The sequence below is a fragment of the Platalea leucorodia genome, assembly GCF_965183815.1.
Source record: "Platalea leucorodia genome assembly, chromosome: 1".
Lineage (NCBI taxonomy): Eukaryota > Metazoa > Chordata > Aves > Pelecaniformes > Threskiornithidae > Platalea > Platalea leucorodia.
Window position 1 is genome coordinate 128,412,988 of NC_138823.1, and position 144,179 is coordinate 128,557,166.

Genomic DNA, 144,179 nt, shown 5'->3' on the forward strand with positions numbered 1-144,179 from the left:
TACAGAGTAAAAAGGTGAGTTATATTCCCATCAGTGTGCGACCTGCTGACATGGTTTTAAACAGCACGACTCTTACTTAAAATGAGTGTTAAAACATGCTAATTAGCCTGGATTGTAGCATAGCTCATTTGCCTAGCGTTAATGATCAGAATTGCAGGAAGAAAAACTATGAAAAATGTAAACTAAGTGCAAGCCAATATGGGAATACCTCCATGGTTTGTGAACAGACTGCCCCATTTATTGCAAAGGCATTAACTGTGACATCCATTGCAGTGTTTGAAAGGGTAACAAGATTATCTTTAGCTATATCACAGTTAAGAAAGTGTGCAAGAACAAGCTGATTATCAGAATCACCACAATTTATTTTTTTTTCCAGCCTGAAAATAGTTGAAAGCAATAGGAACAGGTATCTGGTGCCAAAAAAATAGGAATAATATCACTCCAGCATGGGCTTCATCAGCCAGCTCTCAGATTTGAGCCCAAACATTACTGACAATTCTAAAAGAAAAAGTTCATAACATGTTTTTAAAAAATTCAAATGCTTCTGCAATTACTGTTTGCATCCAGATCACAAAGAAGACGTATCAGAATGTGAAGGGAAAGGTCTGGCAGTCCTGCTGAGCAAGATGAAAACACAACAAGAGCTAGAAGACTCACAAAAATAAACAACCCCTCTCAACCCTGTTTTTTTGGTGGGTGATTTTCTTCTGCATTTCCCCAAACAAGAAATTAGGAAGAGTGTTCATATATTGAGGAAATTAGCCCTACAGGATTTGAGACATTCTTCTCAATACTGATTATTAGAATTTGTTCCTACTTGCTGAGGGTGTCCTCTCCAACTCACTGAAATCAAAGGCACATTAAGGCAAACTTCGCCCACTCTGTTTTCTGGGGCAGCTGTGGAGAGCTGTAAGGGCCTGTGGTGGCACGAGACAAGCCAGTCCCCGGCGGTGCCTACACCTGCTGTGTGGCTGTGCAGGGGCAAGCGAGGGTCCCAGGAGGTTGCACAGACATCTCCACCATCCTGGTACAGGAGATCCACATCCCGACTGCCCGTGTTGCCAAGCTCTGAACTAGCTGGGGTGGACAGACAGCGGCTTGTCACCGTTGTCCACAGAGAAGAGAGATAGAGGGAGATGCCTGAGCGGATCCCAGGGCGAGATCTGAGAGAGGAGCAGGGACTGGGGCTCTGGAGGCAGACAGAGGCACAGGTGTCCGCAGCCGGAGTGCCGGAGGGAGGGTCACCTCGCCAGCGTGAGCCCAGATGGCACTGCACATGGCTCTCCCCTTGCCAGAGCCGTGTCCACTGAGGCAGCACCTAAGGTCACGGCAAGGCTTGGCAGAGGCCTTACAAAGCTCCCTCTCCCCCTGCAGTCACTTGGATTTGGAAGACTGGTGGGTTTGCAAACGACAAGCTGCTCTCCCCCAAACTGGGGAGGGCTACCTGGTGACCTTCCAGAAGACAGTGCCCACCAGCCTTTGCCCTGGGATGGGTGACCTGCCTGCTCCAGGCAAAAAAAGAAAAAGCAAAACGAAACACAGTGATGCTCCTCCACCTCTCCCAAAATTACAGGCGCAGGGTCGGTCATTCCTTGCCTGGGAGGCCACCGCAGCATCATTTGGCTTGTGATACACACCCAGAGCAGCCGAGAAACATCAGACCTCTGCTCAAGGCAGCAGCTCTCACCAGCCAGGTGCTGTGCACCAGGCACGGAGTTAACATCGGTGCTTGTCAGGGTGCCTTGACCGCTAGATATGATGGCTGGTCAGCCTGTTTTGATGCTCCCAACAGAACTAGCGCTTTCTACCTCATGCTTGAACATTATGTTCCTCCTCCCTGCCTTCCCCAGCTGTGTGTTGCCTGCAACACATGTGCCTTAGATTATATTGGTGGGCAAGGCCCCTGGTGCTGGGCCACGTTTGGGACCAGGTGTTAGAAGGGCTTTGCCAGGGATGCCACAGTGACTGTGGGAGTGGGGGCAAGTCCAACTGCACATCACACAGTATGGCCCAGTGATGAGATTGGGACATTCCAGGGATACCGTAAGGGTACCTCTATCACGAGGATATGACAGGAGTCAGAGGAGATGATCCTGTCTGGGTCACCCATAGTTAAGGAAGCCTTGAGAGTGATATAAAGTGGCAGGATAGTGAAACTCTTGCCCAGGACCGCAAACTCCAGAAGTCTGGTGACTTATACATAGTTTCTGTGGGTTTTTTTCACAAGTTCCTTGAGCATGAAGACATGACCCAAACATAATAAATACAGTTACAGCTACACATTACTCAGCCTGAAGCAAGAGAGAGGGTGGACTGCACTATGCATCTCAGTAAAGTATTAATATAATAGGAGGTGTACCAGCTCAGCTAATAAAACATTCCTCGTTCTCACCCTTGAATTTAATTTGTTGTTGAGGCACACACCACAGGTTGAGCATTTCAGCTCCTTTAAGGAGTTATGACCAGCACTGTACCAGGGCTACCATATTCCAGAAGGCTGAACATTGCTGTTAATCACAGCTTCCCGGCAGATCCAGAGAGGGAATACCATGACATTGTTTAGTAAACAGTGCATCTGCATTGAATAAAGACAAAAGCTCAATTTGAAATATTTGAAAGTAACTTTTAAATGAAAAGAAAAGGTGTGAATTCTTATTACACATTTCCACAAAAGCCTCTTCTGCTGCTATTACCATGTACCTTCCTGGGATAAATGTGTGGTTTACAGCATCTACATTACAATGTATAACTTTTAGCACTCACACTTTATGCTGTAACACATGCACAGACACTTTCTTTTTTCTCCTCGATCTTCTTTTGGATATGATTTCTTAAGGCTTGTCTACACGGGGGAAGTTAAGCAGCATAGCAATTCTGGGATAACTACTCTGTGATAGCTCCCTGTGGACACTTCATTGCAATAAAAAAAAGACTTTATTCGGGAATAATTACTCTGCATTGTGAGTGGAATAATTATTCTAGAATAAAAATCAGCCTAATTCCAAGATAAAGTGTATATGCCCATGCCAGATTTTTTGTCTGTTTGGATTTTGGATTTTTTACCCCATAATATGAATACTGTACAAGAATAGCTGGAACTTTTTTTTTTTTTTTCCCCCCTAGAATAGCTATGTTAGGCCATTTTTCCTTATAGATAATGTTATGGTATCGAGTTAAATAAAATGTCTGTCACCTGGATTCTTGTTAGTTTGAAGTGCAGTTTTTCTCAGTCCAAAATATTTGTGTTGGCAGCCAGTAGCAGGCTGATGGGCCTTTCCTTGACATGGTTTTTCTGTTCCCTGGTAACAGGGGACTTGTCCTCCTCAGCATATTCTTCAGATAGGAAATCTGTAGCTGGAAGCTGAAGTGTTACAGATTTTATTTTGTGGGATCATGCTGGGAAGTATCTTCTTTTTTGTACATCTCTAGCAAAAGAGAGCAATTGTCTCTGCCCCATAAATCCCGAAGAGTCAAATCGTGACTGGCAAACCCTTATCTAATAGTGTTTTGTCTCTCTCCCTAAATGCAACTGGCTATTTATTTTAAGCAGTTAGGTAATAGATAAGGATCAGAGAAGGCCATGATGGTTTGCCTGTTAAGCAAAGCTGAAATAGCTCTCCACCTGGCCAAGACGCAGGCCAACCACAGGCATCTCTCCTGGTCTTTTATCACTGATCTTCCTCCAAGTTCACTCAAGCATCCCTTACCTCCTGTATTTATGACCTCTCCTGCCTTTGTATTTTAACTGGCTCTTCTCTCAGGCTGTGGGTGGAGTGAAATGTGTAAAACCACCTGCCCATGATGCTGTGTTTCCATTCAGCTTCAGGAAAAAAGGTTTATTCAGTAATTAAAAACTCTTTTTTCCTTTAGATGTGTCTAAGCTTTTCTAGCAGAAACATAAGTCACGCAAACAAATCCATTCCTCATTCATCTTGCTGGCCTGCCTTTCCCTTTTAAAGACATGTAATTCTGTTTGAAGGTGATCTTCAGGGTCCTTAGTCCTTTCATAATATGGCTTTTCATTTTCCTCCTTACCCTTTAGCATTTTCAAGGAGATCTGCCAGCAAAGGCTGTTTCAGATACAGAATGTGTTCATGATACTAATAGTGTTTAATGCATAGTCCAGTGGAGATATTTAAAGCATCACATGAACCATAAGGAGTTAAATTCAACTGGCTTCAATATGAATCAGCTTTATGTGCAGATAAATTGCCAGGCAAAGAGCAAACTGCAAATGCTGCTCCTGATTCTGTGTACACCAGCGTTTTTGGTAATTTTTAAACATTCTATATTATCTTTTAAACAACAGATGGTGTTAATAAAATTATAAACCACACCCCATAAAATGCCAAACAGCAATAGCATTTACCATGGAAATAATACAAGGTATAATATTTCCGCATTTATGAAAAGCTGAGCGTGAAAAACATTCACTTTGCAAAGATAAGACCCAAAATACTCCTTTTCATTTCTTGTTAATGCAGCTTCAGCATTTTAATTAGTATCAATTACTGCAAATAGAGTTTTGGATGTGTTTTAACTTGTTCAAAAGTTTCAAAAAAGAAAGTTTTTATTTGTTTTGTGTTAGTCTTTCTCACTGCAAGTTCAGATGTGCAATGCAAAAAAAAAAAAAAAAAAAGACCTGCTTTAAGAAATGGAGTTTGCTTTGAATCAGTTAAAATGAAAGAGATGGCTGACATGTTAAGTTTTCTGTGAGCTCTAAGTATTAAATTACTTAATAAAGAAAAGTTAAATTTGGCAACGCTGGGTAAGTAATCAGAAAATAATGAAAACACTCTTAAATAGGTGACAAGTCAAAGCTCTATCAAGGGCCAATTCTTATTCCAGTAAAACTCACATTAACTTTGATCAAAGTGAGAGCTTTTGGTACTTCCACAGATGGAAAAGAATACAGACTAGTTAACGGAGAGATCTTTATTCTCCTGACATTTTTCAAAAGTTTATAAACTAGATGGAAACAGACTGGCTTTCCCTTCAGCCTAAACTTGCAGTCTGAGTATCACTCCATGAGAACACTACAGTGGCTTCTCAGCTACAGTATGGAGACATATGGGCAAAACAAGTGTCTTCTATACATGCAGGAGAATGCCACCAAGCCTGTCATCACTTGGGTCACTCAGCACTTCCTCTGCCTATTTTGAGCCCAGCCTGCTGCCTTATCGCATTATGGTGGAGGGAGAATCTGTTTCTTCTCTTCTCCATCTATCTTTTTGATATTCACAAGGCAGTCCTCTTCCCCCCGAGAAACCCAACCACCATGGCAGATCAGCTACTTGTCTTAAAGAAATTAAAGCAAAGTGTGTTTGTTAGAGAGCTGGGCAAGAAGTCTGGTATTGAGGATCTGAGCGTAGCTAGACTACAGCATGATGAAGTGTGAACCCAGTCAAGCTCTGCACTTAATTATGGAAAGTAGTGATTATGCAGGATGAAAGTCCCGTCTCAGCCAACTGCTGCCAGGTCTACCTGTCTTAAGGTGTTCCAGCAAGGTGTGTGGCTAAATCTTCATAGCTCCACCCTCCTTTCGCAGTCTCCTGTGGCATGTGTGCGTCTTCATTTTATAGTCTTCAGGGCTAGTCCTCTGAGTGCAGTTTATATGAGTCAAGAGACTCACGCTGGCATTACCAAGATCAGAATCTAGCCATTTGTATGTCTGAGCACATATTCTCCTTGAAACAAGTTTGTGGTAGTATATTCAGGAATGTTTCGCACTCGGGTTCAGATCTGGTTCCAGCTGGAGTTCCCTTGTAATGTTCCAAATCTCATTAAGTTAATGAGAGTTTTTTTCCAGCAATTTCAACGGGATTCCCTGTTTCTTTGCCCACATCCTCAGCTCAGCCTTGCACACGGGAAGCCAGGGCGAGTGTTGGGAACAAGAGGTAACGCTCCCTCCCTGCCATTCCCTTCTCAGCAGGACGCTGAAGAGGGGTGTCAGGGCAGATGCGCCGGAGGCGACCGGCAACACTTTCACCTGCCTCCCTCATGCCTTTCCTTTCCCTGTTCCCCAGTTTTCTCTCTGTACTGGTATGGTCAGAGATTTGGATTTCGGAATTGGAGCTAGGAAAGTTGCACAAGTAAAGGAAAATTAAACAGGAATTGTGTGTGTTATCAAGCTTAGAGAGTACACACTGACATTACAGTGATGGGCAACGATGTGACCCTCACCTACAGGTCAAGTTCACTCATTTAACACGTGCTCTTTTCCTTTCCAAGTATATTATCAAATTGACCTGTCACATCTGGCTGCCTTGCTGACCATCCAGCAAAAAAGAGATTGCAGACAGAAGAGATTGCCCTCAGATGAACTGAGGGATGGCTGGAAACCTTGCATAGCTGGTGACAAAGCTGACTTATTTTCATGGAAAGAAGACTGCAGCAATCAGGACAGTCAAACCAGTACCTTTAATGAGAACTAGATTCACCCACACAGACAAGTTGTGTGGACTCAGAGATACGTATCTTCTCATATCCAAATCATATACTTCCTATTAGCACTACAATTATTATACAGACTCACTAAGAGAAGACAATCTTCCTAAATATTTATTTGGTGTTGATAGAATTGCTTACAAAACCTCTCTCTCATTCTGAGAATCTCTTACAAGACTCCCTTGTTCCCAAGTTCATTATAGCTACTTATATTATTACTGTAAATCTTTCTAATGCCTCAAATATTTGGCTCTGAAGAACATTTTTATAATGAGGGTGGGGCAATGCAAAACTTTTCCTCTCCTAATTCATTGCTAAATTGTATTTGCAAGTTCAAATGCCAGAGTGATGAAATCACAATATTATTCATTGGATTTTGTTTGATTATTTGGTAGTGTTGTAGGGAACGTATCTATAAAACAACATGAAAAGCAAAGCAACAGAGCTTTAGGGGTTTTCCGGAACTTCTCTTCCGCACACATCAATTTTACTGTATGACTTTCCTGAAAGATTTATGCTTTGTGTTTTGAGGGCCAGGTTTTAAATGGCTTCACAGAATAAAAATATTAAAATTTAAATGCAACTTTAAAAATGTGTGTTGGACCTTTGGGCCTTCTGAAGAGGTCAAGTTCAAGACACTTATAAAAAGACCATTCCCAGAGAGACTGCATGGGAAAGCCTATTAACATTACTGCTTTCCCTTTATTTCCCCTTTGATCATAAAATAAGGTTATGGGTGGCAAAAGCTGTAATGATGGGAAGATCCCAAATAGGATAGTATGATTTAATCTACTGAATGTAAAAAAACCAAACCACCAACAACAATATGGTGGGTTACCATGCAAGACTATGACTACAAAGTGCCTTGCTAAGGAGAAACAAAAACAACAAAAAAAAACCAAACGAAAAAAGCCCTGTACAAGCCCACAATTGGAATTAAATTTAAAAAAAAAAAAAGGAAGAAGAAAGACCATTTTCATTCTACTTCTTCTTTAATTAAATCTCATTTTGTTCATATGACAAAAATGATTAACAACTAGTATTTAAAAAGTTCCTAAATCCTGAGTAAAAATAAAAAAGTTCTGCATCTAGCATAAGAAATAACAAAGGACAATTATCTGCTTATGCTAGGGACATGCCTCAAAATCTCCATATTCCATACAGATAATATGGAAGCCCTCCTTTTCCTACTTTCGCAGGCCTAATATTGGCAGTGACTGATTTAGGGGAAGAGTGGGAGAATATACAAGTCTGCATGAGCACTTCTGGGCTCATTTTCATCCAAACAAACTGGCTTTTGACTTGTTATATATATTTTATTCTAAAAGCTGGGGGCTTTTTCTCAATTTTACTGTATGAGGTAAAATTTGGAAAATATACTACATGAATTGTCTTCCATTCCTGCTAAGGCCATTTTTCACTATGTGGTTATCAAAAGGTCCCTAGTGCAAAATAGACTCAAGCTCATTGATTTTAAATAGTCCCATATAAAGAAACGCAAAATTTGGCTCTGAACACCTCTAGCAGAAAACTCTCTTATTGTCATGAATATCTTAAGTGTAATCATTTTTCTTTTAATTAACATTCTAAAGAGAAGCGGAAGTTGGAAATCCAGATAAATCTGTTATGAGTCAATTAAGAAGCCAGGATTAGCATATGCAATCAAGATGGGTGCAGCAAGATTTCATGGAAGAGTTCATGAGGAAGCAACCAGGATGTATCATTTGTATGGGCAACCTCCTTGGTTTGTGTTCTTCTCAACCTCAGTATTGTTGCCTTGACTCACTGCATGAATATTGCCAAGCAGTAGCAAACCACGGTTTCATTTTCCTGCTTGCACCGATGCAACTTACCTCGACGTGCGGTTTTAAAAAAGACAAATCGTATGAACTATGACAAACAGTAGTGGTCCTTTTCTTCTTTCTGCAGATATAAAATCTTTTTATAAAATCTCTTTCTAAACCCCAGTTGTATAAATATCATCAGTAGATACTGCAGACTATCCTACTCTACCTTGATCAGATGGATCATACTGAATACCCCTCAGGGACTAGAAATGGGATACTTCACACATAGGTCACCTGAGCAAGTGAAGCCTTTATCAAGGGGTGACTGATTAGTGGAAGATATAAAAGGAGTAGATTAACTCACACCATTTACTATCAAGATGAGTATTTATATTCTAAAGCCAATGTCAAATTTACAAGAGAATGTAAGGGGTTTTTTGTGTAGTAAAACAAAAAAATACATGAGCTTTATGATACAAACCTTTAACATTTTTGAGCTGATTATTACAGAGTCAGGTCATCATGGAGTATCTTACAAGTCCACTATCCATGGTGTATCTTTTCTACAAATAAACTGAAGGTGTGAGTATCCTGGGATGAAAAGCTATTGCTTTCCAAACTTCACATTTCACAGAAAGAAGAATTCAAGGCTTTTAAAATATGATACTACATGGAAATAAAAATAATTTAATACATATCTGTGATCTCAATTGTCCTGAAAAAAGCTGGCCATGGCGCTGCAGAACAATACAAATTTAGCACAGCTGCTGAAGGACAGTCACTACTGAACTAATTTCCAACATATGGCATGATTTTGCTTAGATCTACAGATTGAGGAAGTTTGATGAAAACTAAATAATCGTCCATAAATCTCAAGCCTCAGTTACCATGGTTCATGGGAAGCCAGACACCTAATGCCAGTTAAGACTCTTTGTTTTGTAATGAGTAGAACAAGAGTAGAGAACATGAAGAAATAAGAAAAAATTAATTTCAGCGACCAACAATAAAGATGTATTAGGAGAAGCTCATGTCTACTTTTGCTGAACTTTGTATTCAGTAGTTACGATAAGCTTTGCACAACACCACTTTTCCTCATATTGACCAAGATTTATATTGATAGTAGTTTAGCACAAGATGTGATCCCTTCAAATTCAGCAAAGAAAATTGTACTACTTCACAAATGTACTTTCCTAATTCGAAGCTTCCTGAAACAAAATACAGTACTGTTTTTTTGAGTTTTTTAAATATGCTGCACAACTAGAACTATTTCAATGAATACAAAAGATGGCATGGTCCTGACATTGCAGTAAAGACTGGCCACTATAATCATGGCAATGATAAGGCCTTACTTTAAGACAGAAACTCCAAAGTATCAAAAGAAACACATCGACTGGACCTTTTTCTCTCTTACTGAATCTTGCTCCATTATATTTCTCTACATCATAGCCAATCTAAAAGGAAAAAAGGAGTAAGGAACCCTGCACATCAGAAATGCTCTACATGGACTACATTTTTAGAGGATGTAAATACATTAGAATATATCAATGTATATGAACAAATTAGGGTACAAGGGTGTGTTTCAGAGGCTTTTCAATGCGTGCACACTATTAAAATCTGTCTAAGATCTGTTTGGAGAAAGCAACAATTATATTTCTTATTAAAGAATACGCAATTACAGCCCTCTTTGCACTTCCTGCTTCCTTCAACAATGAAGACCTGTCTGCACTGAAGATTATAAAGTCCTGCACTGTTTCACTAGGTCACCAGACTAAACAGGCCAATCCACTTTCACAGCAATTTATTCCAGATTTCCTCTTTTGGGCCAACTTCTTTTATAATAAAACTGGGCCTAGCCAGAGATTTACAGCATTGTCACTGCAGGAGAGTTAGCTGCTGTAAAATTAAATAGAACGCCGTTTAAACTTAAACACCAAAAACTTTTGTGAGGTCCCTAATATATTATTCTCATGTCTATTATCTTTAAAACCTTCATCAGACACTGAAAAGTATGATCTTCAGAATTCCCAGTTTTCCACAAAGTTTACTGCAGCCATAGCTGGTGCGAACTCTTTATGTACTAAACCATTATTTTAGTTCCTTTTTGTTTATGGTATTTGTCTGTCATCAGAAAAACCAGAAAGTCTACAGTTCAGATTTCTCAGGATCATAAATGGTTTGATTAAACTACAGATGTTAATTAAGACCCAAATCTGTATCTTCATGCATAGCCAGAATAACCAGCTTGTTAGCTAGGGAAAGCCCATGATATTTAGAATATTCCATGTTGCAGGATGCAGATCACAAGTGGAAGGGTTCCAAGGCAGCTTTGTAACCTCCTCTTCAGTTGTATCAAGCAGGTTTGGGGAAGGAAACATGCATGGGACAGACTGTCTGAACTGTGCCCATACATCCTATACGTGGCAAAAGCAGTCAGTTACACCATGGCAGGGGAAATCTGTGTACTGGACTGCTGTTATGTTGTTACCTTTTTTGGAGGAATATATTGTCCCCAGATTTTGGAAGTTTGCAAGTAGGTAAAATAAAATGATTTTTAAAGCAGACATAAGCATCTTTGAATATCATTACACTTTTTCCTAAAACGGGTCAAAAATTTAGGATGTATTTCCATTTTAATTTAGTTAAATTCCATAAAAATATAATTCTAACCTTGTATCCCACAGGACTCAAACCAATATGACTGTCTAGCCATGCTAGCCATTACAGCTTCTAGTGGGAAACACAGTGAGAAGTTTCATTATAAATAATATGCAATCCAACAGTTTCCTGTGCTGTCCTTTGTGATACAAAATAAAAATGGACCAGAAACTCTACTGAGAGAACGGTTACCAGCAGATACCAACTATTGGTGTTAATATGAAACCAACTGTTATGAATAAACAGATACTGATTTATATGGTTTATGGCCTAATCCTATAAAGGATTCTGGCGCTCCAAAAACTTTGGTGCTCCAGCATCAAATTTTTTGGCCCATGGTCCCTTAATAGATATCTAGAATCATGTTTTAAAAGCGCGATTTTCCTGCGGTGTACATGGAGAGACACCTGGGCGGCCTGGAAAAGTCCGCACAGCATGCCTTCACCTCAGCATAAGCTGACTGGAATTAACCAGGGAAAAAATGAGGTTTGTCCCAAATCTAAAATCCTGCCTCCCTCTAAAGCCAGGGCTCTACCTGAGGGTTACCTCTAAAGACAGGGCTCTACCCAGGGCTGTCTGAGAGATGCCTCCATCCACTCAATATCTACACCCTGATTCTTTTTATGAAAATAGGTTCCTGTGATCTTTCCTTCAAAACTTATGTTTTATTAAAACATAGCTGGAGGAGAAGCTGGCTTCCCATCTCCCTCTATATAACAACTCTGTGATTAGAGCACTCACGCAGTCATGGGACTCATCTCTCCTGCCCTGAAAGGCCCCAATTCACAACTCCTGTCACCCCAGGGAGGACTCTGACCACCAGGCTGATGGTTATTTTAGAAAAGGCAGTCTCGACCCTTCTGCTGAAACAGTGCCCTTGAGCACAAACAAGTTCAAGATTCCTTAGATCATAATCTAATGTTTAGGTTATTCCCAGGGTTGAGGCACACACAGAATTTTCTTGGGATTATTTCTGTCTTTACTATGTTAAATTGTTGTGGAATACACACAACACCCCCCTCAAAAAAAAAAAAAAAAAATGTCCTGGTGGTAAGTACCATCATTACCACTGTGACCTTGCTGCATTTTGTCAAGAAGCCAGCTGTGTCAGGGAGCCTGGGGCATGCTCCAGGAGCGGCCAGGAGGTCAAGCCGACCAGGACACTTGGGTGGAGGAATGTCATGGTTCTGGGCTCCAGAGGACTTGGGCATGACCACTCCTGAAAGGCTGCTCGGGAGTCCCGGGTGGAAAAGGAACTAACTCCAAGGCATGAATCATGAGAGGCAAACGTAGTGCTTTGAGGTTTAGGCAACTGCTTAGCAAAGGTTTTCTGAATCACACCTGTTTGTTCACATGCTTAAATTCCACCCGAGTCCCACATTTCACACCACCCAGACCCTCTTATTGACCGAAACACAAGTAATGACAGAGACATCTTTGTGCTCACCAAAATATCTTTTTATTTACCAAAAAACCAGCACCAGTTGCTGAGGACAGTTAACATGGCAAGCACTGAGTTGTTACCTTCACAGCAAAATCCTTGTCATAGCTCAGCTGACAGATTGATTATTCCAAGTATGGTGCACCTATGGCTGGGAATCATATTGCAAGGCTTAGGGCTTTACACTAAAACTGCCCCGTCTGTAGATAAGCCCCGAAGGAAGAATTGTGCTAAATCCTATTTTCACTTCACAATATTCCTGAGGTGAAAATATAATTTTGCGGAAGTAAAATGTTTATTTTGACATTGTGACTGATGTCTTCCACTCCATGACAGGAACATTAGCGGAAGGCCTTACTAACTAGATGCAGTAAACTCCAGACCAAAGACACATTGCTTTAAAACTTCCTTATTCTGGGCATGTTCTGTTTAGGCCTTTACAAAACCTGTACCTTTCTAATAACAAGATGCACTTATGTCTCTGAACAGCTCAGTGGTGAGGTGTGTATATTGTCAGCTATAGCAGGAAAAGCCTTTCCACAGGACTTACCAGGAATACAAGAAAAAAAAAAAGGTGATTTTTCTCTTATTTCTTCTGTTTTCATAAGCCTATTTACTCCAATCTAGTGGCACACCTTGTAACTCCTAGTTAGGTATTCAGAATAGCAACATGACTATAAGTTAAATATAATTTGTGAAATATATGCTATATTTGATAAAAAATGCATGTAGTCAGAATCATATGATGATTTAATTTGCATAGATGTAAAACCTGAATTTATTATACACAACCTATATTTGTAAAAGTAGACAGTCACCTGGTTTCTCTTCACCAGTTTAATCTGGCAGTCCCTCACTAGAGGCAACAGAATTTTTAAAAGCAGCCAAGATGAACCAGACACCAAGGGGAAGGAGAAAAGAAGAACAGACAGTGTGCAGGAAAAGTGGTTCACACAAATATTAATACAACTCCTTCAATCCTTTCAAAATTGGTAATTTTAGACTGGGTGCAGTTTACTTTTTTAGGTAATCAAAAGATCTCCTTGAACAGAGATGTGGAGCAGAAAGTAGTTACCACCTTGGAGAGAGGCTGAGTGGACTGAGGTACTCTGTAGCATCAGGGCCTGGAAACATGAACCTTCAATGAATGGTTGGAAGAAACTTAAGCCAGTCTGGAGACACGCAGATGAATCTGTTATTATTGACATGATGCCCATTTCAGCTAACAAATTTTCAGGAGAGACATTCAGGTAGTGAGGTGGCATAGGCCTAAGCTCAGGAGATTGGTGTCTAACCAACAAAGAGCAGAATAATGAAAAGACTGCAGAAATACACTGAAAGCAGCAGCCACATTCAGAAAAACTCATCTGAGTGTCGTCCACTGAGCCACCAGCAAGACGGAACATCTGACAGGGTTATGGTATAGCTGATAATGGCCACTTGCATTTAAAACACGCACAGAAGTTCACTCCAGCATAGTTGTATTTGTTCACTGCCATTTTCATCTACGACTGATAATGCTAATACCGGTTGGAACATAGTTACTCAAACCAAGTCTTAAGACGTCATCAAGCTGCTGAGACAGCTATGTGTAGACCATGCTAGTAAGCAGGTTTTTTTGCTATGTTTCACAAGTGCTAACATATAAATAGACTACAAAACTTAGTCTGCTGGTTTTGTATGTTAAGAGGGAAAGACAACTCAAATGTTCTTTTCAGTTTCTGATGTGCTTAGCTTAAAGCAAACCATGAAGAAAGCAAGCAATCCTAAGAAGTGCTAGGTGGCAGGTAGTGTTTTTCACTGCTATAGCATTAGCCATATACTACAAGCTGGAAAGAAACCATACTTGATAAGGTACATATTACTTGGAAATGACGTAAGTATCTGAGCATTACTGAGAGTTCTGTTGATCATCTGTAATTTCAGGCAGAAGATGGCCTTGTCTATCAACCATGGGTCAACATAACTCTCAAGTATGCATGCGTTCATGCAGCGTTTCTTCTTAATGAACATTTCATTTCAAGCCCCAGCTAAAATCAGATACAGAAAAAAAACCCACGTGTATTTATTTGGTTCCTGGATCTAAGTGGATGCTTTTAACCCCACTCGACTCCTTGCTCTACTTCACTTCCCACCCCTATCTACTCATGTCTAAACATAAAGGTATTTACATGTCTGAAAGGAACTGGAAAGCATCTGTGATATTTCCCAGAGGATCTGATAGCTCTTCTCACACAAAAGCATATTTCCACATCATGATGTCACTGTAGCACTTCAATAAGGGGCACCTCAGGAAGGCCCTCTGACATAGTTTCAATTAGCAGATTCACCACTTTCACTACCTCACTTGAAAGAGAAAGATTTGAACAGAAATATTTCCAGTTAATACTGTCCTGCACTTGAACGGTTATGTCTGTACTCCTTATAGGATGGGTCATCAGTAAGATGGTCTTTGGATAAATGTACTTTCACACGTTGTTCAAAGTCCCTAAAACTCATGGGACTTTGAAATCGTGGATTTCTGGTGTTCCTTGGCAGGCTCTAAATCCACAAATTCATGAGTCGATTATTGTGATTCATATGCCACTTTCATTTTTGGCAGGTATGCTAATGGCATTGGAGAGTGATTATTTGAATGAGATCTGCACCCACTTCCCTCAAATCAGGACTTTAAAAAAGCTCAGAATGGAGCTGTCAGCATAAATACATAAAAATATGTGTGAACACTTGTTCTCTACAGGGTTTTGACTGTACAATTCCAGCCATCAGGGATGAGCAGGATGAGCAGGACTTTCTATAGTTCCTGCAGAAGGTTGGGCAAGCAAACATCTGGGGGTGGACACTGAGGAAGAGGAAATATCTACGTGTCAGTAATAGGAAAGTTATATTGTACACCTGCTTTTTAGGCATGCCATCTGCACTCAGTCATACCATAAGGTAGCTTTGATGACATGCCACAGCTAAAGGGCATTGACATGAATGACACAACTTGGTAAAACTCACTGCTTAATGACAGAAATCCTAACTCTCAAACACAGTATATGCTTGTCCCGTATGTTTTGCCATTTTTAGACCCATGCTAAGTATTTTGATACTGAAAGCACTGAAGGAGCATTATGGTGAAAACCAATGCACACTAGGTAAGCAATAGCACCTCATCTATACTAATGCCGGACTTCTCATTATATTTTGTTAGCCTCAAACTACACCGTAACATCCACTGCATATTGTTTACAGTAACCTAATAACAAGCAATTCTGTTCCCATTACTGCTCACAATCTCATATTAAATGTTTCTTGTTTCCAAAGTAAACTGCCCTATGTAGCTGAAAGATATCACCACACTTTCTAAAGAGCTGGATAAATCTTCCATTTAGAAAAGGAAATAGGATCTAAAAAAAAAAGTGTGTACTTTGAATAATATACAAAATTGATGAAAAATAAGGCTATATTACATGTCTTTTTCAAAGAAGCATTTTCCATAGTGCACTTGAGGATCTTTAAGAGGGAGCTTGGTCTAAATTCAGTTCCAGTCCTGGATCTACTCTTAAATCCATGTGTGGCCTCAGGCAAATGTGTTAATTTTCCTGTTTCAGTTTCCCTGCCTTTAAAGTGGGGATAACGCGACTAACCCAAATAGCTTAGCTGCAATTTATAAGAATGAGTAACTCGATTATTAGATTTCTAAGACATGAAACATGATTATTATTAGGATTCAGTCAGAAGAGTGTGATACAAATAAAGGAGATAGGTCTGACAATAGAAGGATGCCAGTTAGTCAGTCAGTCTGAGTAGCTGTGTGAGGAGGCAGCTCTAGGGAGCGCAGAGTTGGACTTGTAAAAGTGAGAATGCCCCCTTTATACTGACTTTCTATTTATTACCCCGTGGTACCTAAAGACCATAAAAAGCTAAGTCCTCTCTGAGAAATGAATAGGTCCAAAGCACTACAACAAATCAGCTGCAGGCAAATAAATTTTTATCTGTGTAAGAGAGCTAGATGTTATTTTCTAGTGGAAATGTCAGAATTGATTAAAGACTTAGCATTTCTGTTTAAAATGAGAGAGTAGTGGATGATACATTTTAAAGGGAGAAAAAGTCAGAAGCCTGATAACATGGAGATAATGGGGTAAATTAATTTCTGGTGTTGCTGCAGTAATTTGGTACTCAGCATATTGGGTCCAAATTTACACCACTGCACATAGTATAAATAGGAGTGGCTTTTAGCAACTATGATAAAAATACTCTCCCCACTGGCAAGGTCAATATTATTAATTGTTATTCCTATTATTAACCTTTGGGCTTGTGTATCCTCCACGGATTAATGATTATTCAATAACTGTGCTACAAGGTTGCACTTTCTAATAGCAATTAATAGAAGGGTATACCACTGGTTAACTAGGAAAAGCATTGACGTATCAACTTCATGGTCTTGGTCTTGTTTCTGAGACATGCAAAGGTGCCTGCTGGAATTGTACCTGTCAGTTCCCAGAGCTGAAAGAGGAAATCTGCCTCAAAGTCAAAACAAACAAAAAACGGAGATTGGGCTGACATCCAGGGTCCCCTCTCTTCTCAGCCTCCCAGGGAATAAGAAACAGCCTCAGCTTTCAGGGAAACCTGAGCTCATTGCCAGGTTCACTCTCCAGGAACTCCACTTCCAAATCCTGCATCAGCGAAGATGGGAAAGAAGGTCTTAAAAACAAAAGAAGAGAGAACAAGTCCCTCCCCAAGGAGAAGTTACACGAATAAAGGCAATTCTCAAACCGCGTTTTTGAGAAGCACATGGTGCCAGGTGAAACACAAGCCGGGAGAACCGGGGCTGATGCGCGGCGGGACCCGGCCCCGCTCCCGGCCCCCACGGGGCAGCGGGGCTGCCGGGCGGCGGCGGCGGGCGGGCAGCGACCCCGGGCGATGCCTGCCCTCACCGCGGGCACCCCCGTCCCGCAGGGGCCGCCAGCGCGGCCGCGGAGCCGCTGCCTCAGCTGCCTTAAATCGCTGGGGGCCGTGGGGCGCTGCCTGCCCGAAAGGGGCCGCCGCTGGGGCGCGGGGAGCGGCGGCGGGGGGCGGGCAGGGGGCGCGGGGGCAGGTGCGGAATAAAGGAGCGGGGGAAGGATGGAGGGAAGGGGGAAAGCGGGGGAGCGGGGAGGGGGCCCGGGGCGCGGTGCCCGGGGAATGCACGGCGGGGGCGGAGGGGGTTCTGGCCCCTCTCGCAGGGCGGCGGGGGGCGGCAGAGATGGGGGCACACATACGGACGCACACACCCCCCGGCACTTCCCCCAAGTCAGCCCCACCGCCACGCGGGGCCGGGAGCGGGCGGGGAGGAGGGGACGCCGCACACACACACGTACACACCCCCCCACACACACACACACGCAGCCGCCGCTCGGTGCCCCCCCGCCGCCGCAGCCCCCCGCTGCCGCCGCGCAGGCAGGAGGCAGCCGGCGCGGAGCGGGCGGCGGCGCAGGGCGCGGAGCCTCCCCCCCCCCGACCCCCGCGGCCGCAACCGGCCTCCCGCCGCCGCGCTGCCCCGACGGCACCGCCGCCCCCTCCCCGGGGGCAGCGCGCACCTCCCCGCCCGAAGGGGCCGTCGGAGGCAGCGGGCAGGGGGGGCGCGGGCACACACGGGCACACGCACACACACAGACGCACACACAGACAGAGGCAGGGCTGCCCCACGCCGGTACCTTGCTGCCCTGGTGTTTTCCGTCCGGGCTCCTCCTCGCTGAGGCAGCTCGGGAGCGGAGCCGAGCGGGCGGGTGTGTGTGCGCGCGCGTGTGTGTGTGCGTGCGTGCATGCGTGTGTGTGTGTGTGTGTGTGTGTTTGCGAGAGCGAGCGAGAGCGAGAGCGACTCTCCCCCCTCCCCCTCCCCCTCCTCCTCCTCGCTCTCCTTCCTTTAAACGCCCACTCCTGATGGGTGAAAAGACAACTTGAACTTCAGTGCAATTAACTTCGCCGGCGCCTCGGAAGCCGGAGGTGTCGCCGGCCTCGCCCGCCGCGCTCCCATGAGTGAGTCGGTCCCTGCTCCTTCGGCGTCGCTCCTCGGGGACGGGGGGGGACGGGGCCGCGCCGGGGGCACCCTCCCCGGTGATTTTACCGAGGCCGGCGGTGCCGACCCCGGAGGGCGGGCGGGGGGGAGACGCGGGGCGGGGGGGCTGCGCTTGGCGCTGCCGCTGCCGGAGCCTCCCGGCCGGCACGGGCTCACACCTGCCGCCGCGTCGCCGCCGGCCGCCGGCCCCGCTCCGCTCCCCTGCGCGCCGCCGCCTCACCCGCCACCGACACGGGGGGAGCGGGGGGCGGGGGGCAGAGGGGAAAGAAAAGAAAAAACTAAAAGTTTGGCAAACTTCTTCCCCGGCCCCGCGCGCCTCCCGGCAGCGGCGGACGCGGGGCGGCGGCACCCCCGACGGCGGGGGGCGCGGGGCGAAGCGGCGGGTCGGAGCCGGGGGGGGGGGGGGGGGGGTCGTGGGGTGGCGCTTCCGCGGGGCGCGGGGGTTGCGCGGGCGGCCGAGCGGCGGCGGCGGGGGACCGTCCCGCCGGGGGCGCCCCCGCGGCGGCGGTGTCACGTCCGTCCCCCCCGGCCGCCCGCCGCACGACCCGGCGCTGCCGCTGTCACGGGGAGCGGTGCCAGGAACTCGCCTCTGTGCTCCAGGATTTTATGTTTGGGTTTTTTTCCGCTCCGTCTCCAACCCCGCCACCCGAGGTTTTGCTCAAACCGTCGTCCTTTTGTCGCCGTCTCCGCTCGCTGCCCGGGGGAGCGCTCCTGACAGGCACCTGCCCGGGCCGGAGTTTCCCTCTGCCAGTCCCCAGGCTTCTCTGACTGCGAGAGAAACTTCGCTAAAATGCAAGTTTGATGAAATACTTTGCACCAGCTCCTAAGCTGAAATGAGTTTAAACTGACGAAGGCTCTCTGCTGGTTTTAGTCAGTCCAACTGAGCGCAGCGTTTCTGTGAAAATAATTCACAAATTCAGATGCAGAGACTCCAGGGCGTATGATCTGGTAGTGCCCTTTCATTCTGGTCCGTGCGACTTGGGTGGGAGTTAGCAGCAGTCCCTTATTTCTACTTTATATTATTTTGGTACAGTGCATTCGTATATTTGTCTGCTGTAGTCTGCTGGCAAACATTAGCATTCAAGCTTACATTTTTGACAAATGTGCAGACAGGAATAGCATGAATAGGCATCTTAAATATTAACAACCTAAGCATCTGTTGTGAAACAAATTTAATATATTTACTCTGTTTTTCTCACATTGTTAGAAAAGGTTACAATAAGTGTAAAATTTCAGCTGTAGTTAGCACAAGGAATGCTTGGATATTTCGCTATCTCTTCAAGCATTTAACACAATCACCAGATAGAAATGTGTCAAATCAGGCGCACTATTCAAAAACAACTTGAAACAGTAAGCGTAGAGTGTAAAGACATGAATGTAGGATGTTCTCTGCAATTTGTGTCTTCTAATTACTCTGCAGCACTATTTGTAGAATTTCAGAGTGCTCTTTTCAGTCCCGTATTCTTATATGCTCTTTAATACATTTATACATACACTCATTTTCTAATTCATTTTCTATTTGAGATTGTTATTGCTATTACCTTGCTTTTCAAGTCGAAGCAATGGTTTGCACAGAAATGTGTAATAACGTAGAGTAGGTAACAAAACGAGCAGGCAGAAAATGCAACGTGTTCATGTAGAAGCGTGCATCTAAACAGATAGCACACACACATAGTAAGGCAATGAAAGAGAAATTAAGATCACCGGCTAGTGTGCTATGTATGCCCACTCTTGAATACAAACAGCCAGTGGAAAAGAAACAACTGACTCCAAGGAATTCCTCCGTCCCTGGAATCAAACCGTTCTGAGTAGAACAAGAGCATAGAAGAGTGAAGTCTCCAAAAAGACTGTAGAGTTATTTCAGGAATCAGTGCATTCCTTCCCTTTTTCCCACAAGTTCAAATATGTAATAAATAAGTCCTTTGTATGCAAAAGAGTTTACTGGAACAAAAAATATTTAAATGGAATGCTTTTTGTGCGTACACTTTGAAAAACTGGCCGTTTCCTTTTTATATTCGCTGTTCTTAATACTTTAAATAGGAAAGTAACTCTCGCAGTTTCTCCTCTCCTGTTATTTCAGCGATACGCATCAATCCTAACCTGCTGCTGCGCACTCCCGAGAAAAGCACTGTAAAGCAGGCAGAGTCGATCTGTAACTCACTCATGGGACATAGTGCTTTGGCAGAATGAGGAGCAGAGAGGGTCTGCCACGGTAGCCTGAGCTTGTACGCAAGCAGGGCACCTTTTTGGTTTGCAGCGTAGGCCCAGCGGGTCAGCTGATGAGCACCTGCCCTCTGTTGCTGTGCTTCCCAAGGCAGGGCAGCCAGCCCTGCCTGCAGCCCTGCCTGCAGCCCTGCCTGCAGCCCTGCCTGCAGCCCTGCCAGCATCCCACGGGCACTGCCACGTTCAGTCCTGCCGGGAACGCGGGCACATCCACCCCTTCAACACAAAAAACTCTTTGGAGTAGGAAAGTCCTGAATAAGCAGTAACTCATCCCACATTGCAGCTTTGGGATGGAGAGGGGTTTAAATGTGTGCGGCTGCCGTTTAGAAGGTGATCAGCTGAAGTCTGGTGTTCTTGGAAAAAAAACCAAACCAAATCTTTTAGTTGTATCAACTACTCAGTTTTTGGAAGTATTGTCAGCTTTTTATTGTCACCTATTTTTTAATCTAAGCATTGTCAGATAAATTTGAAGTCCTTCTTAAGATTTCCAGCTGTATTTGAAAAAAAAAAAAAAATCAAGATTACTCTATTTTATTAATAAAATAGCTTGTGATATATAGAAAAAATATATTAAAAGTAGATTTCTGAATTAAAACTGGAGGAAATAAGACTTCTGAAATGTTTTAGTCATATTTCTAGGAACTACACTATTTTAACGTAGATACTACTGACACATTTTATTGCTTTCTTGTACATAACTGCCATTGCTCTCTCTAGATATATTTAATATATATCCAATGAAGCCACAAACTTTCCTTCTACAACAGTTTAAACACATCTGGAACATTTTACTTTCTTATAATTTATGTTAATAGATGTAGAGTATATATACAATCTTCTCAGAAATCATTGCTTTTTCCAAAGGGGAATTTTTTAACTTTCAGTCAGGGAATATATTTATAAGAACAAAATAACTCAAAGTATAGGCAATTCTATATATCATTTTATTTTCTGTTATATTAGGCTGATTATATAAAGCTTTCATTTAGAGCGATGGGATGATGAAATTACAGAGGAGTGATTGGCTTTTGTTTTTTCAAATGGTTCAAGTTGAGGGCTGCAAAAATGAATGGGTTTGGTAAAGTTCTTTGAGTACGCAATATTTTTCATAGAATTCTGACAAATTAATTTAATAGAAAAGCCACAAGTCTCTTAGCACGGGAGGCTATATTTTCAGGTAAAATGGAAGTTCTGCTTTTGCCATTATAGGCTTCAGTAATCTGCTCCTCTTGTGGAATGAATACTTTCTACTTAAAGCTATCATGCACCTACTGTTTATTTACGCTGCATTAAACTGACAGCACGGCAATCAGAGGAAAAATATGACTTACTTCCCTGAAGTAAACACCAGTTTATAGGTTAGTGCATGTATTTATATTCCTGTCGCCACCAAATAATGGCTGTCTCCCTTTTAATATCTACCTGTGGTGTTATCCAGGGCAGCTGGAATGAGACAAAAAGGGGGGGGGGGGGGGGGGAGAGCAAGAAAAGAAAGTTTTGTTATCATTCCACTCCAGGAGGAACTTAGAGTGATAGAAAAGTGATTCGGTATTCCTTTCTGTGGCATGCAGAAGACAGTTTTAAAGACATAGTATTCAGTTTTACTTGGTGTATTTGAATTGCATCTCAAACAGGGAAAACAGAATTCCTTAACAGTGTTTGTCTATCCAAGTCACTGAAATTGTATATTCAGGCAACGGCAGATTAAGGGCAGAAGCATTTTATTAATAACTGAAAGCACATATGTGTGTGTGATGAAAAATGTTCTGCAAATCTGTCACTATGCAATCAAGTGCATTTTTTAAACTTTAGTTGTCACAAAGTTGCTACTGATTCTAAAAAAAAAAAAAAAGTAAAACAGTTTGACGGTTAAAGAGTAACTTACAGTTCTTATTGCTTGTTATACTGAAATTTTGCAACTTTATAAAGTCCATGTCAGAAAACCCCATTGATGTTACTTTTAATCTTGGACTAATGCATCCAAGTAGCTGGCTTTTGAACCGAAGATAACCACAGAGAGAATAACCCACAGTTTGCAGAAAGCTTCCCTAAATTCTCTGTCGGAGGATTCCATTAAAAACCTCTACCTGAGAGGTCCATTTTTTCCTCAGATTCTGAAATTATTACATTTAACATTAAGTTAGCTTGTATGTCAGTTCCCTTGTGAGCGGTGTCATGAACTCTCAACAGCCCCAACCACAACTTGTAACTGTTACTTCAGAAAGGATATACTACAATGTTCCCTTCAAAAATGTAGGTGTTTTTGAACATTTGCCATCCTGTGACATCTAGGTTTACCACAGTTATCAGCAACGCTTCATTACTTAATTGATATCTGTGTTGTTGCTTTGCAAATGTCGACTTTCTAATGGTTTCTGCACTGCATTGCTCTCAGTAGGTATAAATCTTGAAAGAGATGAATTTTAAAGAGACTTGCCCGTACCGATCTTGTTCATGTGTTCTGATCTGGTCCTTGTGCCCTGTACCAGCTGTAATCTACCCTTAATCTGTGTAATCTGGTGCAGTGCAGTAGGAATAGCATAGTGATAGTAGACTACAGTAGTAGAACGTAGTAACATACCTCAGGCACTGTCTGAATTGTAAATATCTCCTTTTAAACTTGCTGGGCCTGACTTTCCTCCCGTGCACACTGGTGTATCACTGCAGAGGTTGGTAGACCTTCATTTTTACAGTTCTTGTAGGGGATCAGTGTTAGGTGTTCAGATGAGCTGAGGGACACGCTAACACTTAGTATTAATGCCAAGGTCACCTTTTAGCTATTTATTTAGAATACCAATACACAGCGATCTCTTTGGAGATCAATTTTCCTGTGAGACTGCGTGCATTTGTGTATGCCGGGATCAGGATAGGCTGTAAGAAGGCTTCCTTTCACCGGAGCGCAGGCTAGCTCCTCTCTCTGAGCTGTTGTAAAGCAGCTTTGGAAACACGTCTCCACAGCTGTAGGTTCACAGGAGTTAGCTCTCGCCACCTCGTGCTTTTCTGTTGTGAACTGCAGGTTAGATAGGCAGAAGAGTCTGCTCGCCTGCGGATGGACCTCAGTCACCCCAGCTGCACCTGGGTGCAGAACATCAGGATGGGCCACATCTATCAGCTGTGTTGGCCTTGCATAACTCCCAGCGACTATCTGCTCTATCTCTTTCCCTTGGCACATTATGACATGATATGACCTGAGGAGATGAGGGAGGTGCTTCAAACCTCGAGTGCATCTCATCTTCCCAGGATCCTGCTCAGACAGGATTTATTTGGCCAGCAGCAATCATTTGTGTGTCGTTCCACTTGCTGCTCACTAGAACAAGTGGTGATGCACTCGGATCATACATACCTGGAGGATTGTCTCGTAATCTTTTCTGGTGTCTGGAGTCCTGGTTCTGGTTTCAGCCCTGACAAAACTGTAAATAACTGTAAATAACTGACCATGCCACGTTTGCAATCGTTAATGCTGTAAGCCTGATTTTGAAAATGCTCAGCACTTGCAACTTCATATGAAAGATAAGGAAGCTGCAGCACACAGTCCCTCTATAAATGCGGCCTTAATATGCCCGTGGTTTATTTACCCAGCTATAAAATTAGTAATATACATGTTTCATAGAACACTGAAGGATGAATTAATTCTTTATATTTGTAAATCAGTCTTAGAGTGGAAAACATTGTACAGCACAAGTGCAAAGAATTGCTGCTCTGAACTCAAACCCACATGCAAAGGTACGACAAAGGTATTTCCTTTTCAGTAACTGCGCTTAGAATATAAGTCTGTTTGTAACAGCCAGGTAATTAAAAACATTTGCAATGAACAGGAGAAAAATGCTAAATATCATACACGCCCTGTATTCCCAATTCTAATACATTAAATAAAAGACAGAAAGAGAGGAAGGGAGAGAGAGTGTGAGAGAGCGTGCGTGCACGGAAACTCACAGAAGGACTAAAGGCAAAAAATGAAGTGGTGAGAAATTGCAGAGTGAGTCTTAAAATGTTTATAATCAAAAATTAAATTAATGTTTTTGTGGCGAGACGTATTAGAAAGATTTGAAATCATTAACGCTTTTCATCATAGGTGGGCTTCCTTGATAAATGTAAGAAGTCTCAAGAATAATTAAAGGCATCTTAAAACTTAAAAAAGTTTTAGCTTCTAAGGATTCATTGCAATATAATAATACTGTATGCTTTTTAGTGTTACTTCTGCACTAGACATTTAATTACAGTCTTTGTGAGACATGTTACCTGTATAGTAACCAGTGCATAAAAAGAATGATATATACTTTTACATACAAGCTCTTGCTTGCCAGCTTTCTTTTTAAGATTATAGATTAAGATCTCCAATCCAGAATGTTCATGTCTTCAATGAAAACAACTTAATTTTACACAATTTTCGGGAGGAATGGGGCATTTATTGTAACAGTATTTCTTCTGTAGTTACACTTCTTTTTGCAATAATCCTTGAACTGTTGGGGTTTTTTTCTGTGCAAGGCCCCAAATTCAGCGTTTCTTTGCATGTTCAAAGGATAGCTTTTAGAACACCAAACAAAAAAGCATATTTAAGTTGCATATTGAGAAGTAAGATTAAAAAAAAACCCTGAGAGTAGTTTGGTAGGTTTTTCACATGTACAGTTTAATGTTTAGAGGAAATTTGGAGCTTGCCTTTCCCATTCAGATATTGAATACTGAAACACATAGTGGATAATGTAAATTTATGGGATTCGTAACTTGGTCCGCACATTGCTGTGGAAAAGTGAGTACGTTTGCAAGGAAGATCAGGTACATAAAATGAGAGTTTTTCTTTTGATACATTTGCAGATTCCTGTAATTGTGCAGCTTGTGAAAAGTGCTCCTCCGCATACTGAACTTCCCACAGTTCCCGTGTTTTGCACTGCGGTGGTTGCAGGATGAGGCATGATGGGAACCGCATCCAACCATTTTAGAGCAGAGCTTTTCAATCGATCACATGTATGTCCTCTTTCAGGTTTTGTTTTTCACTTCTTAACTAGCAGTATTGTGCAGGAACAGTACAATATTGGTGTTGAGCCCCTAGTGTTGGTACGCTTTGTAAGAAAATCTCACAGTAAAATCAATCAATCAAAATCAATCTCTGTCCCATTGACTGTATTTTATTGACTTTCTTTTTCTTTCCTTTTTTCTTTGCTTGACTTGCTGAATACATAATCCTTTTGGCCATTCTTGAAGAATTTTGTTGTAATCTTTTTAAGATGAAGGATGTAATAATTTTATAATAACATTTTTATATTTGAAACTTGTGATTCCACTACGTTCTTTATTTGGATTGCACGTCCTATGAGAAACTGACTTCTGCATTGCCACTTAAAATGACAATTAGGATACTTAGAGGTGCAGTTATTATTTTCTAAGCATTTCAGAAGAATTTTCTAGATACCATGCAAGAAAACTGAACCAGTAGAATATTTTTATATGTGTGGCATGACGACAGATATGCCTTGAGAAGCATTATACCGTGTGATAAATTGCATTTTCAAGCAGTATTTCATATAGGTTCTGTCCCTTTAAAAATGCAGTCTCCTCTATTTGCCCTATTAATTGTTGATATGTTGCCATCCACGAGACAAAAATTAGAGCTGTAATTAAATAATCATGTGATGCTCCTTAGTGCCAGTGAGAGCAAACTCATTTTTCCAGGCCCTGATGGTCACTGATTATTGTATTACTACTGGCTTGCTTTATTTTTTTTTAATGGCTCTATATTGCTGGGTTACCTAACCACTGCCCTTCTTTTCAAAATTAAAGGAATTGAAGAACATTAAGTCACTTAATTGGCCAGTGGTCTACAGGGACACAAAGTAGTCATACCTTCTCTGCTTTTTGGTCACTCAATTGGTTCTACTGGGAGAACTACATCAGTGGTGTGGTTGCGTGCCATTTAATTTACACTGGTGTTTTGGCTGGGATGGATGCATATAGGGAATGCCAGGAGAATTACAAAAGGAGCAGGGTATTAAAATTCAGAAATGATTAAAATTGAAATAAAAGGATGCTGCTGCTTTGCCAGTACTCTGGCAGTCATAATGACACATAGAGATTAGTTTCCACCTTCATCTTTTCCTTCTTTCTCATTTCCTCTTGTTTATTGTTGACACATTTTCCTTATGTCTCTGCTTCTCAGCGCTTTTTTTCACTGTTACATATTCCTACTTTTTCTCTTTCCTTAAGCATGGAGAAGCTTACTTAACCTTATTATAACAATAACAGAATAGGTTATTAATATTTAATATGCACATGATTAAAATTTCTCTCTTAAACATAGGTCAGCTCTATTATTAACTGACATGTTATTTTTCATTAAAAAATTTTTATTCTGCCCTTACGGTTTCTCAAACACCCTTTACTTTGGTGGTGATTTAACACATAATGTTTAGAAAACTGTGTTAGGCTAGTGAAAAAAAAGAACTTACCAGTCATGGATAATCAATTATGCATGAATTCAGATATAACAGATGGAAACTGGTGAGTTAAAGTTTCTCTTTAGCTTCGTGATTTTTTTGTTTTGTTTTTGTGACACCTGTCTCTTATGTATAGATAAACATCTAACATAACATACTGCTTTTCATGCATCTTTGTGTTTTTTGCTTTTTGGGTTTGGGCTTTTTTTGTTTCTTTTTGGTTTTGTCGGTGTGGCATAAACTTATTTTCCCCTGTTTCTAATTTACTATTTTTAATTTGTTTGCTAGCATTTCTGTGCTGCCTTCCTTTTCAAGGGCTAAATTGTCCTGTGATGAAGCCAGCATTTAATCTTCTAATAAATTATACAACGTCATTTAACCTTAAAATTATGTCAGCACAATATTTTAAATTGTATGAGTTCACTTCTGCCTTCAGCTGCTCATGGCCTATAGTCTTGTGACATTAAAGCAACAGGGTAGACTGTGGCCGTGCATATGTATTCATATATGCGTATACACACATTCTTGTGATTGTGATACTTATATAGGCGTTCCCTCCAAAGGCATTAATTAAATTTCTTTCAATCATTTGACAATGAAGCAGATTGCTTTACTGCTTTTTATTAAAAAGTTCAGTATGGGCTGGGCATAATATTCCTTTTGGTCATAGAAAGATTTTCACAGACCTAAATCAAGCAAAAAAGACAATAACCCTTTGCGATATGCCCACAGCACCAACCAATGGGCATTAAGTAAAAGAAGAGCTAAATATGTTTTCTCTCTCTTTAGACACACACAAAAAAAAAAATCTGAAAGAGCTTTAAGCATGTGCTTGGATATGAGATGACAGGTTTTTTGTGTAGTTCATTCATGGCAGTGTATTAGGGGTTGGACATTACTTTTCTATGACTGCAATAATTTGGAGCATTTCTTCACCTGGCTCCACCCACCTTTGAAGCGGCACATTTTCAGATGTGGCGCAGAGAGATTTTCCATCTGTATACCTATAAAAGAAAAACGAGTTGAGAGAATGCACTGCACCTTTTTCATGAGCAGAATATTTCAAAATTTCTCATGAGCATCTTACCAACATTTCTGAAGAAAAAAAATCTAATACAGGAAGGAGTTTGTAGGATAACCTGCCAGAAACAAATTATATAGAAGAGATCCTAAGGAAATGAACACAGACGCTGCGAAAATAATTAGTTTCGAATGTTATTTCTTCTATCACAGCCGAAGCTCTGCTAGGAAACTTCATGTGCGTGCCTCAGTTTCTTCTTACTTAGCTATTCTTAGGTTAACATAAAATACAAACTTTTCCCCCAAATTTTTGTATTTAATTCAGGAACTAATTTTTACACACTTAGTCAGACATTTCCTTCTAGTGCTTGCATGAGTATAAATGAACTACCGTAACTATTAACCTCATTTTGCCCTAAAAATATTGTATTCTAGTGAGGTCCCAACTGCTGCTCTCCATTTCAGTTTGTTTCCATTGTAGCCACTTAGCAGGAAATCTAGAAATGTAGTTGTTTTAGCAAATAAATGCATTAAACGCTTGCCTATATTTTTGTTAATTTCTCCTTTTTTGCTGTTTTTCTAAATCAGGACAAGTATTTTGAACATTTACAGGGTGCTTGGAGTAACATTTTGAAGTGACTTGTTTTTGCCTTATGTTGTTTGCATTTAAGCTAAGTATACTCTGACACACGTATGAATGACCTTTATCTTAGTGACACTGCATATGCTAAACCTTTTTTATTTTTGCGCCTGAATATTAACAGGTACCTTGTTCCTTAAAACAATTGTGAATATTAGCAGCTAATTGTTCCTGAAAAGAACTGTGAAAATCTCATTCATTTAGTCTTTGTTATTGTGGAATCATCTGAGTTTGAGATTGGAACGAGCCCTAGAATAAAAAGCGAATTCGGCCAAAACCACCAACTTTCAATTTGTTTTACACCAAAACCACACATTTTGCATGTATTTTATGTACAATGAATATTGACTCCTGTCAAGTTTGGCCGTAATTAGATGCACACTTTTACTTAAAAGGTTTTGAACCTTAGAAAAAGTGTAGCAGAACCTGGGCAGAGTTCTGAGTTAACAATGAAACTGGAAACAGGACATTTCATGTGGTTTTGGGTTTCATAATGAAAGTTTGACATAGTTCAAGTCATCAATCAGTTCTAACCATTTCCTTAGACTTAAACTCTTCCATGTTTTCAATTTTTATCAGTAGATTTTATTCATACTATCAGGTCAAAGAAAAAGATGATCGCTTGTCCTGTTGATGAAGTATTCCTATGTAACAAGTCACTGCAGTTTGAGCTGAACAGCGCGAGCATCTCAGCTCTAGCTAATAATGCTTGAATAATCCGCCTGTAGTGCTAACCGCAATGGTTCAGACTGTTCTCTAATATAATGTGCAGCTTTGCCTGGGCTGTGTGAAACTCATCCTCACCCAGAATTGTTGGATTAAACTTCTATATTCCTAAAAGCATCCTTTTTTTGATTGGGAGAGAAATGCAGTGGTTGAAAGCAGTCAGGAAAGGGAAGAGAAGCAGAATCAGTCAACAACATTTCAAAACATTTTGGAGATAACTTGGTGTTACTTTGCTTTTAACAAGTAAAAATAACTGGAGCTCTACTGATTTGTATGTCTGGGTATCATGGTTTACATACTATTAAATTAATAGAGCTTCTATTTAGACACATCCCTAAAATAACTGTTTATCAACCGACTCTTCTTTCAGGTAACAATTATATGCCTGTCTCATGCCTAGGAGTTACCTAGTGCTGTGATGATTAGGGTTTTAACAGGAACCACTCTTTTTTCATCTCCCCATGTCCCGCATTTAATGTCTTCACATGATAGGCCTAAAAATTATACCTCTGGGGAGAAAACTGTGAAAGTAGTGACCTGCTGAACTTACACTTATGACACAGGTAACTTGGCTGATCCTAAGATGCCAGCTCTCCTCCTTTCTTGCAGCTGCCTAACTGCATTAAATATTATTATATAAAGTTTTATTACATTTTTTTTTGTTTGTTCTTTTTTGTGGAAGCAGTTGGCTGTAGCTGCCACATGGAAATTATGAGCATGACTCAACAAGGATCTAGTCTACTGTTACGGATGGAAGAGGATATGGTCCACAAAATGCTTTTAAGTTGAAGCTTTTTATTTGAAGTAGTTTTTAAATCCATAGTCATAAAAGTATTGGCTTATATTAAATAACATATAGATAGCATTTGTGGAAGTTGCAATGCTGATATACTTAGGAAGTGAACTCAGCTTGTCCACATAGCAGGTAGAGACTGTGCAACTACAGAGTAAGATTTATGATTAATCCATTAATATTCATGGCTGTGATCTTTTATGGGAAAGTGAACACCTGTCTATTACAATTTCAACCAGCTAGGATTTCTTATGGAAGCCAAAGGTGAAAGACTCGCTGTTCTCATTAGCGGTCATGTTCACCCTTCACCGCATCATGCTGAACAGTTTTGTCAGGTTTTGCTCCAAAATTTTCTTCCAGCATTTTGCCTCTCTGTGACTCGTTTGGCACCAAGGGGCAAACTGAAATGACTGTCAGGGCCATATCAGCAAGTGTGTGTATTTACTTCAGTTGTACAAGCATCTTAATCAAAATAGATGTATAGCTATGAAAGGGATTTACGCAAAATGGTGCGGTCGTTTGACTAAAAGTAACTTGTTTCATCCAAAACCACATTTTGCATATTCTTACTCAACTCTATTTTTAAAAGAAGATTCCATGATTGAAATACACTGCAGAAAATGTTTGCAGGAGTAAACGAGCCTCGTCACAGAGGCAATCAGTAGGGAGATGTCTGTTTGTATATGATTTTACATATCTGCAAGCTAGCTGAGACATCCAACTACAAAATACTGCACCATGGGACACTGTGTAGATACCTGATACTTTCCAGGGGATTCGGGGTCCGTAAACTAATGAATGCGCTACATGTAGCCATATATGTAGGTTTTTCACCTCTGACGAATATGGTAAGGATAATTTACTTCACTTAATAAGCAATTAAGTGCAGTTCAATACAGCTGACTATTGTAAGTTAAATATTCATTTTACGTAACTGTTTCAGGACATCGTGTGTGAGAGAACACAAACGAGCAGAAATTGCTCATGCAAAATGTGAGAGGGGACGACAGCTTGTGTGCGATGCCTTTCAGTGCTATGAATTTCATTTCATAGCACTTTTGCTTTTTGACAGGCATCCTATCCAGGCTGGCGCAGGTTGCAGTCAAAAAAATCTAGGTTGGTATGTAACTTTTGAGTTCAGCGTGGGGGATGCTGCAGAATGCTGTGATTCACATCGGTGCGCATCGGATTCTTGGGTCGTATGTAAATCGAGATTGCCGCAGTCAGGTTGGTTAAAGTGTTTGAGCGCTGTCAGGCAAGTAGTGTCGTTCAGGGCAAAACGGAGGGGAAGTCAGTCTGAGGAGACTGAAAAACAACTTCAGTCAGAGGTGCAAAACTTGTAGGGCCGCAGGACTGTGTCCGCACCGCAGCCGTGGCTGTGCTGTGGCTTGCACAGCTAGATGTGGGAAAGGACAGTAGGGCGCATCCTTCCGCTTAACCCACACTTCTGTCTAACCCATGCAGCAATTAGGCACAAGCCCACCAGCGAGCCATCCACCTTTTGGCCATAGATGTTTACCTTCAGAAAGCCATGGGTTAGTATTTTCATTGCCTTGCTGTCCAGCAGCTACCGTTAGCCGTAGACGTGGAGGCATCACCCCTTACAGTGGGGAAAGCGCATTCAAATCCCCACAGAAGTGAGTTTCCTCACAGTCCCGCCGCACAGCTCTGCATCAGCTCCAGCACGGGCTGGTGCTTACGAGTCACCCAAATGGCCGCAGAGTTGTCAGAAGTACGCATGTATAAAACCCAATCAGCCTGATCTCCCCAAAGAAATCTGATAAAAGACAATACACAGCCATGCTGGTTTTGCTCTGCTGCCAGGTCATTTCTGTTTGCGTTGCACAAGAGCCAAGCCTCAAGATTTGGGCCCACATTTCCTAATTTATTTTGAACAAGAAAAGATTGGAATAGAGACCTTAGGAGGCACCGAGGCAGCATGCCACACTGGAGAATTTGTTTTATTTTGCGGCTACTGAGACTGCTGCTCGAGAGTTAATTCGCCATGGGGTTGAAAAAAAACAGCCCAACTTTTTAAGTATTTGTCTTATTTCAACACAACCTAGTGCAAAATGCATTTATATATCATAAACACAGTGCAACAACTTTATTAAGGATTAATAAGCTTTATTAAGCATATATTTGTCTGCTGTATGTTGACTAGAAGCTATGAAAAATGTGATGTTACTATTGCCGCATGTTTAAATGATTGCCTGCGTATGTATCCATGACAATATCTATTCATCTTCTGTTCTTTATATATGTTTTTATTATAAATATCTTTATTCTAGTGGAACATTTTAATATCAAAGTTGACACAGTGAAGTGCAAATTGGAATAGGTCAAATGAAAATCAGATACCTGTATCTTGAATTTATTCCAAGTAGTTTGGTATTGATAAGAGAAATCTGATTGTTGTCTCTATGTCAAGACGTAGCAGCCTTCAGTAATTCGTGCTTTCTAGTCAAAGCAAGGGTTCCACGCTCAGCCTTCCAAGTCTGTAGTAAATACTTTACCAGGCATAAGTGATGTACGGAAATTAGATTAATCCATGTTGTAGAGAGTTTATAAGGTTTAGTACATATATGCAGTTTCAAGAAGAGAGTTATTTTCCATAATCATTTATCTCAAGCATAGGAAGCATATGCATGATTATATAATTAACAGAATATTTGTTTGTCAGTGTTTGGTTAGTGTGCATAATAATATCATTATTAGGCCTTCTGTGCTCCTGTATTATCAGATTGTTATCTCTCTGCTCCTTTAATTCACTGTCTCTGCTTTTTAGATTAATCTCTTTGTTTTAATCTGAACATTTTAAGGGTTTTTTGACCATGAAGGGAATGGTTTGTGAACACCAAAGCAAAAGTTATTTTAGAACAGATTTTAATCTTTTTGTTTTGGTTTGGTTTGGGTTTTTTGTTATTGTCGTATCTGGTAATCATTTTTATAAGGTGGTGTTTTAGTCCCAAATCTTGTTCCAAATCATATTTTTAAATATCTGCTCTATTCTAATCAGCTCTGCATCTCTCAAATTATCTTCACTGCCCTTTTCCTCCATCATACTGCAGGCAGCATGCTGCCAGCTGAAACTCTCTCATCCTTCATGAGTTTCTTCTTTAGTGGTCAGTCTTGCTCACTGCTGAAGTTTACTGTATCAGGCTTTCCTGAAAAGGATGAAAAATGATACAATGTTGGTATTTTCCACTGTGCCCGCAAAGTTCGAACTCAACTAGTTAACACTGTTTTTCCTCCAAGTATTCAAACGTATCGGGAAATAATTATTCTCTCTTTTTTTATCTTTTTTTTTTTTTAGAGGGACTGAATAATACTCAATCTATCTTGTTGGAAAAAGATTGGTTTCTAAATAAACAACCTGGTAGACAGTTATCCCTTGATCATATGTTACGGAAGATGTCATCTACATTTTCCCTTGTTTTTCTTTGTGAAACATGTTTGTTTTTTTCCCTTTTCAGCACTCTCGGTCACAATCTTAGTAACCTTTTTCAGGACATGCAACATATGTACAACTTTTCGTGTTTCCTATGTATGCCACCTCCACTTGCTCCGCTTTGAATAATAGTATTATGTAAGGGTGTATTCATTTTCAAGCATTGCATTTCTTTGCTTCTGAGATTATAATCTATTTTGTGCATTGCTGAATATGATAAATATTTCATGTATTTCACCCTATTACCATTTTCTTTTCCCTGCCTGCCCTGTATGCTGTTTGTCCTTATTTCGGTAAACCGTCAGCTTGGTTCTTTACCTAGTCTTGATGCATTCCCCTTGTTTTATAGTAAGTAATATACGAGTAGTGATAATTCTGCTCTTCATAGATTTATTGATTCACCTTTTCTTTGTTCAGAGGCTATGCTATTTTGTGTATTACAGAACTGGTATTAGTCTCCCCACTTGCCTACTTTTGCTGGTGCTTCAAGTTTGTATGTGCAGTTCAGCATGAGGTTTTTATCGTTTGGGGTTTTTTTTAAAGTTACTATCCTAAACATTTTGGCTATATATCTGCCCATGCAATAATTTATGTTTTCTTTGGCTGATGATGCAACATCATCAACTTTTAGAAACAGCATATTCAAATAGTATGCATTTTATCAATAAAGAAGTTTAATTTTTCTCTTATCTCGTAGCTTGTACAAACTTGTTGCTTTCAAGTTTGGCTAGTTGGGTTACTTTTTTTCCAAGTGCATTGTGGGAAAAAGTTATGTCTGTCTCGCAGTTATTTATTTTGTCAATACGTTACCACCTTTTAGCTTTCACCTTTTACCAGTGGCTTTTGGTCCCGGTCTGCAGACATGATACAGGGAGAGTTTTGTACCGTCCCGCATCGTGGTGGGGCTGCAGTATTTCGCCGCTGTGCGCACGGAGTGATTTATTACTGTTACCTAGGGTGTGTTGTGGATGATTTGGCTGGCCACGGCACCCCGCCGCCTCACCCTCGTCGTGCGGCTGATGCCCTCCACTGAACGGGGACACGCTCACCCAACCCTTGCCGCCTTCTAACGTGCCTGCTGCTTTTCTTTCACCTCAGTCGGTGCCAAGGGGACACGCGCACTTCTTTCTCCCCGGGCGCCCCGCCGCCTCCCCGGGGGCTGCCCCCGCGGCGCGCCCCCACCTGCGGGGGCGCGGGGCCGAGAGCCCCGGCCGCCCCCCTCTCCTCCCCGGGCGCGGAAAGCCCGCTCCGCCCCGCATCGCATCGCAGCGCGCCGCCGCCGCCGCCGTTGTGCACCTGCCCGCCGCGGCCCGGCCCGCGCAGCCTCCGCGCAGAGGGGCGGGGGCTGCGCTGGCGCGGCGCCGGCAGGATATTGTTCAGCCTTCACCCCCGCCCCTCCTCCTCCTCCTCTTCTCCCCCCTCCACGTTCCCCCCACCCCACGCTCCCGCCGGCTCGCCCCCTCCGCCGCAGGCCCCCATCTGCCATGTGCCTGCCTGCGCGGCCCGCGCTGCCTGCGCGGGGCGGCGCTGCCCGCGCGGGGCGGCGGGCATTGTGCGCGGCGCAGGCAGGGCCGCCTCACCCGCACCCGGCTGCCTGCAAATTCGTGCGCGCCCGGAAGCCGCACGCCCTCTTCCCCCGGCCCCCCCGCTCACCTACCGGCGGCGGCGGCCGCCCCCCCGGCCCGGCCCGGCCCGGCGCCCCCTCCCCTCCCCTCACTGCGGTCCCCCTTTGCCACCTCTCTTCTCCCGATCCCCCCCCCGCCTCCGCCGGCCTCCCCTCCCCCACGCCTCTCTCCTTCACCACCACCTCCTCCTCCTCCTCTGCCACTTTCTCTCGCTCTCTCTCCCAGGACGCGTCGGATGATCCGGGGCCGCCGGGGAAGGGCTCCGGGCAGCAGCAGGGAGGCTGCGTCCTCCTCCCGTCTCGGGCTGTAAAAAAAAAAAAAAAAAAAAAAAAAAAAAAAAAGCCGGTGGCCTCGGTGTTATTTTGTATTAAAATGAGGAGGAGGAAGAAGAAGCAGCGGCGGCAGCGGCAGCGAGCGGTAGCGGAGAGGAGGAGAGGAGGCTCTGAGCAGGGGACGGCGGCGGCAGCAGCAGGAGGAGGAGTAGTGATGAGTCAACTAATAATTTAATGGGGACAGAAACAGAGGGGGGGGAGAGAGAGAGAGGAGGGGGGGAGAGAGAGCAGAGCGAGGCAGCTCCGTCCGGGGACACACACACATACACACACACATACATATAGCCATGTAACATCCAGCAACAACCACCAAACCGGCCTAAATAACAACCATACTCAGCCAGCCAGGGGAAACGAGAATTAAAAAAAAAAAAAAAAAAAAAAAAGAGACCAAAAAACAAAGCCTGCCATTATTATTCTTTTTCAATTATTACTGTTTTTTTGCTGGCTTGGTTTTTGTTGTTGTTGGCTTTTTGCAGCCTTTCTATTTTATATTTTTTATCCCTTCTTGCGAGTAACTCTTCTCGGAGTTCCCAGATTTTCTTTTTTTTTTTTTTTTCTTTGCAGAAGCAGAACCAGGTTTTGTTTTTTTTTTTTTTTTTTTTAATAGAGAGGGTTGGGGTTTTTTTTCTCAATTATAATTTCTCCCGGTTTTGGACTCGGAGGGAGTGAAACCTCGTCACTTTTTGTAGTGGTGGTGGTGTGCCTTGTTGTGTGTGTTTCCTTCCTCCCCTCTGTTCTTTTTCTCCCTCCCCTCCTCTCTCGCTCCCTCTCTCCCCCCTCACTCGCACAACAGCCCCCGGTAAATGAGAGGAGACAGGTCCTCTCTGCCTTTTTTTTTTTTTTTTTTTCTTCTCCTCTCCTCCCCGGACCGCAAAGGCGAGATTAAAAGTGGCGTTTTAGTGCCTTTTCCTGCAATTTTCTCTACACTTTTTTTTTTTGTTTTTTTTTTTTTTTTTTTTTAATCTCCAGTAGCGATCTCTGGGGCTGAGGTTTCCGCAGAAAGTTTGGGGGCTGTTACGGTGTGTATTTTTGCGGAGGGGGAGGGGAGCGGGCTCCTTCTGTGTGTGCTGCTCCTCTGGGTGCCTATTGGAGAATAATAGTGTAAGTGACAACCTAGAAGTAGACTTTCTGCTCTTCACACTGGATAGAAAAGCTGCCTTTTTTTTTTCCTTTGCCTTTTTTTTTTTTTTAATAACCCCCTTTCTCACTTGCTCCTGTACGCATTGGTTTTATTTTTGAAAGGATAGCTAGACTTAAGTCACCCTCCACCTCAATTTAAACCTGCTACTTTATTTTTTTATTATTATTATTATGAATTCCTCGTTTTGAGCGTTACACTTGTCTGATCAATTTGATCTTCAGCTCCTTCTTCCGTTGCTAAACCTCGAAAACTGGCGCTCTCAAAAGATATTTAATCTGTATTTTTTGTCCATTGCCATTTTTGCTCATGGCTACTCTGTTTCTCGCTATCTATTTTTGCCCCTCCCCGCCTAGAGGAAAATAGCAACACGAAAAAAAGAGAAAATAAGAGAATATTAGGGGAAGTAGTCCTCAGCTCCGCTGCCCCCCCTTTCCCCCCCTCCAAAAAGGGGGGGGCCTAGAAAACATCAGTCTTGAACTTCTTCCTCTTCAAGAGCTCGGGCTGCAAAGGAAACCTCCTTTGTTTTTGTTATTTATATGCTGTCAAGTTTTGAAGTGGTGAGTTTCGGGTCGGTTTTGCTAATTTCACTCAGAAAACTGCAGTGTTTCTGTTTCTAGATAAGTACTTTGCTTCTTTGTCTCTTTAAAAGGTCACAGGGAAAGCTTGGCCTGGATTGTGAGAGCCATATGGAACGGATAAGTGCGGAGCCTCTCTCAAATGTGATTATGGGTTTTTATGGGGGAGGGAGGGAAGAGGAGGGGAAAGGCATGGGGAGGGGGCTGATTCAGGAGGAGAGAAAGAAATAATATAATACCGGCGGCGTTACATCGCGACAAAAGGAGATACCGCACCGACTCCCATTCAGAAATTGCGCGGTGTGCCCGTACGTGTACGCTGTCTCTGGGAAACTGTGCCTTGAAATTGTGCTCTTCTCTCAATGCCTGTGATGAAAACTTGTAGTTGTGAAAGATGCCTAAATGCGAAACCCGGGGAAACTCTTGGCCTGGAACCGGCGGAGATGATAGTTCTTCCCTGCAACCCTCTCCCTGGGCAGGCCACGCTGGTTGTTGCTCATCACTATTCCAAACTGAGGTTTCAGTGAACTTTAGCCTTGGGCATGGAGTTTAAATGAGTAAATTAGGTGTTTTATGTGCATGTAATTTTGCTTTGTAACATAAAGCTTTTTACAAGATGACTAAGCGGTGAAAGGATGCCGATGGGTGGGTATTCTCAGGCCAAGCGAAAATGACCCATTTGGTGTTTTGGTTGTAGTCAGTGTATTAACTAAACTGCGATCTATCACTTTTATTCACTGTACATGATGTAGTGCGATTCTGACTCATGATGACTAGATACTTTTTGTAGCAAAGAACCTCGGTGCCTTAGAGTACTTCTGAAGTTGCCAAAAGTGACAAGGATTTTCTTGTTTCAGCCTTTTTTTTTTTTTTTAACTCTCCCCCCCCTCCCCTTTTTTTTTCTTTTTTGTTAATCCTCTTATTCTTGAGAGAGACCAGTCTCGGAGAAGCAGTGCTATAGTATGTTAGCAGCGTCAGAAACATCGGAAGATGTTAATGGTTTGAGTCTGTAGTTCTTTGCTTAGGCTGCAGTTAACACGGTTAAAAAAAAAATCTTTTCGAAAAGTGGCTAAAATAGGCACGTTTACTGTTAATGAGACACACGACCTAAACCAGATGGGATCAAGATGAATGGTAAACCTTAGCCTGTCACCTTACAGCATAAGGAAAAATAACGATTTTCTGAACTTTAGCTATTCACTGGCATTCTTGAGGTTGCTTGTAAACGTTCAGATTAATATATTACGTCTTTCTTCACTGTATCGGGAAAAGCAGCATGGTGTTCAAACAAGAAAAAAACAGTTTACAGAATTGTCATTGTCATATATACCAACACCACAGAAGTATATAAAAAAAATCCCAAGATGTTTAGGTTTTAATAGCTTTGCTATGAAATGTGCAGAAAATGTATTGAATTACTAGGCAACTGAAAGAAAGTAGCAATTACCGGATTCACGCCAGTCTTTCTAAATATGATTTCCCCAGTATTAGTATTTGTACTTGCTAATGTAAATACTGCTTCATAAATTAATGTCTAGTCACCTGTCCTTAGTGATTATATTATATACATAACATAATTGTCAGTGTAGTCACACCTTTCTCAGTCAGAGAAAGGTAGGGTAAAATTCCTAACAATCACAACAGTATTGATGAATGAAATCATAACCAGAAAGATGTCTCTGTTCTCAGCAACTGATTGTTTTTTTTTTTTAAATATGCTTGGCAAAATAGATTCTGATGAGTGACAAAAATCCTCAAAACTTACTCCGTTGTGTTCTAGGCTTGGGAGATTTTTAGTGATTTATCTGGAATTGTTATTCATGGATGGAGGTTTCAAAAGTTTATAAAAAGGGAAATATAAGCATGCTAACATATAACTTTTCTTAATTGGCTATTGAAATTACTTCCGTTTTTTGGTTTCAAATAGCTGTTCCAGCATGTATCTTAGCATCACCCAGGGTTTGTTGTTTTTTTTTTTATATTTAAGGGCTTCAGAAGTACTGTAGAAATTGTGGGGTTTTTTTCCCAGCATTGTTTTGTGAGATGCTACCTTCTCAGTTATTTTTCTTAATTCAGTAAACTACTCCATTTAATACTGAAAGCTTAACATCTGAAAAATTTCATCTATCTATTTTGAACTTTGCAAAAGTTGATAAACTCTTTGTATAATATTGGTTAGGAAACTCAAAAGCAACCATCTTCCGCCACTGCTTTCTGAAGTTAAATGTTAAATTCTCTTCTAACTTATTTTTAAGGGGGGGAGGGATTGTAAATGGACAATATTCTACATCTCTAATAAATCTGTTGCTCCCTCAACTAAAGTTTTAACAATCTGTTGTTGTGCATCCATTTTTTTAATCAAGTAGATTGAGAAACGTTTCACTAGAATCTTTTTCTTTCTCTGTCTCTGTCTCTCTCTCTTAGCACAGTAAAAACACCCGGGATTAATAACAAATCTTTCTGTGAGATTTGTAACAATATCTGTGTTGGAGCACATACCTTGACAATCATCATCATTTATATGAGTCTTAGTGTCTCTCAGATTTAGTAGAATATCTCTGAAGATTTTTTTTAAAGGGGTACTCTAGTTGGCTTTTAAAAAATAATTCCACCAGATTATGATGCGATCTGTCTGTAAACTGGGGTATGAGGTCATTTTTTGAGAATAAGTTTGTTTCTTTTAAAAAAGGCATCTTCTTTCCAGTTAAAATAGTTATTTATTCTTCTTTATGAGCTTACAATACATACATCTTTCTCTCTGTACATGTGCAGGCTGTGTACGTATACATATGCGCACACGTGTACAACATATATATTTTTTTTTTGAATCATGGCAGGTGATCTTTAGAGGCGGGACTGAGTATGGATCATTTGAACGAGGCAACTCAGGGGAAAGAACATTCAGAAATGTCTAACAATGTAAGCGATCCGAAGGGTCCACCAGCCAAAATTGCGCGCTTGGAACAGAATGGGAGCCCATTAGGAAGAGGAAGACTTGGAAGTACAGGAACTAAAATGCAAGGAGTGCCTTTAAAACACTCTGGACACCTGATGAAAACTAATATTAGAAAAGGTAACACTTTTGATAATTCTGCATTAGAGAAATATGATTTATAATATTTGGGGGGGGGAGCATACTTTTGCAGACTCTACTTCATTTATATTTGAGGATTAAATCTCCATTCTAAAATACTATATATTCCCAACTCTGATATAAATCACATTTGGGAAATGTAAGCTTCATGCTTGGGTGGAGCATCTTGCTTTACAGGGTGGAGTCTGATTTTTGTTAAGGTAAAGGCTAGCTGCCCTGATTAAAGCAAATTTCTACATTGAAATAGAAGTAATATAATGCATTAATTCTTTGGGTAAGTGTTGGGCTAAGAAACGCAAAAATATGTGAGAGTAAATACCGAACCCCCAAAACAAATTCTCGCCTTTCCTCTTAATGATGGTCCAAGCTTGGAAGGGCAACAGTATTTCCATAACAGTTGCAAGTTGGTTTGAAGGAGAGAGTGTAAATCTTTAGGTATCACATTGGAAAAGTCATTTATGATGTCAATCTTCGCAGTTTATTTTCTTAAGTACAATTCATTATTGAACAATGAACAACTTGGGTGTCATATTTTTCAGTGGCTGGTTTGCTGTAATTAGACATTTACACAAGGAAAAGGCACATTTAGAATCATTGATGTTTGTATATGGATGGCTTTTGTTTGCATTGAAAATACTTTTAATGGACAATAATCTACAAATTTTGTTTATCAAAATGTGTAAGTCTTTTTGACCGTGTCCTGCAGGCTTGCTAATTTAAATCAAAATATGCTGTATGTAATTTGGCAATTGTTTTAAAACAGCCTCTACTTTTCTCAGTATAATCGGTGTATGTGTATAATTCAGATTTTTCTTGCATTTGCTAAGCAAAGTGCAAAATGCAACCAAGACTATTAAACGCACAAAGTTAGAAGGCAGAGGAATTTCATTGTGTCTGATGCATAACATTTATCGTACAATCATTTATTTTTTCCTCGGTTTGGCGAAAACAAAGAATATATTGATCCTGAAATGAACAGACACAGCAGTCCGTATTGTTAGATCTTTATCTATTAAAAATGGAAAAACAGCACTTCAGCAAATTCTTTGGCCTCTGCTCATGATTACCCTATTTATTGATTGTTTGCCAAGAATGTATGCATCTTAAGAAAGCCAGGGTAAGAGCATTAAAAATATAATTTATTACGGCTTTTCAAGCAGAGTGCATTAATATTGTACAGTGAAGCAGTGGGGCTATATAAAAAGGACTTTCTGACGCCTGCAAACATATAAGTTCCATAAATTCCTAAATAGGAGATTTCAGCTGTCTCTGGTATTATGTGATATTTGCACAGCAAACTTTAATGCCAGGACAGTTTTAGACAAGGATTCTACAGACTTCACTGCTCCTTATGGCAGACGTGCTGTTTACACAGACTCGTAAACCTTCAGCAAAAGCTCTAACACTGCCTTCAGGTTTAAATCATGCTGTATTTTTAGCAGCAAGCACTGACCAATGCTCTCCCCTTTAATACTAGAAGGTTATGAAGTTGCTGCACTTGGAGGTCTTGCCAAGTACTAGCAGAAGTGATCAGCCAGCTGAGATTGTGCTCTCCTGTATAACATTTTTCACATTAACAGAAGGACACTAGTGACAGTTTGCTAAAAGATTTAGTGGCTTGATTTGTAGTCAGATGATACCTGTGTCGCACTATCAGGATCCACCTCTGATAATCTATGCTGTACATCAAAATTTGGCCAGGAGGTTCTCCCGTGTTGTTTAAAGCACCACATTTTTCAGAACGCTGCAACTCATGAGACCGCGTACCTGGCAAAAAGTGTGCTGACGTGCAGCGAAGTACCTGTGCATTGCTAGTTTTGTGTCTGATCATAGCTTAATTTGTAGGAACTGATAAGGGAAAAAACAAATACGCTTTAGCTGTTTTTAAGTGTATCTGCACTGTTTGTTAAAATGAAGCTTCGTTTACATTTTATCTTCAGGTATTAGCGGTGAAACTTGTTAAGAATTTTGAGCCCTTACTCTGAGTTAGATGGTAGTAGGTCAAACATCAATTGTGAGAGCCTGGAAGGAAAAAAAAAACCCACCACCTTTTTGCAGATGAAGCGTGTGTGTGTTTTAAAAAGCTCTCCACAGCCTAATTAAAACCAATGAAGAAATCACCAATTTGCATGTACTGCTTTTGCTTTGGTCTTCTCTCCCTTCCTGGCCAGTCTCGCTTAGATTTAAAAAAAAAAAAAACAAGAGAAAAAAAAAAAAAGCTCCTTCCTGCACTGCATAAATATTGGCAAGCTTTTAGTCTTGTCTTTCATGCTGAGCCTATTGGGCAAACTGGAGTGAGTTTGTGAGCTTTTCCAAGCGAGCCTGAAGGGGTTTGTTTGCCAGAGATTGACTCTCTGGTGAGCAGATGTAGTTTAAATATACGTGCTTAAGAGGTATCTTTTTTATCGTGATTTCTTGCTATACGTTAGAGCACAAATCAACAGACGCAGTCTTAAAGCGCGTATCTATTGTAGAGAGTAAATCTTCTTTTTTGACTACGGTACATCTGGTGCACCTTAGCAGGTTAGGAGGTTTCCGTAAGTCTAGAGGGCAGTGGTTATAGAGGCATTAACATTGTAGGACTAATTGGAGTTCCTGGGTGCCCTGTTAAAATAACCCTTGTCATCATTTATGCTAAAGATGATACCCCTCTGGCAGGCTGCCATAAGACAGTTCTGTACATCTGCTTTTAACCCTTTTGCTTTCTGTCATTAAGAGATCCTTACCTGCACTGCTGGAGACAGCGGGACAGGACCGGGGCCTAAAACCGCGGGTCTGAGGTCATGGTGTCATCCGCATCCGTCTGGGAGGCCAGGAGGGATTTTCACAAAGTCTAGAAATCTGATTGCTGGGAGAGACTTTGTCCCTAAAACAGCTTGGGTCATTTGTTACTTCTCTGTCTGTTGTCAAGAGGGAGGAAAAAAATTTAAAAAAAAAGCCAAAGGAAAGGGAAAAAGGTTGTTTGCTTAGTGTTCTGTGTGGCTTAGGGAAGGGTTTGTTGGATGATGCTACAAAACTAGAAATTAGTAATTACTTTCAGGCATACCAAAATAGCAATGAATACCAAAAATGTTGAATGTAAAGTACAGGAGGCAACATAAAAAAAGCCCGAACTGCAGGTACGCTTCTTAAAACGGCATTGAAATCATGATTTGTTTCTTAAAGATGCAAGTGGAAGTAGTGCTCAAGTGCACTCAATGAATGAAGCACGAATTAGTGTTAACTTTTGCCTTGTTTCCTTGTGTACTCTTTTCAGAGCAAATGTATAACACGCAAGGTGATTTGTTGTTGATGTTGAAGGCAATTAAATATTTTTGGCAGGACTAAGAAAGTTTTAATGTTAACGAACAAAATTATGTAGCTGGTACTAAAATGGCTTACAGTGAAGACATCTGCAGTATGTATTTAGGTTCTCATGCTGCCTGCTACTCACAACAAATCAGGCAGGACAGAGAGAATCAACTTCTCTTCAGTCAACCTTGTTATTTGTATAGAAGGTAATTCTTTAATCTGTATCCGATCAAGCGAGGTAAATTTGCATTTCTGCATTTCAGAGAGATGTATGTTTTGTAGAACTTTCTCTTTTTTGGGGAGGGTGAGGGGAAAGGACTCAGGGAATATGTTTATCAAATATTTGTGATGATTCTTGATGCCTCCTCTGCCTGTTCGTACAGGTTTTATTTACATAGCGCTGTATAGACCCACCTACTCTACTATAACTCCAGTTTAATACATTAAATTTCATTTTTTTTAATAGGAAGTATGCTTCCAGTTTTCTGTGTAGTGGAACATTATGAAAATGCCATTGAGTACGATTCTAAGGAGGAGCATGCAGAATTTGTGTTGGTGAGGAAGGATATGCTTTTCAACCAACTGATTGAAATGGCATTGCTATCACTTGGATATTCTCACAGCTCTGCTGCCCAAGCAAAAGGTAAATAAGATTACGAAACTGTACAATGAATTATGTTTGTTTGTGGGGTCTTGGGAGAGGGGCAGGATTTCTTTCAGGAATGCGATGCAGGTTTTACTTCTTAAACTTCTTGCAGATTCTGTCTCTGTATTTTTTTTCCCTTAATGTATTTTTGTTTAGTTAGTGCACGTTTTGTTCGTGGGGAACGTGGAGGTAGATTTTTTTTTTGTTTAAAGAAAAAAAAAAAGACTTCAACTGAATCATTAGTATGCTTATTGACCTTAATAATCTGCTCCACTGAGGATCCACAAGGAAGTGTAAAGCATATTTGAGCAGATGGACTGTTGAGAGTCAACTTGCATTTATGACTGAATATCCAGCTCTGTTTCTTTTATTTTGTTCCTGATGGTTTTATAGACTGCAAAGGATTTTTTTTTTTCGTACTCAGTCCTTGCATTGCAAAATCCTTTCTAATTTATTAAGAGGAATGCTAACTATTATATCATGTCCTATTGAATTCATGGGAACTTAGGAAAATACACTTCTATACATATTAAAAAATCTCTACTGTAATGCATTTGTATAATTTAATAATATAGATAAAGCATATCTTTGGTGGTGTGTGGGTGGGGGTTTTTGGGGGGTGTGCTCTTTTGTCTTGCCAGATTTAAGAGGCTAGAAACAAAGGTGGTGATCTTGTTAAAATCAGATGTTTATTTTGCCCCTAGGAATTAATAGGTAAATTACTTTCTTTCAATTTTTCCTGCCCTTCTTGCCCACTCCCCCTCCCCTTAAAAAATGAAAATCCCACAGGGCTTATCCAGGTTGGGAAGTGGAATCCAGTTCCACTCTCCTATGTGACAGATGCCCCTGATGCTACAGTAGCAGACATGCTGCAAGACGTGTATCATGTGGTCACACTGAAAATCCAGTTACACAGGTAAGTTGCATACCAGTTCTGGGACGTGAACTGTTACTTGTCTGCTCTTACTGTTAATATTGCTTGTATTTAATTCCCACTGTGCTGTGTGCTCAAAGTACAAAGGCTTATCTAAATTCCTTTTTAGTTACTCTAATTCTTCTTTAACTTACAGTATACTATTGCAGAAAACTTTTATAGCTCTGATACATAGATTTTCTTTGGATATCTCATTAAAACTATATTGCATTTTAGTCAATTAAATGATGCATTACAAGAAGGCATTTTACATAAAGTTTACTTAAGAGAAAAATATTTTTGCATATCATGAACAGTACCATCTGTGTGCATTTTGTAAAAGAATGACTTGCTCACACTTATTGTTGCTGTCTAGGTTCTTAAATTTCACGGTAACAAAAAAGAAAAAAACGGTTAATATATTAATGCTTTTCATGATCAGTCGTGAGAAAGCATTACACCTTAAATTGTTTTACCAAGCGCATCAGAGCAGGAAGGTAGAAGTAACATGAAAAAATAGTCGCCACATGCAGCTGATGTATAATTCATGCATCAATACAGCAGATGTGTTGTATAAAGTAATTAACTAATCGGAACAATCAGGAGACCGAGAGCAATCTCCAGATGCATCTGCTTGATGCGCAAAATGAAATCTGTCTGTCTTAAAGGAATGTTCTGCAGCAGGATGCAATCTTGTAATAATCCCTTTTCTAATCTGTGTTTCAAATAGTTGCCCTAAACTAGAAGACTTGCCTCCTGAACAATGGTCTCACACAACAGTAAGAAATGCTCTGAAGGACTTACTGAAGGATATGAACCAGAGTTCATTGGCCAAGGAATGTCCCCTTTCACAGGTACTTAGCATAACATGTAATAAATAATAAAGCACTATAGGCAACGCTGATGTGAGATTTGAGATTTCTACAGACTGTAGCAAGTAGTACCCGTGGAGTGAATCTGCCAAAAATGCAAATTCATTTGACCACTTCATGATCTTTATAAATATGCCTGATTCATTTTGAACATAGTCTTACAACGTTTCCCATGGGGAGTCGTGAAAGGTTGTTTACACCACACTAAAATTGTCTCACAGCAAACTGGATTTTAACTGGTTTTTGTCTTCAGTCTTTGAACTGCTTTGATGTAACTACTTTTTTCAAGCACATGTGTTCAAGATGTTAAAAGGCTCTTTACTTACTGCTGTCAAAAGTACTATTGAATCTGAATGCTTGTTAGATAACCTACAGTAGTTTTAAATGCTAATTCCTAAAATGAGACAGCCTTTGGCATGCTATATGAGAAGGGAATAAAGAATAAAGCTCTTTGGATGATGTGTTGTTGTTGCAAACAACCAAAGGAAAATCAGCCATTTATTAGTTCTAATCAAAATATACCTAAACAAAAGTGAAACCTCAATTTATGCGTTGCTAAATATTGAACTGATGCTTCCTTAAGCCTTAGTCGTATTGTTCTTTTTTGCCATTTTTTTTGGTCATTCTTTTGTCAAATTACTGTGAAGGCGCAACTTATTTTTCTATGCAGTACGGTGTCCAATGATGCTGTGGTGGGAAAATCATATTTATTTTTATCTTTTAAATTTTAAAATGTATTTTGTTGTGGTGCAGTGAAGACAAATTGAGTATGCAAATAAATGATGCTAGCTGTGGTAGGGAGGGGAAAAGGAAACTAAGGAAGTCAAGGTATTTTTATGGGGATTTTATTTCTCTTGCTCAGAATATTGGAGTCTTTGTCTCCGAAAGACTTCAGTTAATCTATAGAGGACTACTCTCTTTCTCTGTTTGTCTTTCCAGCAGATATATTAGCAGGCTGTTTTCCCAGCACTTTTTTTCCCCTAAGGTTAGATTGTTTTCAGTGATGTGGCTCCAATATAGGAAGTTTTGAAGTGGAAATAATAAAAATTATCTTCACTGGTTGCAAACCATTCTGGTAATATGTCCGCAAAGTTATCTTGTACGTACCTACTATAAAAGCATGTGAGCTTTTGCACTGCTGGCTTATGGAGGCTGCAGATAATTTGGGATTTTTCTACATTTTAATCTAATCATGCTAATTTTTACTTGATACTGATGAAAAGCAAGTAAATTCTATTGAGATGGAATATTTCATTTCTGTTTGGACATAGTGTTTCACATAGCAGCTTCTGTATATATGTAGGTGATGCAATGATAAAGCAGAAAAAAGTTTATAAAAGGAATACTTCACTAGAGATGGTATCGTGGTACTGGAGACAATTCAATAATTACACTCTTTTAAAAAGTCGTTTTTAAACTATACCGAATTTTTCTATAATAGTGTTAATGGACAAAAACCATCTTCCCTGATAACAGCTCTTGAAGTTAGCACTTGAGATGACCAAAACCCCACGTTACAGAACTCTGATTTGGGGCTGTTTGTTTCCTGTTTTGCACTTCTTTATTTGTAAAAGAACAGACTAAAAGCCGTGAGCTTCTTTCTGTTGTTAAAAGCATGCTTATTACTTTTGTCATCTCTTTCTTCACCAGTGCTCCGGTAGTTGAGTTGCAAGAATTTAAATAGCTTCTGCTTTTCTCTTTTCTTTAAAGACCAAATCACATTAAGCTTAAAATACATTTGTTTAACTTTGGGAAAAACAAGCTGTTACAGTGGTTGATCAAGAGCCCATCAGTCAGTCTAAATCTTCCCATTTCCCGGGAGCTTGAGTTGATTTGACGGTGTCCTTTTCACATGACTGAATTGATCTGAATGGTTCCCATATTTACCTAACTAATAACTCATTGTATATCGCTGCTATGGAAAGGACACTGATTTAAGAGTGTTTGTGTTTTGTGAAACATATTAAATTTGGAGAATTTCCCCGCAGTGTTGTGCTGCTGCAACAGAGGTGAGAAGTAAGAGCAAGGCGGGGGTCGGGAGGCAATGTTTCCTTGGAGGGTCCATCAAAATGCCAGCATGGGAGACTCTGAGAGCACAGAAGTGGTCTCTCCTGTTATGTACTTCCATGGGCATAGGTAATGCCATATGAAATGCTTCATCACAAATGCAAACTAATGCAGTGACACTGTACCATAACTTAACACTGTTATGGATATAATTTATTAACCACAGAAAAATGACTCAAAGTGGAAACGAGAGTAGTTATCATTTTTTGTCACTGTCATTGGCAGTACTCTATTTTGTGTAGGTATGGAAGGATTTGTTGTAAAGTATTTAAGTTGCTGTGCTCAATGCGTGGCATCTCTGAAGCCCCATCTAAGTATGGAAAACTGAGAATCATCTTCCTCACTTAGAATTTACTGTATTTTCTTAATTAATCTTGCATTTTGTCTATTAAAAAATTGCTCATATTTATTCAGAATATTGATATTCTATGTACTGCAAAAAAACGCAAGCAAACTATTTTTATAGTGCAGATATATTTAATAGCTTGAAAATATGTGAGCAAACAAACTTTGAGATCCAGCTTGTCTTAATTAGAGAGTCTTGAAAACTTAAAGGCATCATCTACTTGAGTGGATTTTCTTTTTTTTTTTTTTTTAAATTTTTTTTTTTTGCTATTTGCTTTCTTGTCCAACTAAAACCTTGGGGCGTACAGGTATGAACTCTTCATGCCTTCCTCAATATAAAACCACTGTGACTTTTGCTTTCATTAGGAGAGTTGAATACGTGGCCTCTTTTGAGGCTATGGTAATTGTCTCGCTCTGTGACTGCTGTGGCCACCCCCAAAGGCCAGGTTTATCGCTCAGTATATGAGCTCGCATCATGGGAAATCCCCGTTGACATGACTTGGAGTGCTCAGGACGGACTGGAGCAAATGCATGGCTCTGAATTGCCGTGGAATCGCAAGCATCTGTCCAGAGGTTTAGTCTCAAATTTTTGGTATCAAGCAGGCAAGGCAAAAGGATGCTGCAAATTTTGCATGGAAAAGCCAAGCCTGTTTTGAATTATGTGCTGCAGTTTGTATTTTCATGCATTACCTTGGGTTTGCAGATTTTATTGCTAGAGACTAGCAGCATACGCAGATGCCGGGTTGAAGACTTCTTGTGTTTGATACGCACGGCTCACTTCATTTCTGCTTCCTCTCCAGACCTCTTTTGATGGGGAAGGCAACTTGGAATTTAATCTAGGGCTCAATTTTGTGCCATCTTGTGCATTCCATTAAATTGGCGCATCTCGCGAGTGGCCTAGATCTCATTTCCCTCCTGTTTTGGTTTTTCAGTCTCCAAAGGGTTGTAAAGAAATTGTTCTACCATCAATTCTTATTTCCAACCCCTTGCACAGAAGCTCTACCCTACCTCAGTCTGTAGGGAGCTGCTCTAAAGTGATCAGGCAGGCAGGCCTGTTGCATTTATTTATTTAATGTTAGTCCTTCCATCTCTCTACTCAGCCTTAGTCCTAGCATTTTCATACTTCACTTTGACAGTTTTGCTCTGATTTGGTTTTTAGTGCAGAAGTCTCTTATTACTTCCACAGTTAAAATAACTGAAATACTACAGGCTGTATTTATACTGATATTAATAAGGGATTTTTTTTGTTTTGTCCCTGTTGAATTATCGTCTCTCTCACTCTCTCTGAGTATATATAGTTAGATAAGCTTTTATGAGGGAGAGGAAAGCAACGTGGGCTGTTGGCCCAAGAAAAGGCTGGAAATTCTTTTGATAATTTTGGAACAAACTCACTGTGTGCTTTTGAACATTTAGATGTTCCCCTTATCTTGAGTTCCTGTAACGTTTTCCAGGAAAGGAAGATAACAAGTCACCTACCAAACGAAGAGATTGTAGAGATTAATTAGTATCTGGGCACTGCTTTGAAAATATGGCAGTGATCAAATGACATTGACTTTCCCACTGGTGTTATCAACCTGAATTTTTTCTACAAAAAGATTTTCTAAATGGTTGTTGTTAGTATTCACAAACAGGTTTGGTTTTTCAATTTTTTTTTTCCCCGCACTTTATGAAGCCACTGCAAAAGCACTTCTGAAGCAAGGTATTCATTCTTTCTCTTCCCCCATAGTATAGGTAGCCTAACTCAGGACATCCAATAGCCAGTGCATTATAGATGAGAAAATCCAGGCCTGATGTATAGTAGAATATCAAATCTTATGGTTTATTATGTTGTAAAATATTTTTTAGGGGACATGGACTATATCCAGAGTCTGTGATACTTATGGACAATAGTAATTTATGTGCATTGTATTACTATTTTGATTTTTTTTTTAAGATATTTGTGTGTTCTTGATGATGAAGGAATTGCATTTTTTTCAGTTAGAGGGATATATATACGCTTGCATTCCATAAAACGTATGCATACACAGAACAAGTGCTGGTATGATACTGAAGTCTGAATAGTTTTGCGCTTGTGATAAATATAGCTATCCTGACTGCATTTTGATCAAATTTCCATGCTGTAGTTAATGACTGTCTGCATCTGACATGGGCACAATATAGATCATATACTTTCTTTTTTGTTCGGATATCCTGCCCTGAATTTGCGTGCTGTTTTATGCAGACATTGTGCAGGCTCTATGTGATCTGGCAGAGACGCCAGACAGAAAGCTTGATCGGAACATCAGTGTCTCTCAGTTCACCTGATCTGAACGCACCTGGCCATCACAGCAAATAAGCAGCGTAATAGAAATCCTCTGGCATTTCCTCGCTGCTGTTCTGACTCCCCCACCCCTCCAAAATCCCAACCAAAAAAAGTTGCATTTGCTAAAATTAAAATTTCTAGACCTACAAATAACCAAGGAATGAGCTATTAAGAGTTGCCAAAATGCATACTTTTTATGAGCAATTTTTGATTCATGCTTTACAAAACAGAAAGGTGTTTTTTGCCGTCCCCTTTCAATTTTACCTGCCTAGACCTGAGATCAAGTCCTTGGATTTCATTGTTGCTTGTGATTCTCTTCTCTCCTTCTCTCTTCTTCCTCCTCCTCCCCTCCCCCAGTAATTAATAACCTGAGTAAGGAATGCAGCTCCTTTTTCTACTTTAGAAGTTACTATGCTTTAGATTTTAAAGATGTCATTAATTATTTCAGGGAAGTAAATCCTTGAGGGCCTGGGCTCAGGTTTTGGCAGGCAGGGCCTTTTAACCCACCCCTCAGTTGCTCAAGAGCATTCACTCTGATGTCTCTTCAAGCTGACGTGGTATCTGGATTTTTAAAAGATTTTCAGTTAACTATTAAAATTTGTGCCTGTGATTTTTAGTCGTCCAGGTAAAACAGGCAGTACAGAGCCTCTTGCTAATGGGGTGGGGAGGATGAAATACGCAACATTGGTAGAGCCGTGTGAGGAAGTTTGTGGGATACTCAACCTTTCAATAGCCTGATCTTTTGGTCACTGATTTATGTTCTCTAGATGCATCTAAACACTCTCAGTGTTAAAGCTATGTCAGTCTAGAACTGTTTTATCTAGGCAGTGCCCTATCGAAGGAGAAAATATATAGCTATTTTTTTTATGCATCTTCATTAGAATTAACTACGATGAGGACATCCAAGTACCTTTCCAAAACAGTTATGGGGCCTGGACTTGATGGGGAGTGTACCTTGTTTCTCAAATAAATGCAGTTTCTGACTTCAGAGGACTCTATAAGGTGTCGGCGTGTCCCTTAGTATCTGTTCTGTCATGAGGTCTTGTGTTTCTGCTTCTGAAAAAGTAGAGAAGAGTCCAATAGAGGGATGGTGCTAGTGTTGATTCCTGCCCCCCCCAAGTGAGCTGTATGGAGGTATAACCAGCTGTCTTTTGCCAGGCTCTCCTCTGAACAAAGTACAAAATTCATACTTCTTAAGGGAATAACATTTTTGGGACCGTGCTCCCCACCTTGTGTGCGAACTGCTTGGGATTGTATCTCAGCAGTTTTGAGAACTATGTCATGTGAATGATTATCTGCATCATATGGACTTTAAGTTTTAAGGAAGTGACAGAATAAAAAAGGAACACAGTGCATTTTCTTCTGATAACGTTTTCCTTCTAAAACGTGCATGTGTTGTAGAACTGAGCCCTACTCAACTTCTGTTTTCACTCAGTGGTTCTGAGAATGGTATATAGAATAACTCACATTTTAAGTATTTGCGGTGATGTTCTTCTTTTTATATATGTATATACATATAGCCATGCTTTTTTTTTTTTTTCTTTTCACATTTGGTAGGTTAAGAGGCAGTCAAGTAATGCACTGCTACAAAATTCTGTATTCATTCGTTCATATTTCTTGCATACTTCTTAACGCAGTCGTGGCTGAGTGCGAACCCTGATTTTTTTTTTTTCCTCATAACTTTATTAGAGGGTTAACAAGCCACTCTTCCAGTGTTCTTTAAAGCAAGATTGCAAATAAGTCTTTTTTTTCTTCTTATTGGCAAATTGTTGGCTGTAGAGTACTGCACAAGTATAAACAACATGAGAGATCCTTTAACATAACATGAGAGAGCCTTTAGATGCTTTGCTCCCTAGCTTTGGAACTCATTGCCAATTGAAGTAAGGAAAGCTCTGGCTGTTGGGACTTTTAAATCTAGACTTAAAAGTTATTTGTTCTGTTTAGCATTTTTAAAATTATTCTATTAGGAATTGTATGTGCTTCAGTTTTAATTTTAACTCATAATGATTGTAAAGCACCCTGGGATGCTTGCATGAAGGGCGCTACAGAAACCCAAGATTGTATTGTACTGTGTTGTAATGTATTGTATTATTACATGGTGCTGGAGTTGGACCACGGACAATTCATATAGAAAGCATTTGAATACTTAGCTAAAGATAAGGAGTGCGTTTGGGGGGGTACTGTCTCTTCTTGCTTCTTTTCCCCCTTTTTTGTCAGTTATTTTATTAAACTAAATTAACATGGCAGTTATTCCCTAAGAAATGCCAGCATAATTTACTGCTGCAAAGGGGCTCAAAATGTAAACCAGATGATAAACTAAAAATAAAAAAGTCCACATTAAGATTTAATTGCACTTCCCTTTCTATATTACGTTCTTATGTAAAATACATTACAAAACAGTACTTTCTTTATCACTTCCTTCACTTTTCACTGAATTTCATTAACAATAAAGAAATATATTGTCTCTGTTTCAGTAATGTCACTTGACAGTTAATCCCTTAACTTGATGTACATGTCTTTAAGATTTTTTTTTTTTATTTTATTTTATTTTTTATAAAGAACATGATAGCACTGACTGGAGCCAAGTATTGCACAACCATGTGATTTGCAAGTTTCCCAGCTCGCAGCTTTGCCAGTGCAGGTCAATTCACACCTGCCACACTTATGCCATTCTGGTCCTCATGTTGCTTTTCCTCGGTGATTGTCAGAGGTAGAGAGAGTTGTGCGTGCGGCTCCTTCCTTCCCCCCTCCCTCCCCGCTCCAAATGTGTGGTAAAACTTGTGCATTGGAAGTGTCTGCTCAGGAATTAAATGGAGTTTAATTTCTGTCCATTAGGAAGCTGCTATCCACATCGCCAATTAAGCCTTCTATTTAAAGGGCGAGGAGATACGTATGTCTACATCTTAATCACTGCTGCGACTGGTTTGCAGAGACCTTCCCTGACTGGTTCAGTTATTACTAGCAGTGGTGGGAGGCAGAGAGCAGCGTGGTTATAAAACCTACCCAAAAGCTAAGCAAATTCTGTAGGTGCTGTAGCGTCACTGTCAGCAGATTTAAAGCTGAGGTACGTCTGTGCTAGGGGATGCAGGGGTGTAGGCATAAAGATGCGTCTGGAGAGAATTACTTGAATTGGTAATAATCTTTTACCTGACAGGAAAGAAAGCGAAGCAGGACCCTCTTATTGAGAGGCAATGCTAAGAGACGAGCAACTCTCACCTTGTCAGACCAGACTCCTTGCAGTGCTTGGCTGTAATCATCGCTTAGAAGAAGAGAGATGCATTTCTCAAACAGACCCTGAGCAAAACTCTCAAAGCTGGCTCCCTCCCCCCCCTTTTTTTCTTTTTTAATTAATAATTAGGTTCTTCCTTTTTATTTCCAAGAAACATGGTAGGAAAACCTAAGACGAGGGTGAGCTTTGTCTCTCTTTCCTTGGACGCTTCTTTAAGAACAGCATAAATAGTATCAGATTCCCCTGGTGCCTTGCAGCAGTGAACAGAGGACAGGTTTTTCAGGACAGCAGCAACCTCAGACCTGCCTCACTCCAAGCCATGGAATAAACTACTCAAAAGGGAAAATTTCTGTTCCCCAAGGGTGGGAACACATGAAAGGTTCTCCTCATATACACCTGTCTCTTAATTATTTTTAATTTATTTTTTAAGTACTAAGATTTCCTACACTGAGAGTTGCAGTTCTTTCGTAAGCTTGCACCAGAAAAAGGGGGGAAACTGCACTAAAGCATAATCTGTGCCTGGTGGCTGTGCCACTTTTCCAAAGGATTTTATACTTTTTAGCAAACTGTCATGGAAAAGAATGGGTTTTGTGATGATGAAAAACTGAGGCTCATGCGAAGGACATTAGTGTCAATGGCCTTTCTAGAGATGGAGAGGAGATTTCAGCTCCTGAAGTTTACCTGGTGTGTTTGTATTTGAATCAGTATATCTAGGCTCGCTCAGAATTGTGGAGGTTTACTTACATGCATGTATCACAATAAAATCCCACCAAAATATACTTGCCAGATAGTATGTCCCCAAGCTCTTAAAGCACTTTTTGTAAGGAGGAGCTTTATGTGCTAAAGCTAATCTAGCTACACTTTTTTAATTTATAGAGAGATATATATAAGGGGTAACTAAGAAAAAATTATGAATGAATAGATCCTCAAAGTGCATGTCCATATTCCACATGGAAAGCTAGCTGGAACATTTCTCTTTCGAGATACCTTCATTGAGTTTTGCATCTTTTTATGAATTCTTTGGAGCATCTATACTTTTCACAAACTCTTGTCAGTGAAAGGCAGCAACACAGAGGCGAAACTAGTATCTTGGCTAACATAGCTGCTTAAAATGTCACCTTCATTTGATTTAACTTAGCAGAAGTTAAGAATCCATAGCAAATTTCGTGCTATAACTCATTTTTTCTCCTGGCATATTTTTAGATTTTTCTTAGGACAGAAAGAAGTTTGTTCATGTGTTTTTAGCAGCATAAATATCTTCACAGAATTTGGGTCTATATGATTAAGAGTAATCACAAGTACAGGTGGCTTACAAAGAGGCACATGGCCTGAAACAATAAATCTGACACTTAACCATTTAAACAAAGAATAGGCAGGGGATGTTACATTTGGCACTAGAGGGGTATTTAAGCAAGCAATCAGAGGCGTGAGAGATGCGCTGACTAGCAGAGGAAATTAATGAAGTTCAAACTAAAAGCTAGTCATACATTTTAAAAAAAAGTATGTATCTAGTGAAAGAGATTACCATGGGATGTGGTGAAAGATCCAGCACAAGAAGTCTTCAGATCAGTATCAGATGTTTGCTCTAGATCAGCCACAGGTAACTTGGCTGCATTCAGAAATTGATAGATGAACTGCTAGGGTCTGTTTTTATGTAGAGTCCAAATAGATGCTCAAAATGGTCCCTTTTGGCTTTAAAAATCTGCAAAAACTTGTGTAGAAACAGGAGAAGAGATCAAAGAAGAAGCTTATCCTAAACACCAAAAGAAATTCAGCAAGACAACTGTTAGTGCTACTGAGTCTGATGACTTCTTGTCTGGACATTGTGCCTTAGGGCTCAACTTCATGCCAGACATCTGATGCTTTGCCTAGCAGAACAGTGGAATCTGAGAAGAGACTTGCTGAAAATCATGTCCTATTTCCCAGCAAGGAAATCTTCCTTAACGTGGTGGATAATGCTAAGCAATTTTGAAGAGCCTTTTACAAAAGCTGTAGTGGAAAAGAACCATTGTGGTTGGTTGAGGATAGAACAGTTACCACCATGGCTATCAAGTGAATGTATATACTTCATTTTTGTGGAAAAGTTTTATGTGCCCAAAGCTGCATTTAATGCATTAATAGATATAAAATGTTGCCTATCACATGAAGCATTTGCATTAGGATAGCATTTGGAAGCATGTGTATTAGATTAGCATTTCCAGATAGGAAACAAGTCAGAAGTGTTCTGACCTGCCTGGAACAGAGTGGTTGGAAATAAAAGCAAGCCACCTGAGAGGAAGGCTGAAGGTGTCTCTTACTCTGGATTTTCACCAGATCAGTCTGTGAGTTCTCCAAGGCCCCACCTACCCCAACCTTTATTCCTGTGCAAGAAACGCTGGTTTGCTCTGTCCACATCAGTTGTGCATGATCTGGATTGTCCTCCTGGGCTCCAGCTTTCTCGAGTCTTGTTCCTTGTGTCCCGAGGAGAAGAGGCGAGCGTAGGCACTCAGGCTTCACGTAGTGTATTGCCTAGCATAGGAACAGCAGCAGCCTGGAGAGGGAAATGGTTGGGGCTGAGGACCCTGTCTCCACATTACAGGACTGGGAGGGAGGGATGGAGCTTACCCTGGAGTAGCTCCACTCTGGTCCTGTGGACTTGAAGTCTAGCCACGGTTGGAGCACAGCTTCTGGGTTTAGCTTAATCCAGCAGAAGTTCTGCCTGTGTGCTCTGAGATGGCTTTGTGATGGGCACCGAAGTAGGAGCAATGGGGAGAGCCCTTGAAAATGTGCATTCCCAATTCAAGCTAAAAGAGCAGTTTAAAGCAATCTTGTTACTTCATAAAAGCTTTTTCAAACAGATTCCTGGCTAAAATGGATAGCGCTTTCCCTACCCATGGAGCGCTCTGGTTTCAGACCTCTTCCGGCAAAGGCACTTACAGAAGCAAAATCTTAGGGTGTAATAATACGCCCCTCAAAATACAGGACCATTGTCATTCTGTGAGGTAAACCAAGAATTAGCTTATTAATTATTGATTATTTTGCATTTTGTATTTTATCCAGATTGATTTTAGGAAGTGTTTAGCCAGGACTTTTACTACTAAGTACCTGCCATTTACAAATAGTGTGCCATAAAAATCAGGATTCTTAAAAAGATTCATGTTGGACATCTGACAATGAAGACAAAAATGTGTTATGTCTCCTTATCTTTTATAGGTTGAGGTTGTGACTTCATTTTCTTTCTTTTTTTTAAGTCTAAGGCACTATGCCATAAAGCTTGTAAAGCAGTTATGAAGTTCTTCAAATCTGAATTAACATTTCCCACCTACCTATCTTTCTCTCTTTTAAGCTTTTAACCTTTGTAGATATAAGACTAGTATCTTAGGAAGCAGCTTTTTATTTGAGCTTTATTTATATCCGTCAGTGGGAGATGCTCGGAAAACATTGGGAGAATGCTGCTCTGTCATGCAGCAACTGGGAATTTACATTACAAAATGGTAAAAATAGTGCAAGGATCAGTTCCTTCAGATGCTGAATCCTCATTTCTGATTTTCAAAATCTTCTCGTGTGTGGGTATATTTCTATACATATATAAATACATGTGTATATATATACATATATATGATTGGGGTTCTTTTTGTTTTATGTCTTCCCTCATTACATTCAATGTAGCTTTACGTTTACATTAATATTTACATTTATAATACTTAAAGCAACATAAGGCAGAAAAGGAGGAGGAGATAATTTAGGCTATACAAGGATAGGAGAAAGGAGGAAAGACGTGCTTGTGTATTGGAAGAAAAGCTTGCGCTGTCATTTTCAATCTGCCTTTAGGCAGTTTTAACTTATATGACCAGCATTTGCCATGCAGATCCTTACTTCTCCTGACCCTGGCAAGAAAATGGAGGTCAGATAGCCATCCAAGTGCAATGCCAAAGGCACAAACAAAAGTTTTTTTCTTCTCTGTCCATCTGTGGATTTTTCCCTTATAGGAATGTTTATAGGGCATATAACAACAAATTCCATTGCGTTACTTGCTATAGTTCAAGGTAATGGACCAAGGAATTTAACATGATTCTTCATATGCAATTAAACTGTCCATTTCATGATGTCTTGTCTAAAAAACAGCTAGTGGCTGGATATATTTGGTCTGCTTTAATTTGGAGTGGCAGATGATAATTCTCTGCCATACCAGAACACTAGAAACAACGTTTTGCCCTGGTTCGGTTTTTGCAGTACGTGGGCTGGTGTAGGCTCAGGCAGGCTAAAATCTTTGATTTGGGGATAATCTTGTGTTATCCGGTTGGGGCTTGAATGTTCCCTTCTCATTTGAAAAATGTTAACATAGAGTCTCCTGAGAAATAAGCGCTCCTAAGAGTTCGGCTTGTATTAAAACTGATACTTGCGATTTCTGCGCAAACAAAAGCCACTGATAGCGGCTAGGATTGGGGAAACAAAGTTCCTCTGTCCTTTATGAAAAGATCTCCTCCCCCTCTCCCCCCAAATCTTCAAGTTCTGTTCTGTTCTGCAACTTTATCACTATGCAAACTAGGTCTAGGGACAAAGCCTCGTCGCTTTTCTCTTTTTCTGTTTTTTTGTTTTGTTTTGTTTTTTTTGAAGGCATATTAGGGTTGCAGCACTGACACATGCTACCCTGCTGGTGTCTAGGGATGTAAAGTGGAGGATTTATGGAAGACAAAATAGAATAGAGCCTTAAAAGTTTGGCTTTAAAAAATGGAGCCAGTAGTTTGACAGATTGTTCAGTAAATGTTCATTTTATTGAGAATTATAAAAAAGGTGCTTAACGCCTCTGTGCCATTAATATAATACATTAAAAGGTTACTGTCAAGATTAGTGTTTCAGCTCTGAAAATTGACTGTAGGGTTTATGGGCAGCACTGTTCATATTCTGCTTGGAAGATGAGGTATCTTCTACTTACCACTTGACAAAACCATTATGCTGTTACAAGGCTTTATACTGAAAAACTTGATAAATAGTAAAACATAAATAAAATCTCATTTGAAAAGCAGGATAATAGTTCCTGTCTGTCTTAAAGCCAGATTTAGCAGATGCGGGTTTGAATGTAAAACAGTTGTGAAAATAGCCAGTGTCAAACTAGTGCAAAATTAAACTTGTGGGGTGTTCTGTTTTCAGTGTCTGTTATTGTTGAAGTACTCCATTTCAAAAGCATGCATTCCTTCCTACAGAAAAAAAATCAGATTCCTTAGTTGAAATTAATTAGCATTCAGAAACCAGATAGCATGTTTTTGGGTATTCATGAGATCTCTGTTTGAAAAAATGTTTTTAACTTGTAGAAATGTGTTGCAACACACAGATGGGAAGAAAAAGGAAAAAAAAAATCTCTTTAGCAAGCACTGTGTGTAAAAGGAATATTACATTTTGCACGCTCCTGATTACCCTGTGTAAACAGTTTTTGACATCTGTCTTTATAGTTTTCGAGGAGAGGAAGACTTTGTTAAAAGAACCATTTTTATACAGCAGTCACCATTTCAGTCTTGCTTTACCTGTATTATGAAAGCAGATGGTCTGCATGTCTTTTGAATATTTATAACTATCAAAAACAATCTCTTGCTATTCACCCTTAGGCTTATGAGATGTCAGGACTGTTCTGGTTGAAAAAAAATCATCTTGGGTGTTTACAGAAAGAGGATTACATTAAGCTGAAATGACTATACATTTTCCAGTTTAATATTTGTCCATCAGCTGTTTAATCGTATTTAGATAATTGTGTAAATAAGTTGTTGCAGCCCTTGCCCCTTCCACCGAGCAGGCTTGAAGCTTTAAACACTGATGAATGAGTTGCAAAAAAGCTTGGATTTTTTTTTTCCTAGTTAAACAACCTGGAAGGCCGAAATAAGTTTTGGTTACAATGCTCCTTTTGAGGGAAATGTTTCATTTGCGAAGGAATCCCCAATATCTAATTCAGCCAAGTTGTTTTAGGAAGCTGCTGTGTCTGATACTCTCTGCTAAGTCTGTTAGCATGTATTTGTTCTGTGTAAATACTGCAGCCCAACTACCCCTTCATGAGGCATGAAAACAACCTCATTCTGCCCATATAAAAATAATTTTAAGGTTATTTAGGGGAAGTTTTGGGACTGTGGGGGTTAAAAGCTTTTTTGACTGGAAGCTGAGCAATCACTGATAACAGATTTTGCTGTGGTTGGTTGATTTGGCAGAAAAGCATGAACAGTTTTGGTTTAGATGATTGAATTAACCTGATTAACATTGTTTTTGTTGTTTTGCAAAAAGGACAACAGTATACTTTTAGCGATGATCGAACAATACTTCACCTGGTTGGAGAGCAGTGTTAGAGGCAATGACTCAGAAATGTCTCCCTTGTAGCACCTGCAGCAGTGGCTGCAGCGCCCAGCCAGCACGAAAGGCTCGGGTCCTTCCCGTGTCTTGCAGGACGCACCTTGCATTAGATTCTGGCACAATACGAAAGGTGTCTGATGCTACCGTTTTATCAGGTTTTATTTGATGGGCATATGAAAAGAGTTCTGGTTGAGATTGAAGATATTTCCCCAGGGAGTTCCCCAACTTCTTTGAGAAATGATGATGTTTGGTTTTCAAGTCTCTGGTATTTAATCTTCCTGAAAGAATGGGATTTGGTTCAAACTACGCTGGGTGAACCTCAGCTGAACTTCAGAACAAATTCTACCCCTACCTCCACACAGTTGTTGGATGCCTAATTATAATTAACTTATTTGGCTAAAAAAAGAGCACTTGGGCTGCAGCAGATGGTATCATTCCAGAATAGTGGGATTTCTGTGAAGGTGGCACCATTTCAGATGAGATCTCCTGATTCTCCAAACAGGACTGCAAGTGATGTGGTTGGGGGCAGGGAGGGATGGAGAGAGGGGAAAGAGGGAATTTTGGGATCTTGAAGTCTCACAACTTGCTTTCAAGGATAAACTTCTAGCAGATGCGTTAAGACTGCGGATCTGTGACGACTTTTTGCGTTCTATCAATTTTCTTTGCGACGTGAAAAAGAAATGAGATTACAAGTGATGAATGTGATGCATTTGAACGTTTGTATGATATATTTATATTCGTCATCCTTGTACGTGGAAAGCGTCTGCCTCTGTGCCTCACAGATAAGGAATGCCTATGTACAGTAGTACCCGAATATGATGTATTTCAAATACAATAATTTTCATTTTGATTATTGATAAGTATAAGCCAAGACTTGGGGAGCTCCTCACGTGTAATGACCCGGGAAATAAGAAAAACTTCAATACGCCTCCAGTCTAGATCATGGATCTCTGAAGACCACTAACTCATAGGGTTAATCTTCAATTTTAGGCCCTAAGCATAGTGGGCATTCGTATATCTAGATTGCCATTAAAACGTGTGGGAATTCCACAGCAATAGGAATTATATAGGAATTTCTATAGCAAAGTGCATCTCTCTGCACTGACACGACTGCAGGTTTGATGACAACATAATAAATAAAGCATAGAAACAATGAAATTCAATGTTGTCAAGTTATTTTCTGAGTTAACAAGGTAGTAATATTTTATCTGGCTTGTAAAATTTTGCCTTCAGTGAATTAGTAAATAAATCATTGATTCCTCCTGATGAGGATTCTTAGCGTAGGTAATATCACTTGAATATTTGCATGAAGTGTTCTCGAAGAAAAAGCAGGATAATTTTCATTTTAAAACATGTTGATAATGTCTGTGGTTTGTTTTTTTTTTATCTACTTTGAAGAGCTGGAGTAAAATCCCAATATTAGCCATCAGAGCCTGAAATTCGCATTGTGTCAAAGAAGGTAAAATTCCTAGCTGTGTTATTTAAACAGACCAGTCCCCTATTTGGTTGTAAAATAAAGTAACCACATTAAATTTATTCCTGAAGAAGCATGGGATGTCACAAACTGCCATGTCATTGGCATATCTTCTTTGTAAACCGACATGGAAGGAAGGACTAGGAAATCCTTGACAAATATTTTCATCAACAATAGGTAATTTACTAAAATTATTATTAATATACATGTTTTCATACTTACTAAAGTTATTTGGGCAAGAGAAGACATCTGAAAAGGGCAAAGTAAAATGAGAGAAAACCATCTTGAAGTCTAAATGACATCCACAAAATATGCATAAGTTAATATGGGATGGTGACCCATTACATGTGCAGTTCCCTATTTTGCATATGCAGATCTGCAGGTTTTGCATGTACAGTAACAGTGCATTCATATAATTTACCAGTTCAGATTCAAAGGACTTTTTAAATCACACCTTATGTATCCTGTCTCCATGTTCTAAATGGTTTAATCTGTAAAAGAGCTTAAACAATAATTTTGTAAGTATTAGACATTAGTGATACTGCTATTATATTGGAAATTGAAATTGGGTTCAGCTGAGCTTGGTTCAGGTCATTCGGGCTAAAGTTGCAGTAGTCTATTAAGATTTAATTCTTTTTTTATACCACTGACAGAAGGCTTCTAGCTAATTTCAGAAATGCCCGATTAATATCAGGGAATGGTAAGAATTTTGGTGATTCAGAGAAACATTAAAATAGCTGCCTGGTGAGTAGAGGGTATCCACATTTGGCGTAAATAATACTGCCTCACTCTAGCAGTGCTGAGCCTCCACAAATAGCATGTTACTGAGTAATACGTTAGAAAATGGTTATAATAAACTTCACTAAGATCAATAATCAAGGTACTTTTACTCAGAAGCTGAACTAGCCTTATAAAAGAAGACTTATAGTAATATTTATTGCATTTTTACTCCAGACTCTTTCTCCTAGTGGTTATTGCAGTTTGTATAACAAAGGGGGGGATGCTGTACATCGATTTTACGACAGCACAGATATAGCTAAATGTTACATGCGGAATAGCGAAGAAACATAATAATCAGGGCTTCGTCTTCTTGACTGTCATTGTTTTCTCAATATGCTGGACAATTCCTGTAGTTAAGCTAAAAGTAACTACTTTCCACATAGAAATCTAAAGGGTGGCAAAGTTCAGTCTATTGAAATTACATTTGCTAATTTTGTTGTTCATACATCATATACTGAGTATAATTTTCAAGTTGGAGCGTTATCTCATTTTGCAAGGCTTAGTCTTAATTGATTTTGTAAAAGAATGTACTGGAACTGAAAGTTTTATGCATTGTAAATTCCACTATTTTAAAATTGGTCAAAACTGAGCAGAAGGTAAATTTCTCACTGTAGCTATCTGATATCTCGAGAACCTTTGAGAAAAAATCGTCTCTATCATCCTTTGGTCTATTTTACAGCTAATATTCAGTTACAGAATTAGACATGACAATAAGAGCTTTTCATAAGCCTGCTTCTGCGAATCACTTAAAATACCCTGTTTAGGAAAAGCAAGTCTGGGTTCGTTTTGGGTTGTTATGTACATATTTTATTCTACTGTAAACCCCCTTATTTTATCCTACTAATAGGTCATTCAGCTAAACTTTCATCCTACAATTTTCTGGGGTCTGCCCTGTGATAGGTGGGCACAAAGGGAATGAGCATGGGTAACTTGGGGCATTGCTTGCATTTTTGGAGTCAGTGTAGGATTTGTATGCCTGTAAACTCGTGTGGGTACGTGAAGGGTCAATCAAATTTAAAAGCAGAAATAATACAAACAAAATGCACTTTCAAGATCAGCATCTTTGTCCAGAGCCCATCCCATTGCCTGATGTTTCTTGGTCGATAACTTTGTTCTTCCCTTAGTACATCTGCTTTTCTTGCTCCCATTTACAGTATACCTTGGTTTGTTTTTATGCTCAATTAATGAGTTTTTTAAAAGGCTTTGGACGATAGAATTAAAAATGCAATATAGTTCTCAAACTCTAAAAATATAATGGTTTCAATAATTGAAATAATTTGTGCTTTGACTTGTACTGCTCTGTATTACAGATTTCTTTTTCTTCTCCCCTTTTCACACAGAGTATGATTTCTTCCATTGTGAACAGCACTTACTATGCAAATGTCTCAGCAGCAAAATGTCAGGAATTTGGAAGGTGGTATAAACATTTCAAGAAGGCAAAAGATATGATGGGTAAGCAAAAAAAAAAAAAAAAAAATTGCCATGATGGTGGATACATACCATTATGTGTCGCATTGAGGTCTGTCACAGTCATATAAGAAGCCAGGTCCCTTCACAATAAGTTTAGGATGCTTTTGATGAGTAGATGTAGAAAGTACATATATAGTGAAAGAATTCATTTAAATAAATATTTGCTATTGAAACAGCCAAACTGACTTGGGTTGCCAGAGATGTAAAGCTGTCATTCTGTAAATCTAGAGATCTTCTACCGCCCAGGATAATTGTTGAAAAAACCTGTTCCTGGAACTGTGACGGACTGATTTTTTTAATGTATGTATTTTTTTTCTTGCTCTGGCTAAAGCATATTTAAAGAAACAGGCTTCTATAACGATCACTGCCTTCCAACAAGAATGCTATAATTTTATACATTCATATCTTTCTCTAACTTTGGGACGCTGATTTCAATTCATTTTAACAAATAGTTGTTATGACAATTGTTTGCTTGTTGTAGTAAGCACAAGTAAATTACTGGAGGAAAAAAAATCCATCAGTCGGACATACTAATTCTGTACTACCTTTTATCTGTCTGTATTGTCCCTTTTTAAAACTATTTCTTAAACCTGTTAACATAATTTTGAACACTTTATGTCAGAAAATTTCTGTGTAGTTCTCAACAGAATGAAGAAATGGAACCTCAATTTGGATTGAATTTTGAGCTTGACTTAGCTTTCAGTATTTGAAGCAAAATCATTCATCTACCAAAACGGGTTCCTTGCCTTTTATAGCTTAAGGCTGTAATGAAGACAATGCATCACTTTTGTGATAATTGCTTGAATTACTATTCCAAGTGAATGGCCCACTTGGGTTGATCTCTACTTTCCGCTAGTGAAAAAAGGCAGCTTATTTCCTTTATCTACTTTTTACCTTCTGTGCAACACTGAACCCTTCTTCTGAGACCACCGAAGTTGGTGGTAAGACTTGACTTGGTTTCAGGTGGTCCATGTGCGAGGCCACAGAGCGCGTGCATGGAGGGGTGACCTTTCTGCAGCATCCTCTCCCACCTCCATTGCTGCAGCGCTCCTGAATGGGGCAACCCCTGAAAAATTTGCCTTACGTCATCTACCAAGACAGGTTCACCATCCATTCACTCAAAGTCAATGAAACCAGTGCATAGGAAACGTGTATGTGTGTGCGTATTCCTGTGTAACCTAATGCTGGGGGGAGAGGCCGTGCTGCCCCCAAAGCCGCACAGACGAGGAGCCAATCCAGGCTATGGGCACCAGACCTCTCTGCAGATCAACCTGCCTTTTTTTTTTTTTTTTTTTTTTTTTTTTTTAATTTCTGCCTATGATAGGACAGAGGGGGAAGGCAGGGCTGTGGGTGGGAATCCAGGTACCCATTTCTTCTTCCAGCTCTCATCCCTGTGGAGGAAAGGATGGTCTAGCACTGAATGACTGTTAGTGAAGATCATAATAACTATGAAAAGTTTAGACACTGCCTTTTTTTTTTTTACAAAATACGCTTTACTAGTATAAGAAAAAAACTGGTACAACGCTTTTGTGAAGATACTGGGGTTTGGGTTTTTAAATAAAGCATATTTTCTTAAAGCTATTTCCAGACCAGCATTGCTAAAGCTCTAGAACTGAGATTGTTTAAAATGAAAAAGTGACATACGTTGATAAAAAGGAGACTCCTTTACATCAGCCTAGAGTTATTTTATATTGTCTTATCATGCACAAGAGGGGAGCTGGAAGAACTCTTGTAGTTTAAAAAACTGTGTTGTTAATTAAAAAGGAGGGTGTGTCAAGGCAGATGAGTTAATATAAGAAAAAAAATCAACCATGTTGCAAGTCACTGAAAAAAACCATGCATACATGGTTGCAAGATAAAGCAGCCCATCTGTGTAATTTACATAAATTATACTAGTTCCTAGCAGTCCTATACAATTGATGCAGCATCTAAAAATTAGCAGAGCATGGGGAGGTCCGCACCCCACCCTACTTGTTACAGATTTCCAGTGGCTGGGAACTGCAGATGTTGTGGCGGGGACACCACGGGAGGAACAAAGCCAGTCATGGGGAGCTTCTCTCTCTGGTTGGGGTGTGCTTTCCCGTAACAACCCTCCTTACCCTTTGTGCAGATGCACTTACCATTTCACCTGCATCTTCTGCAGCGCACAGAGTGGTTTCCTGTCTGTCGTCTTTGCCCTGTCTCTAGTTGCTTGCTGCCTTGTCTGAAGTCCCCTGCATCTATCACTGCAGGGATGTGCTCCACAGCCGCATGCTCGTGGTTCGGTTGCATTGAGCCTTTGCAAAACTCTCAGGAAGTTACTCCTTTGCCGTAACGGTTTCCAGCACGTGATTTTGCCTCTGATGTTCTGCTCGTTCTTCCAAGGGCCCAGTGATGATGATGGGCAGTTTGTTGGATGTTTTTTTTAAAAAATATTCACTACACCATTATTTGTAGGTAAATTTTGAAGGCAAATAGCCGCAACAGTGATGTTATGGGCCTGCTGATCTAGGCTGGAGAGTACAGTAAACTTGAACCTGAATGCGCCATTTTACATTTACTTTTATTAGCACGTCTTGTGAGGAGTGTGAAGTGTGTGATTTTCAGTCTTATGTTGGCTCTTTCAATGTTTCTTTTCCACTGTAGTTGAGATGGATAGCCTTTCTGAACTGTCCCAGCAAGGTGCCAATCACGTCAACTTCGGTCAGCAGCCAGTCCCAGGGAACACAGCCGAACAGCCTCCATCCCCTGTTCAGCTTTCTCATGGTAGTCAACCATCAGTTCGGACCCCGCTTCCAAACCTGCACCCTGGACTTGTATCTACTCCCATTAGCCCTCAGCTGGTAAATCAGCAGTTGGTAATGGCCCAGTTGCTGAACCAGCAGTATGCAGTGAACAGACTTCTAGCCCAGCAGTCCTTAAACCAACAGTACTTGAACCACCCTCCTCCTGTCAGTAGATCCATGAACAAGCCGTTGGAGCAGCAGGTCTCAACAAACACAGAGGTGTCTTCCGAAATCTACCAGTGGGTCCGTGACGAACTGAAACGAGCAGGAATCTCACAGGCAGTATTTGCACGTGTGGCTTTTAACCGAACTCAGGTCAGTTGTCTTTTTTCTTATTTTTTTTTTTTAATCTAAGAGTCCCTTCTTTCTTTCTCCATTTAGTAATTATCACCTTTTAAGTCCCTCTCCTCATTTCTGCCTTGTCACTTAGCTCCTGTGAAGGAATGACGCTTCCTTGCAGGACCAGTGTCCATGTTGATAGAGTAAAGAAGTCTTCAGTGATTGGTTTGTGGCAATACCCACTGTTCTTACAAACATATTGGTTCCTCCCCAGTTGTGATGGTTTATGAATATCTTAAACATCTTCCCTGGAAAGGACATGAACAGCTCTATGCAGAACCATTCACAAAGTCACCCAACAGATTGCCTTTTGTGTTGCAAAGGTATACCTGTACTGACTACATACGTGCACTGAACAACCTGTCTTCTTTCACAGGTGTACCTGAGATGGTCTTTTATTTTTGCTTGCGTTTATTATTTTCTAGTGAAAATCTTAATAACATCTTTCCAGCTTTCTGAAAAAATTAAAAAATAAAAGCTTTATTTTTAGATCACTACTATTTTAATGTATTTTTGTGGTTTGTTGCAAAAGCAGTAGTTGCTGAGATTTGCCGATGTCCACGTCAGAACATACACTTCAGCTCTTCAATGCAGAAAAAACTAGCCCTAGCAAAGCTGATAAGTAACACTAAAATGTGTTATTTTTTACACCTGTTTTAGAAGCTAACCCTGTTATAATTTATTCTGCTCTATGAATTTAACTTAATGCCATGTTGCATGGAATTTAATCAAGCAGAAATTATGGAAGAAATGTCAGTATATCCAATGCAAATAATAAGATCTCAAAATTTTAGAGGTCTGTTTTAACAGAAAATAATACAGGATTTTTTTTAAAAGGAGATATTTAAAAAAGACGTAGGTGATTTTGCTTTGATTCCACATTTTTAAACTTAAGGAACAAGTATTTGTCCATTGTAGAATACAGTAAAAAAAAATCATAATTTGGGCTTCTCTTGAAATGTTGACGTTTCTCCCTGCATAGCTTAGGGAATAAAATTTCTGTTTCAAATGCACTGGTACCAGGTTTGAATCAGCATGTCATTTGTAATTGTTCTGAATTATTATTGCCTTGAAATTTTTTACATCCTTCTTTAGCTGAAAGTAAGTAGAGTCATGGTGTGAATTCTTTCTAGAGCTCTGTGTGTGTGTGCCTTTCCTCTTAACAGGAGAGGAGGTTTTCAAGATCTGGGTCTTTCATACCAAATTTCATGGGATACATGAACTCATGCAAGGATTACTTATGTAAGTTAGGTTCAGATAGTGTCAGTTGTTATATTTACAAATAAGTGACATAGAGTTTCGTTTAATACAATGTTTAATATTTTAACTATTGATGCTATGAAGTATTGAAATAATAATAGTAGCTTCAAGTTACCGTGGCTTGCAGCTGCCATCTTACCTGGGCAAAAAGCTGAGCAAGTAGTTCAGAAAATAAATAGGTTATTAGACATTTACTTCTTCTCAGACTTGCCTAAAAGCAGCTTGTTTTCTCTCAGCTTCCTCCCCGCTCCGAAGTCATTTGTTCATTTTTTGTCAGCTAGTTTGCATACAGCTTTTGGTCTCTGTCCTGTTTGTTACCTGAAATACAAGGACGGTTGGTTCTGACTGGACATTGAATTTATATGACACAGTATAAGAAGATGCTCTTGAGATGTGATGAATGCAACAGTAGAACCAGATTTCCAGTGCAAATTCTGATTCCTGATTACTATATATTTTTCTTGCTACTGTTGTGGTTTAACTCAGCAGGCAGCTAAACACCACACAACTGTTTGCTCACTCTCCCCTGCAGTGGGATGGGGGAGAGAACTGGGAAAGAAAAAAAAAAAAGAGTAAGATTTGTGGGTTGAGATAAAGACAGTTTAACAGGACAGAAAAGGAAAGGAAAATAATAATAATGATAAAAGAATATACAAAATAAGTGAGGCACAACGCAATCGCTCACCACCTGCTGACCGATGCCCAGCCAGTTCCCAAGCTGCGGCCCCCCGGCTGGCTTTCCCCTAGTTTATATACTGAGCATGACGCCATATGGTATGGAAACTTTGGCCAGTTTGGGTCAGCTGTCCTGGCTGTGCCCCCTCCCAGCTTCTTGTGTATCTCCAGCCTTCTCAGTTGGTAGAGTGTGAGAAGCTGAAAAGTCCTTGACTTAGTGTAAGCACTACTTAGCAACAACTAAAACATTATTCTCATACTAAATCCAAAACCACATTATACCAGCTACTAGGAAGAAAATTAACTCTATCCCAGCTGAAACCAGGACAACGACAAATGCTATCAAATATTTGTTTAAAGTTCAATTCTTCCACAGATGTTGTGGTTAACCAGCTTGGTAAAATGTGTTCAAAGTGACCCAAAACTGGGAGGAAACCCCAAAATGAACGGTGAAAACAAATCCTGTGAAGAGATATGAAATATATATGTAACATATTTTCGCAATTTTCAACCAAATCCACTTGAAAGAACACAGAATAGCATCCCTATATCCTACAAAATGGGTTAGCTAGTCAAATTAGTGTTTGCAGTTAGCTACATAAGATTTTGCAGTATTTGATATGTATTGTGGCAAACATAGGGAACAGAAAGGAAAAATACTAGGAGCCTAGGCAATATTAGCTTCAATGTGGCCAAGAAATATCTCAGCATAATTTTAATATGAAGCAAAGCCCCACTGAAATCCAGAGGAGTTTGTTGTAGGCACATTTCACCTTTGCAAAACTGAAAATTTTTAATTGTACCCACAGTAACAGCTAATGTCCAATTATAAATGCAGGTAGAGATGCCTGTGATTCTTACAAGAAAGCATTTAAATTTGTTTTGCTTGCTGTATGTTGGAATTTTTAGCAGATTATTCCAGGATACATCACATTTGACTTAAATTAGGGCAGCACTTTAATAACTGAAGATATTTAGATATTATTTTCTAATATTGATGTAATATCTTTTGTCTTTTTTTTTTTTTCTCCCTTTAGCTAGAGCAAGTGAAAATGCTTGTTTAAATTCATCTACTGTTTTCTGAGATAAAAAGCTAACTCAGGCTTACCACTGACATTTTTGAAATTGTCATAAGCATATTTGAGCCGTGTCCAGGGACCATATCATGCCATCAGTTTCTGAAGGCAGATCTCACTGAAATCGGTTAGGAGTTCTGCGCAAAAAACCCCGATGTTGAGATACAGTCTCTGATGAGGGAAGAGATTTGCTTTCAGTGTAAAAGTTAAGGAAGGAAGTGAACTATAAACTAAGAATAATTTAGCTTAATTTTAGCTTTAGTTTTGGCGATAAAAATGGACTTTGATGGAATTGGCTGAAGATGTTGGCAGCTCTTGTTCTAGAGACTTGTGCTCTGCAATATGAATACAGAATTTGGTGGAGGTTTTGGGTCGGAAGAGGGGGTTCTACCAGCTTAGTGTAGTAATTCAACACTTGGCCCTAGTTTCCAAGAATTTTTAATTTGGGGGAAAAACGTTGACTGGAAATATTTCTGCTTCCTCCCAGCCCAAAGGAAAGAATTTGGTAAAATTACTTCTGAAAACTAGACTGTCTTTTTTTTTTTTTTAATTATTGTTGATTTAAAAGGCAGAAAAAAACCCTCAGAAAATTGAAAGGGTGTTCTTAATATCTTCTTGGGTAACTTCTCCCCTACCCTTAACTTCAAAATGGTAGTTTCAAAAATGTGTAGTTCTCAGAAACGTGCCTTGCAAAGTTTAATCAAAGAGGAGTCCAGAAAGCTATAACTTGAATGAAGATTAGCGTCCGTACAGGCACGATGGAACAATGGTTGTAGGGAGCAGAAGTGGTTTCGGAGAATGGAGCACCTCTCCCCATGAGAAGTTTCACAGTGGTCCTTCTAGGAAGGCTTCAGAGCTCAGTGGGGTCTGATGTGTTATTTGTCCTTCAGCAGTGGCGATTCCAGCTCACTGGCTGCAAAGAAACAGATTGAATCCTGTTAGCACCTCTTTGTAGTGCACCATGGAAAGGTTTGTTGAGTCAGGGTTTGTGCTAGCAGATCCGAGTTTCACCTCAAGCACGGCTACCAAATGTGTATACCACTCTCTATTTGCTAGGGTAATTTCAGTAAATTGAGCTGGTTATGTTTCCGTTGCCGTTCGGCCAAATTAATAAACGTGGTATTTTTTCCAGCCGATGTCAGTGCACTGTGCAGACACCTCCCCTCTCTTGAAAGAGCGAGTTCAGTTTTTTCCTGCGCTTTGCCGGTCAGAAAATGGCATTTGTCATCAGCTCACTAGCCCGGGTGGCACCAAGCAGCTGTGGGGTGACGGTGCCGATGCATCGGGGCAGCCTGCAAAGCGCGATGCCCCGCGCCAGCCTCCGCCGCAGCCTCCCCATCAGCAAAGAGGCTCAGCCTGCCCCTCCGCATTTGCCGTTAAACTGGGAGGTTCTCTACTCTGTTTTGTTCTTCTTGAGAGAGCTGGAGTGGAGCATCGGCGTTTGTTCGGCTGAACCACCTTCGGAGCCCTAAACAAATAAACAAACTCCTCTACCATTTCTGTCGTGGGTTTGTAAACGTAAACATGAGTCAGGAAACGGAAAGCTTGGGTTCCCACAGGCAAGTCTGACATTTGACTTGAAGGCGTAGCTTAACCTGGTGCATGGCAGGGTGACATGTACGTACGAGCAAGGAATTGTGTTAGTCATGGTTGTGGTTGGAACTGTAACTCGGGGCTGCCTGTCTCTGTTTGTGTACACTTTCAACCATAACATTTGCTGCATGAACTCGGGTGCTGCTGTACGGAGGTGACCTCTCGGCTCCATCTTCGCGAAAGGAGGGGGAGTGCTTTTTGCTGCTTTTGCCATGTCTGACTATTGTAACTTTTCTTCTTCCCACCAGTGACAGTTTTTCATCTCAAGGTTTTTGAGTACTTCTCAGTGTTTCTGCCAGATACCTTTTCTCTCCCCCTCCTTTCTACTTCACCCCCATGCTTGTTTAAAATATTAGCTGCCAGGATGCATTGCCTTTCGTTCATGTATAATGCCTTTTCTCATATGTGAAAACTTCTGTGTATTTAGGATTGTGCTCATGCTAATTCTGGGCAATTGCTATTTCGAGGGAGAATGCTTGGATGCAGTAAACGGCTCCATGTAATTTTAAAACAAAATCTAAGTTTACACAAACCACCTTCTCAGGCGGTTTTTTTTTTCCTTCCACTTTGTCTTTGGCACACTTTATTTTCCAGTAAAATGAAAAATGAAGATGGATTATTCAAAATTGATAACAGTAATGGACCATCATGTACTGTTTTATTGAATTTGAGTTCTGTAAATTACGTGGTAGAGAGAAATTTGCCTGCTTAAGTATAACAGAAATTGCCACTGTATTCATATAATTCTTCGTAGTGTAATTTAAGAAAAAGCACACTATCCATATCACTATTGAATAAAAGGTAAAAAGGTGCTATTACACTATCATGACAGCTCTCCTCTTGCTACTAAGCGACATAGATAAATGTGTCTGCTTATAACTTACTTGGCAGGGATCCAGGCTTGTGGGTGGAGCTTGCGAAGAATCTCCCACCTGGACATGGGATGGGAGCACCCTGCAACAGAGAGGGATAGCGTTCAGGGATGTTCTGCATGTTTTGGGGAGGTTTGGGCAAATTGCATTTTTCTTCTGGGAGCTTTGAAGTTCTATCAGGCTGATAAAATCTATTTGAATCAGTGATTACGTTCAAAGAGGAGACGCACTGGGGGCCAGACAGGCAGTGGTTTTGTTCGTATTGGCAGACACTTTCATTTATCTCCAGTTTTAAAGAATTCATAATTAGCTTTTGAAAGCCCTGATAATATTTATTGAACATTTTTGTTCAATTAGTAATGAATTATACTTGTGATGACGTGTAAACTTTCTTTTTTTCAATGAGACCTGGTAACACGTTAAGAAAATACATTTCCAGTGTGAAAAGAATACAAGGGAGGAACAGAGAGGAGGACTCTGAGCCTCGCAGTGTTTATAAGCTCTATGCAAAACAGCATTTAGCTTTTATGCAACCTGAGGTACAATATCAGGAGATCACACCAAGGCTTGGATCTAGGCAAACCAGTTCAAGCCTGGTAAAAGAAACAGTAAATCTCTGCACGTCAGCATGGGGCAGGATGTGAGAGCTGATGTTTTCTTTCTAGGATTTTCCCATTTTACATTTTGTCTAACAATCTTTAGCTGAAGTTTGGCACTCAGAAAATTGAAGCAGTAGCAATGAAGTAATATTTGAGGCAGGCAAACTGTATTGTAAGACTTTGCCTGCACCTGGTACTACACCTTTTTTTGATGTTATTTCCTCACATACTCTGACCTTTAGGTTCAAAGCTCCTAGAAGCAAACACCTCCTCCTTGCCTTCTCCCCACTCTCTCATCTCCCCTCCTCTCTCCACATCTGTGTGCTCTGTTCTGCTCCCAGCTCATGCAAAGAGTCATGGCAGCGATGGGGGAAGGAGAAGGGAATGAATACTTAATGGCATTTCTAATCACCAAGAGGTGTCCTGCAGCAATGGTTATACTGACAAACCCAGGAAAAATACAAAAAACAGTTTTCTTTGTTTACTTATTTCTCTGAGGGGGGAGAAGTTATACAAGAAAAACAGCCTTTTCTGCTTTTTTTAGCTGCCCACTATGTGGCAAAGGCTTATACAAGCAAATATTTTCTATTATGGGCTAAAGTATTTTTCAAGGACATTTCCTGCGGCTGACAGTGGGCTGGCTGTTAGTAAGGAGTCCCCTCTCCTGCCAAGGATCAGTCCACTTGAGTTTAGTTTTTCTTTCTACTTTTTAATCCTGGTGCGGTTGTTTTCAGCACAGTAGCGGTCAGAAATCACATGTTTTTACACCTCCATCATACATCCTGTGCTCTGCAGACAGCTTTGCCTTGTTTCCAGTGGCATAAAATCATTTTTTGTCTCCCTTGGAGGATGGGTTGTGTAACTCTACCACTGACAAACAATAGTAACTGTGGGTTTTAATACTTAGAAGTAGAAAAAAAATGATAGACAAGAATTTAATTTCCATATTTGCTAATAAGTAAATTTAGTATTAGACTAATCACTAAGAAAACTTTTAAAACTTATACTCCACTCAAATGCCACTTTTGTCTGTAACTCATTTATTTGCCTTCTGAGTGGCTTCTACCTGGATACCAGAAAAGAGGAGGGATGAAGAATAGTGGTAAGAAAGTATCCCTCTGGATTATTTTTTTTAAATCCTCCCCCAAATTATTTTTCGTGCTTAGTGCTGGAAAGACTGTTTGTGTTTTCCATCCCATTTCCCTCTTCTGTGTGCAGGCACAGACAGGGCCACAAGGACCACACTGGCTCCAGTGTAGTGGTTAGCACCTCCGTCCTCATCATCCCTGAGAGATGGAGGGGCAACGGAGCAAATGCAGAGCTCAGAGCTGCGCTGGGTGGGCTCTGACACTGCCTAAGCACAGCTGCCTGAGAGCAGTGGCTCTGCCACAGCACCTTCATGGGGTGCTTTTGCCCGATAGGATAGGACCTTTGGGAGATGTGACAACTTCCATAGGTGCTGTGAGCATCAGACTTCCCTACAGAGGTGGCAGGAGCTGATGCTTGGGCCATACCTTTCTGTAGGACTCCCTTAGGAATGTATAACTTCAGTCAGGATTGCCTCTCTCAGTTTTAGCTGTTTTATTTCCTTCCCCCCTCTTCCCCATTCACCCTTCCATTATCCCAAATAACATAACAACAGTTCTTTAGGAAAAGAAACACTGGGTTGTGTTATTTCTTTAAAATCACATCCATGTTCCCCTGTTACACTAGCAATAAAAGCCTGTCATACCAACCCTCTTCTTGTCCCAGTGTGGCAACAACATTTATTCTAAAAAGAAGTTCACGTTTGCTTTTGCAAAAGTTAGTTTTCTTATCATTGCCTTGTTACTTCAAGACAGTAGAGCCTTTTGTATGCCTGACATATTTAAAAGGAGAATTTGGCGGGGGGGGGGAGATTTCAAGAACCTGTTGACATTAAAGTTCTAGTTGCACTCACAGGTTCATAAGTATTTAATCTTTTAGCTGTCCCAGACTGCCGGGCCTGCTCCTTTGCTGAGAACCAAGGTGAAATGATTATGTAGGAAACCTGGTGTGGTCTGTACAAGCTGCTGGTGGCATGCTATCATCTCCAGCCTGCCCATCTCTGGCTCACTGCTACGGATGCCCTGTATGCTGTTTTCCTCTAATTCCCCAGTGCTCACTTTTATCTGTCATTGCTGGACTCTGAAAGTGGTCAAAGGACAACAGTGGTAAATGGACTTAGGAAATGGGACCTGCACAGCAGGTGCTCACATAAATAGCCCAGGCGATGGACTGGGTAAGGATTAGTGTTGTCCTGGTGAAGAGATGGGAATGGTGGGAGGAGAAGGGCAAAGGAGGGGGAGCATCCAACAGTTATTTTCCTCACTTGTTGTTAAACTCCAATATACAACTCTCAAAACAAAATATTGACTTATGGAAAATATGGACCTGAGTCAGTTAAGCAGTACTTTAGGAACGTTGTGAGTTTATAATCTCAGATTAGTTGTGAAATATCACTTCCTTTCAAAAAGCTGTTTACGTTGCTAGAAATGTGGAAAGCCATTTCTTTAGGTTGGCTGTGCGTTTTGTCTGGGAAGCCTGAGAACACCCCAGTGTCATGCCTCTGGACTATCTGTATTTCACTTATTCTTAACGTCTTGTGATTGTCTGGCGACTGTGAAAGATTTCATGGCAAGTTAAGCCAGTAAAAAGAAGGAGACCTATTAGGCAGATTCAGTTTATGTTCTATGTAAAACAGATGCTTAATAAAATTAAGGGTACAATTGAGTCTCTCTTCTCTGCTACCTAAATTGCCAGTAATATATTCCTGTGTGGAGTGAGTAGTGCATTTGCTGCTCTCGTTCTCAGCCCAGTGGAAAGAAGAAAGAGGACCGATAAGCAGTGGCTTTGCAGAGCACGGTGTTACAGGCGTTCACCTAGGCTAACTCTCCAGCGTATTTTTTTCCTCCCTCCCTACAGGGCTTGCTCTCAGAAATCCTCCGAAAGGAAGAGGATCCCAAGACTGCCTCGCAGTCCTTACTGGTAAACCTTCGGGCTATGCAGAACTTCTTGCAGCTGCCAGAAGCCGAACGAGATCGAATTTACCAGGACGAAAGGGAAAGGAGCTTGAACGCAGCCTCTGCAATGGGCCCCGCACCTCTCATAAGCACACCGCCTAGCCGGCCTCCACAAGTAAACCACTCTGTCTGTCTCCTACATTTGCTAATTGTGCTTTCTCACTGTCCTGCTGGGTGATACCTTTCTTAAAAAGAAGAAAGCTTTTACTGTTGCATTTTTTAAACGCTCATAGAGTCACTGTTTGCAGTGCATATCACAAATTAAATTTGAGAAATATAATGGATGATAGTAGCAGTTTATTACTACCTATTTTCTAGTTTTAAGATAAATTCTATCCACTATGGCTCCTACAGAGTTTTTTGCTCATTTTATTGAGATACGAGCTTTACTGGGCCTGGAACATGCTGGCTTTTAGCTGTCTTTTTCTCCTATAATTCTCAGATGTTGTTTTCAATGTTAGAGGTTCAAATAGGGATTTTGAAGGATTTGGACCACTAAACTAACTGGGAATGAAAGCAGAAATACGAGCACATCGTATTGCCTTAAAAATTATCTTCCAGAAAATGAACAGGTAAAACTAAAGGGATAGGGAAAAGAAGACTCCATCCCAAAATTCTGGGCACACTTTCACCAGATTGAGCTACTGACAACTGGATAACATAACAGACTTGCCATATCCATCACTCTGAAAGATTGGGATATCCTCATTAAAGCTTCATTTAGTATTTGTTCAAATTAAACTCCTATTGAGTTTTGTAAATATAGTGGGACTATTGGTTTCACTCTCTCAAAATTATAAAGTTAGATAGAGTGGGATCCGCCAATTCAATGATGTAGTCCTTGTGTCTGTCAAGGAAACTTGCATGCTGGTTTTAGGGTACATGAGAAATATAGGTGTGAGCCATAGGAATGCATAGGATTTCCACAAAGAAGAAATGCGGTTGTGAATGAAACGCTCCAAAAAACAGCATATCTTTTTCTGAAATACTCTACATTGCTGTGGCTCAAGGTTGTACCTATGCAAGGACAAAACAACTGATGATATGTGGGAATCATGCAGTATGCACAGTCCAGATTTGCTATACAAAGCAAGGCTTTGGGATTGTGGGAATTTTGTGATGGCTGAGTATATAAACACAGAGCAGTTTTTTACTAACCAGGCTCAGGCATGTGCCTATGACTATATTCCGTACCCATTCTGAACACTATAAATTCCTTCAGGTTATTTTTCTAATTTTCCTGCAGCTAATGGATGCTAAGGACCACACTGATGTAACGAATAACAAAATTGTAGGAGAAGGGAGGACAGAAGATCGCTTTGACCTGCTGCAGTACTTTTCACAAGATGAGAAAACATTTTTAGCAGAAAGAACAGACTGTGCTAATGGTCTAGTTTTGTTATCATTAACTGAGTTTAGTCTGTGAAATCCACTACAGATACTCTTCAAGATAAAGGACAAGAATCTATTTACATAGTAATGCTTTAGTGGGAAATAGTTAAATATAGATAATGGTGTTTAAAATAACATTTGAGTTTGTTTTAATATCTGTACCTGCTCCCACAGCCCAGGTAATTCAGAGCAAAGGCTAACCCTCCTTTCTAACTTATCTCTTTCTGCCAAGGTAATGTCTCACACTGTCTCAAGTGGTCTTGGGCAATTTCACAGCTAAAGAACAGAGTTAATTACAGGACTTTGCAGAAGGATGTCGAGTCAGAGGTAGTCCTTGTATTGGTTTTAATTCACACTGTAAACTGTATAAATCCCTTGCAGCCAGAAAGAAAGTGAGACTTAGGGGTTTTCTTAACTGACAAAACATACTGTAAGTCCAAATTTAGGGGTCAGGATCTACCTGTCTCTACTGTGCTCTTGTTCATAATTACATTTCATTTTTCTACTGGGAGTCAGGAGTATAGTTAACCTAATCGTGACAGTTCAAAGTAGAAACAGCATACGGTTTTGTTTTGATCCTTTTCAAAAGGAAAACAGGTTAACAAGGAAACCTTATAGACTAATAGTTGAGGTCTACAGAACAAAACAGTTCTTTTTCTAGTTGTTATATTGTTGTCTGTCATTCAGCAAAACATAGGCACTTTACCTAGTGGATGGACTGAGGATGTAGAAACCTCTGAGTTGGGATTCTGTGCGACCTTTTTACATGTTGCCAGAATTACCCACCTATAAACACGTGTAGCACTTGCCACCTGCTACTAAGCGTGAGTCCTAAGTTTGAAAATTGAAATATCTGTGTTGGTAACATAGGTATAATAATTAATGCTAGAAATAATAATGAAATTATTCTAGTTGTTGCACTGGCAAGTATAACTTCACAAATCATAGCAGAAAGAAATTATAGTCAGGCTACTGCAAAATTATTAATGCAAACTACTACTCTGATACCCCCCCAAATGTCCACAGTTTATTGAATATTTGATACTACGGAAATAAAACCACTAGCATCCTTACTACTAAATTTATTACAAGAAATTATTTAAAGTTCAGGAATACAGCATAATATTTTTCTAGCTTAGCTGTGAGCTTCTTGGATAGCTATTGAAAGACAAAACAGACCGTTTATCCTGACAACAGAATTTACGCAAGAGCCAACATATTTAATATTAAATCTTTAGACCAGTGTAAAATTTGAAACAATTAAACTATGAAACCATGAAAAATGAGAGCTAATATGCCACACATGAAGGTTTATTTTGCAATTGCAAGTTATCAGTTTCGGAAGGATGTGAAAATAAACATCCTGAAAAGGATCTATTTTGCATTTTTGTGTTGCCAACTGGTGGCCAGACAGTAGAGCAGACTTAACCATTTAGAAGCTGAGCTTGTTCTGTGTGAATTTTGCATACTGTTGCATGCAAAAACAGAAAGTGTGACCCTGGGGGTCTGATAGGAGAGTAGGAACTCACCAAGTATAAACCCTGGTGCCTGAGTTAGAAGAAACTGTGTTGAGTTTATCTCATTTTTACAGCATTCTTACTAGTTGCTACTTGAGCTGATGTATCTGGATTGTTTCCAGTTCTTTTTTGAATGCTTTAAGAAGCTCTTTGTCCCCCTTACTTCTCCCTCTTTCTCTGACTTGGACAAAAAAGCAAAATCTTACTTTTTTTTTTTTTTAATTGAAATCATTAGCATCTAATGCATGAGCTTTTGGGACACATGTATAGCCCTCTAAGCTAGTCAAGTTCTAAAAGGTTGCTACTATCTTCCACACTGGCGGACTGAGCGCAAGGAGACGGCATACACAAGAATTTTTCCCTTGGATGTTGTTCATCTTGCCACCTCCTGGGGCAGAAGCCTGTCTGTCAGGCTCTTTCCTGGGGCAGTGGAGTTTATAAATATTAGCATCTCCATCAGGTAGGTACTGCATGGAGACATAGTTTAACCTCTCCAACCTAGAAGGAAGAAAAAAGAGGTCCTTTCTTGTTCTATTTCTGTTATTAATTTTTTTTTTTCCCTCTTCAACACCTTCATCTTGCAGCTCACCCCACAGAGGTGCTTGCTGGGTATCTCTAACTCTGGTTCAGAGGATGAGTCTATTACATGTTGTGTGGGATTGAGAGGATGTGGGGATACTTCAGAGGATGCTGAGCATGGAGCTATGTTCAGGGTGGATGGAGTTCCCCAGGGAGGTGCGAGGGATGGCCTCTCGCTCTCATCGGGGCAGTTCGGGGGGTAGGGGGAAGAGGACTCCCTCCTCCTTAATACGGCCTGGGGGGAGGATGGAGACAGGTGACCAAGTAACAGATTATCTTTTCAAAAATATTCTGGTTAAAGCCTGTTAGCTGTCCTGCAGTTATGAACACTTCCTTCTCGGGACAAGTAATCTCCATTTCAGCAGAGCTGAGGAAGAAATCCTTCTCACCACCCATATTCCCCAAAGAAAATTTTTGCTAACTCTTGGGGCCCATCATCATCCTGTGTAAAAACAAAGTACATGTAACGTCAAGAGCAGAATATAATTTTAACAAGGCAGTGTTTTAAGAAGTATCCACAAATCTTGCATGAGTCATGGTTCTGGGTATTCAATTGACAAAAACCTTCATTTTCATAAATATAATCCTGGCCTCCCACTGACTACAAATAAATTACGGTTCCTTCATGCTAAAGCAATTTCAGCTTGGGTCCCAGAGATAGGATGTCACTCTTGAAAGACTGGTCTTGAAGAGGACACTGCTTTGCTGGTGTTTGAGGACCAGTGAACCCCCGTTGTAAGGAACTCTGGATAACACCAGCTCCTGTGAAACCTGACAGTGGAGCCCTGAAGTTCAAACACATGTACACACCATACGTCACCACCAGCAAAATTTTTATTTTTAAGTCTGCAAAATTTGAGATTTAGGTTGATAGTCTGTGTGCCAAGTTGCATTTTAATGAAAGTCAAAATGAACAAAATAAGAAATGCATCCCTCTCACCCCCCCGTGAAAACCACCATGGAGGAGAGTTAATGGAAACCCTGACACTTAACTATAACTGCACTTCCAGGCGCCACTGTAATAATGGAGTAGTAAACCTTGTCCTGATAAAAGCTGTTCTGAAAGCAATAGCATTTATTGTACCTCCTGTGCTATTTGCAGAGCAGAACTGAAAAGTAGTTTGTTTTGCCTGGAATGAACTACTTTATGAATTTTAATGTACGATGTAATATTAAAAGCTAAACCAGGATTAAAGAAGATTTTTGTTCCCAAGCTAAAACAGTACTTATGAGAATGTGTTATAAAAGATTTTTTTTGTTTCGGTTTCGATGGGGAAGAAATGAGCTTCCACGTTTGTGAAAACCTCTTGCGATTGGTTATTCTTTCTATAACAACCTGTCCTTTGTTTAGGAAAATTGAATTAATCTAGAACTTCATGGTACTGTAATCAGTCTTATTTGATGAGAAGATATGTATCTGGGCAGGCCAGGAGGGGATGGATGTGTTAGGTTTTTTTTCAGATCTTTCTAAATGACTAAATTGATTGGTGATAGGAAGATGGCCAAACAAGTTTCTGATTCTCACTGTGTTATGTTTGTAAAATAATGCTTCCCTGTTCAGTTAGTGTTTGCAAAATTTCGTTACTGTAAAAAGCTGATCTATGGTTTCTTTCCTAAACAGAAAATGTGGCTGTAAGTGTGGGTGGGGTGAGAGGTTGTGCTTAAGTGTGGATGAGATGAGAGATTATGTTTTGTTTTGTTTTTCTCTCCAACATGAATACTTTTTCCACCTCCTCTCCCAAGTCCTGAAGTTGCACTGTTGGGGGCTTTTTTGTTTTCTGTTGGGTTTTTTTGAGGAGGAGGGTGTTTTTTCAACCCAGCTTCAAACAGCCTCTGTCTTGAACTCAATTCTAAATTCAACACACCAGCCTAGATGCTTGCTATGTATAAATTATGAAACGGTTTTATGTATGGATATTCTCCAAGAGGTTAATTAGCATTATTGCATGGAATTCATCAGACCAGAGCAGACCAATGGTCCATCTAGTCCAGCCACAGTCTATACTTGATCTTTGAAGAGAAATTGTTAAGAGGCGGGGGAAGAACTTTTATACTTGGCCAATGATGTAAATTGTAGAGGGAGAGGATATGGCTGTGAACAACATCTCTTGATAATCCCCAAACCCATCATTTTATGACTTTAAGACTTGCATTCTCCTGAAGCTCTTGGGGCTAATATGGCATTTTGATGCAGATATTAGTGTTTTCTGTTGTTCACTTCCTGATGCAGTATCAATAGACAGCAACAGAAGTTTGTTTTTTTTTTTTTTAACTGCAGTGACGTATTAGATGCTGTTGAGTTTGTTGTACCTGTGTAAAGATAGATGTGATTTGCCAACCAGAATGAAGATTTTCAGTAATTCCTCTAGGTTAGGTGTATATCCATATTAAATTGGGCATTGAAAAGTGTGGACCAAGATGCATAATTTAAATTATGTCTCCAGTGTGGTGTGTGAGTCTTGGTTTTTGATGATCTGGATGTTCACAGCTCAGTTAAGTGGTCTATGAAGTGCTGCTACAACATGAAGATGTCTTTTGAAGCTGAGTAGCAATCAAAAAGGCAGTGTGCTTACAGAAAAGAGGCATTTCGATCAGGATCCCAAGAGCAGTGTTTGTTTCCCAAAAGATACCATGGACTTGTGTATGCTAGGTGAATACCTTCATCTTCTCATCCTCCCCTCAGGACCCTCAAAGATTAGTTACAAGTTAGAAATATTTCTTCGGGAAGGACTGAAATAACTTTGCCAAAATTGAAACCCAAGGTCCAAGAAAGTGTGTTGACAAAGCCATTACTTTTTCATTTTCTAATTTAGCTTAGTCTGATTTTTACATGCAAGCAGAGAAGCCTGTCTCCTGTTGTATATTTAACATCCCCATGGGTTGTCAGTTACCTTTTAGTGAATCCTTTTCATTTAAAGGTTATAAAATTGCCACTGATTTTGTAATTTTCAAATTATTTCACTGTATGGTGTTCAGGAGATGCACCTGCTTTTGCGGCCCCCTGCTGCTTTGCCCAGTGTGAAGCCTGCGTTTTCCCGCTCTGTGATGGCAAGAAGGGAGGTTTGTGGTGCTGCTCCTCACGCTGCCCACTGCCAGGTGCCTCAAATGTTTCTAAGCAGCCGTTGGCCCAGGCTTGGCCATCCTCTACTGCAGTGTCGCCTGTAAAATGTCACACTGCAGAAAAGAAAACGCCTCACTCTCCAGGTCATGCCTGCAAAATACCAGTTGTTTTCAGATGAAAGCAAATCACAGGATAAACTGTATGGCACATTTTGGGATTTTTCTTCACTTCCCTTTTCACTTAGGACTCCTGTTTTCAAACACCACAAAGTGCTAATGCGGGCCAGAAGGAGGCAGGTGGAAACGTGTGTGGACGCATCATTCTTGCTGGGGTTTCGCCCCTTGCAGCTAATGGGCATGTGTTAGCAGAGCTCCTGAAAAGCCTGATAGACAAATCAGGCTCAGCAAGTGGCATGCACTCCCAGTTTCTGGGCTAGATTATTTTATCTTAAAAGCACTATGGAGGATAGTTAACACAATTGAGCGTGACATTTCTAGGAAAAAATCGGCTGATGATTTGCCTAAGTACGTCTCTCACCCAAACCCTTTGACTCTTATATTGTGAGACCTGTGACATATGAAAGCTCATCGAGAGCGAGATTAGAAGATGAATTATCATGCTGTCATGATTTCTCTTTGAACCTCAAGGGACTTTAGAGCACAGGAAGATGCTGACTTGCCCTGGATTAAACTGATAGTGAAAGTGTGGTTTTAGACACATACTTAAGAGTAGGCTGAATCACCCTCTGGAAGTGCCAAGCTCTGTCCATTAGATTTAGAGGTAGCGTGAATGACTAACTTAGACTAGACATGTAACTTCTGAATGGCTAAATAAATTCAGCTCTCAACAACCTCAGTATGAACCAGTAGCTTTGAATCGAAATCTAAAGGTTTGATTTTGCATCATCACCTTGTTCTTGGTGATGTTCTTGGCAGAAATCCAGTCTTTCCTTTCCTCTGGTCCACTTCAGGATTAGTGGTCCATTAGGTCCACTAATGTTGGGCAAGCATTGCAAGAGTAGCTGCTAAAGACAGATGTGATCCTTAACTATTGAGAATAATAAGCTGAGTACTTGCTGATTTTTTGTACCTCTCAACTGATATTGCAGAAACTGCACTGTAACCTGGGTGGGATGATTCTTGGTGTTGAAACATCACTTCCATCATTTCCAGAGGATGAAGGAAAGGATAGTCTTCTGCACATCATGTCACTACTGATGTATTTTTTGTTGTTTTCCTTAATGCTGCAGATGCAGCATAGAGATGGTAGTGTAATCATTCTATCTTGTTTTCATGTTATTTTTTTTAACCTGGACTGCAAGAAGAATAAATATTTGATGTATGTAAGTGAAATACAACTGGAATTAATAGTTTTAAGAAAACCCTAACTTGATTTAATGAATGAGTCATTAAAATATGCTTTATTCTAAATTATCACTTTCTTAAAAACAGCTTAAGAATTAAACAGATAAGATAATAGTTTAAAAAGTTAAATCTAAAGCCACAACTTTTCTACGTTATCATGCATTTGAGTGTACTGGACATAAGGCATGAATCAAGATATATCTGTCAGTTTTCTATTTCATTAGAGATTGTTTTATGCTGCACTTACAATTTGCACTTCATTTGCGTGGGGCAAAGAAATCATGTAAGGATTCACGAGTCTCTACAAGACTGTTTGACAGGTTTCCACCTAATTTGTTTTATGACATTGAAATTCACAGTGGTCAGTTAATGATAACTCGTATTTCAGATGCATTCACCTGTTACAGTATGCTGAATTTTCTTGTTTCCCAGTTGCCTGAACCACGGATAACTTATAATGTTAAGTCTCTGAAAAGCTGAAAGAATATCAGAGCAAAATTGAATAAAAGGAATAAAATGGAAAGGGGAACTACTTGGGGAGGGAAAGAGAGGAAAATAACTTTTTCATAATGAAAAATGTCTCATAAAATATATTTTCTAGGTCAAAACTGCTACTATTGCTACAGAGAGGAATGGAAAAACAGAAAATAATTCCATGAACATTAATGCTTCCATTTACGATGAGATTCAGCAGGAAATGAAGAGAGCTAAGGTGTCTCAAGCACTGTTTGCAAAGGTTGCAGCAACCAAAAGCCAGGTAAAGTTCCCAGGGCGCAACAGCCTCCCTGTCCTGTCTGATTTATTTCCCACCCCCTCCCCCGGGTTTTGATTTGTTTCTGTGTGACTTACAACTGCGGCCAGGTTAGCACACCAGCCTGGTACCACAACTCGGAGCTCCTTGCTGAGTCCAAAGGTAACCTCTGGTTACCCTTGACCAGGCAGGGTTGAGAAGCAGCTTCCCGGGACGCATCCCTCCCTCTTCCCCGCCAGTGAGATGCCTTCGCTGCGTGCCCGTGGGTCTCGCGCGGCTTAGAAAGCATCAGGTTCATCAGTTCTTAGCTGGCGTGGACGTGGCAAAAGCTGTGGGCGAGCTCTGTGTATTGCTGCTGAATTCATCTCGAGGCTTTGGTGTTTTGCAATTACATGCACTGTAACGAGGAATGCTGGGGTTCTGGTTTTTGCGAAAATATTTAGTCAGACCCACTGGTGAGGCTGTGCACAGGAGGTGGGGTGGCACTGTTCATGTCAAAAACAAAATAAAAAAACCCTGACAAATTACAGTTATACAAGTTACATCTGAGAAAACATGTATGATCTTTGTGGAATACGACTGCTTGGTTACCTGCGTGTGTGCATACATATACGTTGCATATTCAGTTTTAAGCCTTTGTTGTGTGGTTTCGTATTCTGTTTTCTTCAACTGAAGAATTTCTGTCAAGTTTAGTGGCAAGAGAGGGAAATCAGCGAGCGCTTGTTGGGTGTGATTATTATAGGTAAGTGACATGTCTTCTGAGAAAGATCACTGGAGTATGCAAAAGCATTGATTTAAGTGAGAATGTACTCAAGAAGTAAGTAAAGGAAAAACACATAGAAAAATGGGGAAGACTAGAACCACGGTTATACCAATGCTTGAAAGAAATGGTAAAGGCACCAATGCATGCAATGTTGAATTTTCACGTTAGATTAAATGTTAAGTCTACTTAGTCACTATTCCTTTACTTTTCTAAAATTGCTTCATAGAAAAATACAGCATCTTCCAGGGAAAGCTGATAATGATCAGTTAGACCAATGTTTCTTGGGCCGTCAGCGTTTTAGTGCCAGTTTTCTTTTTAACAGTCCTTAACTTTTGACTTCTGCTTTGTTCATGTTTTGGAGTTTACTCTATTTCATTGTACAGAAAGGATGTTGTCTCTTAAGTTATATGCTGTAAGGAGCATTTAAAGGGACATTTTGGAAATGTTATATCAAAATGATTAAACTCAAGCTGTGGACTGTAAAAATTACAGCTTTATAGGCCACATGCCTGCCTACCCTTCAATCACTGTCAAAGTGATAATTTCTACAATAATATGTTTCTTTTATTGTTGGATTCTAAACACCAAGTGCTGTTTAAACATTAAACCGAATTGTTTATGTTAGTGCTGTATTCTGTGTCATACATCAGGCCACTGTAATCTCCCATGGAATGTAAAAATTCTGTCATGAATCATGGCTTGTATATCGGAAATTACTGTAATTTTGATTGGAAATTACAGGGCTCTTGAAATGTTTCTAATTATGATAGAATGTTACAGCAGCTTCCAACCTGTGTGCTCCTCAGATGTCTTTATTTACATGTCAAGACTCGGGGTTAGAGAACTGTCCGTTTTCTACACCTTCCCCTTTCCATTGCAGTTCTCTGCAAAACTAAGGTTTGAAGCCAGTCTATCAGTCCACGTAATTTTGATCTGATCCGATTTGTGTGATAGCATATTTATTTAAGTGCATAGTCTTAACATTTCTAGGTGGGACAGCTCTTCCAATGCTGACTTTAAAAGGGACATGTAATCAAAGTGAAGCACAAAAGCTTCCAGAGGATGCAATGCAGTTTTTTTAGAGTATTGATATAGAATTCAGATTCTTGTACAAACTTTGCTACCATGTATAGAAAACAAACATCACCAAACACATAGTTCTTTTCCCTTTTCTTATGGAGATTATGCCTGTATTCTCAGAGGTTATTTTTCTCCCAGATTTAAGCAATGTAATGTTAATTTATGTATTAAGCAAGCTTTCAGGTCTGTAGTTAGCCAAAGCGCCATTGTAGTAGAAAGCTGCTTCACAGAAGTAACCTCTTAGGTAAACTGAATGTATTGGGTCTTCTGTAACCAGTTCACTACTAGTCAGCCAATCAATAAATTTTAAATATGTAGCAAAGCCATGTACATTACAGGAGATATTTGCCTTATAAAAATTCTGCATTGGACCTTGTCAGCAGTACAGACAATTATTTCTTGGGGCAAAGAAGTCTCTCTTGCACAAAAAAGAGGCTTGTTCAGACATATTCTTTAAGAGAACCTCTCTTGAGAGAGGTCCATTGGTTTTTTGGTTTTTTTTGTTTTTTTTTTTTTTTTCATTTGGGGATATTGGTTTCCTGCTCAGAACTGGTGGAAATCCTGGGATAATCACTTCCAGTTATAATGAAAAGTTGGGGGACACGTATTAGAAAATAATGCATTGATTAACAGTTTTGTTTTTTACCATCACAAAAATTGAACATTGCTGCTCTTATTTTGGATGTAAAAACCTGATTAACTGCTGAGTGTAGTCTGGAGTTATGGTACAAACCAGTATGTGACCTAAAGCAGCTCTGCTAGCAGACAAAGATAGTTGTTTGCTGGAGGGCCTTTCTATTTTTTTTTTTTTTTTTTTTAAGGAACTGATTTGGGCCAACATTTGATTGGGTGTCGAAGCAGCCAGCATCTGCAAGGTGGCTGGACTTGCCTGAGCCAAGAGACTGCAGATAATGTTCTGCTGACTAGAGCACTTTGTACAGATGAGCTATTAAATGATGCGCTACAGAAGTTTCTATTTAGGTAGTGCCGAGGTAAAAAACGAGCATCTTCCCTTGCGCTGTGTTAGTGCCTTTGGCAAGAGTTACCTGATCGATGGAGGACCGCATATGGACCTGATGCTCAAGGAACTAGCTGGCTACAGGGGCTTGGTGCAGCAGAGGTCATAGCAGAGAGCGAGGAAGGGGCGACAGGAGCAGGAAGAGATTGCAGCAATATTAGTGAGACCATGCCCTGGCTTAGGTGAGTGATGATTTGCATACTTGTAGTTTCATGGTGCACTTTGCTGGTGGCATGTTGGCTTTCACAAAGGAAAGGGACTGTCTGGCACATGGGTTTGAACAAGTTTGGGGACTTAGCTAGAAGATTCCTTCAAATGTTGAATTCTTTCCCCTATAGAAATATATGCATTCTGTATATTTTTTAAATTTCTGTGGTTTTAAGGATCGCTGTATTGTCTGCAGAATAAATGCAAATTCTGTTAAGTTCAAAATATATACTTTAAAAGTTAGTATGGTTATACTGAGGAGCTGAGGAAGATATTATAATTCAAATTGCTTGAATACATAGTATCTTTGGGGAGTTTAAGAATTGTAATTGGCAAAACACCTGATGTCAGTATTTAAAATCCTACATTTTTATTGCAAGTTGTCTGCCTAATATTTTTTGTTCGGTTATGTTGAAAAGAGACCTTTAGAAAAATACATGCAAATGGAAGACAGAAAGGTTTACCAAATGCTTTGTGTCTGCTCCCAGGTTGTTGTTTTTTAGTGGTAGAACAGCAAGCTAACAATATTGTTTACTAAAATTTAATCAGCACACCTAAATAAGTCAAAATGAAAAGAATTCGCACATCTATAAATTTGTGTGGTATGCGTTCCTTTTACAATTTAATCATATTGGGGTTTTATTAAATTTATAACCTGACAGTCTGATTCAAGTAATTATGAAAGCACATTCTTAATTTCGTTATTTCAAACAAAAAAAAGTTGATTTGTGTAATGATCATTAAGGCATCACGGTTCAGTAACTGTGCATTGGTTACAATGTTTTCATGTGGGAGCCAGGGATGAGGTTTTTTTTTTTTTGATTGTGACAGATGCTGAAATCTAATTTTATTCCATAAAAACAAACAAACAAACAAACAAAAAACCCCAAACCTAACAGCCCTGAGAGATAAGGCAAGTAGAGCCTTGTCGTGCTCCTGTATGTTCGCTGTATTTTGAGAAGTTACATTTATGTTAATGGCTTATCCTGAAAAGCTGCGGCCTGCACATGCTAGTATGAAGTAGGGAAGAAAGCAAAACTTTGCTGAAAATCAGCTTACGTTGCTAAAGGTTTCTTAAATTTAGGAAATTAGTGTTTGCAAAAACTGAAGTAATATCAACTTCCGTACCTCTGAGAGTCCCATGTGCTACAGTGTAAGGCCGTTAGCCTGCATTATTATACCTAAATAAGTTTACTTTTTAGTAGAATAAATAGGTAAAATCAATACTTTTCTGCAGTGTCAATCCTGCCGATTGCTATGTATGGCCAGGTAGGTGCCAAATGCTCTTCCTTCTCACTGAATCAAAATGCCTGTATGTTGAAGGCGAAATACTTGGCTCTCACAGAATCATGCTCTGATTTTAATTTTAGTATAAAACTAACGGAGTACTACCCATACCTCCAGAAACGTCATCTAATTACCAAGAGTTTTGACCCGTTGCTTCTGAGCTGTTGAACCGTCTTGCCCAATTTCCTGTCCTTCTGTCCCCGTCTTTCGCTTTGGTTAGGCAGTTAGCCCCTTGGAAATGAGTAGTTTCACATGCAAAGCATGGAGGTAAAATCAGTGGTTCAGACCATTGCTAGAGACTCCATACTAAGCCATCAGGCAAGTATTTTGTGCAGTGGTATTTTATTAGAAGTATTCGACTTTTTTGCCTTAGTACGCACCTGGAGTGTCTGCCTCCGCAAGGCTGCCTGGGGAGGCACACCAGGTAGGCATTAGGCAGAGCATCTAACACTCATGAGTAGATGGGAAGGAGTTAAATGGGAAGGGAATGCTAAACATTGGCACTAAAATTGCTTTTGGCATGCAAATACCATGCTTTTCCTGACATAAATATTTTCAGAATAGGCCATTAGAGTTCAGGTATATAAAACCCTGCTTTTACTGGAAATTTTAATGTTGTAGTAAACCCAGAGATTTATAGTGAAAAATTGATGTCTGTTATCTCACTTTTATCTTTTTAACCAGCAGTTTTATAAATGCTATATCTTTGATCTGGCTTTTTCCATCTAGAGACTAAGCTATATACTCTAATAGGAAAGTCATTTTTAAACAGCTTCCCACACTGAACAAGCACGGTATTGTGGATCTGGCACGAAGATGTAACATGCCATTACCACAGATATAGAACGATCTATTCCACTATTTTCCAGCGGAGGGAAAAGAAACCTTTCTATCACTAATAGTAAATTTCTGGTAACAACGTGGCTTTAAGAGGAGGGTCTTGAAATTTATTTCCAAAGCTGTTTCCTCAGGGTGCTGCACCTCGGGCTGCCCCGGTGGGGTCCAGGAAGGGACCCGGTCCTTCACCCATCACCCCACTTCTCTGTCAAGTCATCTCCCGCCGTTGTTTCCCTCAGAGCAGCTGAGTCACTTCCTGGGTTTAAATCTTGGCTTAAAAACCTTCTTTCCCCCCCCCTCAGTGTACAATACATTCTCTGTGGAGTGGGGAGGGATACTGCACAGGCAGACGCGAGGTGGAAACAAAACGTGCTCTGAGGTCTGCCGTCGTTTCATGGGTCCACCTGGAAATAAACCCCTCACCCTCATGGGAAGGCGAGATAGAGGAGTTAGAAAACGTTAGCAGCAGAAGTACACCACACAACAGCCTCTATTTTTTTTATTTTATTTTTTTGATTCATTTTCCTCCCCCCTCCGCTACCCGGGGGTGATTGCTCTGGCAGTTGAAGAGGTGCCATGAGCAGCAGGAGTGGGACGGGATCGGGTGTCAGCAGGGATGGGAGAGGAAGAGTGTGAACTGAGAAAGATGGGCTTCTGCGCACGATCAAGAATTGCCCCATAAAGCGGTATGTCATTCAGTGAAACTGTGAAACTTGGCAGATAGAGCTGATTTGTTTCTTTCACAAAATATTGTGTTGCAGAGTCATAGTGTGTTCTGTCTCGCCTGGGTTGGAGGGAAGGAGATTTTTGGGTTTCTATTGTGGGAACAAAATGAACGCTTAGAGCACTCCAGGTCCTCCCTCTGCCCCCTGTCTTAATTTCTTTTATGACATCTCTTCACAGAAATAAAGGTTAAAGCCTCAGGAAATTTCCCTAGGAATTTTTTTTTTAAATTCTTCCTCAGAAAGGGGGTAGAAAAATTGAGTTCAGTTAACTTGCTTATCACTTGATCTGGGTAGACCTGGAGAGGGGCCGGCATTGATCCTCGCCATATCCCGCATTATTAGTGTGACCTTGGTAGAGTGGGTTGACTTCAGTGAGTCTTGGGTTCCCACTAGTAAAAAGTAGACAGCAATTTCTTGAATCAACAAAGATGCACTGAAGAGAAACCACCTTAAAATCTCCGAGGTGGTTCATATCAGTGTGCAATTGCCCATGGAAATCTGCATAGAGGGAAAAAAAAAACATTAAAACCTGGAATAGTTCAAGCTAAAAAAAAAGGTACAGAATGGAAAATACTTAACTGGTAAGAGGATTATATTGACCTCTTCAGACAGCTCCTTGGGGCCAGGCAGCCCTTTCAACATGTAAGGCAAAGGCTGTATTTGTTGACACACCGATGAAAAAGTGTGCTTCCTGAGCATGCTTCACACGTGGGGTCAAATCGGCTCTGGCTAGAGGTTCCCAGCCAGGCGGGTGGCAGCACGAGCTGTTCAAATGCCACTTACAATCCGCATAGAGGCTGTTTAAAGAACTGGTAGCAGCTTCAGGAAACGCTGTATATTTGAGTCCTAAGGAGAGCTTCCCTGGAGGGATGCGGTGCACACCTGCCCTACGTTGATCGGGAGTTAATGCTTAACGCCTTCACAGCCTCAGCCTGCAGCGCGTCCCTGGGAGGCGCTGAGGCTGGGACCGCTGAGCGCCTGGCAGGATGCGGCCCCACAGGTGGCCAGAAACAGCAAACGGGGGGTTCTTGGTTAGATGGTTTTTGTCTGGTGGAAGGGGCACGAATGTGGGGGAGAAGCTAAGAGAAGTACGAGTTTAAGTCATTAAATGTACAAATGAAAAAAGAGCCAAGTAGAGAAAGCTCTTTACAAAATATAAAATTCTGTTAAAGCAGCAAGACAGCACAACATAAGGAATGTTTGGTACATGTTATTGAAACTGAAAAATCAGAGTATGGAATGAATTATAATTTAGCATAATCCATAATTTTACAGTTTTCATTTTGAATTATTTATCTTATATGATTTGATTAAAGATAAAACTGGCTGACAAGATCTTGAACATCTCTGCCTGTCTTAATGACAAATGAAAAAAGTCCTCATTATAACTTCACCATTTTAAAATTTTTATTTGTATTGTTTCTATATAGCTCCCTTTTATTTTTAAAGCATATTTCAGATACGCATTGTGTACACGCGATTCCATAACCCATCAGGCTTCAGTGTTGCCTCAGTACCTCTGATTCAGTAAATCAGATCATAGGCAGCATGCTGTCATATAATAAGGTGTCTGATCCTTATTACCAGTTTGTTGATGCACAGACTCCTTCAAATTGACCATTGCAACACATGGTTTCCCCTGAAACTAGCTGTGATAATTAGCGTGGCTCTAATGAGACAGAATGTCACTGATCTTGTGCTGAACTGTCGAGTATCGACGCTACGGATGGGAACTGTCAAAGCTTGCCATCTGTGACAGAGCTTGGCATATTCCATTTGCAAGGTAGAGCATGCTCAATAGACTGTTTTTAAACAAATGGTCCATTTCTTGATTAGGGCTCTGTGTTCTGTTACCGTGGAAGACTTTATATCATAGTTAAACTTTTTTCTTTTTTTTTTCCTTTTTTTTTTTTTTGCTAGGGTAAGCTTGTTAGGAAATGAAAACGTTACTAATTCTCAAACCGGTGCCTTCAATCTTCTATTAGCTTTTTGGGGAGAGGCGGGGGGTTGCAGATCACGTATTTATTCTTCTTCCTTCCCCCAGTTATCTTAATGTAGTTCTTCTATGGCTAGCACTTCCACAAGGCTTTTATCTGAGGGATAGGGACGGCGTAGTTTTGAAGGATAGAGGAAAAAAACCTAAAAAGTCTTAGATGACACGCAGCAGGAGCACGTGCGCCTGGGATGAAAGATTGAATCGGTCAGGAGAGTCGGGTGCCCAGGCTCCCGAGACCGGCCCTGCAAAATGCTGTGCAAAAAGTCCAGCGCTGCTTATCATTCCAAAATATGCTTTGTTGCTTTTTATTTCCTCCTTCTCTGGCAGACCACACAGGGCTTGTTCTGAAGAACATTTTCACTAATCTGATCAGGCAGCCAAATACGCCGGGAAAACTGCTTTAATGATCCCACTAATTACCTCAAGTCAATATGAACTGTATTATTAGACTGAGGGAAAATATTCCATTAGGTCTCCCCCTTGGGAGTTTCTCCGCTTTGTGATGTCACCGAAGCCTTCGCCCTCTCGCTTGTAATTAATTTTATTTACACACGCAGGCACGCACAAGGTCACACCTGCACAACCGGAGCTGGCCAGGGAGCTAGTGGCACTCAGGCTTAATCAGATCTGTCATAATTACCATTCTGCATGTTTCTGACACACGCTGTGAAATATTTCAATTTAACTGCCGCTACCAGCACAACCAGATGTAGTGTGAGTGTGGCTGCATTGGAAATATTATTCCTCAGGATAAACTCTCTCCTCCTCCTTTTTCCTCCCACCCCCTCTCCCTTTTACAGCTAATGTGGCACAGAAGCTGATGTATCCTGTAAATCTTGAATGCAGCGCTAGATTGATAACAGCAGATTAGACAGTTTAACCACAAACAGCTTGTTCATTTTTCACAAATGAAAACCACATGTGGTGTAACTAAAATTTCAGGCTCCTTTTTTTTTTTTTTCTCTCCTCTTTGGTTGTTGTTTCCTTTTGTGTGTGCGTGTGTGTGCGCGCGCGTGTTAAGGTCTGCCTTTCACTGTAAAGGAGTGAAATAGAAGAGTAAACATATAGGGGGAAAGAGACACTTCCGTCTTTGGAAATTATTTCTCCATGACCTTTATTAAAAACCTTCCTTGCTTTGGCAAAGAAATCAGATATCACACGGGGCGGGGGGTTTGTCTCTCACTCTGAGACTTTCTAATCTCTGGGTTTTATGCCCACTTATTAAAGAAGTCATCCTACTGTGCTGTTTTTCAAAATAGCAGGCCAGCAAACACCTCGCTTTAAGAAGAGCTTCTAACCAAAAATGTAGTCTTCACTGCTACCTGAATTTAGCAGAAATAACATTTTCTGCCAAAGTTTTTCAGCATGAATTTTGTCTCTTTGCTAACTCTTCCCTTTACCTCTTCCTTTGGGGAAAAGATTCTTTTTTAAAAAGAATCCTCAAAGTGTCTATAATTTTGGCAAATGGAAAATTGATTTTTTTTTTTAATGAAAACATTCCAGTATTTCTTATGAAAACAGATTATGGTTAGTTTTTAGGAAATTAAATGTTGTCTGTAAATTGTTTTGCTTTTTTTATAAATCCATTTTTTCAGTTAAATTGTTCAGCTTGCCCTAATTAAGTAGCCTTCAATACTTAGTAAGGTGGTTTGTTTTTTTTTTTTGAAACCATCTACTCTTCTGTAGATCACTGATGGCTACTTTTCCTACACAGAGAAGAAATTAATGCAATTTTGGTTGAAAGTTTTAATTATAAGGTTCTATAACAATTCTTACAGTAAGAAAAGAAATGTAGTTGTGCAGAATGCAACTGAGCAGATTCCCCAAAAGATGCTGCAGGTATTGTCAGGCGAGAGGAGTGGTGCAGTGCATCTGATCAAAATTCATCAAACTGAATCTGTAGTAAGGCTTCCAGGGGAGGTTTAACAAAAAGTAGCTTTAGTAAGAGATTGTTTTATCCATTGTCAGTGATTTGTGATGCAGTGGCAATATTGAAAGTGCAGGAGACCGGGAACTAAGACTCAGTGTTCAAAGTCAGTCAGAAGAAGGTGAGCAGGATAGTTTTTGAAAGCCACTGAAGGCACAGTTTGTAACAGAAAATTTGGCTACGTAGATGGCCCCCCAGACTGCTGCAGAGAGGGTTAAAGACCCATGCTTGTACCACTTGGCCAGCAGTTACTGACTGCATTACTAATCTTCCAGAGCTGAGTTGTGTAGGTCAGCGTAGGTGTGCCATCAGCGTCCCATGCTGCACGGCAGTGCCACCTCCGTTACTGACTCCCCTGGGGTCTGTGCAGACCCTGAACAAATGGGAAATCTTGTCCTGGAGCTGCAGCTGAAGCCCTGGAGGTGCTATGGCTGCAGATGTCTCAGAAATGAGTCTGGAGTAAGGCGAAGAGGAGGGCGGGAAGGGCTTGCGTTGGAAGAGATAATGCTGAAATCAACCGTCAGGATTCTTTCAAGGGTCCGGAAATCCAGCTCTCGTTTCTTTGCAAAACTATTCAAAAAATGTCATGCAGTCGGGATTGCCAAAAGAAAAAAAAGTGCAGCACCCTCTCCCGCCTCCTTTGAGTCTTTTATTTTTAGTTTTCCTTTCTTAGGTAGAGGTGTTTCAGTTCCTACACTCCAGATGCATGAATCAGCTCTTCCCCAGGCAGCACCTGCTGTCTGCCTGACAAGAGGTGCTGTTTCTGGCAGGATGGATTTTCTTAATCTCTCTTCCCGCTTTCTGTATCCTCACCTTCTGTTTTGTTTTCCTCTCGCCACCTTCACTAATTCCTTTCGTTATAGCTTTCCTCTTAGCCCTTCTTTGACTTTTTCCCACTCCATTCCTCTCCCGTAGACACCCTCACCATGTAGACACCCTCACCCTCCACTCTTGCTCCATCTGCCCCTTTCTTCTGTCCTACTGCTGTCTCCTGCGTGCCAGAGCTGCACCTAGGACATCCCACCCCAGGTGCATCCCCCCTCACGCAGTCGCTTTAGGGCTTTCGCTGGGTGGTGGGGAGCCAAGGGCTGGTCGCCGTCACTGCCGGCTTCATGGGTGAACCATCGTTCCTTTCCCCACATGGCAACACGAAGATATCTGGGAAAAGAGCCGTGTTCTTGGCTTCTCAGGTTGCTCATGCCTGCTGTGGGCTGATCACTGATTCAGGAGGCTTTTGAAGATTCAATGTATCGATGTTTTAACATGAAGAAACGAAAGCACTATTAAAAAAAAAAAGCGGGGGGGGGGAAGTCTGAGCGAGCTGTACGAGAGTTAATGACATACGGAAATGAAAACAAAGCTGTAGTGCCAGAGCCGAGAGGGAGGCTGAGGAGGCAGCGAGCAGCCCTTGGTTCCCGGCAATGGGGGAAGCAGGTTACCAAGTAAACAGCGCAGAAAACAAAGGTGAGCTCAACCCATAACTGAACGACAGGGTAAAATTCCTCCTGAAAAACTGAGAGCTGCTAAACACCTTACTGCAAAGAATAAAGGCATCGTATGCAAACGCAAATATACAGTTAATGGTCTGAGGGGCTGTTTGTTAAAGGAGCAACCGATTACAGTTCTGGTGAAGGGTTGTTGGGCAAAGGAAGGAGTAAGAAATGATAGATAATTGTTTTCTCCCTGAATGTTAAACTGAATAATTCAAAACATACAACACCTGAAAGAATGTTACAAGATTTCTAGGTGCAAGGTGAGAAAGGAGACAATGTTTTGTTCCAGATAATTTTTAATTTCGCCATTCCTAGTAATTTCTCATTGTGTCCATTTTTTTTATTTTCCTCAAATTTAACCTCTAAGTCAAACTTCAGATTTTTGGTTACGAATTACCCCAAACTATTGGCATACAATGAATAGACTAGTGCAAGCACACAGCTAGCTAAGTGGGGAAAAATTCCAATTTGCAAATATTTATCTCATTCCAAATCTGCCAAATTTTATCTGAATCCACATTGTTATTCAGCGGTCATCTTTTTTTTATTCCTGTGCAGTGTCATGTTCCCTTACTTCAGGATGGCCTTTGAGAAGCAAATGAAAATAGTTTTCAGGATCTTTGTGAAGTAAAGATGCTTGGACTGAGTGGTCCTTAGCAGAATTCCCTGAAGTTCTGGACCTCAACTGAGCAAGATTTGCAGTTATGTCTGTGGGTTTACTTTCTAGTATATGTAACATGCAGGAGAAAGCTCTACAGATACAGGAACTGTTTATATAAAAAGTTATTTTTTAAAAAAGCTATGAAGGGCTTAAGTGAGATTCTTTTTTATTTTTGCTTTAAGGTGGCCAGTTTGCTTCACCTCTAAGAAATCATTTGCTACTCTTAATTGATTATGAGGAGAGAGCCTAACTAAGGGGACGGGTCGGAGGGATCAGGGCAGGAAGAAGTGTGCCTGCTCCGTGCAGCACCTGATTTAAGGGCAGAAGCTGCTGCCTGGAAATATGGCTGGGGCTGGGGCTCAGCTTGGCTGGCACTTTTCTTGGCTGGTGAGGAAAAGTCTAACACTAAGCACTGCTCTCTCTAGGAGCTTTTCCCTTGTGGCTGTTCTTGTCCCCAACCTGACAGCAAACTACCTGAAAACACTCCTGTGTTGGTTCCTACCCTCGGCCAGCCAGGAGGGAAAAACCCCGTCTCTCCAGCTTCAGTTTTGATCCAGCCTTCCTATTCTTTTAAGTCTATGCCCCAAGCAACCATGCTACAAGTAAGGGTATTTTAGCTTTCTAAGGGCTTCACTGCCTTTATTTTTCCATGGGTGAGATATATGCTTCTGGCTGCTCCCTTCTCTTTTGCTGGGAGGTTTGTGTCTTTCACAGGTGTGGGTTTTAAAGATTTTTTTAAACTCCATTGAGGTAATGGGCGTTATTAATTTTCTATCTGTTTCTGTGGAGGACATCTGGAGGAATCGGGAGGAAAGTTAGGAAAAGTTTCTTTTCAATTTCTTTAAGACTCTCCTCACCCCTGGCATTATCAGAGCATTAAGCATTCTTCACTACGAAACTGAGAGCTGCAGAAGCCAGCTGAACTGCAAGAGACAAGTTAAAAAGAAATTTTCTCAGAATATTTAAATGTCTAATTCAATTCTATATGAAAACAGTTAGGCCGTAAAAATGTGAAGGGATGTCCGAGAATGGATTTGATCTGTGTATGTTTTGGAATGATGTCGCTTGTCGGAACGTCTTGTCAGCTGAACTGAATTTACAATGAAGTCCAAATATCTATGAGCATGTGATTTCTCAGTGTGTGGTAGATCTTCCCCTGATCCAAAATGAATTCTGGAAAGAAAAAGTGTATGACAGGAAGCCACGGATTTAAATTACTCCCTCTGGGAAATTATAATCTTTTAAAAAAAAATAAATCTAACAACGTGAAATATACATATATAAGTAATTACGGAAGTGACACTTTGGCCCTGTGGCCTTTTTACTGGAGGTCTTTCCCCCAAAGCAAATGTTAAATCTCTGTAAGCAACATAATAATAAACATTTGCAGTTCACTTGTAAATTGATAGTAGTAAAAAAGATTTTTAGAATTGCCAGGCTCTTTCTATTAAAGACTCTTCTCTAACTAAACTGCAGATATAGCTGCCATACAAAAATTGATTGCATGTTTAAGAATAAATAAATATGAGCTATTAAGGGTCGTGGTTGGATTTAGGGTTGTATTTACTTTCAAGGGAAGCATTGGTATTGCAGTGAAATCAGTACTTCTCTCTACTTAAATAAAAGATAAAGGGCCATATATTACTAGTCACCCTCTGTGAAACCCAGTGACCCACTTTATATGCCTGTACTATAAAAAGTAATGTACCAGACTAAGACTGACTTATTTAATAATTAGCAGTTGTTTTTTCTTGTTTAGATTTTTTTTTCATTGTTAAGTCCATTTTTGTCACGTGTATCTCGCGACTACAATGCCAGTTGAATCGTGTATGTGATAGAGGAAGAATCTGGAGTAGAGGAAGGCAGAATAAAGCTTCACCCACTGTTTTTTTGCATCTATTACTTTTTTCCCTTCTTTTTACATATGAATGTAGTTGCATTTTATGTAAGATTTTCAAAACCATGCATATTATGTTTTTGATTAGGGCTTGTGCCTATCTATCATTGCTAGGCAATTGAAGGCAATACTGTAAAAAAGATACATGTGAACAAGGGAAAGGAAAGGTGGAGGAAGCTGAGAGCAAAGAAACCAAGCTTGGGAGAAGCCCTTTATTTTGATTATTCAATTCCCTCTGTACTCAACTAAAAAGTTTTCAGTCAGTTTTAGAGTTACGGGTTAGGTTTCTTCTTTCCGTGAGCTGGTGGTACGTCTCAAGTGCTCATACACAGGGAATGTACCCACCAGTTTTGATACAGCCTCAGACCTTAATCCAACAAGTTTTTTGGTAGCATTGGGTCTTAGCCACTCACCATGGCTCCAGGTAGAAGGAGAGGTCTAATACAACAGACGAGACTGTGGGAGCAGTGCCACAGTTCTCCAGGTCATTTTGTTTCTGTACTTGTTTGCTGCTTATCATTGAATTTTAGAGGTTGCTTTAGCAAGTTCCCTTTTCCTATTTATTTGTTTGGATGTTTACAAGAATAAAAATATGTATTTAATTTTTAAGTGCTGCAGCTAGAGAGGAGAAAAGGCAGAGAGAAGAGGAGACGTTAGGAATCCTTTTCCCCTAAAATATCACCAAAAAATTGTGGTGAAACACTCTCGGTACCACTGCGAGCTGTTTGGTCATTTGTTTTTCACAACCCAGAGAAGAGGTGGAGGTAACGTCCAGACAGATGGTGCAGCAGAATAATAGGTTGGATAAGAAATTTAAGCAAATGGCATAATCTGTTTCAGTATTCTTCAAAGGAAGTTTTTCCTGGTAGCAAAGTTTACCTTTCTTCTGAAAAGCCCTATGAGGTTGTGGGGGTTTCGGTTTGTTTGTTTTGCTAAATCTCATCTATTATGATGGCAGATACAGATTTACTTAAAATTCACATCTGGCTTCCCCTTTCAATATTCTAGTAATGAAAGCCAGTAAAATAGATAAACCAGAAATATCTGGAGATAAAGGACAGCTTCAGGTTTCAAACTTTCTCTGATTTAGGGGAATGCTCAAAGGCAAAGCCTGAAACTTAAGGCTTATTAGTGTAAATAAAATACTAAGGCAACCATCTTTCTGGGGACATTTATTACCACTTTAGGCCACGTCTCAAGAAGAGGCATTCGTATTCTGGTGTCTCTACTTATCTTGTGGAACAGGCTGAAACCCAGCTTTTGCTTCTTGAATTCAAGATACACAGTTTTGTGAGAAAAAGAGGGAAATGCCAAAGTATTGAACATTCACAGTAGTTTTTAAAATTACTCGAAGGTATGTTCCTCACAGAAGTCAGTGCTGAAAATTACCTGAAAATATAAGCTAAACTGAAAAGATTTTCACTGGCAAATGTGTTGGTTAGTATCAAAAACTAAGTCTGGTAGATGATTAGTTTTCCTAAAATTTTATAAAAATATCCAGTGGCCTTTCTTTTAATGGGCTTCAGTTCTTCTGTGAAGCGTGTAGGTTGTTCAGCTTTGCGCAGGAGATAACCAGGGCAATTTATGTATTTTAGGAAAGATAAACCTGCCGTCAGAATAAATTTTCCTGCAGTCAGGAAATTCCAGAAGAGCATTTAAGGCTAAAAAGGACCGTTCTCGTCATCTAGGCTTGTTCCCATGTCTGAACCCACAGGTATTTCACCCAGAAAGAAGTCAGATTTAAGTAATCTCAGCCTGAAAATGAATTTTGAATTAAATGCTCTGTTCTTACCCTGTGGTGGGTGTTCCCTGCTGTATTTTTCTGGATAATACAAATGTAACGCAAACAGCATTTCCCAGATAAATTAAAGCAGTGTCCATTTTTACTTATCTGTTTGACTGAAATGACATTTGTTTATTTTGCTTCTCAATGCCATATGCATGAGCTTACTGATTCAGAACTCCCTGAATTTTCGATCCTGTTGAACACTGTGAGAAATCTCAGTTGAAGGGTTTAATGCGTTTTCCAATCAATGTGCAGGGGAAATTTGGCCTTATCAATTTAAATGCTGGAGATCCTTTCATTGCATTATGGAAGAATCTTCTCTAAGCAGAGATTATTCTTAAGAACTTCATAACATTTAAAGGTTAATATGTTAGGTAAAGAACAATATCTTAAGACAAACATTTTTATTACAGGACATGAAGGGATAGTTCTGATTAAATTACATGATTATTTGAATGGGAAAGAAGACAAAGTGCATCATTTCTTGCCCTCAACTTTAATGCCTTTAATCAAATAATGACCTTCTGGAAATAGTTAATTTTAAGCATTTGGAAAGATCAATACCACTTTGCCACCAAAAAATGGCCCAGATGATGAAATTTGATGTATTTAAAGTACATTTCACCCTTTTAACCTAGTAAATAATTTAAAATGCTTTCAGTACTCCTTTGCTACCATTATGTATCTCGTTCAAAGTATTATGACTTTTCCAAAAGCAACCTTTCTGTGCAATGAGCAGCTTACAAGTTTAATACTGAAGACTATGTGCATATACTGTAGTGGTGATGTCGGCCTTTTTTTCTTCTCTTCTGTACGTGGATTCTGTTTTGAAAAGAAATGGAAATATCTATGATGAACGCAGCCATTTGGAATGAAAATGAGATTTGTAAAGCGAGTTGGATGGCTTTTGAAGGGGGAAAAGTCAATATTTAAAGTTTAGTTCATGAGTTCTTTTCCTTTGTTTTGTCTATAAGCTTTTGTGTTAAAGGTGAAGGATTTGGGTTGCTCAGACAATTAAGAGCCCATTTTGCCAAGTGTAATTTCATATCTGTGTTCTATAAACTGAAGTGCCTACAGCATTGTAAATAAAAAAAAATTGCCCTCTATTAGCATGTTTGTGGGCAGATTAAAAACAGTCTTCATTAGCATAAGTAACACTTACAGATTCTTTTAAAAGTAGAAAATTATTTGCTGAATGATAAATTGCTAGCTTTATAGTTAGTTGCTGAAAATTTGCTCATTCAAAATGCTTACTTTAGTTTAGTCTACAATACTCAATTTTTTTGAGTTAGAAGTACTGTTTAATGGATTATGTACTTAGTCTTTGTTCACAGTAGATGCTGAAATGCAATTCACACTTTCTGCTAAAATGTTTGTATCAAATACCTCCCTATTTAGACTGATTTCTTTTAATACCATATATTTTTATTATACTATATGCCCCAGAGAATGATAAAAATAATCTTGGATATACTATACCAAAGAACTGTTCGTATCTTAGCATTGATACTCTAAAATGTTTTGCCTTCTTAGATTCAAATTACAGCTCTTTTAAAAAGTGTTGGAGTCTTTGTTACTTATTTTATTCATCATTTGGCAAATTGTTATCACTATAACAAATTCACCAAACAAAAGAGTTCAGTTGCTCCACCTTGAAGCCCTTTCTTCCCAGACTAGATGTGTTTGTTGCTGATTTGGAAAGCCTTGCCCAGAAAACATCTTTCGTGACTGTAATGCTACCCTCTTTGATCTAGTTTGGATTGGTATTTACACCTTAAGTGCAGATTTCAATTTCTTTTTTTTTTCTTTTAATAAGAAAGATACCAGAACGCAAGAATTGTTTGTTAGAAACTCTATGTGAAAGCACAGATTTTATTTAAACACAGCACAGGTCAGACTGAATAAAATAGCATTTGGATACATAGATAAAATACATAGATGCTTTCTTTAAAATAAGCATGCTCATGGGTCTTGCAGAGTCTAATGTTTGGCAGTTATCCTCTTTGCGCTTTTCCTGCAATAGTTTGGCAGTTCGGCTTTCACAGTTTTTTTTCCTCTAATGTCTTATGTTTCTTTACTAAATCCCTATCAGAAAACCAGACAGAAGACTCTTATTTATTTTAAATATCTTAGGTTTAGCATCTTTTTTTTTTTTTTTTTTTCACCATTTTCTTGCTTACTGTAGCAAGACCTTTGCAGATGGTACTTGGTTACTTGAAAGTGCATAACAGTATTTTCTTTGTAGCAGATGGATTTAAGACTTTTAGTTCCCAATAAATGTAGGTTTACAATACATAACTTTACAGGATTTGTGTTGTATATAACAGGTTTGAACATATTATCTCAGAATTCATCTGCATGGCATTTTCAGCTTATCCAGGGCCCATGCCAGTATTTTAAGTAATAGGGAGAGCATAGTGATTGATAGCAGCTAAAGGCGTGATTTTGAATAGAAACAAAGGTTTTAGAACAGAAGGTGTCAAATTAAACTTTGTCAGTTTGAAAAGTAGTAACATCCTGAAAGTTCTCCAAACATATTTACATGTGGCTAATGTTTATATTTTGCTTTGTACTCTCTTTATATTCAGTGTAATGTTGCTTGGCAAATTTACTCTGTTTTAAAATCAAGGTTGTTCCCAATGTCATTGCAGAGTTTTGGGGGGTTTGCCTTGCTGCATAGATGTATCGGCTTAATTATTTTAAGGCTGTTTTTTTAACGATATACTATATATGCTGTATAAACCAGTTGTGATCTAATCTGAGTTATAAATATTTCCTTATTATTTTGTGGTCCTTTCCACTTCCTGTAAGACTATAAAAGACATGAAAAAACAGTGGTCCAAGCTTTCCTTCAGAATAAATTGTTTGAACTAGACAGAAAAATTGCTCTAGACTTAAATGAGTGTAAGAGGAGAAAAATCAGCCTTGTTAGGTTCACTTGTAAATTCAACTGCATTAACTACAGCAGTTCATACTTTAGATCAAATGGAAACAAAACTTAGAAATTTTACATAACTTAAAATTCGCCACTAGAGAAGTCTGTATGATTAATTTTCCTAAAATTTACAAAACCAAAAAATCATACATTCTCATTTAGTTGACTTTCATGAATGACCTTTATGTCAGATAGAGAATTCTCAACCTGAAACTGAATTAAATAACTATAGTTTTGTTTGTTTGCTTTGAACCAAAAGAAAGCCTATTGGTATAAAATTTGTAGTCTCCTAACAAAGCAAACCCCTGTAGCCTCTGTAACTGGCCATTCACTATCTCTCCTGAGAATATTTCTGAGGTCAACTTTCATAAATATTTCCAGAAATAAACCATTTCAGGACAAAAAAATTGTTTCTATCCTTGCAATTTTAGAAGAATTCAGTTGCTTGTTTCCACGTTGCCCATCATATGTTTCATCAGAGTATGTCTACTTCTTTAAAAACATGAAGAACCCAGTGGAAAATAGACATTTTGGTAGAATAGCAGTCTATTCTGTGTACCATGTCAGAAGCATCTGATTACAGTATCTCAAAATCGCTGCTTCCCTGAAAGGCCAGCAGAGACATGCTTCAGGTTACAATTCATCAAATCATTTTTAGATAAGGAATTAGAAGTATTATTTCAAGGCAAAAGTAGTTAGAAAAATCCTGGAAATACAATGTTAGTCATCGTTAATTAATAAAAATAAGGTCTGATCTAGTAAACACGGAAACAGAAAAGACAGTAAGAGGAGAAGGAATTTCTTAGTTAACAAAAACTGTTGTTATAAAATATGTTTAATCAACATAAAATGTGATTGCTTAGGAATTATTTTTACTACTGGACTTTTAAAAAGAGTTTCCACTGTCTTTTTTCAAAAAAAAGCTGTGATCCACATGGTCACCAGACAAAATGTGTGCAGCTGCTAAATGAGTGGTGCAATTTCTTTTCCAGTTTGTCTGTATATCGTAGAGAGCTGTCATGGGAGGGGACAGGTTGTCTTGTCTTTTTTTTACTTTCACTGAACTGCCATGATAGTCAGCTCTGCTCTCTGTTTCACAACCATTAGGAAGAGGACCAACAGTTTCAATGTGAAGCAGCGCAGACTCCAGACAACCAAAGGACAATTTTTATGCTTCAGGGCAGGCTGTTTTGTTTTTTCTTTTCTTTTTTTTTTTTTTTTAAATTAAAAATTTTATAACTGTGTTTCAAACAAAAAATCTAGATTTGTTTCTCTCCATCTTCTTCTCCCTTCCATCCCCAACAACCTATGTGTTTTCTGATTGCACATCTTTTAACTTGCTGAAGAAAACTAATACTGCTGTTGAGCATAATCCAGCACGTATCCCTGTGGAAGCAAGGTGGGCAGAGAAGCACGAACAACATGTTGATTTTGTTAGGGGCAGGGAGAGTTCATACATTAACCTGCTAATGCATCCCAGGGTGCCTTACAATGGGGAGGAAGAATTCACAGACCCTTGCTACTCTTTTAAAAACATGCCATACGATTCTATCTGGGACAGGCTGTACATTATGTGTTCTGTATGAAGGCGTTCGGCCCAGCTTCCTACGCCCTGGGGCAATACCCGGCATCCACCCTTAGCATGCGGTCAAGGAATGGGGTGCGCTCCATCCCTGCGGTGCAAGGGGGCCCTTCTGCTGCCGCCATTTTCCTCTCTCTCTCCTCCCTCCCTAGCACACCTGGTGAGCACCTGGCGGACTGTAGCCCCATTTAAATTTTTGCTTTCTCAGCTCTGCTACCACCATTTCTCTAACATTTGTCATTTTGATTATTTCTATTTCTTGGGGGCATTTTCTCCTGTGTCATTTGTTCAGTTTTCCACTTATATCCAAGAGAATATACTTCACTAAATATTTTGTTATACAATATGAATGCATTAAGATTATTTGTTTACTTTCACCTCTTCCTATCATGGCAATATTTTTACACTGCATTTATTAACTTAGCTAAAGATATGAATGTCTTCAAGAAAATACATATCTATATTGTATCTGTGTATCTATTGTATCTAGTAGTAAACTAGTCTGGATAAACCATTTTTCAACTACCAGTACATATAAAAAGGATCTAAAAGCTTCTGTACATTTATATTATTTGTTGATTCAATAAAATGTCACATTATCTTTCCTACAGCATTAAGAAATAAAATTGCATGGACCTAGTTTTGAAAACAGATCCTTGAAGCTAAAAGAACGGAAGTATGCATGTTTTATATATGTAATATTTTGTTTCTAAATTTTAATATACAGAAAAATTGCTGCTGATGCACACTGTGCTAGCTAGAGCATTTGCACTCTTCTTTTAAAACTACCAGTGCACAATTAAGAGAAAAAATCCTCAATTAAATTTTAAGAAGACATAAAAAAACAGTTGTTAAATTTTCAAGATGAACTTTTGTGTCTCTTTTGGAAGCAAATTAGCAACCGCTGCAGTTCTTGCAGGCGATTCTGTAGCCAGCTTCATAGGATGTATCCCAAAACCATGTCTGAATTAGAGTAGGTAAAGTCTTGGACAACTTGCTGTCCTGTGATGTGGAAATGGTATAAAGAGTATATCAGAACCTTTGAGCATATCTTGCTCCACCTCAAGCCCTAATAGTGTACATAAAACTGAGAGACTGGTTTTTTCTGGGTCTATGAGAAAAATCCCCAAACAGATAATCATCTATTACTTGAAATAAGTTCACCTGCAGAGGCACCTGTACTTGTAGCAGATAGGAAGAAGATATTACTTGACTGCATCTAGTTAAAGGATTCCTGTCTTTTGAAAGGACATTAGGGAGCTCTGCTACTGCTATGATTTACATGAGGCAGCCCTACAGTCAAGGCAGATATTTGAAGTACTTTCTTGTTTTGAGTAGTAGTACCAGGATTTTGAAAGTTGCTCAGCAGACAATCTACCGGCTCCTGAAACACAGTGTCGATGCTCTCAAGTGGGTGTAGCCTTGCATAAAAGAAAATAGGCAGCAGAGAGAATATACTGGCATCAGTGGAACCCCTGTCCTGCGGAGGGGAGCGTGTAAGCGAATCTGACTTCATCAACCAGTTTGTTTCTAAGCAAACAAACAACAGTGTGGGACCAAGGGGAAGGTGCTTTCCAAAACGCTCACAGTTGGCAAGGGTCCGTGAAATAGTGTGGCAGCCTCTCAGTGTAACAGTGTTTGCTTTAAGCCCAGCCTTGACAGTGAAAGCCCTTTCTTACCGGGGGAGAGCGTGAGAGAATGCAGCGCCGCTAACGTACCCATTTCGCCCTCGTTTTGCCCCTGGTGAAGTGAGGAAAAAAACTAATGTTTTGCTGGTGTTATCTTCAAGGGGTGGCTCTGTGAGCTGTTACGTTGGAAAGAAGATCCCTCACCAGAGAACAGGACCCTCTGGGAGAATCTCTCCATGATCCGAAGGTTCCTCAGTCTTCCTCAGCCTGAACGCGATGCCATTTATGAACAAGAAAGCAATGCAGTTCATCACCATGGTGACAGGCCTTCCCACATTATCCATGTGCCAGCAGAACAGATTCAGGTTAGTTTACCTTGGCCAATCCCACAGAGCGCTAAGTAAATAAAGCTTTAAACAGAGCAAAGGAAATTAGTGTTTCTTTCCTCCTGGCCAGGCTAAATGCAGGTCTCCCGGTACAAGATAAGAGCACGCTGCCATCCGCCACCGGAGTTCAAAGGAGAGCGTGCGACCACCCACGGTTTTTGTTTCGGTTCGGTGGTTTTTTGCACACGTGCGTGGACGCGGTGGCGCAGAGGCACCTGCGTGCCGGGCAGGGCAAGCCTGCGTGCTGGCCGTCCCTGGCTAGAGAGGTGTCAGGACCGAAAGGCAGAGGCGTTTGGCACTGGTTGTCAACCGCCTTACCAGCAAAGTGGGAGGACCTTGTTGCGCTGCTGTTCAAAAGCTAAGCTCGAACCCTCAACAGCGGCGGCTCGCCCCGGGTAGGAGTGAAGGGAAGGGGATTCCTCATCCCACTTTAACTCCAGTCGAGGCTGGGGTGAGTCAATGTTTGTTTGTTTTTCCTTCAGAGCCCCTCTCCCACCACCCTTGGGAAAGGAGAGCATAGAGGCGCTTTCTTACCAGGCCTGCTGACCGCTGGACCTTGGCTGGGTGCTGCTCCACAGGTGAGCTGGCACAAGGGCACCGTGTCAGGGAGAGAGAGAAGGGGATGCAGGACCCATGCCACGGGGCTTGGAAACAGCTGCCCTCCGCTCTGGGGCAGCCCGGGCGGTGCCCCTTCCTCTGGGGGCTGCGCCCACACTTTGCTCGCATGGGCACCGCGAACCGGGAGCGTGGCTAGCCGTTTTGCTAAATATTGTAGCCCAGATCATCAGTGCGGACTTGCTCTCTCTGTAAGCTGGGGACTCTTTAATCCCTTCTCACGAAAGACCTGAGGTCAGCCTTTTAACTGCTCCCTCTTAAAGGGCAGATATTACCCCATGCTTTCCCAACCTCAGCTGAGACCCAGTGTATCATTTGTATTACCTATACAGAAAAATATTTACAAAGCTAGGAAGGATAGAGTTATCTTGCAGCCAGAAACAACACGAGTGTATATTAAAGATAAAGCAAACTGAATAAGACAATCCCTTAGGATATCAAGTACTAAAATAATTGTGAAAGCCTGGAAACTTGCTGTTTGATTTAGCAAAAAGAGAGAGAAAGATCTGTATTAAGTAATAAAACAGCACTTGTTTCAAAATGTACATTGTTTTTAATAAAATCGCTTCTTAAGGGGATAAAAGGAGAAGCTTATGCACAGTATAAACATTCAACCACTATGCCACTTACTTAGATTTTCTTGCCTTGTTGATAAAAGTTGTGTGTTTGATCTTGCAAATATTATTCACATAAGCAGTTGCATTGTAATCTCTTAATGTGACTTGTAAGAGTAAGGATTGGGAGATTGGGCCTGAGTTTTGTCTCTGCTCTTCTACATGGTAGTTGTTGTAAATGCATAAATATGTAGCTAAGACACAAGTTTTCAAGCTGTATATACAAAGCCTCCAGTCTTGTAAGAATTTAATGTGCTGGGAGTAGTCTTGAATCTCTTTGGGATTGAAGCCTTGAATGGGACTGCTCACAGACCATAAAACATGAAAGGATGTGAACAGGGATGAGGCAAGAGCCCCAATTCCACTAGCGTTTGTGTCAGATCTTGCAATAAGAAGATCACTTAAAGCAGTGGCTTCTAAACCGGGTGTTGAGACCTATGCAAAGTCTCCACAACCACGAGTGACACCGCGAAGTGGACAGAATTATAATTCCTCCAATATTTATACTATTCGTACAGTGTTTTGTGCTTCTTAGGGTCTGCAAGTGAGCTGCGACTGGAAGCTTGGAAACCACTACCGGCACACAAAAAATTGTCGAGGGGAGACTCACAAAGGGAAATGAAATGTAGTGATAGCAACTGCTTGTTTTGCTGCTGTTGTTTTTTAATAATAACTGGTGGTTTGTACCATATGACAAGAAATTTGCTGATCCAAAATATCTTACTAACCAGTGCTTCCTGTGCTGTGAAGCAAAAGAATTGTCAACAAAAACAGTGGCTGATAAATTTACTTTTGATTTTAAATGTGATCTTATAATGTACTGTATTCCAGTGGTAGATGAGAAAAACATTTCTGTCCCTGGGGCTCAGTGCCTCACCTTTTAAGAATGTTTCTGAATCTATGCTTGCAAAACTTCATTTTAAGCTCTTGTTAATTATTTACATCATGATTTGCTTTATCTTATTGTTCTGATGTGCATACTGGCTCATTTTTATTGCCTGAGTTTTTGGAATGCAGCATGTTCCCTTCCAATAATAATAGTGCAAGTTATTTAGAGCTTTGCATCTTAGTGCTTTATAAATATTAACTAAACAATCCCCAGCACAAACACAGAAGCAGGTAAATATGTTTGTTCCCTGTTTATACGTTGGGATACTTGAACACAGGCAAGACAGACCCTCTCTGAGACGGCAGGCAAGAGAGGTCAGAGCCAGAAGGGGAAATACATATTTCCTACCTCCAGATCTCTTTGTCCTTGCTGAGGCTGGGTTTGACAGCGTGACGTTAGGCGCTTCCAGCTAATGCATTCTGTTGTAACGTTTGCAAGTTTGACGAGACTTCAGTGCATGCTAAGGTCAGATCGGCAGTGGGATATTTCCACACTTAGCTAAAATGCTCTCCTTCTCCCTGATCCCCCCAGTCCCTTAGTCTAGCTATTGCTGGAGATTTGCAGCCCTTGTTTTTGGGCAGCAGCTGCTGCTGCTGGCAGAGCTCCTGTGCGTTTGCCCTCATCTGGCACTTTTCTCACTTTGCCCTTGCTACAGTTCTGGCTAAGCTGGTCAAGTTAATCCTATACTATGTCACCTACTTAGCATTTTGTCTTGTCTGCACTTGACTCATGGAGCATGTTCATTAAAATTTGTCAGCTAAACCGCACTGATGTCTCATCATTGGCGCTTTCAGTCAGACAAAGCCAGTGTTTTCCTTCCACCTCTGTCCATGTCCCACCGTCCCTTTATCCCTCGTCTCTGCTCACACACATACAGGCACATGCGAGATATGCATAGGTACTAACTCATATTTTAATTCTGGTTCAGCAATAATGGGCCTTTTTTTTTTTCTTTTTTTTTTTTCCTTTTTGTCATTTAAACTTACTAAGCCTTTGTTTATAGCTTTGCAATTCCCCCCCTGGATTTTCTTGGTAACACAAAATATGAGCAAGAATACACGTACAAAAAAAATGCTGTGCTTTGTCTTGCAGCAGCAGCAGCAGCAACAGCAACAGCAACAACAACAGCAGCAACAGCAACCAGGTCCCAGACTACCCCCAAGGCAACCGACAGTAGCATCACCAGCTGAAACTGAGGATGAAAATCGTCAGAAACCCCGACCGCGAACAAAGATTTCTGTTGAAGCCCTAGGGATCCTACAGAGTTTCATACAAGATGTAGGCCTGTATCCAGATGAAGAAGCAATCCAGACTCTCTCCGCTCAGCTTGACCTGCCCAAGTACACCATTATCAAGTTCTTTCAGAACCAGCGATATTATCTCAAGCACCATGGGAAGCTGAAGGACAATTCTGGTTTGGAGGTGGATGTTGCAGAGTACAAAGAAGAAGAGTTGCTCAAGGATTTAGAAGACAGCGTCCAAGACAAAAATGCAAACACACTTTTTTCAGTTAAACTAGAAGAAGAGTTATCGGTAGAAGGGAACACAGAGATTAATGCTGAATTGAAAGACTGATCTAAAAGTATTATTTTCTCTCAACAGTGCCACTGGTATTTACTAATGAAATGAAAATTCCATCTTGCGTTCTGTCAAAAACCTTTATTATTCATTGTTTGGCCAATGAATCTTCCAAAACTTGCACAAAAGTTGAAAAAAGGATAATGCAGACTGCACTAGATGTTTTACTCTGTTTTACAAACTGCTTCGCAGCAACAGATGAAGCGTTGAGGATTGTTTGATATTAATTTGTGTTCACTGGATACACTGTGAGTGTACCCAATAAGCATGATACCAGTGATTTTGATTCTGGAGCCTTCAGACAAGCATTACAACTTTTGTGATTTACTGTTTTTTGTTTCTGTTTTGTTCTTGTTTTTTAATTATTACTGTAGCACTCCACACTTGATCTTTGGAAACTCACATTTATTTAAAAAAATAAAATAAAAAAAGAGTTTGTTACTCTTGTTCTATTGTATGTTACAAAAGAACTATAGACTGTGGAATGCAGTTTAAAGATAACATATGCCAACAAATGCCTTGTATTATATGGCACTGCCGTAATTCAGATTTGTTTTCTTTTGGAAATAAAGGTCACTGTATTTTTTTTCCATTCTCATTGTTACATGGTTTTAAAGAAAATGAAAAAGAAAATGTGAAACACAATTTAGTCCTCATTATTTATTTGTAGATCCTGCAGCATCATGTTGTAATTAATTTTTTTGGAAGTTTCCGTTAAATGTAATATTGCTTCTCTTGTTATCATACTGATTTTTTTTCTATTTATAAATGTATTTTGATGGGCAGTAAAACAAAGTGTCTTAAAAGTTTTAAATAGAGAAAATGTGCTTTACACAGTTGCCTATAAAAAGTGCTCTATGTTATCCAAGCAATTCATACTATAAGCTTCACTCTTATTGTTGTATGCAATTTTTACTATCATGCAAATAAGCTTAGGTAAATAAAACTAATAGATCACCTTAGAAACTTATGCAATTAATGTGAAAATAATTGATGTTTGCAATGTGTCTTCCTTTGGTTTACAATCAATTTTAAAGCTACAGCTGTATAAATTTTCTGTATAAAGGTGTATTTCTTTTTTATGAGTTTATTGCTATGAAAACACCAGTTATTTTGTTACAGCTGGCTGTTTTTATAAGTGTATCACAATTTTCTTTATGCAGAAATGTTCTGACTAGGAGTGGTTATTGACTGTAACTACACAATTAAAATTGTTTGTATGGTATGATATGGCAGGGTTTGTCTGCGTATGTGTATATCTGGGAGGAATAACTTGTTCTTAGTGCACATTGTACCTTCTTGCCACCACTTTGAAGACGACATTTCAATTGTTCTCCTTTAAAATCACAGGCAGATTTTTTTAATGACCTTCTTAAAATTTGAATTTAGATAACATACTTCAAAAAGAAACACAGTTTGGTTATGAAAATCATAACCTGTCTTTTCTTGGTTTAAAAACTTGCCTGCCCAACAGAGATAGCAGGATATTATTGAGTCAAAAGGCTATCAGGCATAAACATATTTACAGTTCCTGGCAGTAATGCACTTATAATGGATACAGCTGGTTTTATTTTACACTAGAATTATGCTAACACTATTCCTTGCACTAATGTATAAACATTAAAAAAAACATTAATAGGCACAAAGTAAATAGGAAAGATGGGCTTTGCACATAGCAGCCCCCTTCTAAGCAAGATTATTTTTAGTGATCACTAATAAGGTTCTTGATAAAGCCATAGTAATTGGTGAGCTCTGAATTTCTGCAAGGCTCACGTCTAGGCTAGAGAGAAATCTGCAGCTGAAAGTTGTGAAGTACCCACTGATGTTCTGTTTTCCTAGGAGAGAAACAACTTGCACCCGGTGTGATTCGGGATTTGAATTCAGCTCAGCTCTTCTAAAATGACTAAAAGTTTGCAAAACTCAGGATGAGATTCAAAGGCCCAAACGACTCTTAGGTTGCAGCAAATTTCTCCTTTTAGCTCCATTAAGTTCTTTAGGAAGATACACGCTAGGCAACAGAGCAGGTTTTCATTCCACATGTTTAAAACTGCCGCAGGTTGCCCAGATCCCCTGTCGCAGCACCCTTGGGGTTCCTCGAGCAGCTCCCAACCGCGGCACCTCTGCGCTGCTCCCGGGGCTGTGCTGGGGCTGCACTGTGGCTTGGGCTCGGCATCCAGTCCAGTTAAAAGAAAAGAGCCTTAGTACCACTGTGAGAGGGAAACAAGCCTTAGGAGGGACACGAGTGTGTAATTTGGCATTGCAGTCCAAAGGAGGGACAGTCAACCCATAGTTTATGTTTTAAGTTTTTTGTGTTTTAAGTTTAAACCTTGCTTATGGGACTTGTAATAGCTATAAAGCTATTGATAGCCCAAAGCTATGCTGGTTGCAAAAGGGCAAAACCTAAGCCTAGTCGAGGGAAGCCACTGTGGTCACCATTGGATTTCTTTATTTATTTCAAATGGGATCGTGGCTTTGTACAGCCACACAGCCGCTTGGTGTTGGGATAGATCCCTGTTCACAGCCATGGGACAGGATGAAATGTAGCCCAGGCAATGCAAGCTGATTTGATAGGCAGGACAATACCACTGGCACCCGTGGGCTGGCTGAAGTGCCAAGTGACCATTACAATAGGGCTGCTTAAGGAAAAACAAAGAAACAAACAAAAAACCCCCAAAACCCAAAACTTTTAAACTAATATGTGTGCATGTGCAGGGTAGAATGGGAAATGAAGCAAAGACTTCCCTGGAATGTACCTCTCTTCATGCTAAAAGCTAATACATGCAGCACACCTAATACCAGAAAAAAGGGCAACAAGTCCAACACCCTATAAAAGCATAAGAAGAAATGTTTATAAAATTGTCTTTGCTATTTTGAAAGCAATTTCCTTTTCTTTTATCCTTTTAAGTTTTATGGGTGCTGAAGTAGAGGCCATGTGTGCTTGCAGATGGTTATTATAGCTGTTTCTTTTCCATTATCTTCGTTTTCCTTTCTCCTAGCCTGGCTGAGGTTATCTTCTAAGCAGTTCAGCCTCTGCAGTCACACATTACCTGCACAGAGGTTTGAATCAGTGCATTTTTGTGTCCCAGTGGGTGGGCTGTGAGTACCATCTTTTAACTTGGCCTCAGTGACCAAAAGCATTTTTGTTAAATCCCTAGCAGCATTTTCAAAGGTGATAGGGGTATTAAGGATCCCAACTTTATGGTGATGCGAGACATTTATACTGTTAGGAGTTAAGCTACTACAAGCATATGCCACCTTGACTCATGGACTGCTTAGACTACCTAGAAAATTACCTTATGTCCTTTTCTGTTCCTTTTTCTCCCCATCTGGCGTAATCCTACAAAAAACTTGCCATTTCTGCAAAGATTAAGAAATCAGACTGGACTTCTGTAACAAAGAACACAAATTGAGACATCAAAATGCTATTAGTTTGGAAGTTGTTAGTAGAACTCACTGGTGAGTAGGACTTCACTGAGGGTGTACAAAACGAGTATTTCATATATACTTAGCGAAGTATGGGGAAAGAATATTACTTACTAGGAACAAAATTTAAGCTGCAAAGAGAGCCAAATGCCTAAAAAAGAGGGAACTGAGTGCTGGGTGAAGATGGCAGGACTTAGTTTTTTCTATAAAACTGAAGTTAAGTATTTACCATGTTTTATGGTGTTTACCATAAAAAGTGGAGTATTTTTACTCCCTGCTGATTCCCATTAATCTATATTTAACTTACAAGATTTATGCGTATATGCTAGAGTCCCCAGTGTGTGTTTTTCAAGCCTGAAAGAAAACCAAAGAGGCCCCAGATTCCAAGAAGTCCATGGCTTGGGGACAGTCTCAAGCCCCAGTCACACATACAATGGTTGCTTATCCTTATAAAGACTCCCTATCTTACAATGCAGGATTTTAGATTTGTGTTTTGTATAGCTACTTTAAATGGGCCAGACGACGCAGAAAAAAATGTCCAGGTTTTAAAGTAAATTATTCCACTTAATTTTTTCTTTAAGTTGGGAAGGTGCAGCAAATGGAGAAAGAAGGGAAGGGTCCCCCAAACCAGTGATTTTGTTCCAGTGATTTACTGAGTCAGTACTTTGGTTGTGTGCTGGGAAAGCATCAAACATTGCTAAGTTCACTCACCAAAGCAAATGCCCCATACATTAAGAGCAGTATAAATTAGATACCACAGAAGATCTACTTGATCATCAAGTATTAGCAGTTCTGCTTAACTTATTGAACCTGTGCTTTGATGTCAGGTACATTGCGAGACCAAAGGCATTTTGATTTTTACATAATGATTTATATTGTGCTTTGAATAACAGTCCCATAGCAAAGCAGGGATATAAATATACTCCCAGGCCTTTTTTTGCACACAGATGTAATTTTACTTTGGTCCCCTCACAGCGCCTTGCGTCCACACAGTCTTTTACTACAACAAATGAGCTAATAATTCAAACTGCAATAAGTGATCCTCCTTGGAGCAGGAGTAGTGCTACTTGGCAGCGAGATTGTTTGCTTTCAGGTTCATACGGGAGCTTTCCCGCCCGCTCTGCTGCTGGCAGTCCTCCCACTATCCCACGCCGCATTGTTTCACATTGGCCTGGCCCAGGCGCCCTTCCCGCTCTGGGTCATCTTGCCCAAATGTCATCTCTCCTGCTTACATGCCAGCACTCAGGTACATGTGCCACAGTTTAATATGAGGCAGCAAGGACTGTATGTATCTCATGTCACCTACCCTTTATGATCACCGTTCCTCCTGTGAGCCCTGCAGAGCTGCTAGAACAGTCCACTTTCACTGGAAAGAGAGCAAATCCACCAGCAGGCAAGTAGTTTCTGAGCTGATGGAGTAGAGGGAGCAAGGGGACGCATTCCAGAGGGGAGAAGGAAAAGGAAATAGGAAGGTGCCAGAGAAGGATGGGAGCATCAGTAAAGCCACGACAGCTACCCTTGCGTGGAGGAACAGGCTCGTTTTGCAAGCTGTGCTACAGTGATACCCAGAAATACCTCAAAGTACTGCCAGAATTCCACAGAAAATATTCCTGACCTGAAATGTACAATGGTCTCCAATCATGGGATTTGCTCTGGCAGGCAGGATCCAGGATAAGACAAAAGCCTCCTCAGCTATCTGTGGCAAAAGAGGTCCCCTAACAGTTTGTCCTCTCGGTACTGTCCCTACATGTAGGACATGCAGGATTCTTTTTGTCAGCTGCAGATTGACAGCTACCATGGCAGCTGCAGTTAGGACTCTGTTTCCAGATTACTTGTTTACCCACACAATATGCTAAAGCAACATCCAGGCTATAAAATCTCTCATTTTCCTCCAGGATCACATCCAACCACAAGCAGCATGTTTGCAGCCTCGAACCTACTTTTCTGAGCTGTCTCCTACAGCCCTGCTCCTCCTCAGACCAGATGTGCCACAAGAATTAGAAAAATCAAATGTGTTGTATGGCACAGATGTTTATCATAGTGCAAGAGAATAGAAAAAATATTATCTCTGTGGGCACACAGAGTTATATAAACATGCACAGTCCTGAAATTTGGGGGCAAATAAGTTGCTGCAAGAGGCTTCAGAGAGAGATTTCATACTGCTATAGTCGTCTTAAAGCATCAGTTGCAATGATTTGAAGTTGTTGGGGCCAGAAAAATTTCATGCAGAGTCCTACTAACTTTGCAGGGGACTTTCTCACAGAACAGAATTTCAAGCAAAGAGCACTCTGCTTTGTTATTCGCATTGTTACAAAATAAACAGCCTTTGCAGGACCAACCTTACAGATGTTGTTGCCTTTCCACATCCACATTAAAGCAGGACAGCGTCCTGGTAACTAGCAGCACTGCCTGCAGCTGTGCATCCCTTCTTGCCCCATCTCGAGGGGCCTCCCCTGCATGTAGCATGGCCCAAAATGGCTTAACTCCTCTTTACTCTCCCATCATCAACCTAAACATAGCGCTTCATCCGCAGTCAACGTTTTTACCTGCGGAAAGCAATTTAGAAAACTACTTACCTTAGAGCAAACCACGGCAGGGACAGGTAAACGAGAATGTCCTTTCAAAAGTGTAGGAAAAGCGATTCTTTATCATTATCAGCATGACAGCTTGGACTGGGAAATAAGTACAGGTCGTGGTGTTGGCTTGCCTTAGTAGGCAAAATGCTATAGTAAGGATTTAATATCAGCTGAGAGACTGAAGGAGACAGAAAAGGAGGAAAGGTGAGAAGAAATATCTAGATAAAAACTTATTGGGGGCAGTCATGCCTGGAGATGACTGGAGAATTGCAAGACTAGTTTAAATTGAAGGAGATCTGAGTTAGCCACCAGGAAAAATTAAGTGAGGAGCGCTTTGTGGTTCACATACTGGATGTCCTGCAAAAATGCAGAAAGAGTGAACAGAGTAATGGAGATGTTTCAGAGGAAAGATTAAATAGAGAAGGCTTGCAAAAAGGCAGTGGCAGCTTCCTTCTTTAGCAAATACCTGCAAAATCACAAGTGGTGCATAGAAGGTGAATACAGAAAGAAAATTCAAAATTTCTTGTAACACAACTAGAGTCAATGTTTGAAATTATCAACTAGCAGGATTAAAAAACGGCAAAAGGGAGCAGTTTTCTGCACATTTAACTGCCGAACTCACTGCTATACACATCTTCATACCAAAAGGACAAATGGCTTAAAAAAAAGTTCAAAGAATTTGTGAAAGCAAAGGGTTGATCTGACCTTCTTTTAAAGAGGCCAAGGACTGCTTTCCACTCCGTAGTGCCGGATAACATGTGAAGATTACGCTATACTGTTTTTTTTTTTTTCTGTGACCCAGTGGTGGCATCCATGTGGACAGTGTCCAGCATCCAGCCAGGGGCATGGTTGCTTTGAGTCCCCCATAGTCACAAGTGAGACGAATTTGAGCGTGCTGAAATTTGCACCATGTTCTTGGTCAGGTATGCTAAATGCAGTTTGTGCACTTTATTCCCTATCATCTTGTACATAACCAGATTTTAAAACAACTGATCTGAATAATTTCATTGAGGACCAGGTCACTTCATCTTTACAAAACATTCCCTCCCACACATGCCAGCATAAAAATTTATACCCAAATCTTTTTGGTCATTGCCATGGTACAGTGCAGTCACTATTCACAACTATGCTCTAACTGCCGCAAGAGTAAAGTGAGGCTCCTTTGACCCCGTTTGTCTACAAAACTGGGCCATTTTTTATCACGTAGTACCACCTTTCTTTCAGCCTCCCCTGTGCACATACCACTTTAATTCAGGTTTATCTGACCTGTTCCTTTCTCTTCTTCAAAAGCTCACTGGAAGGGTTCACGCCAGGGAAATATAAGTGAGGGCTTCCAGGATGATTGGAAAAAAAATAGATGTATATATTTGCATCATCCCCTCATGAGACATCACTCCTAAGCTTTTTAGGGTGTGTTATGGGATGGCCAGGAGAAGAACTGGGGGAAATGTACTGGTTTGATCCCAGGCCTCCTCCAGTTGTCACTGGGCTTTCTGCAACACACTCGGGGGAGCCAGGAGCAGAGGGACGGTCACTGCAGCCAGGGGTACCTCCCCACGGTGCCGCGTAGCACATAAGCATGACACCACTTGCAAGCACGCTGTTGGACAAAAAAAGCACCGTGGGAAAGCAGATCAAAGCAATGTGATTGCATTTCACGTTTGATACAGCTCATTCCTGAAGCCAGGGTGAATAGCCTAATCCAATGTATCATTCCTGTGCAGGCAGACCCTCGGGCTGGCATCATGTCCCGTGGAGCACTGCTCCAGCGTGCAGCATCTGCCACCGTCTGCCCTAGGGCTTGGCTTCATACTGCCCTCCTCCTTTCCACCTCCTTTTGGGAGTTGCTTTGCACAAAGTTTGAAGGCCAAAATTCAGGCTGTTTCAGGCCCTTCAGGGCATTTATTCCCCTGCCACTTCCTGCACTACTTGATCTTTGATCCACACTCCTGACCTTTAAAGATTCAGAGAGGCAGATTTCCAGTGATTTAGCTTCAATTTCACGTGTGCTTATTTTTGCAAATATAAGTGTATCTGCTTAGCCATTGTCTCTCCCGCTAATCAATACGTCAGCTGTTGATCACAGCCACTGCCAGACAGCTAGTAGATGGGACAATTATTCTCACAAGGACTTTTAAGTCCAGACTTTTAACCCACCGGGTCCAGCATGGAGCAGCTGCAAGAGCTCTGAGTAGCAGCTGCCCCTTTTCTACTGCAGCTGCTGAGCAGCTCTCCTGATGGTCTCTGGCTACTTTGCTAGGGCAAGAGGAAAAACTGCTTTCTTTCCTAGATCTCATAACATAAAGGCTTAACTCCCTGCTGGTGTAAGAAAGGAGGTGAAACGCCACAGCCAGCTCCCACCCAGCACGGTCATGATGTAGAGTAGCCTAGGGCAGCTCTGCCTTGCACCCAGCCAGCAAATGAGTAAGAGGCACAAGACACGACAAGAAAGCTCTGCCTGCCTGTTGTTTTTCACACCTCAGCTTGTTCTTAAAGAGGTGTTGGGGCAGATATTCCTACAACCTAAAGATACCTGGAGCAGTCTGAGGCTCGGGATCCTACAGCTCCTGGCTTCCAACTTATCTGCTGAGCCAGGGTCAATGGGAGGCTCTTTCAAACCTGCCTCCTGAACTCCACTGGCTGCCTTGGGGCATGGCTTCACCAAACCCACTGGAATAACCTCAAGAAGAAAAACAAAGGAGCAAGCATGCCACATGTCATAAATAGTTATTCTACTGAGGAGGATCAAGCAATCTGATACTAACCATCACCCTTTCCAAGACATATTCACGTACCTCTTTCACCTCACTTCTCAAGGATAAGATTGTGTTTGGGCAAAAAAGGTGTGTGGCCAAGACATTGACTCAGCCACCTGAGTCCTCAGTTCTGCTGTGGCCTCACAGAGGTCACAGGCCACCAAGCAAAACTTGAAAGAGTCTTTATGTTGCTCTGACTTATGGTAGGAATTGGCCTTATGTTCACCTGGCACTGAGACTGGGGCTAAAAAAATCTGATTTAAGGCCATACTACCCCACACCTCTTTGGTTTTGCTGCAAGCACTGCTCATCAGTATCAAACCATCTGTACCGCCACAGTTTAGGGCTATGAAGTTATAGCTGTAAAGTGTTACCACTGCTAGTAAGAAGTTGTATGCAACACGCAAGATGAGCAGCTGTAACTGCAGTTTTCTTCCCAGCCACGTGGTCTTCTATCCAATTCTTCAGCGCTGGGGTCTGGCAGGTAGCCTGGGGGCATGCCCGACATCAAGGGAAGTCCCTCCTTCTGCAGATTTCTCTCTCCTTCCTGGGCTCTGCCAGGGAAAGCAAGACACAAAGTGAATTCATATCCACACCTTCAGTCCTTTCACAATACCCGAATGTGAGGTACAGGGCTGGCTATAGGGGCAGGAAATTGTTTCAGGGGATTTGTGCTGACTTCTCTCAAAAGTTCACATGCAGCTGTGTAACCTGCAGTTATATCAAGGCACCTTGCTGCCCCGTGGAGGGATCCCTTCCAGCGGGCAGGGGAGAGGGTCCTTCAGCACAGCCTAATGATCCGATCCGCTGGGGCTGTGTAACAGCATGTTAATGGCCCACCAGTGAAGGTGCACTAGGAAAACAGCATCAGAGACAAGTGAGGAACAGCACAGGGGAGAAAACATGTGAATGGGAAGGATTGCTTTGATACTGAAAAAATGGAAGAAACAATAAAGAGAGGAGGGGGAAAAGGACAAATAGATGACTGAAATATACACTAATGGCAGTAAAATGTCCAACCCCTCATCTATACTCATTTTATTCCAGTTTTTCCTCCCATGTCTCACAAAGATTTGCCAGTTTTTCACTCAGCTGGTAGAAACCAAATAGAAGCTATTTCCTACCCAGGGAAGGGAGTGTTTTAAACTTCGATGGACTCTTCTAAGTTCTTTTTTATTATTATTCTTTCTTTTGGGCTCATAAGGATGATGTTTATCTCATCCACACATGGGAAGAGGGGGAGGAATGGGTAGGCTTGACTTGTGCTAACTGTTGGCAACAGTTGTTTAATTTTTTGCAACATGCACCCAAGTATCATGAGACTGAGTAAAATATAAATAAATATGCTTTTTGGAAACCCCATACATCTTTATGGCCTACAATACCTTCAAATCATGGAAAAACACATGTTTGTTTGTTTGTTTGTTTAAAAAAGATTTTGGTGACAATGCTACCTCCCATTGCTGTAAACAATGTCAGGAGGCCAAAATTAGTCTGCCCTATTTTGCACAAAATAGTCAACAACTTAAGATGTTTTTGCAATAATCAGAAAATTATTGACCGGTGTCAACACCCCCTTTCTGATAAACTGTTGAAATGTTAATATTCTTGGCAAAATTGTTTTTGCTCTAATTACTGTATCCATCTGCTCTATAAGATTGATTATACTGTGAGAATGTTTGTTCTCTTGTCTCCTGCAATGATGGGCCTCTCCTTGGCGCAGAAATAGTCCTGCCTCATCTTTACACAGAGACGAATGTGCAGCAGAAATCAAACCAACACTCAGCCCCAATGAAGCCAAATAAAAATTCCTTGAAGGAGTTAATACAATAGATATTAACTGGCTCTTGAATGGACCATCACTTGGAAAACTATTGTCCTGGCCCAGATGAAAATAGCTGGCCTTCGTCCAGCACAGGATATCAGTGACCAGGAAGGCCACCAAAAACCTGGAAGCCCACAAATGCTGGCATATCAGCAGTGTTACTGATTCAGCTGAGGAGAAGTTTGGCTAGTTGGCGACGCCAGGCCCCCTCTGCACCAGCTCCTTGGCAATGAGCAGCGGAGTTGTCTGAGGAGCGGAGCGTTTCCTGTCCTACCTTCCATCAGCACCTGCAAAGGCTAATGTTACCTGGATTGGACTGGTTATTTTTGAAGCCAACATGCAATATACGTGCTATCTGTGGCATGTGCCAAAAAAGACTTGGTATAAAGTGATGTCTGGTATTAATCATTATTAAAGCTGATTAAAACAAAAGAAACCACAACACAACAAAACCCCCATACATTTTCTCATACCAAAAAAAAAAAAAAAATCAGTGGAAAAATAATTGTTTTATTAGAAAAATGTTGTTTTCTCGTGGCAAGTCTGGAAGAAATTCAAAATTGCATTTAATTTTTGAACTGGTATTTCAGAATACATGCACAAAAAAGTCATGTAAACTAAAAAAAAAATCTTTTTCTTCAAGCATTCTTGCACAGCAACTCAACTTTTTCGTTGGAAAAAATGATGCTTTTTTTTCCTCACACACACAAAATCAAATTCAGAAAAAGCATTTATTTCAGAAATACAATTTTCAGTAAAAAAAATAAAGCAGCTATTCTTTTCCAGATACTGAACTGTGTGGTCTTGTCTAAAGCATTCAAAAGCCATTGAGACTCAGGCTGAGATTGCTTTCAGGTTTTTCATTTTAAAAAAGATTTAAGGTCTTTGTAAAAATCTTCCAAGTTCTTGACTCCATAGGGTGCGCTCAGTGCATATGCTTATCCTTGCAGAAAGAAGCTTAAAGGCTAGAAACTTCCAAAAAGGAAGAAGGGCTTTCTAGATGTTGAAGGGATGGCTTTTTTACAGTTTTAAATTCATAACATATGAGTACATACAACTTTTCCTGAACTGTAATGCAGCCTAAAGAGCATCTGCTGGATATTCATTCACACCTTTGTGTCAACCCTTTCTTTGTGCCAGCAGGGAGTATTAAGTTGTACTTAGCTAACACAGGCTGCTTCCAGTGCCTCAGCTAATGTACCATGCAGGAACACTTTCAGAAGAGTTTAAGAAAGAAGGGGGGGAAGACTAACAAAAATATTGTTGCTAGATTTATTGGAGGTAGCGTGGGAGAATGAGGTTTTTAAGAGAAATTCGTCCTCAGAAAAAGATTTTGAATGCCCGATTGCTTAGTGTGCTATTATACTGTTTAGCAATTTTTTTTTTTAAACCTGAGAGAAGTTTCAGTGGGGAGAGGGTGACTGGAGTCCAGCCTCGGCATAACACCTCTCTCTTGTCTTTTTCTGGGCTTACCTTCTCCTCCCATTTCTCGCAGCAGTTCCCAACCTTAAGAAGACCCAGCACAACATCATATCGCTGCTACCACTGCCCAGAGCAGGAGAAATGCAGGAAGACTTTCTACAGGAGAAATGCAGCAGAAGTTTCTGCAGACTTCTTGCTTCAAATAGAGTTTCTCAGGCCTGGGCATCAAGCACCCAAGACATCCATTCTGCCAGCACTCCCACAAGGCCCTTGTGTCCTTGTGTCTGGTGACCACCATTCAAAGGACTTTCCACCTGGAAAAGACACGTTTGGGCTATTGCCAAAGCCAGGGCATGACAAGATCCCTTTCAAAATGAGCAAAGTTGTAGTCAGGTACCTGGGAGACGTAAGCCCAGAGTAACTTCTGCTGAAATCAGTACAGATTTCCAATCAGGTTTTGAGCTGACAAGTACTTTTAAATTATTTTTCAAAATCTTTTTCAAGCTGTTTTTCATCATATATTTGTTTAGTCATACCAATCCTAAAAGGCCAGATAGGATTCTAGCAAACATCGTGGGAAATCCATCATGAAAAGAAAGTGTCAGCATAAAGATCTCTAAATCTCAGAAAGGAGAAGGATTGCAAGCTACAATCTTTACCTAGGACAAATACAAATACCTCAGAAAAGGACACTGACAACAGCGAAGACCCCACGCTCCACAAAGAGCCACTGGGAAATCCAGAAGTCCAAGGAGAACCTGAGGGTTCCTCTCAACATTCCGCTGCCACGGTTTCTGAGCACTTTCTCATTGTCCCCTGCACGAAGCACACGGAGGATTGCAGCGGCTGAATTAGGCTTGATAATTTCCTGTCTGCCTGCAGACTCAGACTGACATCCTGACGCTGTCCTACACTGGAGGACTATTTTAAAAGCTGCCTTTACAGGCACACTGGATGTAATGCAGTTTTATTTCTAAATGAAATCTTTGATTATGGAGAACAATCCCATGGCTAGGGATGCATGCTACAGAACCACAGAGTCTGTGGGGGACCATGCTTATCGCAGCAAAATCGCCTTCTCAACTGTTCAACATTGCTGCCGTGTCATGTTACTGTAATAACTGCAGATGAAGAGCTTTTAATTCATTGATAAAAGCAGAAGGCTGGAGTAGCTGGCTAGCTGTAATGAAGCTTATTATTCTGCAGCTAATTTGCCGATTATATTAGAGTTTTATTTCTGAGCACTTGTACCAGAAGACAGCATTATCAACACAACATCTAAACATAGAAGGTCCTGGGAAGAATGTTAATGAGCTATCACCTACCTCTGCAAAGGTCCCCATTATTAATAGTGAGTGTCCTAAGTATAGATCAAAAACTCTCCCTGAAGTGTGTGCAACCTGTGTAAAATATGATTACTCATTTGGAACATAACCAGGAAGCAATGGCTAAAAGTCATGTCTCATTTAAAAGATTGTGGTTTCTTTAATGATGGTAAGTGGACGAGGGCTCAGGTGAAGCACCCTGGTCCGGCAGCAGGATTCCCACATAGCCTCAGCAGCCCCAGCCATGGGCTGGAGCCTGATCCTGGGAGAAAAGCTGCACATTAAGGAGCACTCTGCTGCTCCCTATACTTTGCCTTCTTTAACTCTCCTGCTTCCTTCTTTCACCGTCTGGAGGCCAGGAACCCCTGAAGACTACTGAAACATGGGATCTGCTCCTTCCTCCTACCTCTACCACTGAGATTGCCCAAAAGCCTGAAAGAGGATACTGGCACATCTCTTCCTGTGCCGGGGAATAAAAGCAATGTCATGATAGATGCATGGGTAAAGAGGAATCGAGGATGTGACATCTGGGTACCCATGCATCACTAAGATCCAAGCAGACCTTCAGTCAATCACATACCCTGGCATCTTCCTGGAAATATTGAGACTTTTTGGTTTTCCTAAAATTCCTTCAAAATTTCATTGGGAAAAGGAATTCTTCATGTCCTCTTGCTTTGCTCTCGCCAGTCTCCCGCCATCCCCAGGCACAGGTCCAGGTCCTTCTGAGTGCTCGTGAGAACACAACATCATGCTAAAACAGTGTCTCCTTGGACCCCCTTGCAGGATGAAACTGCACCACTGAACTTCCTTGTGCCTTAGGAGTGAGGAAGACCAAGCATTGCTTTAGTTGTTTGGAAATTTGGTAAATATGTCTACTTATTGAGAAAGTCATCTGTCGAGTTAGTCTTTGGCAGGTTCAAGCTAGACCAAAGCACAGCAGAGATTGCTGTAGGCTATACCTTGGTTTTGTATGTAGCAACACCGTAGTTCAGAGAGGTTATTTATCCTAATCCACAGAAGTCCATAATTGCTTTGCAAGCTTACTGCCTGTTCAAGGGAATTACAAGCCTGAGAGTTTCTCTCCTGTGTTGTGTCCAGCCAGAAAAATTGATCTTCTACTACTAAGGAAAAAAAAAAAAGAGAAAATGCAACAAAACTCTTGTTTTCTTTAAAACATGATACAAAGTATTCAGCAGCAGGTACAGCAGGTACAGTTGGTACAGTCTGTTTCTCTTTCCTATTCATTAAAATATTGCTGTCGAAAAACTTGCTTTCATTTCCTAGTGGCAGAGTGCTCTGATTGTTAGAATCAGTTTAAAACTGAAGTTTATGACTGATTTGTAAAAGCACTAATTGCTAGAGATATTAATGTCAAACTGATACAGCTGACATCAGATAAACATCCACTGTCCTTAGAGAGGAAGCTGTAGCAGGCCAAGAGCGTGGTTATCCCTGGGCTTGCCAGCCCACCAGCTAGCCCAGAGGGGCTGTGGGCAGGGGTGGCATGGCCATGGGGGCCAGGTGCCAGGCAGGTCCAAAGCTGGTCTTGCCCTTCTCTTTGGGCAGTCTCCCAGCTGGCCTTTGCCGTGCTAGGAGCCACCTGGAGCCAGGAGCAAGACTAAAGAGAGCTTCCAGCCTAGCCACCTCAGTCATGAGATTTATTTTAATCTGACCCTTGCTTTTTTCCAAAAAGGGACATTTGGGGGTCAGTTCCACTATAAGCGGTGCTGTCTGCACTCCAGCACATGCTGATTAGCCATGAAACACTGGGCTGCCAAGCACAGCAGGCACCCTGCATGCCAAGCAGCTTGCCGGGGTGATGCTTGAGCCACATCGGCCCCAATCCCACATCAGGGTGCAGAGTTCCCGCATCCCAGGACAGGACAGTGCCTGCACACCCGCAGAGGGGAGAGGCTTACCTCTGTGGGAGGTGGGGGGCTAACATGCAGGATCAACAGCCTTTGCAGAAGGGACACAAATGGCCTGCAAAACAGCTGAGGAGATGATAGACAGCGATGGCAAATTCCCCTCCCCGAGCAAATGTCAATGCACCAGCACGACCTCCTCTGCGTATAGGATATTTTGTCTATTAGAGACCAATCCACGTAGCCACAGGCAATCTAGACTCCTTAGGGAAACAGAAGGTTGCCTACTTAGACTTATTAGGATAGTAAATGGCTGAGCAGCTGGATGAACAGGCAAAAATAAACTACCTGATATTCTTCCAAGTGCTATACAGAAACCATCCCCATTTCTCTTCAGTCCTCTTAGCTTTGCAAGGCCAAAAGGATTTAGATGCTTAACATTCAGGACTTAGAAATCCAAATCATCAAAACATAAACAGGCAGCTTTGAAAATATGTGTCTTAGGAGTCACAGTCCCACTGACTTTCCATCAGGCTTTTAAAAACAGGGGTGCCAGGATCTGGCAAGGTTAAGTGAAATTACCAAGACATTTTGAAGAAGGTCACATTCACAATAACCTGTCATGTAAACAGCAATGGAGAACATAGGAGTCACCCCCAAAACCTGGTAAGATCCAGGTAGATCACGAAACACTTCCTAACAAGACCTATTTCAGTCAGGAAAAAAGCTCCAGTGCTCAAACCACAGAAATCTGGACAGGACAAGACACGAGATAACAAACCATAGTTAATAGAAGAATCACCATTGTGTCATGTGCCATTCACCCAACTGTGACAAAATTTCAAGAGGGACTTATCCATATACAGTAGGACCAGCTTACGTTATGGTATAGTTCATTTTTTCTGTGTTTTTTTGTCAAAACAATGTTTCAATAAAACTACTTTTTCTGGTTTTGATAGCTTTGTGTTGAGCTTTTCTCCAGAGCAGTTACAAATGTTTTGGACCAGAGCATTATGTATGAGTAGTTGAAATAGTTTATTCTTGTAATTGTGTGTTATGTTGAATTCATGTCCCACAGATTCCTTCTGTACTGTGGAATCAGTCGCTATTGATTTCCTTTTCTATCATTTCAATGCTTCTTTTTTTTTCTTTGAAAGAAAGAAATTCTACCCAGCAGTATACACTGCAGTTTACTGTGCATCTTTATATTGGTAGGAGGCTGAGAAAGACCCTATTTGAGTGCCTGTCCAGCTCTGAAGTCTCTTACTCTGTGGTCCTTGAGCGTGGAGGCCAACATTTTCCAACAGACTCTGTAATATTAGGCATTTGAATCCATATCTATACACGTAAATAAAGTTAGCCCTGCTTTTCAGAGGACTCTCAGATCCCATCAGTGGGAGTTTTTATGGACAGAAGACTGAATAAGCATTGCAGGATTTAATTAGTACTATTACCCAAAGGAGTGCTTTAAAGATGGCTATATCAGAGGACGCTGATACAGTTCAGCAGATAACTTCTTTTTTCTGTGTATAAGCTTTCAGTGAAGCTTAAGAGAGGAGAATATTCTTCCTTAAAAATTAAGTTCAGCTATGCACTGCTTGAAGTAGTATTTATTTGATTAACATGTCATGCACTAAGGATGTCAATATTCAAAAAGAAAAAGCATAGAAAACTATAGTCAGAGTAAGAAAACTGTCTCTTCAGAGCTATGTTTAACTGCCGACTTAGTAGAAGAACAATCAAGGACAGTTAAAAACACCTTTAGGAGTTGCATGTAGCACAAACCCACACAGCTTCTCAAAAGGAAAGGCATAGTGCACTTGACCATGGTCTACATGAGAGATCTCATCACCCATATCCTTGAAAAAGGAGGAAGTCTGAAGTCAAAAACCACCACAAAATTTATGACCATCTTCAGCTGGTGCCTCAGCTGGTGTAAATCAGTATAGCTCTGCTTATTTGTATTGAGTGACACTGATTTACACAGGCTATATTGGACTGCTGTGCAAATGTGCTTCTTACATACCTAAAGAAAAAAAAATGTGAAAAAATAAGGAGCAGGGAATGTTTCTAGGTCTATAGCAGAAAATAAGCCAGGAGATCTGTACAATCTGTACCTATGTTTCCTATAGGAACACATAGCTATTTTACTGCTTAACAGCCCCAAAATAAAAGACTGAAATATCAATTTAGAAAGTGCCACAATAACATTTTAAAATATTTGTGTAACAGAATTAAACTGCATGCATATATATTCCTGTGACGGTTTGGGGTATCTGTCTTCATACAACTAATGAGTTCAGTTGGACATTATGAACTCTGCTTGCACTCTTGATCTTGCTACATTCTTAGTTTTTACTGTATTATATATTTACTTGTAGTGAGGCTATAAAGCCTGATGCCTGGATGTCTGTCTGTGAATGGGTCAGGTATTACATTGCTCATAAACTGAATAAAATAAATAATCTGAACAGATCAGCCCTAACAAATAGTAGGATGGCTCCAGCCCAGCTTTATGTAGAATAAGGTTTGGTGCAGTGGGTTTTCTTCTCTCAGGAAAAAAGACAAAGGCAGGAAATGTAGAACAGGCATTTGAAAAGAATTCACGTAAGGATAAAGAACGAAAAAGGAACAGAATATGTGTCATTTCATGTACAAGAAAAGAAATTTGAGCTTATAAAGGTTAAGAAGAAGTTATAAAAAGGAATCTTTTCAGGTCCCAAAAGGACATCACTCAAAGTCCAAAGACCTGTCAGGACAAATGCAAGAAACACTGAAAAACAGCTGAATTAATTTTGCATTGAATTCAGTATTTCTTGTCCTGGCCGTAGTAGAGCGAGCTGTACTTGGAGGGAAACATTCTGCAAAGTGTACAGCTTATTTATTTAGGTGAGTATTTCTTCATGAAAGGTTACACCAGAAAAAACAGCACAGCAGAAGTCTTTGGAGGAGGCCCTTGGTCTTTGTGGTGAGCCCATCAGAGGATGGGCTCTTGCAAGGGGCACTGGCAGAGCAGGGCAGTGAGCATTCCTGCCAGGATGAGGCAGGAATAGAGGAGGGGGAAGGCAGGGGATTGCTCGCCACAGGAGCTGCTCGTCCTATGGTGCGGGGCACGTGTCCAGGACAGAAATCTGTGTGGTGACCTGCAAAGACCAGGTATGGCCTGAGGACCCCCAAAGCTGCTTCTCTATGAGACCTCCAGCCACATTCAGAAAGGGCTTATCTGGTTTAAAGGCAGTCATTCTCTAATTACACTAAATCGCACACCTTGCCAATAGCTCAGCCAGTGGGATTGTTTCTCAGTTCCTACAGATCTAGTCATTTACTCATACTCGCTTCACTCACCTCTCACATTACAGCCCTGCTTGTTCATCAGGTCTGGATTTGTCTGGATGTACAAGGCAGTCTCTATGCACCGACTTCATAATAGAAAAATACAGCAAGAAAAACAGCCAACAGAAGAATACACAGAGGTTTACACTGAAAATTTTGATCAGTCCTACTTACATTTTCAACTTTTTCTAACTTTTTGAGAGTTGGACTAGACTGAAGTGCTTCGCACATGATGAAGTGTGGATGGCAGCAAGAGTCTGGTTAAGAATGAGGAAACTAATTTGAGCAGAAGGCGATTGAATGGCGAGTCATTTGAAAAGATCGTCCTGACTCAGGCATAAACACAGTGGTGGGGAAAAGTCCTGTAAAAGTGAAGCCAGTAAGTATTGCAGCCATAACTGGTGACTGCAGCGTGCGTGCATGTGTGTAAGAGACAGATGAAAGATTTAGTAGATAGATAGATGGCAAAACAGGTGACACGACTTCTGATTCTGACTTATGGAAATTGATACCTCCGCTGAAGTACAACCTGTTCTCCAAATCCTGACATTAAGACGAATAGCAGCCAAACGGCAACCTCTAGCATTTGATATTTGCGAGACCTCAAATATTGATTGCACTACTTATTAATGAGTTTCATTCATAATAAATACATGGTATGTTTGCACAGAGGAGGTGTTTTCTAGGGGAGGCATTACATGTTGTATTAAACAATGAATAATTTCTTAATCTTAAATGTGAGTAAACAGCAGGATAGTAAGTGTCATGGTTATAGGCAATTTCAGGAAGGTGCAAGTGTAGCAAGTGCTCCAGCACACCTGATGAGGCATCTCTCACTCCAAATGAAGATTTTCTTGATAGGAATCATTATGTGAGGTGTTATGAGCTAGAAATTACTGTCATAATTTATAACAGGTAAAGGGTTTGCCTTTTTAAGTACTAAATTACATGTTGTTTCATTGAAACTTCGCGACTGTATTTATTATAGTAACTTTCTGTGTTGCCCTTTTAGAGCTCCTCCTACTTGAAGTATAGATACTTCTACAATGTCTGGTCTTGGCTCAAAGCCCACTTTTTTATTCTCCATTTAGATCTATTTCAAAGAAAGTGTTTCCTTCATAAGACAGCTGACACATGAAATTCAGAGAAAATAATGTATCATAGAAACTGCACAGAATGGACCTTTAAAAAATGGATGTTTAACGTTGCATTTCATAAGGACTGTATTCCCCAAATTGCTGGTCAAGTTGCCATTTACTGTAATGAAACAGAAGATGAGGTCTTGTGTTTAGGAACTGAAACTTCAGAGCCCTCAGCACTCAGCCTTTTTTTTCCCCTACGTTTTTTTCACTACAGTTGCGAGGTGTTTAATTTCTATGATCAGTTTTTCATATGAGGCAAAAATGGTGAGTATGGATAAGCAGAACATCCAACCAACAATAAAAATGGTTACTGTTTTATATCAAATATGCAATTTTTCTTGCACAAATATTCTCTCAGAATACAGATCGTTGCGACTAGGCTACTTGAAAAAATAGTGTAAAACTACTGTGGAATATTTTCTTTCCTTCACAGCTAATACCCACAGGCCTCTATTTGCATAGGTCTCCAGGGGTCCATTCCAAGATTCACTGAAAGAAAAAGGAATTCAGCCAACATGGACATATCATCTACACTGTCCTGCCAGCTCAGTGCTCCAGCTCAGGCTCTCCACCTGCCCAGCCTGCCTAACTCCCTGGCTGAGACAAGCCATCCTTGTGCCTGGGGAAACTTCACCCCCAGAGAGGGCAGAAAATCAGGCTGAAACATCAGCGGCAACCATGCAGTCGGGCAGATACATCTGTTTCAAGTTGCACGAAGAAGCAACTCCTGCCTGCAGATAGGCACAGCTAAGAGTACAGAGCTCAGCAGAGCTGATCCACTCCCTGCTGCTGTGAGAGGAAGACTTATATCCCAAATATTTGTGCATAACAGAATAAACAGTTAAAACTCTTCCAAGGTTTGATTGATGATATGATTCACAGAACAAATGGTGTACTGTTAAAGTATATGCAGAATACCTGTAATAATGTTGCAACATTTTACCATTACCATAGGCACCCTATTTCCCTACCAAATTTCCCATCAAATACTAGCAAGCAAGATTGTTTTCAAGAGGCAGAGACAGCAACTCTCACGCTTGTGACTGGACCACTAGTCTAGGTCTCGGGCACACAAACATTAGGCTGTATCTGTAAAGCAGCAGCTTCAAAGTTACATCCCTGGCTCCAGTGCAGATCCACTAAGACCCCAAACTCTTTTATTAGCGTCTTGACAGTGGTGGCATCCTCCTGGATAAGAGCAGCATCACTTGTTTTTGAGAAACAACATATGGTACTTAGAATCCAGTGGCTGCCAGCTTTTGATGTAATTAGCCATGATCCCTGAACATCTGCACTCATCAGTTAGCCTTTAAGTTGGTGATCTATTGTTCTACACCAGAATTGAGATTACTCTTTCTTAGGGCATGCTTCCTTCAAGAATGCTTAATATCTTTAGTTAAAGTTATTAGCTTCAAAACCCTGTGAGTACTCTGTAGGCAGAAATCCTGTTATAGGTTATCACCTCGTCACACTTGAAAAGTTCTCCTGAGACTGGAAAAAGGCGACTACTTAAAAGGCACTGTAGGACAGTGAAGGACCACAATACACGATGGTACTGTCAGGACAGAAATACCGTCCTCAGAATAACCATGTTTACTAAATCAATCATATTTGTAGCCTGATATTGTCAGACTTACTGTCATTCATACACATTAGGTAAGTACAGTAGATTTATAGTAGGGAAAATAGAGTTTAAAAATACTAGTCGGAAAAGCAGAGAAGATGAAGATATTTCAAATTTTGCTAGAGCTTTTCATTAGAATTTTAAATTGTCAAAGAGTAATAGCCTTACAAGGTGAGCAAAGAAGAAACATTTATTCAGTGATTTTTTTTTTCTTTTTGAGTTGCAAAAAAAAATTAACAAAGTATTTGTGACCAATTATAACCTTGGATTACCAGATGGATTGAAAGAGACAGTAAGGCAAGAGAGAGAAACCATTAGTTAAACAAGTAATCTCATGGAAGCCATATGGGCTGTTTAGGCAATTAGGATTATTCACAGAAGAAGGGACTTAAGGAGTCTTTCAGAAAGTCCATTATCTTTGATAGCAAGGTTACACTGGGCAATGTGAACTATCTGGAAGAGAAATGATGCTGGAAGAAAAATTGAAAAGAAAGAAAAAAAATCCCAGGAATTACAAGTACATCTAGAATAACAAAATCAAACAATAAATGAACTGGTAAATAGTTTCCCTGGCCATAGAGGTCTAGAAAATAGTATTAATTAATTCTGGGGCAGCAGAAAGAGAAAGGAAAAAGTTAGTGTCATGAGTACTGGGCATTCAGCAAGAAATCACTCATTTTTGCTAGCTCTATATTTCTAGTACTCATGCACATAACTATAGGACATCTAACACGGGTCAAGGAGATTGTTAATACTTGAGATTGTCAAGCTTAGTGGAAATAATAGTCCAGCTCCTCACTAAACAAAAGAAGGCTACCATGTAACCTACATCGTATTTTCTTAATGCAAGTTGAAGACTTCTTGTTGCATTACACCCGCTGGCAGAGTTTCTCTGCAGCTTCTGCAAGGTAACCAACATACATTGAATTTTGCAATGAAGCTTTATTCTCAGGCTAAACATACCACTGAAGTGTCACCTGGAAGTTACACACTGGATAACATACCTGGAAGATAAAAAGACGCACTCGGAACAGCCCAAAGATTCATACAGACTGAGCTTGCCGAACTACCAGCACAGTCAGTCCTACTCATTTGCCCAACAGTCATTAGGTCTTTCCAGGGAACTGCAAGCAGGATTATCTTTCATTGACACATTACACCACCCCTAACAGCTTTAAAGTCCCATCCTAATTCACGGTGGAAGCTCATTATGTAGCGTGAATCCTGCACACTGCAAGTATCAAGATTAAAATCCTTCCGTACGTGAGGGATGAAAACTTCTTCCTCTCAGAGAAGTTTTTCAGGAGGAGGCAAGTTCCTTCAGGTGAAGAAATAGTTGGGCTGGTCATGAGGCCCTGCAAAGTGGCATTCAGCTAGAATCAGGTTAAGATAACCTCAAATGACAAGCAAGAAGAGAATGTTTATTTCCCCTAATTTGCAGTGGCTTTGCTATACTTGGCTGCAACACAAAGAATTGAGCTCTGATGAGCATTGCAAGAAGAGAAGATGATTGTTTTACCAGCTTGAAAGAGAGGGGAATCTAGGGAATTCATTCTTATTTATATTATTATGAAGATCTTTTGTTTTTTGGCCTGAGACTAAAAAGACCAAAGGACATTTAAAGCCTGCACTTTTTCCTGCAGCATTTTCATCAGCTGACACAAAGCTGGCCAATTTATTGCTCTGACTGACAGCAGCTGATCAAGTGTTCCCTCAGCCACTATCACAGTGTGAAACATTGGGTTCAAAATGGTGATGGGTTCATTTGCTGTAATTCTAAATGGGACAGAGCCCAAAACCAGGATCCCAGCTCCCTTGAACTCGAGCTGTTCAAAATTCAGATCCATATCAAAATCTTACTGCTCAGGCCCATCGCTACTTAATTTACCAAGGCTGTTACTGGCACAGCACTTCATTCTGGCTGTCTTCACTAGCCCTCACGTGGCAGCCACAATAAATTATGCAGCTGGGAATGCAATAGCATCTGAAGCGATTGACCCGTGCAAGGATAGTGATATCGCTCACATTGCTGTGATGCAGCCCCATGCCGGGCCGAGCACTGCTCCCCTCCGCCAAGGGGACCAGAGGTTGGTCCCCTACTCTCCCGCATGCAAGTAAATCTGGCCTGTTTGGCGACTGCTGCCTCCCTCCTGTTATGTAGCAATAGCACTGGTTACCATTGACTATGTCCCGATAAGATTTCCGTTAAGCAGGTCTGCTTTTTCTACCTTTCTGAAGAAACCCTGTTGGTGAGCAGTGCTACAGCCCATAGGAGGGCTTCTCACGTAGGGACTTAAGTCCCTTTAGTGAAGCCTTTGCTTTAGCCTGCTTGTGTGCTTGCAGATTCAATAGCTAATGTCATCAGTATTCCTGTCTCTAAAGCAGGCAGTGTAGTGAAATGTGACTGTGACTACCTGAACCTAAAGCCCAGAGGATGGCTGGTTTGGCTGGCACTCAGCAGATCCATGACAAATATGGCAAAAGCGGGTTAGAAATGGGAGCCAAAGAAGTCAACAGAGTATACATCATGGCTGTTAGACATGTGGCAGTGAAAGCATGTCCCTAAGCACTGAGCAGCCCCTGAACTGTTTCTTTATCCTTTTATGAAGGTGGACCCCACTGCAATGATCTGGATGTCAAGCTGTGCTGTGTGCTCTGCAGCCCAGGCTCCTCAGGAGCTGAAGCCAGCGTGGGATCTCCCTGCCCTGCGACTAACCTGAGCTTTCTTCCATGGGGGCACAATACAGCTTCAGCAACTGCAGTCACACACAGTTACCAGTGGTGTTTCCAGCTGACAAAGCCCTCCACAGCTGGGGACTCTTCTGCCCTCCTTACTGTGGCCCTGCAGTTAGATGCTCTCAAGCCGCTGTTCCTACTTCCTTAAGCATAAAAACTTTCCAAAGGAGCAGAGAGGGACAAACTATGACTTCTGGCTTAGCTCCAGAGCCTACACAGAGCTGCTGGCTTACAGATAAGAAAATGACCTTCTCCGTGCAAACAGAGTATCGGAGCAGCTGGGTTACCTGTGAGATTGGGAGCTTTCCCTCCTTCAGACAAAAGTGCTTCACACCCTGCCCTCAGAGCAGGTTACCTCCGTGCAGAGATTCCCAAGGGACTGACACTGAACAGCGTGGCCTATGCTAATGCTCATAACTAGTTTTCACCTCGCTTTCTGTCTGAAGCATCAAGTATTCACCATGAGTGCTGAGCTACATATGGTGCAAGGTATACATTATTCCACTGGCAGCCGTTATATGACACTGTAAGTAAAATAAAGTAACAGGTAGGTATATTTTTCTTGTTAATCACAAACCTAATTTTCTATTAAAATGTATGAGATGACAAAATCTCAACAAACTCTTTAAAGCTATTACTAGAGGATAAAGTATTCCACCGAAGTATTAATATTAACATCATTAAAAGAGTTTTATCAAGTGTGCCTTTATCTCCAGATTGCAAACAATAGCAGCCTGAAGGAGAGATATGCCCTTGAGTATTGTGGTATGAAAACCAACAGCAGTTTTAGAGCCACATAAAGTCTTCTTGTGGCTTCAAAATTAGGGAAAAAAATTCTTGGAGCCACAATTATAAGAAGTAATAGAGTAAATGAATCTATTTTTCATCACCTTGGGCTCTGAAAAGAAAACATTTGAGAATTATATTGATAAGAGAAAGAGCTGAGATATTCAAATGCATTTAATGTTGTTTTAATTGATTAAACTAGATCAGAAACATTTGAAAATGCATAAAGGAGCTGTTTCTGCATAAATATTCAAAATATATCTGGTTCAGAAGATAGGTGCTGCTTTGTACGTGTAAGTGATACAAGATACCTCATCTTCCATAAATCCAATAAAGTCTTGGAATCCAGAAGATTAAGAGTCTTAAGTTTTTAGGGTGCATTTTTTGACCAGTCATTTTTTAACATTGCAGAACTGTCTCTCCCTCCTTTGGAGAGGGAGTGCTTCTGGCAGTCCAGTGCTTTAGAAAAGGGATCTGAGAGAAGGGAAGATGAAGAAAGATTTTGGTTCTACTATGGCAACCCACGGCAGCTTTGTCCAAAAGTCTGGTGGTGTCAGTGAGTTACAGATCAAAGCATGTGAAAGCCTGGACAAATCCCCCAGCCTCTATTTGGGAAAAACGTATCTTCTTCCTATCATCTGATTTTCAGGAGAGATCAATGCCATTTCACCTCTGAGGATAAGGGCTCAGCTTTTGAAAACGCTAAGCCATTGACTCATTGATTTCAAGAGTGCTTGGTATCCCTAGCCCTCAGATCCCACAACACGTGTATAGAATAGCCTGCGCTGCCCGCTGCTCCTTCCCAGGCCCTGGTGGTCCTGTGCTAACTGCCCAGAAGCAACTATTCTGCCTTTTGTTGTGATCAGTTTCTTTATAAATCCCGACAGTGGGTTATTTCAACAGATTTACAGAAGGGCCCTTGTGGGGAGGAGGGGATGGTCTGGGGGAGAGAACAGAGGCAACCAAAAGCCAGTCCTTTGGAGGGCCTGTACCAATATCAGAATTCCCAATCTTGACAAGGTCCCTTTAAAATGTTTCTTTGTTTCATGATCATAAACTCAAAATAGTCCCCTTTGCCACATCACTGTAACACTGCTCTGAGATGAGGAAAATACAAGAATATTGTACTGTAGATGTCTGTCTCCCAGCTGCATTGAGTGATGAGGCTCTCTCTTCCCTGTATGTTCATAAGAGGTAATTTCTTCTAGAGTCTCTCCATAAAAAACTCCTTACAGGGAGCCCACCATTAATCTTGAGCACAGTAAGTATTAGCCAACATGGTAAAAAGAACATTAAAAAAAATCTTGTCCCTAAGCTGCGGAAGCCTAAATAATGACGGTAATAGCATAATCTCACTCTCACACACAAAGTTGTTAACTGACAAAAATAGAGTTCATGCAAAGCAGAGTACACAATCAGAGCAGAAAAGCACAACTTTCTTCACTAATTCCCAAATAAATAACACCGAATATATTGCTTTTAAGTGCTTCATTTATTTTAAAGAAATACTTCTAAAAGAAGTGTTCCAATGACAGACCATGAAGAGCACTTTATAAAAGGAGATTAATTATATCCTGAAAGTTACAAGTGTCATTGAGTAAGAGGACTGCTGTATAAAATACCAATATACCATCCTATTCAGCCACCCATTCGGGCTAGGCCTGATCCTGAATTTTCAGTTGAGAACTGGAATTATTTAGCAATTATTTAGCTGAGCATAAATATTTAGAGACAGTTTCTGCTAACAAATCTTGCCTCTAGGAGCCAGGCCCATAACAATATTCTTGGCACTAGTTTTCCACATATAAATCACCCCCCTAACTTCACACCTTCCTTATTTCATTTTTACAATTTTGTAGAATACCCAGTCTGGTTTATTTATGTGGCGCTGCATCTAGGATTCTCTATACGATGGCTGTTATTAGATCTAATTCTGGCTACATTGCCACCATTAAAAGCAGCCCTACAGTATTAAAACAAGAGACAGGGGAAATAGGATTCTTAGTAGCAGTGGTAAAAAAAAATAAAAATGTTTTTCTAGCTGAGGAAAGCGCAGACAAACAAAATATCTTCCTTTCCCTTGAGTTCTGCCACAAATCTCTGCATCTCTTCCCTCTATCCTATATATAGATAGAAACCAGTCAGTCAACTGATTCCCCTTGGGGGACCGGCAAAGTGTAGGGGGAACTAAATCTGGTAATTTGGGTGCTTATCAAGCATGTGGACAGGGAAGGTGTGACTCCGGCTGGAGCAAGCAGAAAGCAGCTGGGGCCCAGCGGCTACCCCTGCCCTCTGAGATCTGCCTTTTTGAAAAGAAAGCCCAGTGAAAATAACTCAACATTTGCAGCTCCAGATGAATCATGTAGTAACCGAAGAAGTCTTCTTGGCCAGGGCAAAGATTCCCTGCCTGAGGTGGCTCAGGGGGATCTGCTGGAGATGAGGGTGGAGGGTCAGCGTGGTCTGCATCGAACCCGCAACCAGCCTGCCTGCCTGCCCACCTCCCTCCCTTCCTCCACCGCTGAGATGGGTTTACTGGAGCAAAATGACAGCAATTCAGCTAAGACGGGACATGAAAATATTCCCCACTACTTAAGCTCACTTTAAATGCATCATTGATGGCACAACTCTTTTTCTATTAAGCTGTACAAAACAAAAATTCAGGGCATCCTGCAAGTTATTCCTTGCATCTGCTGCAACCTGGACATTTTCTTCCTCTGTGGAAAAGCACCTTTTTTTGATAGCAAGCCCACAGTGCTCCAAAGAAAACTGGGTATTTGCCTTGCTTTGTTTGTTTTGTACTTTTTAGACCCAAATGGAGCACGTCACAAGTTCACTACTGCAGTTTTCTAGAGGGGAGTGTCAAGCCTACAAGAGGAAATACTTTTGAGGATGAGTTGTTCAACTGCAAGGGGTGAGCGTTGAACGGGCAGGGAGAACAGTGTCCCCAGGCAACAGCCCTTGGATAAAGGTGATCTGCCTGTTCTTCATGTGGGAACAGCACTACCTTACTTACCACAAAAGCAAGTCATGTTTAAAAATGTGACTCTTCAGGCCTTCCCAAGGTTACATAGTGTATCAGGGAGAAAAAGAAGCAAAAAAGACCCCAAGCCAGCCTCTTCAGCATGTGCTTTGTTGAGATGACTGTTTCACACTGCTATAGCTTGAACCTTGCAGTTCCAGCACACTTTAATTCGATGGAAACGTGTCCCAACAAAGAGCTTACCAGTTTTCAACTCTAAATGCAGAGGGAAAAGTAGCAATAGCAGCAGCACCACAGCTGAGTTCTCTATAGATGGTAAATAAATCATGGGAACAACAATCCCCAATTTCACATTAATTGTTTGGAAATCTCTACAACATCAAACATTTTGTTAAAAATCTAGAAAAAAATCAGCATGGCTCTTTTGTTGTTTTTGTTGTTGTTTTGCTTTAAAATGATTTGTTCTAAATACAGCTTAACATGCAGATGACTGGTTTGAGACTAGTGTATTTCTTCAAGACAGAAAAAAACCCGCAGTAATGGTTTGTATGGGGATGTCAGCAGAGAGGCTATTGAATAACAGAGGTACCTGGAAGAACACTCAGCGCTTCCACGTGGATGGGGAGAGCCAGGCTTTGGGGTAGTCCAACAAATTTGCCTCTATTGGACTCAGTTTGGGCAAGAGCGTTTTTCAAATCAGAGTGGAATAGTCCCTCACTGATTGTAAGGCACTGGAGGATAAAAGATAAAACAAATCTGAAGTTCCTCACAAAAGACTCAAAGAAGTTAATGACTTGCTAGGATTTTTTTTTTCCTTTGCTAGTGTGACATTCAGAAAGGAAGAGTCGACTCAAACACAGTTTCTTAAGAACCACTGTGTCTGCTCATGTTGCACTTTGACATATACAGCCTGATATTGCACTTGTCCTTTTTTTTTTTCGTTTGTTTGGCTGATTTATTTGCAATTCAAACCCATATCTAATTACTGCCCAGTAACAACATTTCCTTTTTTACAGAGCAATTGCTTTCCATATTTTTGCTTTCCATTGAATTTCAATGTTCTGGATCACTTGCCTCTATTGTTCTATCTGAGCTACTGTTTTTCCCCACACTGAATCCCTTTATGCTGTTTTTGCCGATGCTTCTATCCTCTCTATAGCCTATTGTAATTTTTCTATCTTCACTCAGATTTGCAACTTCTTTTGACTTTGTATCATCTGACCATGAATTACATTAGCATACTATTTCTTTCCTCTTCCAAATTTGATGCCTAACACCAGCTCCTTTGTGTGGAAAACAAAGAAGTAGTTAAAATGTAACTCTTCAACACGTTGATAAAAGCTATCACAGGATTTCCTTAATTTATTCCTAGCAACTACCTGGCCCATACGAATAGGTTCACCTAAAAGGTAGGCTTTTATAGTCCAGTCCTTCCCCAATACTTTGCAAAAGAAAAACCCCAGCAAAATAAGTAAACAAAAAACCCATTAATTTTCTTTACAGTTCTGCCTTTTGCCCTGAATTTTGCCATGTCCCTCATTTTGACCTTTCTGGCTAAATTCTTAACGATGAAGTGGAAATAAAAAGCAAGCAAATTGCACTATAGTCTGTCGTGCTGAGTCACTGCTCTCCTCCCACTCCTTTCAGCTGCGCCTGTTCCAGATAGATGGCTTCAAAATCAGCCTCTGGGGGTTGGTAATTATGGGAGATGTGGCAACGGGACTTGGGGACAGGAGTGGTAGTAAAAGCTTTTTTGGGGAGTGGGGAGGCTTTCTGTAGTTATTGAGGGTTCTAAAATAAACTGAATATTCCTTTCAAGTGAAGAATTCTGGCTAAATTTTCTTCCAATATGTAGCATGTTAGGTATCTAGTAAGACGAGAAGGGATTGTGTGTTACTTAAATCCTAGAAGAAAAATGCTGAGAACAAAGTTACTACATCTGGGAAATAGTTTTTCAGAAAATTGAGCATAAAACAAATGATTTACTCGTGATCCTTAGCTGAAGTTGCTTTTAGTGTAAGCAGCCATATTGTACTAAGGGAGCTTTTGGTATGAGTGTAAGATGTGAGTTTATAACTGTGCTGAAATTGAACTGCATTTTAAATCTTTATGAGATAGTATTAAAGATTCACTGATATCAGAATATCTACCATCTGGGCTATTCTCTAGTAGTCAGGAAACGGCTATTTCTTGGAGCCTCCAGGTCTATTTTAACCTGCCATCGGCTCTAACACCTGTTCCCCAGGCCATTTTGTGGGCACTAATGTCCTTTCCCACTCTCATGGTGTCGCACAGGCAGAAATGAATGAAATTCAGACATCATGTTCTCCTGGAGGTTTAACATGCTCCTCAAAGCTTCTTGCTCCTACTCTAGCAGCAAATCCCAAAGTTAATGCAGCCAACTTTGCAATACCAACACTCGCTTCAGAACGTATCCCATAAGTAACAAAGGTGTTTAGAAAAAATACCTCTGATGGATTAATAAAAATTTTTCCTTCACTACCAGTCTGCCTGCAAACCAGTTGGTGACATGAGCCAACTGCGTCTTGGCTGCCCGTTGCATCCAATAATGTATGGCCCCAGTGTGGGTAGGGGACTGTAATTCACTTGCGGGACTCTGCCGATGTCAGACAGCGCCTGAGCAGTTTATGAACAGCAGCAGAGCCTTGAGAGTGAATTATGGCCCTGCATTCACTCCTAGGACATCTGTTGTTGTTCAATATAGAGTATACTTTCTGTAAATTAAAAAAAAAAAAAAAAATAAAACAACCACACTACTTCTTCCCCCAGTCTTCAGTTTCCAAAAAGTCTTTTTCTTTTTTTTTGCCCTTTATTTGAAACCAAGCCAATCCACAAGAAACCTGAGGTTTGCCATGGTATTTTCTTGCCAAAGTCTCCACTACCATTTTAATCTTCTTATTCAGGGCCATCTTTTCAAGATTATGGTAGCCTTGTAACACACATGAAAGGATGGTTTCTCTTTCATGCTTATGTATGCATAACCATTGACTCCACAAAGCCAAATTCTAACTAAATCAGTTTAAAGCCATTGTTTGAGAATTATCACTTCTGATCAACTTTCTTCTATTTTGCCTAATCTGAATGTAAATGCCCCTTGTGATGCCGCTTTAATTCTGTTTCCATAGCAGGTACAGTTCACTGGGGCAAATCTGAAGTAACCTGGTGCATTTCATTTCCTTGCCAATACAGGTGACTCAAATCCTTGGAGTCATTCCAGTTTTTCAGCATTTTGCCCAGAGAAGCTAGTTACAGCATGTGACATCAAAGAGGCGTTTGTGAAAAACTTTGGTAAATGTTCTATTTACGAACATTTCTGGCCATGTGTCATGTTTTCTGTAGGTTTCTCCCCTTCCTCCTATTTTATTACTAGGGACATTTGCCTGAAAACAGACTATTTGTTACTTAGCAAGTTCATTTGCTCCTGCTGCTTATTCCTCACTTGAAGTCACTCCTGTGATTGTGGCATCATAATTAGTTGCTCTGGAGATGATTATGATGTCACAGAGGACTGTGTGTTATATGGCTGCAAGTGATGAATAAGCAGCAGGAGCAGATGATCTCTCAAGCAATAAAGACCACGTCTTTATGAAAATATCCCTGGAAACAGAAAGGCTGAAATTCTATATTAAAGCAATGGAATAATTTCTAGTATGTCAACACTTCCACAAAATAGCAGTGTTTCTTTTTGGAGGGGAGGGGTTACACCCTTTTTATCAGCTACATGCATCACTTTAAAACTACTTTTGAAATATTTGGCCTTCACTTGTCCTTAGTGAATTGCAGAGAGAGTGAGCGGGTTTTATCTATCAATAAGGGCATGATGTACCATACATAAAATAGCACATTCACTTCCGATGGTCAGTGACCCCCTTTCCCACCTCTCAGTCATCACAGGAAATAGTAAATTAAGTGGGCACTGACACACAACCTAAATCCCACTGCTGTCCTGCTCCAGCAAGGAGAGTCTTTGCCAAAGGGGTGTCCTGCAGGCCGGGGGAGGCAGGATCCACACACACATTGCCCTCTGCCTACAGCAGAGGCTCCCCGCTTCCTCGCACAGAAAACCGTCTCCCTACCAGGCACTTCTTGGCATGTCAATCCTCTCCTGAAATCTCCCTGCTGGCACAGTGCCCTCACCTTCAGAGCTCTTCTTGGGTTTGCTCTGGGTTGAGGAAATACTTCATCTCTCTCCTTTCCCTTTTTAACCTCTTCTGTTCTCACCTCTACCTTCTTCCCAGCTGCCTACAATGGACAGGAGGCAAAACCAAGGAAGACTGAGTGCAGGTCACTTTTACATAACCATAACTTACATGAGGCCTAAAAAAGAGACATTTCTTAGAAGCATAGTTGAAGGTAGCGTGCCACCTTGCCTTCTTTCTATTCACTTGGTTTTGACCCACCTGCATGCTACAGTTACCCTCTCTAATCCTCTAAAACCCATAGATATAATTGCCAGATAAGACCTTATCTCCATCCCACCTCCACAGCATTTCAGTCTTTACAAATATCAAAGCTAATTAATTAAGCATTCCTAAAAAAGAAGGCTTTAATTTATTGTTTCATACATTCAGTGTTGCCCTTTTTATCTGATTGGTTAATCTAACTTAACCTAGTAGGACAAAAATAATCTGCTTGGCGCCACAAACTACAAGAGAATGCTTTTCCTACTCTGACTACAAAGCTTGCTGTTTAATTGTACAAATATTTGTGGGTTTGGCTAAGGTGAGCACTAATTTGTTATTTTAGCAAAAAGCTTCAAATAATTTAGAATGTGCTAAGAAAATATTCACTGCTTTTTTGCAAACAATGATGTGCTAAATGTTTAAGAGAAACTACCATGCTACTGAAAGGACTTTGCAAGTAGATGCTTGCAAAAAAAAAAAAAAAAAAAAAAAAAAAAAAAAAAAAGCTGAATTTTCAGTGGTTATTTTCTGGAATGTTGAAAAATACAGCTTGCAAGAACCTGCCTTGTGGGCAAACATTCTCACTATGTCCCTAGTTATTTATTTTAATTAGTATTTTGGGCTTTTTTAACCTCTCATGACGGTTTTTGTTTCAGAGGGCTTTGCCCTTCTAGTCTTCAAGAAGAAGCAAGTTTGCTGCTGCGAAAATAAAAAGGCAGTGGTTGAGGATCTGCACAGTCCTGTCGCCACGCAAATGAGGACCCACTGAATTCAGATAAATACCCCTGGCCCTTGAGGAGAGGAACTTCAATAAATCTCAGCTTCATCCTGATTACAGACCATGCCGTAAGTGGTCATTTACAGCAACGCTTGGTGAGATCAATAGCTGCATGCAAAGAGAGTTTCTGTGAGAGCGTTCCCCTTGCCGGGCAGGGTGGGCCCAGCAGCACGGCTGAGCGCAGGGAGGCGTCAGGGCCGTGGCATGCTGAGCAGGCATGTCCTCCCACTCGCTTGCATCAAGTCATGGAGTTGCAACCCATCTGCCAGGA

The 144,179-nt window shown here is 40.6% G+C and overlaps 1 protein-coding gene across 4 annotated transcripts; it reads left to right on the forward strand.

The window, feature by feature from the left end:
- The first annotated feature begins 18,264 nt into the window (after window positions 1-18,264).
- On the forward strand, window positions 18,265-112,081 carry SATB1 (SATB homeobox 1). 4 transcript variants are annotated; one of them, XM_082307491.1, is made up of 12 exons: window positions 18,265-18,333; window positions 40,168-40,403; window positions 44,182-44,358; window positions 45,151-45,277; window positions 46,005-46,128; window positions 63,996-64,107; window positions 66,751-67,205; window positions 76,248-76,460; window positions 84,860-85,015; window positions 106,993-107,196; window positions 107,700-107,795; window positions 110,428-112,081. In XM_082307491.1, exons 2-12 carry the CDS (start codon window positions 40,193-40,195, stop codon window positions 110,908-110,910), a joined length of 2,358 nt encoding a protein of 785 aa, XP_082163617.1. In that variant the 5' UTR covers window positions 18,265-18,333; window positions 40,168-40,192; the 3' UTR covers window positions 110,911-112,081. The 4 variants fall into 4 exon arrangements, with proteins under 4 accessions (XP_082163617.1, XP_082163620.1, XP_082163619.1 ...); XM_082307493.1 differs by lacking the exon at window positions 18,265-18,333 and adding an exon at window positions 25,503-25,558; XM_082307492.1 differs by lacking the exon at window positions 18,265-18,333 and adding an exon at window positions 37,242-37,312.
- Window positions 112,082-144,179: the final 32,098 nt, after the last annotated feature.

Excerpts from the sequence above, each read along its gene's own strand:
- SATB1 (XM_082307491.1), top strand. The coding sequence starts at position 40,193 with ATGGATCATTTGAACGAGGCAACTCAGGGGAAAGAACATTCAGAAATG. Across the intron at positions 76,461-84,859 it reads CGCCTAGCCGGCCTCCACAA|GTCAAAACTGCTACTATTGC; the intron begins GTAAACCACTCT and ends TATATTTTCTAG. Across the intron at positions 107,796-110,427 it reads GGCTGGGTGCTGCTCCACAG|CAGCAGCAGCAGCAACAGCA; the intron begins GTGAGCTGGCAC and ends TTTGTCTTGCAG.